The sequence below is a fragment of the Zosterops lateralis genome (genome assembly GCF_965231275.1).
Source record: "Zosterops lateralis genome assembly, chromosome: 3".
In the NCBI taxonomy this organism is placed as follows: Eukaryota; Metazoa; Chordata; class Aves; order Passeriformes; family Zosteropidae; genus Zosterops; species Zosterops lateralis.
In genome coordinates this window covers 54,092,247-54,236,425 of record NC_139764.1, presented here as the reverse complement: position 1 = coordinate 54,236,425, position 144,179 = coordinate 54,092,247, and the positions used below count along the sequence as shown (strand labels likewise).

Below are 144,179 nucleotides of genomic sequence, written 5' to 3'. Positions count from 1 at the left end.
GTCCAGGACTGGGACAGCTCCCTGTGGGGGGAGCCAGACAGGACCCAGTAGCCAGGACCCATCCCATTGACCCAGCCAGGAGCAAGCATCCACAGGAGCCAGAGCAGCTCCAGCCACAGCCCCAGGCACTGGACCCCTCACTGGGGACAAGGATGGGCAGAGACTGGTTGGGACAGCAGGTTCTGTAAGCAACTTGGTAGAATTCAACTGCAACATTGGTAACTATCCCAAATGGCCTCATGCATTAACTGTTTTCCACATTATTATTCTGGGTATCTCACCTTGCAAATAGTGGATGAAGATGCACAGAAATCAATCTCTCTGCTTTTACAAGTTCACCATATTTGTCCATTTAAAAATGCAAACTCCTGTAGCATTCACTGCATAAAACTCCAGCTTCTCAACACTTTCCTAAGATGTTTCTCCTCAATAAGTTTTTTATGTTTGATTATCTGGGCCCCTTACTGAAATTACAGTACTCAGTTTGTTGCCATTATTCTCTAGAGAAGATTCCACTATATTTGTTCATTATGGTGAAACAGGTACCTAATTACAAACAAGCTTTGCCAAATTATTCAGCTGGACATCTTGACCCACAATATCAACTATATACTGCATATATTTTAAGGGATCAGAATGTGGAGGGAGTTACACATAGGACAAAAGCCTAAAATATTTCTGCCTTCCTAAACCCTGCTGCTGAGTATAGAAACAGAAAAGGAACATTACTTCATTAACAGGGTTAACATAGCCTGTGTCAATATATTCTGATCCAAAGATAATGTCCTTATTATTAAATGTCCTGCAGCTGCTTTCATTAAAAAAAAAAAATCTCAATATTTATGCTCTGGGAGGTGCTGAAGTGAAGTCTTGCTTAAGAGCAGCAATGTAAACAACATTATACCTCCCTTCAGCAGGAACTACTCACACACCTGTCCTTTTTGGAAGAGTTTCAGTTTGATATTTTTATTTCCCTCTGTTTCTGAACTCAGTAGGTTAAGGGCTGGGGTTTTTTGTGTTTTGGTTGGGAGTTTTATCCTTTTTGATACATGTGCCAGCTACACCTTTCCTCTAATCCTTACTTGATCTGAGGGTGGGCATATCCAGTCACAGTGTTCAGTGACCTCAGGGCATAGTGAGTATTTTGCATGCTCTACCTACTTCCACTTCGTTCTCTGCTGTTATCTTAGGCATAACTACTACCTCAGACTTGCCAAGTGTTAGGTATGTGACATGGCACATATTTTCCCACAATGTCCTGCTCTTCCTCACAGAACTTATTACCTCACTCAGCCGTGGGAAACACCTCTTTGTGCACCGGCACATTGACAACAGGAGTGTCATAAAATTGGCAATACCCAATGCCAGGAGTCTGCAGGTTCCACTACAGCACAAGTCTGACTCACTGCGTTTTTCATTGTCCCTCTAGGATTTGCAGGTGTCCATATGTGCTCCTCCATATGTCTTTGCAAATGAAGGTATAGGACAAATTGTGGAGTGAGGCTTGTGTTTCATTCCAACATCCCTCAGTCGACACTTGTCTCCATGGTAAACCAGCAGTCACAAATTACAATAGATTTTATTTTTAAAAAAAGGTTTTCAGCAACCAAGTTTCTCCTGACAGCATAGTCCTACCATCAGCACAAAGCCAGGCTCTTTCCTTCTGGGGGACAGCTTGGAGCCACTCACTAGCTGAGAGCTCTCTGAGTCCTCTCATGCCTTTGGCACTTGTCACCATCACTTGACATTGTTCAAGTACAGGCAGGGACAGGGACAGTGCTAGTGCAATAACAATAACGCACTTAACTATTTTGTAAAGGTTGTGACATGTCTTTTGTAATATATTTTCAAGCTTTCATAAAGGCAGCAAAGCATAAACCTGCTTCGTCAATAATGTTGAACCCTAGAAACAAAGCATATATAGAACAAACAGTACTGTAGCACATGGTTAAATCCCACAAATGTCACATCTGTTAACAGAAATAATGGGGCATATCAGTTCCCTGGAAATGGAAATATTTCCTCTGTGTTGTAAGGGATGCCCAAAGACTAAGGGAAACTCATCTGCCTTAGAGATGGAGCTGCAGGAAGGCAATTTCCTTAGAGCCACCCAGAGACAACCCAGACACTCTTCCTGCCCTGCAAATGCTTCCCTACATTTTAGTTAGTTACCTAACCTTCTGGTAAGGAATTTCTGCAGTATTCGGTATCTCATTAGTATTCGGTAATCTCATTAATTGAAACTTAAGAACACTACAGAATCAGAAATAAGTTTTGCATATTGCAAAGTTTGTAGTATGTTCCAAATTCTTCTCTTACTAATCAGGATCCTCATGTAAGTGAGTGACAGAAACACGGCTTTGGAGATTTAGCACAAAACAGATGTATGGGCCAGGCAATAAGTGAAGATGCAAAATCTCACTCTTTTCTAACTAGGTTGGAACAATACCTAAAATACTCTAAATTCTGTTGCTGAAAAATGTTGTAGTGAAGCACAACCAGGCTTAGATCATTACAACATGGATATAATTCCAACCCATAATTCTGTTACTTAACAGGCATAAAAGAAGGATTGTTTGCCAGTGGTGAACTGCCCATCTACACAACATATTGGCAATGTTTTAAGTCAAGCACTAGAAACCATTTGAACTTGGTCTATGTTACTGCTTTCAGTGCTAACAGTACTGGTATGGTGGAGGAATTTTCTGAGGAGGGGGGAAGCTATTTCTGGCATAATACTTACACTAGCAGTGAATGCAATTTGCTAGAAAAATATTTCTCATAACCCTTTTGAGACAATGAACAACAGCTCTTATGTGCCAATTCTGACATACCTTTATTGAAAGACAAGTAAAACTAACCAGTTTTATGCAACTTTCTCATATAAAATAACTAATTTCTAAAAGTCAATCTTCTGATTAAAGTGCACCTTAAAAATGATAATGAAAAATTAAAATTGGTTTACCACTGAAGTGATAAAGAAAAAAAATATTCCTGCAAAACAGATTTCACTATTTTTTCAGTAAAGAGAAAGGAAGTAAATAAATAAGCAAACAAACAAATCAAAACCTGAAATGTCGCTGAGATGTTGTCCCAGTGGTATCTGATAGAAAGTTTGAAGTTGGCAAACAGAAAAATTTCATAAGAAACATCTGCTGATGTTCATCTAACTGTTAGGTCTACTATTGCAAAGATGATGTTTTGCTTATGTTCTGTTTCAGAAATATTATTTAAGGCAATTGACAGAGAAGTTTCCTGCCACAAGAAGGGAAGGAAAGCTTTTTAAAGCTGTCACTGTCTGCCATATAAATTAATATTAAGTGATTAAGTATAGCATTTGGCTATCAGCCATAACCATGAGAAATTCAATCCACTGCACACTGCAAAGGACATTTGTAAAGATTAGGAGAATAGTATCATTCTCCAATTATCAGTAATGGCTTTAGACCATCAATAAATCCTGAAAGAAAAAATCTGTATGGGCTGATTTGGCACTGAACATCGCAGCAAAGTGAGAAATATTTAATATATAAATAATATCTAATGTATACATATACATATACAGACACATGAACATACAAGCATGGACATAAACTGAGCAACACTCATCTCTAAAAGCTATGAAGAATATTTGAGAAGAGCTCAATTCACTACTGCACGTCTCCCACCTCAAGCCCCATGATGCCCACGTTCAAGAGGAATTGTACAGAAGCGTAGACACCTCTAGAGATGTCCAAAGTGTGTAAATCCCAACAGCTTTGCTACAGGTTTGGAGATAATGTTTGGACAATCAGGAAGCATAAATGATTCAGAAATAGGGAAGAAGAAAATGGAGATCAGGACATCTCATGAAGAAATGTATTCCTTATTTCACTTTTAGATGTTTTTAAAATGTAGCAAGTATACTAACACACCTGAATCTGAACTACATGCTGAGAACAGTTCATGCTGTTTGCTGACCCGCACAGGGGAGCTGTCCTGACATGAAACATTGTGCATCACAAGATACTGAGGAAGTGTGTTTTCTTCCTCTGTCAAAAAGATAAACTAAATTTTTATAATTTGAACATAAAATGTTAGCTAAGGAATTAAAAACATCCCTATTCTGTTTTGCTTCTTTTTGGTCTTTTGGATGGTAGGGTCCTTGAAGAATCAGTCTTTGTTGATCATCATATAGAGTAACTTTCAATTCTGTGTTTAATTCCTAGAAAAATTATTTCTAATAAACTATAATATAAATATCGGTTTCATTTTTTACTTCTGTCATTATTTTCTTCTTTTCAAAAAAGTTAACATGAACATAAAGTCCATACATAAAAACCACAGTGTTCCAAGCCAAGCACTTTCTATGTCACAGTTCAGGCAAGAATTATTTTCTTCTCAGACAAATTACATCACTTCATAAAGGCCAGCAGATTCCTGAACAACAACAAAAACAAGTATTATTAGAAAGTAATTTCTTTAGAACTAGGGGGCAATCAGGAGCTAATATTCAACAGCGTTCCCTTAGGGTACAAACTTTAGTTACATTTTAGTAGGAGAGCAAGCTGTAAAAAGTAGATCAAAACATTTCTTTCCAAAACCTACACACTTCAGTTCCAAGAAGCTAATTAAGCCTTGCTTCAGAAACTAAAGCTGAAATTAGCCCATGATCCTGCGATGTGCTTCATTACCCCATGACCAAACACTTCTCTGATGTTCAAACCAGGCACAGTAAACCTGGTATAGAGTGATTCTGTCTACAAGTCAATGTATGCAGTCTCTTTCACAGCCAAAAAATATTGTTCCATAACGTTTTTTTCTTCTTGAACTTACCTGTTCTTGGAGTGTTACCCTGTCCCCAGTGAGTTTTAATTGCCACAGGGCCTCCAGGAGACTCTGAACATCCCCTAATACCTCAAATAAAGTAAAAGTTTTCAAGACTTTTAAAGTACCAGGGGTGAAAGTATGGCCAAAAATAAAACCATGATTCAAGCATTCCCAGTGTCACAACTTGAGGAAAGTAGTATTGTGAATGTCACAAATACCAAGTTTTATTTTAATAGTGAGCATATGGAATTATGCTCTCTCTATGTAACTATATCAGGAACACTAAAATGCCTTAGACACTCAAAGATTTTCATACACTCAGTGCTAAAACTGAATAATGAAAAAAGAAAATGAAAGCTTCATTTTTTAAACTACTGGAACATAAAAAGAATATTTCCTTTCATAGTCTGGTATTAATGCTTGAAAACTTTAAGCGTGAGCAATAAAAATGCACCAAGAAAAACAAAAATAATGAAAAGGCAAAAGCTCAAAAAAAATGAACCTTCTTTTGCCTTTTAATAAATGAAGTAAGCTTTTTAATATGGGTGAAGCATTTCCTCCACAAATTTATGAGCCCAATATCCAAGGAAACTGTGTAAGAGAAGGAAAAAGAGAACAGTTCCTTAATGAAGAAAATAGTTCCTTAATGACTTATTATTTCATTAACATGCATCAATAATTTGTAAAACATAAAAATTTTCTTTACTTCAAATGTGGTATCACTGGTAAGTTGCTATATGCTTATAGTGCTTCTTTCTCAGTAACCTGAAAGATCTTGCTTTACTTTTTGTCTCTCCATTTCTTTCTTCATACATCATATTTGAAAAATATGATATATGTGATTTCATATCACATCGAAAAAGGAGAGCAGAAAACACAAGACTTTTTGTTTTCTTTTATAAATTTGAAAATGTTTCTAAGGGTTGGTCCTACAGGTTTCTGTTCCAAAGCTTTACAAGACTAGGTAGGCATTACAAGAGGAACTTAATGAAGCTTTTTTTTTTTTTTTTCCAGCTCAGGCCTATTTATTTTAAGCCACAGCCTCTGACCTCCTTGCTTTGCAATGTGTGGAAATTACAATCATCAAAGCAGTTTCAGCAATACCTTTGTGAGTTTCCAGACCTGATTTCTTCATGTGGAGGAAATGGTATGTTTTCTTTAAGCAACTGCATTTTTTTGTGTTATGATTAGTTTTATTTGTGCAGTCATTAAGAATGGCACTCCATCTCCCTAATCAAAGATGAGATTTTCATTTTCAGTTCCTATGCTTATTAATGATGGCCAAAATTTTTGTAGTCAATTACCCAACTTTAGGGCTTTGTCCATCACTTAATATCTTACTCTTGCTGAGATATAAACTAACCAAAAAAATCAATTAAACTTTTAATGGAAAGGAAGTAAGAAAGACACCGCCTCTAAAGAAAGAAGTCTACTCTTCTGGCTTGCTTCTCTCAGCTGGTGCTTCTCCAGGTCAAGAGCTGACATCACAGTGCACTTCACAGATCAAAGGTGCTGGCTAGGCAAGGAGGAGGGATGAGCTGCCACCTAACAGTGGCCAGAGAGGAGCTCTGGGCAGTCAGGTGGGGCAGCAGGTAGCAGGCTTCCCTACCAATCTGGGGCAGGGCCAGACCCACAAGCAGGTCAAGCTAAGCTATGGCTCTTTGCTATTTAGGCCACTTCTTTGGGTACATCTTTGGCAAATAAACACGACTTTATTTTGGAGACGCTGTTTTCTGAGTCACTTTAATTAACTGCTGTCACAACAGAGATAAAGGGTGTGTATGTGCCAAATCCAGCTGGGCCTGTTGAGTTAACCCTGCTGCTAAGCAGGAAAGTTGAAGCCTTGAGATGTAATCTGAAATTGGGAGCATGTGTGATTTCCCCAAGAGGGACAAGATAGCCAGGATCATCTGTCTCCCAAAGGTTGCCTTAATGGGAGACAAAAATAGGTCACCTTTCTGGATGACCACAACTGCTGTTGGGAAAGAAGGAGCCTCTCTTGAGGCAAGAGAAGGAAAAAAGTTTCCTTTTCATAAAAGATGGGAAGTTGAAGAGAGGACTATGTCTTCTTCTACAAGCTAGAAAGGAAGGCATGAAGAGGTATTTCTATTCATCTGTCAATTGGTTATTAAAATGACAATCCATTGTGTTTACATCATGGATTATTGTCCTAGAAAAGTAGCTTTTGCAGGTGTCAGCAACACAGGGCGTGTGAAAAAGAATCAGAATGGTGCAAACCAACACACTAGGCAATGGGCAGGTACAGGTGACACAAGAAGGCAGAAAGCCTCTGTCTACTCCACTGATGATACCTTTTAGAATTTGCTAGGTTTGCCTTGAAATAAAATAAAATAAAATATTTTTTAAAAAAAAGATAATGTCAAGACTAACTACTTTAGAGAACTGACCACAGTTCTATGTACTTCCACTGGAACAAGTGAAGTTATTTCTCTCTTTGTCTTTTTCTGGTACATTCCTCTGTCCCATTAGTGACACATACTTGGGTTTTCCCAGGACCTAAGGACTCTGTGTGAGATGGTTGGACCATCAGAGCCATTAGGAGTATATGAAGATTATTTCTACAAGCAGTGGTACAAGAAGTGCCAAGATCTTTGCCATCTCCATGGAGATCAGTGACATGTAAGAATGCTTTATGTCTCACTGGAGAGGTTGATGTCCTCCCTCAGTGTTTTCGTTTACAGAAAGGAGGCTGCTGGTTTTTAGCCAGCTCTGTGCCTTCTAAATTCTGTGAGGCCCCTTCTACTCAATCCCATAGAAAAATTAGTCCCCTCATCTGGGACAGCAAGCTGTGAAGCTCTTCAGTTCTGTAGGCAAACATGAATTTTGCAATCCTAAGTGAGAGGGACCAAAGCTACTTCTAAAGCTACTTCTATGGAGGGAGAAGAGGTGTGGTGAAAGACAGAAAACATCAGGAAACTAGATGGAAATTAGGAAAAGACAAGTAGAGTAGAAGCTCAGAAAGACATGATTGCTGCTCCTGTTGCCACAAAAGGTGTGGATGTGGGGTTAACCTTTTTGACATATCTGCTACCCTAGATCCCCCAGTATTTTGCTGGGACAACAGCAGTGTTAGTGTGGCTTTCAGAGCTCTCTGCCACCTCATTAGTCTGCCATGGCAGCAGCCTGATTTGCCTTTGCCTCAAGCTAGTCTGATCCCCTTTTACCTCAGCACTCACCAACATGTGCTCCTTGCACTGATTTCTTTTTTTTTCTTTTCAAGAAACTGGATTTCAAAAGCTGGGGCTTTTACAATAAGCTGATAGCACAACATTTACAACAAAGCCTAGAGGGCTGGCAGTTTTACTTAGACCATAGACTCAAACCGATGCAGATTGTTCCTAGTGGGCCCAACAAGTGATTTTCTTTGATACAACTTTTGGGAAGGGTTAAAACTTTGTGTTTGCAAAATGACATTAGAGCTGCTAATTGTCACTAAACTGACAAATGTAACTATGTCAGAACATCAGTCTCTTATTGTTCAGGCACATGCTTCTGCAAATTTGTGTTGTTTTGCTAATTGAGCTTTGTCTTTATTTGGCTGAAACTTGTTGTGACTGGAATGGTTATTCTGGGGCTGTACAGAAGCCAAAATATGGAGGCTTGTTTCCAGCTGGGAACTATAATTGATATTATTATCTACAATGCAAATAACTATAACTCAGTGTACTTCCTATTCAGTAGGTTTTTCTTGGCAGGATGAGTTGATCTTCACTGTTAAATTATTCATTTTCTCCCCACTTAAAATATATAGCCCATTTCTTTATTCCACCAACATGACAGTCTGTTCAAGAGCTTAGCCAAACAAGGCCTAGTTCATGCACGTTTTGAACCTGATTAAAACACCTCATTGGGACCTTGCATAACATCAAAAAATTACACTGTCATATTTTGTAAACTGATAGCAAACTACATATTAACGAATCAGTTAATTATATGAAGATCACAAATTCAGTATGATTTGCCAGTGAGCCAAGTGTAACCTGGATACAAACAAACTGTAAGCAAAATAAGAACAAGTAATAAATCTTCTTGTTCAGTATAAATAAACCTGAGGTGAAGAGACTACAAATTAGGCAAAAAAGAGGAACACACACTGGTTACAGGCAGAGTGGTAGCAGGAAGATGATGAGCTCACCCACGCGCCTGCCAGAGCATTTGCCTCAGCAACATTCCAGCTACCACTGGCAGAATTCAGAAGCTGGGTTCCAAACTGCTCCTTCAGGGTGAGCTTCATTCCTCCAGAGCAGAGACAGCATTGCCACTCCTGTAAGGAGATGGGCTCCCAGTCTTCAGGAAGGGAAAGGTTCTTTTAAAAGAATGACAATTGATAGGGGTACAAAACTTTCTTTGCTGAGTGCTACTGGCTTCATCAAAACTGATAGAATCTGCTGAAAACTAACCAGGTTTCATATAAATTGCCATTATCTCCACAGGTAGTGTCATGGGACAATAGGTGGTCTCTCCACAGAGTAGGAGGTGACCCCAATACAGCTTTACATATGCCTATAAGGTGTAATTTCTGCTTCCATGGGCTCACGCTTATCTGTAGGAATCTCTCTGAATGTAGGGCATTTGCCTGCCATTTTATTTCCAGTGAAATAGAGACTAACTTTTACAATATTCTTAGATTGCCTATTGTTGCATATAAGTAAAACCTTACAAAAGGGAGTCCTGGTAAACCCATGGCTCAGGCCTGTTACTTTGGCTAAGTAGAAAAGGACGATGCGAAAGAGTTGAATTAAGGGTAGAAAAACAAGTTATGTAACCACTGCATGTTCACATCATGGTGTATGGTGGTTGGTTGGATTTTGTTTGCTATGTTTTAAAACTGTGTAACTGACAATGGGCTAACTGATTAAAAAGGCCTGGTTTTTGCAATAAAGGGGCTCTCCTTTGCACCTGCCTGGGGACTCTGTCTCACTACAGACCCTCCCCCACAGCTCACAGACATTCTGGGGAAGGAGAAGAAGGACTTTTGTTCCACTACATGAGGGATATTTTGCTGTGTCTTCTTGTTTCTAATTGCTAAATTGTATAGTTAAAACACATTTGAATTATAGTACATACTACATTACATTATATTTTGTAATTAGCAGTTAAAATGTACCTCTAAATCTTTACAGGAAAGCCAGCATTCTTCTAGCCATAGAATGTTACATGACTGAGAAGAAATTGGACTATTAAAATGAAAGTAGGAAACATTCAAGGGGACAGTGTTGGGCAGTACTGTAACTGAGAGAACACATGAAGAGCACTTCAGTAGATGTCTCTCCCATCACAGCAGAGGTTGAAGGGAAATTTGGCAGAGTATCCTTGGTCCTCTCCAAGCTGCAAGTCCCTAACATTCCAGAGAGGCCAGTCACAATGCTCCTGTCTCACAGATTCTCTCTCCAGCTTCTTACACTCCAGAGTGCCCAAGAGATGGAATGTCATCATTGCTCTTTCTTCAGAATCTCACAGTATTTCCTAAGCTGAATATTCAGCCTTGTACTCCTTTTTTTCCCCCAATGTTCCTCCCATATACAACCTCACCATCTCCAAAACTCTTCCATCCCCAACCTATCCAGGTCTAAGCTCACTCACCCTGTATATCGTATTTCATTCTCCTTGCTGGCCTAATGCACTCTCACTTTTCAGCTTCCAAAGCCCTCCTTCAGTTCTGTTTTTTCCCTGATCTGCTGTCCTCAGTTCTGCCTCAAAATACCTCCAACCCCTTTTTCCCTCACAGTTTTGGGTATTCCTATTTCTCTCAATTCCCAGGTCCTTCTGTTTTGCCATAAGGCTCCCAGTTGGAGGTTCTACATTTGCAGTATGTGGATGATATGCTCATTTTCAACCTGTTATATTTACCCCATTGGCGTTCCTTCTACCTCCTATCTATCTGAGAACAGCCTGATATTCCCAAACTTGTTTTGTCTGGGTAAGACTGCCAATAAATAATAAATAAATAGCAGTCAAGGACAAAAATATTAATTGTTAACCCAAATGGGACATAAAGGATAGAAAAGAATGATCTAGTGTTTCAACCTTGACCTCAGAAGAAAGGGCAATGAGAGAAAAAATAAGCCAATCTACTTCTCCATCAGCAAATGACTTACTCATTAATGTTATAGCAGAAATATCTGAGACTGTTTACAAGGATCCAGTACTACAGAATTTTAAAAACCCCCAGATTCTGTTTTCAAAAAGGAGCACAGTTTTGTAGCATTTAGCCAACATTTTCAAGATTAGGTGCCAGGTGGTAAGCACTTAATACTTTAAAGCCAGGGACCTGGTTTTCAGAGTTGTTGTTACACAAATCTCACTGTGCCTGTAGTTTGCTGTGCCCCTTGTCATTCCTGGAAATAAGACTGCTTATCTCTAAGCATCAACATTGAATGTGGGTCTCTGACCCAAGACACTTGAGTCTGAAGGGGTTTCTCTCATGACTCCACATCTGAAAAATTCAAGGGTGGGAACCAGGTGTACCTGTTCATTCCCTGACCTTGTTAGTTTGCTTCCCAAGCTTAGTGAAAATGTACCTGCAGTTCAGCAATCAGGGAATTGCAACCAGGTACCATAAACCTACCAAGGCCTTCAGCCATCCAAAACACGTGCTACATGACTGCTTGTGTATTCAGAGCTGCTTTGCCAAAGCAAATAGTAGTACAATGTAATTAGCCGTGGCAGATATTAGCTACCACTTTCAGACATTTATAGCTCCTGAGCTCCTGAACCCCATCAGCCATTTAAATAAGCATGGAAATATTTCCTTTGCAGCTACTGTACATAGAACTCCAGGCTTTCAATGTATGCATGCAACAACTGTGATCTCCTGTATCTGCATAGACTATGTTTGTGCAACTGCTCACAATCTTAGTTCTCTTCATATTTTTCATATTTTCCTTTATGACTGAATCCCATTTTTCTTGACTATTTATAGCATCTATTTATGACATCTGATTCTGTATATTTTCAGCTCCTTGACTCATCACATTTTGCTCACCATAAAACAAATAATCACCATTACTTCAGAATTGTTTTCCTCTTCCCTTTCATATGCTCTTCACAAGCTAACTTACCTCAGTGGCTCAACAGAGCCATGTCTCCCAGAGAGCACAGCCAAGCCATGCAGCCAAATGGGTTTAGGGGAATCGTTCTGCACAAATCCTGAAACTAACTTCAGTTCCATACTGAAAAGATGATTTATACGTGGCTTCTTGTCTATCAAAACAAGCATAGCAATGCCTGTGGGCAGTATGATCTACTACCACTTGCTTTCACTTCATTCTCATACCAAAAAGTAAGGCTTGGATGCTCAGAAACATCCATTGTAATACTCTTGGGACTTTGTGCCACAGACAATGTCACTAAGTTAATAAAAAAAAAAATGGCAGAAAATTTAAAAAATACATAAGATATATATCTCATTCATGATGAATATTTCCTTAGCTAAGCAGTTAAGAAATGCAGACATAATAAAGCCTTCATGAGACAGCTATCCCATAAAGTTGTTTTCTCCTCCTTGGGATTCCAATCTTTTTCAACATTTAATACCTACAAGATGATGATATTAAGGCTTTTAACTGGTTAGAACTTGTGCAGAGCCCTCTGTCTTATTCATGTCCATGCAAGGGTTTTTTGTGAAGAAATAGATCCAGTTGAGGGAAGTTCAGTACTATTACAGTGGCATAAGAGACTAGTCCAAAATAATAAACACTTAGAAAGGATAAAATTATGCAAGTACAAAGCACTCTGTAAACATCTTTTAATCCTCAGATGTTCCTGTGCCAGTTTCCCCTCCCCACTTTATAAACGAGGCTGTCCAAGGCCACACAACAAGTCATGAGCTGAGCCAAAACTGCCTTCTGATGCTTGAATTCCAGTTTTGAAACCTAAATGTATCTCTCCTCTTTTATACTTCACTTCTCTTTCCACACTGTTACCACTACTCAAATCCCTCCTTTACTAAAGAACATAGAAAGAAAGGTTATTGAAGCCTTTTGACCCCTATGCAAATCCAGTCTTTGGGCTGCCAGGAAGCTTTGCAGAACTCAGTGCTTTGCAGTTTTGCAGTCTCCATAGTTCAAAGTAACTTTAACCTCAGCAGACATCAGATATTAATTTCTTTTTCCGTATCTGAATGGCCCTTGGATTCACACAAATTCTATCCCCTTAGCAACAATTTTTTTTGGTGACTTGCAGGGGGCCAAGCAACCCTAGGGAGAACAGACTCCCAAGAACATAAGCAGTAATAAACTAATAAAGCTGCCAGAAGGGCAACTACAGCATTTCCCAGGCTGGAGACATGTCTAGGTTCACAGTCATGCTGTTATCTTCAAAGACAAATTGTTTCTATTCCTTCATCATAGCAACAGCTTCCTTCCCTCCCAGTTCAGTTCAGTAATGACATCTTGCATCCTCCCTATCCATAAAATACATCCCTGCCTCTAGCATTGTGCTGATGAAGAATTCTGCTTTCCTGATTGATTGCCAGCCAAGACTGCTCAGATGCAAGTGAGGGTGATTCAAGCTTTTGGATAAACAGTCTTAAGCTCCTGCATACCTGAATCTGAGCCAGATTCCTGCAGTAGCATTGCTCACTAGAGCTAGCTACCATCTCCAGATCCAAAGCACCATTTGAACTAAGCTCTCTTGAAAGGATGTCAGTGTTGAGACATACCATTAGTACAAATAGAGAACAACCTCCAGCTTTGAGTCTTTGGTAACTTATAAGGCTGCACACTTCTTTTCTGTATTTATAATACAGATGTTTTATTTAACATTTGTCTACTTCATGTATCAATGGCACATTTTAATAAATGAAAAGCATTAATGTGCTGCCTTTTGATGAAGCAGCTGGTATATCTAGCTTCAGTTTAGCCTGACTCCTATCAAAGACTCCTTTAATTCTAACCACAGATGCACAGAAATTAAGAGGATGATTTCTTTTGTTATACTTGGAGGGGATCACAAGCTCTATCAGATCCCCAGCATATTTGTTGCATTTTCTTTCTCCAGTGTTCTTTCATCTTTCTTCCCAAATCTTTATCTAAAGTACACTTATTGCACATTTCAGAGAGACAAGGGGAAATCTGTTTACACTCCTTCCATGGTCCCAAGCTAGAAGAAAGCTTTTCAACATGTGCCTATCCCATAGATGTGAGTAGGACACATTTTCTAGAGGAAACTTTCTTGCAGAGCAGAGAATCCACTGAGCTTGGTGTGATTATTTTTGCATGAGCACAACACAAGGAAACTACGTAATCATTCACTCCCTTGTACTTGGCACTGGTGAGGCCACATCTCAAAACCTGTGTTCAGTTTTGGGCCCAAAAGAAAGACATTGAGGCACTGGAGAATGTTCAGAGAAGAGGAAGGAAGTTGGTGAAGGGTCTGGAGCACAAGTCCTTTGAGGAGCAGCTGAGGGAGCTGGAGTTGTTTAGCCTGGAGAAAAGAAGGCTCAAGAGAAACCCGATCACTCTCTACAGTACCTGAAAGGAAGCTGCAGCCAGGTTGGAGTTGATTGCTTCTCCCAGTTAACAAGTGATCAGACCAGAGGAAACGGCCTCAAGTTGTGCCAGGGAAGGCTTAGATTGGATATTAGGAAAAAATTCTGAATGAAAGAATGACCAAGCATTGGAAGAGGTTGCCCAGGGAAGTGCTCAAAAGGCATGTGGATGTGACACTTGGGAAAATGGTGAACAAAGTGGTGTTATGTTAATGGCTGAACTCAGTGGTCTTAGAGGTCTCATCCAACTGTAATGATTCTATGATTTTATGTGTGTGGCAGATACAGGGGGCTGGAAGTGGGAACTCACTCAGAGCTGGGCTTGTCCAGAGCTTTCTGAAAGACAAGTGAAAGGCAATACAAGAAAGGCCAAGTATGCTGTGCAAACACTATTCTTTTTTGTATTTCAGAGGAGGCTGTTCAGAGCTGCAAATGCCACCAGAGCTGGTTGTCAAAAGTCAGTAAAATGAAGATTTGGTGTTATCATCAGAGGTGTCATATCTTCTGCTGTTCTCCTGAAGACTTTGTAGCCTCACTTTAAAAATTCATCACCTTTGTGGCACTGTACTATGGCACTTGACTGAATGGCATCTGTGAGCCTGTTCAAGGGCCCACAGATTGTGAAGGTTTTCAGAAATTCTCAGTGATTCTTTTCCTTCACTTCCCTTTGCCTTGGAGAAAAATACTTGATTATTAGTAACTTCAGAATACATTTATCTGAAGGAGGAAAGTGAGGCTTTGAATGATAGGGGTGTGATCCACCCCACAGAAGAACAAACTGGGCTTAGACATGCTTATCTATCTCATATGGAAAACTTATGCACATACATCACTGCTGTACCTTTATCAGTTCGTGGAGCTAAAGCAAAAGCAAGTCTTCTGGATCGCATGAGATTTATTAGATTTATTTTAAAATGTATTTATTCTCAAATTATGTTTTTATTATGTATTGGAGATAATTCAGTTCAAATTTAAAAACTCAAGAGTGTCATGAGACAGGAGTCACGTCCAGTGTTAATGCTGAAAGATCACTGGCAAGCACAAGCCCATTTAATGAAAAAATGGAAACTGCATGAAGTTCAAATATTCTTCTTATCTTTTGCTGTTGAATGACCGACAAAAGAAAGGGAAGTGACTCACTATCACTGAAACTAAATGGAAGATTCATACTTTGTTCAGTTATGAGTTTAGCTATAAATTATTCAGGAAAAGTTGTTTCCTGACAAAGAAATTGGCCTTTTGTGTTCACAATGTCCGAACAATCCTAACAGGTAGCACCTGTATGCAGAAGAACAAATTGAGATCCATTGCTGAAAATTTAATTTGTTGCTATCAATCCATTGAAGAAGATTGTTCAAAATTATAGTTCTGAAAGTGAAAGAAAATTTCATAAAATCCCAACAAGCTTTAGTACCTGGGCTGCACATAAGTAGAATTTTCCAAAAAGGTCATACCTAAACTTTCTAGAATGCAGAAATACAGAATATTTTCTTAGATAACCTTGAGGACTTAAAAAATGACACCAGGGAATCTTCAGCATTTCTTGCAGCAGGTAGATCTCGGGCTGTGTCAAAATAATTCAAACTCTTCTTGAAATAATACAGGAATATAATTGAAATAAAATGTAGATGTTAACAAAACTTTTTACTTGCATAAAAGGCCAGTTTTGCATTGAAGTCAGCAGAAATGCAAGATGTCATGGACATTTTCAGCAGCACAGAACAAGCACTTGATCTGTTTGAAAGGCACTGGTGGCCAAAACAAGCCTGAGAGACACAGTTCACAGAGTGCCCCAAGTACTCAGGTGTTCAGGGGGCTCCTCCTGCCCTAGAGAAACCATGTCACTGTTCTACCAGCCCAGCCGAAGGCCATGCTGCACCCGTGCTTGTTGTGGAAGCAGGATTCAGCACAATTCTCCACAGAATTTTAAAGGGGTAGAAAGTGATTAATGTTAGAAAGTGATTAATCTTAGCATAAGCTCCTGACGTACTCAGACACCAGCTGGATGCAGCCATCTGCATGGAGGCTGGCAACAGCTGCTGCCACAGCCTGGCAGAGGAGCTGTCAGAGCACAGGGAGGAGCCTGTGCAAATCGGGGTGTATGCTGCAGGGCTTCTCTCCCTCCCTAGTGCTCCACGGGGAGAAAGACATTTATTGTACTTTGGAAGGGAAGGATGTATGCTAAGCCACCATGAGCTGTTAAAAGAAAAAACAAACCCAAACCAAAAATAACAGGAGTACTTTACAAAACAGTTTGAGCTGTAACAGAGAAAGGAATGAATTTTAGATCCCATGAGTAACTTCTGTAAAGATTTCTCACATCCATCTTCCAAACAACTCAGATTACTGACCATGACAACTCAAGGATTTTTTTGTTGTTCTTCTTCTGTCAAATTTATTCTTCAAGTCACATTCCTGAAAACTACATCTATCAGTATGCAATAGGAACTCTGTATACCTCTTTGGGATCTCAATTATTGTCCTCTCTTTCTGGGGAAATTACAATATCAAATTTTTCTTTTGGTTTCTAAGTAGATTAATTTAAATGAATTATTGAACAAAGAGTCTTGAAGCCCTAACATTATATCCACTCTAGCACCTCAACAAGTTCTGCAGACTTTGTGGCATATTTATTTAATATGAATGAGACTGAGTTCTATTCTTTGTCTACAATAAGAGCCATTCCTTAGCAGTGTGTGAAAAACCTCACACTCTCATCCTTTTCTTAGTTAGTTTTTCCAACTAACACAGTGATATTACCATGTAAATAAGTTACATTTTCAAGTACATGGTATAAATATTCCAATGAGAACAGGGTAAGAAGTTTTCCAAATGACCTTCACCCTTTCTTTGAGGGCTACAAAGCCTTCTTGTGTTTTAGGGATGTAAAGAAAAAAAAAAAAAAAAAAGGCATCTTTTCCATCGCCCTCCTCTCTGCAGATAAAGGTGTGTGTTACATACTTGTAATGAGTACATGTTTGCTCTATGTGTTGTGGAAATTCTTTACTTTCCTCTCAAGGAAGGTGTTGGAGGCCTGGCACAAGCAACCAGAGCATCTGTGCAATCTCCACACAGAAGGTGCCAAAGTCTTGTCCAGAAGTAGCCTTGTCTGATGGATGAAGGCATGACCTAGTCTCCATATGAGAGTTTGAACTAGGGAATATGAGAGATCCCTTCAGACTCTTTAAGATTTGGTGGCTTTGCAGTAATAATTTTGGCTTTCTCTCAGGCATGTCCTTCACAGCTCTGACCAGTGCCCATCACAATGACAGCCTCATGCAACAATAATGTTTAGAGATGGGGAAAAAGTCATTCTTGCAGTCTGAAGACAGAAAGGTAAGACATAAGTGAACTCTTTTTTTCTTTCTAACTTCTACTTTTAAAATGGATTTGTTTTCCCAAAGGAGAAGAAAAATCTGGAAGTGAGACATAGCCAAATTCTTCCTAGCCTCCTTCTGACCTAACTTCTCAAGTAACTTTCTGAAAAGAAAAATGGTGAAATGCTTTCTTACTTGGCAAGTTCTTATCATTTTCTCTAAACAATACATGTACCCACAGTGTCTCTTTCTCCTTTCAGCTGGAGATCTCAAATATTCTACATTATTATGTGACACAATCTAAGGCATCAAATCAACAAATGACCAGGAGTACTCATCTTCAAATGCTTCTCTGTCCTTGCTTTGAAAAGATGTAGCTGAGCAGACCCCACATGGTAAATAGCCCCAAGCACTACAGGAAGACTTTGCTTTTAAACAAGATGAATCATCTGTTTTGAACAGCACTTACATTTTTTCATTCTCCTCAGCAGTATTTTTTTTAAATCAAGCTATTTTCAAAAAAAGCTTCTTTTACTTTCTTTGACCATCAATAAAATTCTTCACATGAGCAAGCTGTCCAGTAAAGACTGGATTAACCCAAATTAAGCATTTAATTCACAGTGAGACATTGAAGAAAATGGCCCTGTTTTCTGAAGAACTCTCAGGAACTTGACCCATACAGCATAAATGAAACTAATGAACTAGAACTTTTTATTTAAGTGCTTCAGTTTGAGAATTTGAGCACTTGAGTTTAGGCTTGTGTTTTTCCTTAAATTAAAAGAAATCTTAAGGGTGAAGAGATGCACCCTGGCTAATACAAACCTGTCCAGATCAATTTGTCCTGCTGTATCAAAATACAACATGTTTTAGCAATCTCATGGTTTCTCTTTGTTAAAAGCTGTCTATAGTTAGATTTAAAATACCAATACTCAGAAATGATTTAAGGTTCGACTCCAGCCCCTGCCAACACAGTCATCAGCAGGTGACCCATTGATGAATCCCAGTGGGAGGCAGCCCTCAGCAAGGGGGAGAGCAGAGAGCAAGAGGCAGCAGGTGTCTAAGAAAGCTTCTCAACTCTTACCAGAGTCCATCAGCAATGACATTATTGGTGACATTACTTAAACAGGTCTTGTGCCAAACATTGGGCTCTCAATTGCTGATCTGCGTCAAAACAGAGGTCCTAAGGAACTAAGTAAGACATAAAAATCAACATAAGCAACCAATTTTTTTTTTGAGGAGATGAAAAGAAAATATTGTGGTTTATGAATTTTAGAGATGGATCTAAATTCAAACCTCACATCGAAAGAACAGATCTCACAGATCTCAATGAAAATATACTGTCTTGCCAGATGTTATTGCATTTAATAAACTCATATGCACAACCATCTCTGGGTGTTACTTTAGGCTGGGATCTGTCTTTGCAGTTAAGATAGTACTGCTAACTCTTTTCTCTCTGGAAATTAGTTTGTATTAAAAATATCTGGAAAGTTAAAATGCAAGAAGCAGAGAAATAAGAAAAAAACATAGGAAAGAGGAAAGAATAAATCAAATTCTCTTTTTCTGATATGAAGTCCTCCAGGATTTTTCTCACTGAAGAAAGGGGTGGGAGATTAGTGGTAGAGAAGGCTGCTGACAGCAATTTAATACAGACCAGTGTCACAGTATGTTGCTGTCCTCCTCATCCTCCTCCCTCTAGCCTGACTCAACAAGGGCAGCTGCTAATCCTTCCATTTTTAGCACAATGCAAACCTTTCTCTGTTCACTAATCCATCCCCACATCAGCAGCATCAGCTGATGTGCAGCCCCTTTTGCCTACAACTGCAAACCTCAGTTGTCTCTGCCAGCATGCCTGATCCTGTATACATCTCCTGCACAAAATCCAGTACCTTGAAAGGTTTGTGGGGAGAGCAAAACACTGCCCCTTGAATGGTGCCTCAGCAGAACTTAGGCAGCTTGAGTTTTAGTTTGTTTTCTTTAAAAAACAGTTCAGTAGAATAGAGCTCAGATTTACAGGACAAAGGGGGAGAAAAAACCCTGCTAAACTGTCATTAATCTCACTGCAGTGGTGGAAAGAAATTCCATTTGTGTTCCTAGGGAGGGTCTTTGCTTTATGATCCAGCAAATGCTGGATGCTACAAGGCCGTTTGAACTTGTGCCAAATTCAATAGAGACCCACAGCAGTGGAAAACAAAGTCATTTAATTCTACAGTTAACTAAACTCCTACTATAAATTGTAGGGATAAACCGTACAATTAAATCCACAGCTTTGGCACTTAGACTAGTTTGAATTTGAATCCACCTAAACTTTTTATAAATAAATCCTAATTTTTTATAGTCCGTAACATGCAGAGAAGGAATATCTGTAGAGTCCACAAAAACATTTTTTCCTTTGGTCTTCATTCATCTCTAAGACCCTTTTGCACCATTTTGGTAATATAGAGGGCTGAGTACTGATACAGGTCATGCAAGAAAGGACACCTCCATGAAACTGAAGAAGGTACATTTAAGCTGCATGATACTGTATAATATTAAAAGGGCAGATTACCACTAATTTAAAAACAAAATGAACAGAAACAAAGAACAAATGAACAAAAACCTCAAAAATCCAAACAACTCTACATTACTCTGCATGTGATAAAAGGAGATTAATATACAAGGCCTCACACACCCATTTCTTTGGTCCTGAGAAATTGTGGGACACATTGAATTAGCTGTTATATAATACATGGCATAATACATAATTCACTCATAGACTTTTAAAAGCATTTGAATTTTGATATCTATAACATAAGAGGCATTTAGCCTTTACAAAGAATGAAATGTTCATCTAAAATTAAATTTATTTTTATTCAGATGTAATAACCTCTGTCCCACATCCAGGATATGGATTGTTCCTCCCTTGCCCATTATGTTTTCTCTCAAGGAGAGCTGTCCAGGCAGAAAAAAATCTCCTCTTGTGCTTGCAAACAGCTCACTCAGAAGCAGCAGGACTAATGCACACATGCAAGGACATGGGCTGTAGACACATCCCAGCACATAACACTATGCATCTTCTGCATCTTTGGCAACTCCCCAGAGAAAACGATCTCAGAAGTGGGACATGACCTTAGTACTGACGGGGGGTTACTCAGCTCCAGGGACAGCACACTGCATATTCCTGCAAGTTGTTTTGCACCATGGTGGTTTTATTACTGCTAAAACCAAAACCAAACCAACCAGGCAAGTGTCTGAGAGTTGAATTATATCAGCTCTGAGGTGGCACACAGTAGCAGCAGTTAGGAACAAAACAATCATAGGAGGCAACTTAATAATGTAATTGGCTTCTGCATTAGGTCAGAGTTGCTACAAACCTCACCCATCTGTGAAGCAGTCAGATTTTCTGCTCGAGTTCAGCTTTATCCAGTAAGCTAAGGGAAAGAGGAGTACAGAGGATGTAGACGTAAAAAATTCTGGCTCTTGGCTTTGGAAGAAACAGGAAACAAAATTACATTGTCTGAGGAACTTCCTACAGCATGATTTTGCAAGGCAGTCAGATTCAGCTATCAGCAATACAGAGCACTACCTGATTACCTTAGAAGAAAAATACTCCCAGTACAATTTCAACTTCACAGTTCAGCTTGCTGTGTTAAAAAGTGAAAAATAAGGAATAACTCTCTGAGAAAGTGCCAAGAAAGGTCATAACAATAATGTAGAGAGTGATGTAATACAGCAGGTGTTTGGAAACGTGGCATTATGTTTACAAGCATGGTACTAACTACTGAAGATTTCACACAGTAGAGGTTGCCCCAATAGGCCCAGGTGTGTAGAAACTTCAGGACCTTATCTCCTTCTCACATTAGACTGCATGTGTGACAGAAAATACCACACTGTCCCCCAGCCTGCAGCACGAGGGAATTCCCCCATGCAGGAGGAGGAGGGAGACATTCATCAGGTCTTGTCCCACGACTGCAGGGAGGGGTGTCCAGCACATGCACCCAGACTCAAGCTCAGGAGCAGGCACGAGGCTGAGAATCTGATTAAAACCTGTTTGCTAAAGGCAAACAGATAACTTTGCACAGAGCCTGGCACTCACGGTCAGCAGGGAGGGAGCTCCTCAGTGACCCCATGGGAGGACAGCCACCTCTGGCACAGGAAAGTTATTTCCATACTATATTTGTTATGCAGGGAAAGTGAAGGCAGCCCTGGACAGACACACTAAATACAAAATGGCTTTCTCGACCATTCCTTTTAAAAAAAGTTTCATTGTTCTTCCTTAAAGAGAGAGAGACAAAAAGCTTAAAAAGTTTTGCCGGCTGGTGTCCGGCACTCTGCATCCGAAAAGCCTCCCTCACTACTGGTAAATGCATATTATGCCTCCTCATATGGAGGCATTTCCCCAAAACCCAAAGGCGAGCAAAGTCTGCCTCTTCTAGCCAACAAGGAGATGAAGTATCCATGGGTAGATTAGCATTTTTAAAAGGAGCCGGAAGCTTTAAACATGAGCTTCATTTGAATAAGAAACAACAGCAAATTTAAACTGAAATTAAATTCAGTGACACAAAAGGCTGGACTGTGATACAAAAATATAAACAATGTGATTCTTAACAAGACACTAATTCATGTTTCCTTTCTAGAAAAGAAAAGTCTTTATTTTTTAAAATCAGTACTGGTAGGAACATACAGTCTCAGTAAATAACATTTGTTACTTTTCTCTTTCCCCCATTCCCTTCCCACCCAGTTATATGCTTATAAAGAGAGAGTGATTACAGCATATTCAAAGTCCAGACACTTGAGAAGAAGTTGCAGTGAACACAGACCACCCACTAACTTCATCTGCCTTGTTTTTGTAGTCCTGAATTTTTTTCAGATTTTCCACTGCCCTTGATAATGAAAAACATAAGGTTTTTTTCTTTATTAGTTTTTATATACAAAGGGCAAAATGCAAGGGCAGGTCAAGGAGATTTTGTTAAATGCCAAAAAATGCAAGACATCCCTCCACACATGTTGCCTTTCCTCTCAATTTGTGTGCCATCAGTCACAGCACCCTGTTTTCTTTTCTACTCACATTGTAGCTTCAAGATCCAAACTGGTTTCTCACTAAATTTACTCTCACAAGCCTGCTAGACAATGACCACTGTAGATTTCCTTTCTCCCTTGAAGCTTACCTCTCTTAAAAGTAAACTACACAGGTAAATCAGAAGTGAAATTAGCCCAGAAACACAGAAATTTTAGTGCTTCCATGGGTCAAAGCTGTTATAGAGCTTTCTTCCCAGGATCCACAAATCGTCTAATAATAAATAATAGTAATAATAAATATTTGCTTGCATAACATAGTTTGCATGCTGTCACACTGAGGTATTTTCTTGGAGTGGTCTGCAAATGGGACCTTACTGCTGACAAGGATAACAGAAAAAGAGACAGTTTAAACTATATTTCATTGTTGAAAAAAAAAATCTAGATAGGCTGCTTGCTATTTAACATATTGGCTTTGCTGTTCACTTCTAAAGGTCACCTTCTTCCTGCTGTGGAGCCTTCTGCCACATATCTATCCAGTCTAACAATTTTTACCAGACAGTTTTTGTCAGATTAGGTTAATGATTAACACAAATCACAAAAACAACCCCATCACAAAATCCTTTTATTTTACTTGCAAACTGGGTACATTACTGACAAAAGCTGAACAAGCTTAATCTACCATAAACAGTGGTCATGTGTTACATTTACATAGCTTTTGTAAGCAGTGCTTCAGAAAAACGCACACAAATAGGGATCACTTCATCCTTCACTAGACTTAATCAATTTGGAAATTCTAAACGGTATACAGTGATAGTTTGTAAAGCAAAGGACAGAGCACAATTTTAGTGAAATACAGAAAAATATTTTAAGCAGGTCAGGCATGAACAGAAACTGAAATATATCCTGAGTCACAGAACAAGTCCCTTATACACAGGGCCATGTAAGTTTTACTGACTGCAAATGGTCAAGGGCTTTGATTTTCTGCTTCACGGTTTGCAAAGGTTCAAGCACACACATCTCATTTTATCAATAGATAAACATCTACCTCAGGGTAAAGCACAGTCCCACGGCTGAAACCTGACAGCCCGAATGCTAGATATCCAGACTTACTGAGCTGTGTGGATATCTGTACATGATAATCCGTCTGTAAAAGATACTATGAATTTCCAGTTGCCTAATTTTCTTCCCTTGACTTACTACTGAATTGCCTACTGCAATTCTGAAGCTTTCTGTGGAAAAGGGTTGATTTCTCATGGGGAAAGGTAAGCTAAAAACCTGAGGAAGAAAACAAAATACCCCACCACCAGAACTCCACCAGCACAGAGACTATATCCTCAGGGACAATTTCAAAACCAGGCGTTCAGAATATTGCCTAATTGAGACCACTTGTAACAGCAATCTTGTTTAAGAACCAGTGTCAGGGGAGCAATTTTTATTTCTGTACTAACACTGGGTTTGGAGGGCATTTTTTCAAGTTTAGGCAGTTTGAGAGTTTTGTTTGATTGATTATTTTCCAATAAAAGGTTTTTCATATTCTTCTTGATTTCCCAAAAGTTTAATGAAGAGAGCACTTAGCTTAGCCATTGTCAACAGGTCAGATAAAGATGGCTCTGGTGGCAGGTTTCAGTGAAACACCAGCAGCCAGAACACGCTCCCAGGACATGCTTGCCTGCACTAAAGCTCACTCTGGTCACACAGAGTGTTCTTGAGGCAACAGGGGTTGCTGCAGTTGTCTAATACAGTAAACACTAGGAAAACAGCCACAGGACCCTTGAGGATAGATACCAAACTGTAGTTTAACAAGATTAGAGAACGTTCTGGACTCCTGGCAAGAAGATGCTTTCCCGTTGTAGGTACCAGCTCACTAAACACCACTAACGCCAAGGCCTTGCTCAGCTACAAAACGCAGCTCATCAGAGTTTAAATTGGCTTTCCTACATCTCCTGAGTAAACTCTGTCCGCACCCCTGCCGAAACACACTACTCTCCTCCCCTGCATTTCCAAACATTCCTCACCGTAGGTATTTCCCCTGCAGCTTCTCACAAGGCTGTGCACACAGCTGTAAATTGCACAGCCACACCAAATGATGGGAGGCAGAACTGAAAGCACAGAAGTGTTGGCTGTGTATCCTGGGAACAGCAGAAAGCTGTTAGCCCTGCCTCAGCACTTCTGCTCCCAGCTCCTCTGCCCCTCCATCCAAAAACTAGTCCTAAAAGGAAGAAATATTTCCAGGATCCAACTTCAGCTTCTGCTACCGCGGCCTGATGGGTCTCTGCCCAGCCAGCCCTAATCACAGTCGTTATTCACATTCATTTCAGGGACACGCTGCAATGCCTGGAGCGCTGTCCTTCCACAGGGAGGGCAAGCCAAAGCTGCTGTGGGAATTCAGCAGCTGCCCAGAGGACAGATAACAACAGGATGTCATTTATCCTCAGCAGCAGGGTTGGAGGTCTTGCCGAAGCAGTTAGAGGTCAAAATTAGTTACCAGGCAATGGGTGCTTAGTGATTGATGCAGAATCAGCCGTGGCCTCAGCCCAAGGGACAGCGGAGAAGTGCTCACAAGGCCTTGGGACATTAATTAGCGCTGCCGCTGGACGGCTCCGTGCAGTCACAGCCGGGTCTGGATACACGGGGAATTACCCCGGCCCACTGATGACGCCAGTGTTCATGAAGGGAAAGTTTGCTCCCATGGAAAACTTAAGTCAGAAATTACTGCCTTATCTGATGCAAATACACGAGGGAATGAAGGCTCTACCCCCTCCATGAGCGTCAACCAGTGCCTGATCAGAGAGGGACAGCAGGAACCTGTCCCAGAAGCTGGACCCTTTACTCCTAACCACTCTTTAAATTTGTCCTTCTTCTTATGTGCTTTAATCCCCAAAAAGGCACAGTTTTTGTCCTGAAGTATGGGAACAAGCAGATAGCAAGCAATGTGTGGGATTAGTCATGAGTGCCGAGCAAAAGTGTAAGATCTGGTGCCACTGTCTAAACACATCCAGACTGAGCTTCCTCACTTGCTGACCACAGCATGGCTGGGTGAAGATGAGAGCAATGGTTGGGTCTGTTTTTCACCACATTAGAAGGACTTTCAAGAAAAGTTTGTATTTTGACAATGCAATTCCCTTGAAAAAAAAAAAAGTTCTTGTGTTGGATGTATGCAAACATATTATAGGTAAAAACACACTACTGCTTCCATTCTGCATTAAACTTCATCACAATTTCGTTTTTAGAGCTTCAAAAATTCAGATTTATTTAGAGAACTTGGAGAAATTAAATTCTCCATCCAGTCCCAATCATTTCAAAACATTAAAGCCCAGGAATACCCTAGGAGACGCATATTGTAGCAGCTTGTATTTTCTTATTTGTTGGTGCGGGGAGAAGATGGAAAAGATAAACTCCTGAGAACATCTCAGGTTTGGAGAAAGTGGAAACCTAGAGCAGCGAGGGAAGAACCAAGACCACCTGAAGTCCAAGCCTAGATTAGGGAGCAGGAGTGATGGCAGTGGCTGTACCATGGGATGCAGCAGAACTCCTGACAGTGGGCAGGTAGTATGCTGACAAATTCTGGCCAGAAGACTGTACAGCCTGCTCTGGAGGCCCATGTCCATTTCATTTCATTAGAAGCCTCTCTTTTCTTCAGACCTTATTTATTTATTTATTTATTTATTAAACTTCTTAAGGTTTGACTTGGCAGAGAGAAAAGGGGACTTGACAGAGAGAAAAGCAACATTTCCCAGTAGGGTAACTTTAAGCCAGCCAGTAAAACTTGATATGAGTTCTTAATCTTCAAGATTTGTGTTGACATCACAAGCTGTGAAAGTGGAGCCAATGATCAGGGGAGCTGAAGTTTGGGTTACATGAAGTGCTCTCTTTTTGTTTTTCTTCTTAAGCTATTATTGCTTTTAGTGCAAAACTAAAGAATTAAAAGAATTTTAAGGGCATGGGGAGTTGCATCTTTAAATAACAACAGCAGTATGGGATGGCCTTGGATTTCAAGTCAGTCCAAAAGCAAAGGCAGAATTAAGAAGGAAGGTGGAGATACAGAGGTGGACTAAAAAGACTGAAAGACTTACGTGAAAGAAGTACCTGGCCGAATACAAGGGATGAGATTCTGCAATGTTTAACACAGCCTAAGCAAAGACATTCTTTCTCCATTACTCCAGAGGGGCAAGGAATACACAAGATGGGGCAGAATGGCACTGTTTGCTAGCAAAAGTGCTCATACACTTATGACACTACAGCCCATTGTGTCATCAGCTCCAGTAATGCAGCAGCCTGGATCGTGACAACCTTCACCCTCCTGCACCCAAGGCTCCCCAGGTCCATGCAAGGAGAAAATGTTCTATAAATGCTGCTGCTCCAGAGAGGAATGCAGTTTTGTGGCCATTGCCCTGGACTGCAGCTCTGGGTTAAGCCACTGCTTAAATTGTGGCTCTGGGACTCCAGGTACCTGGCTGAGACAAGAGGTCCCCAAACCTGTTGACTTTTCAGATTTATTCTAATAAGACCAACCTTTTGAAAAGCTGAGAAGATGGCTGTGCACTGCAAGCAAGATGCAGAGCACTAGGAGTCCAATCCTGTTCTTACTAATGTCAAGTAAGAGTTTACTGCTGGCTGCAATGGAGTCAGGATGGCATCCTCAGAGCCATGCAGAGGAAACAAGATTAAAAAGGCAAACTTTTCAAAACTAAATAAAACAGCAGATTTCAGACCATACATTTCCAAACAAAAGTTTGAAATCAAAGGGTTTAAAGTGCTAATTGCCAATTTTGAATGCAGCTCTTTCCAAGAGCCCACTTGGACACATAACTTACAGTGAGGTTATGGAACTCCAAATCCTTTTACATAGGGTGGGGCAAGTTAGCACCTTAACATTACCTGTTCTTTAAGAGGGTAGGTAAGATACTTTAAACAAAAGAGGAGAGGAAGGGATGTAACTTAACAGCAGGAGTAGCTTTCCTTATTTTTCACATTGTTTGCCTCAAACCTTAAACACACAGAAGCTATGTCCTGAAAGTTCTTACAGCAAAAATATGATACCATAGTATGAAACACACCTTCTGCTCATTTGCAGAAACAGATGTCCTCACTGCCTTGCCAGGCTCGACAGAGATACACAGAGCTTGGAAATCAGTAAATGCTACAAGAAAACTAAGCTGAGTTTTATAGGCCTGACTTCAGTTTGTTGACATGTAACTTAATGCCTCTCTTGAAAGAACTCATCAAATATTTCAAAGAGAACACAGATTGCTTTCATTACTTTTACAGAATAAAACCCATACAATAAAAATTTATCAAAGTGGGAAAGGGAAAGCCTGTGCCATTAAAAGTTTAGACTCTGCTAAACGCTCCATTCTTGCTATGTTTGCCACTTATGCAGTCAAATGAATGACTCCAGACAGCAGAGTAAGCAAACTTTAACCAAGGGGTAAAACAACTGTATATAATCACAGGTAACAGAAGACTTTTTTCTGACCACTCAAGTACAACCTTAGGCAAAAGCCTATTATGGTTGTCTCAGTGCTGGCAGGACAGAGAAACAAAAAAAGCAAACAGACTCTCCAAAGCCAGTAACACCAATGGAGAAAATGTTTTTTCTGCTACAGAAGTGCTCAAACTCACTTTTTCCTCACTGCTAAGGCTGAAGGCTGCTATTCATTCACCTTTTTACGCAATCATATGGGGTCAAATGAGGGTAGCCAAGGCTGAAAAGCAGAGCTAATGTTAGCACTGTATATTTTTATGACCTTTGGTGTGTTTACAGAATACAGAAGCTATTGTCTGGAATACTTTCTCTCCATGCTGAGGAGGACGGAGCTAGGGAAGAGGATTATGAACAGTTCTCTGTTTGTGCTTGAATACCAGAGCCAGCATCTCCACAATGCTGGATTGCTTACCCCCAAACCAGCTTGAGAGCAGACAAGAATTGTTAAATACACACCAACATGTGAAAATGAAGGAGAAAGCAACATTACATTTACAAAAAAAAAAAAAATAAAATCTTAGCGTTCTGCTAGAATTTTGACCATCATTTTAGAGCCCACACAATTCTATCCTTTCATATTCTGGACAACTCCTGGTAAATACAACATAAAACAACAGAAATAATAGTGCTTCTGCTGCAGCAACTCAGTTTTATAGCTTTTCTTTCTTCCCCATACAGGAAATGTTCCTATAGAAGAGCCATTCCTATTCCTTGGACAGCCTTATCACTTTCATCAGCCATATCCAATACTAACCAAATGAGAAAATGTTGCTTTTATAAGCTCTTTGGACACAGGTGTTGTAACCGGATCCTCACCCTAGTGCAGTCTGTTTTGATGGAAAAGTATTCTCAGGTCATAGAAAGGCCCCATAAACATGGAAAGGATAGATTTATATATGTTTATAGGTTCTAAATTTTTCTAGCCATTTAGGAGATAGATTGGTATATAGCTTAAGCAAACTTTCTTCTACATACAGCAATTCCAAGGCACTTCAATTACTGCCTTCCTTTCTGTCTTAGTTATTTGAACTGGAAACTTCTGAAAGCAGGGAAGGTCTTTTGGGAGGCTTGAGGATTTTTTTTGGCAGGATGTTTGCACAGCAGATTTCCCACCTGGACTCCCACTAAATATGATACTTCCAGATATCCAGGTATCAACACTACATTATCACTGTTGCTGCTATGCAAAAAAAACCCATCTTTTTTTTCCCCATGCTGCAGTACTCAGGTCAAAACCATGAAACAAAACATTTTTAGAACCCAGAAAATCTCCTGGCCATCAGCTCAAACCCATCTTTCCATTAGAGGTTTTCCTGTCCTTTCAGCTTTTGTACAGCAAGCAGATGATACTGGTTTAAGGCCTCAAAGCTAGAAATAAACTAATAGAATAGAGCAACATATCAACCTTCATTGCATTAATTAGTAGAACAATCAAAATTTCAAGAGAAAAAGGACAAGAGCCAAATCCTGTGCTGACTTATTTTGCAAGAAACCATCACTGGTCAGACAGGTCCCTCTAACTTTGGAATAGTTACTGCCTGCTGGCACCATGCATCTGCAGCCTTTACAGCAGAAAGTCCCAGACACGACCCCTGTGGGGCTCCCCATGACTGGACACAGAGGCAGCCAGTGTGCCCAGCCTCCCACAGAACAACAAGAGGTTGTTTTGCGTCATCTTTCCTCTGGCACTCTCAGCTTCCAAAAAAACCCTGGAAAAAAACCATTTTCCCAGAAAACCCTTCCAAGGTAAACCTCTTCTATCCCTAGTTCCTCTCCAAATACCTTCCCCAGTTCTATACAAATTATATTCATTTTAGAAGTTTATTTGCCTGGTCAGAGTCTGCTCAATAGACAAGCATGTGTGACAGGAGTTCTTAGACTAAAAAGAGCAGGATACTGGTGATAATGAACATGTTGTACTTTGTCAAAGAAATTGTTACTGACTTTGGTTCCTCTACTAAGGCACCATTTCACATGTTCTTAAAAAAAAACCCCTCACATCAAGCCATGCTGCTTCTCTTCCAATTTGGTCCCTTTTATAGATGCTAAAAGGTATCCACTGCTGAGGGAAAAAAAAACACCACTAAGTTTTTGGCAGTTCATAGCATGCCAATTATCTGCAACCCCCTGACTTCTAACTAATGCCTCAAACTCTACAAAGGCCATAATTAATTCTGTGAATTTCAAAATTTTGGTATTCAAATAAGCAACTTCTCTTTGCATTGCTTCAGACCATACAAGTACCAGAAAAACAAAACAAAACCAAAAACCAACTTTCCAAAAGTCCCCAAACACACTAGGGAAGAAAAGAGGAGATACTAGGTTTGGAAAATTCTGGTTTGGAAGGAGAATTTAAAGATATTTCCACAAACTTGAATGTTCCCAAGAGTCACTTTTGTAACATGATCTCAGAGCTCTGAACAAGTTAGCAAGCTGGCTGGAGAGGAAAGAGGATGTGAACACCCTGAAAATGCTCAGACACCCTCACAGGATATTCGCAGAGTGCTCGGAAAGCAGCTGTCACCCCAGCTCACTTTGCTCATATTATTGACTTTTTTCACCTCTTCTTCCAGGCAGTTGGTCACTTCCTTCACACACCACCTCATGTACACATCCCACAAATCTCAGCAGCTACATGGGGCATAAGGAGACTGAACTCTAACACTTCCCTAGAGCTGCCCCTGGGGGCTTGGTCATTAGTAGGCAGGAGAAGTTGAAGCACCACCAGATACTCCTTAACTGGTTGATCAGAACTGGTACTTGAGTAACAAAAAAGGGGTTTTTTTCTGTCCCCCAAATGAGCTGTGCTTCTTGGTGTTGTTTGGAAGGAGCCTTCCTCGAGTTGGGACTGGAGTTATTACTCTAGCTGCTCTCTGGCCAAGCTAGCCCAGAGCAGGGGGCCAGAACATATCTAGGCTTCACCAAAGGCAACAGTTACTCTGGGGAAGATTCTGGATGAAAAGATCTGAGCACATAAACCAACAACCAGAGTGACTGATATCAGTGGAAGAATACCACAGCTCTCCACTTCTGGATCTTTGACACAGACCAGGAGCCAGCAGTTTTGCCATTATGAGATCTATTTCCTACATGCACTGATTTTAGCAGCATCCTGGCTTGACAGACCTGTGGTTGCATCATTTTTGGAAAAGGTTCTTTATTATTGGAGTAGAAGCAGACAAAGAGGTCTGAGACCTAAAGAAAAGCCAGATTGACAAAATCAGTTCACATTTCATTGTTATTTGAACTCTAGTAAATACAGCCCTAAGAACAAGGGAAATCTGGATGAAATCCAATAGATTCTTTGGCCTGAATCAGTGCTGTACTAGAAGCTGAGACAGGGAGAAAAGGCTTTAAACAATGCTGGCATCCTCTCCATCTGCACACTAACCCAACACAGCCATAGGTCCTGGTCATGCTTAACCAGCTCAAAAATCTGTTTTGAAAGAGGCATGAAAGCAGTCTTATGACACTGCACAATCTGTCCATACACATCCTTGTGACTGCACTTGGACCTCCAGCCTTTCTGTGCCACCCAGGTTCAGTGGGTTAGTGCACCTACACACAAAATAATGGCAACGTCAAAGTCTTTGTTACTGACTTCTGCCAGGCACAACTTCCCTCCCTTCATGTCCTGCTCCCACCTCTTGCTTTGCAGTGCTTTCCCTCATTTCTAGCCCCTAGTTTCTCTTCCTTCATCAAACCTGATTTAAAACCTTCCTTCTAAAGTTAAAAACTGTCTGAAATATTTTGATTTAAATAGTTAAGACTAAGGTTTTAAGCATTTTGCATGTACACTGACTAACTAAAACCAAGAATGCTTACATTGGCACTAGTTTAATACCTTCAAAAATTTACGTTCAAGCTGCTATCAGAGAGGTCATCTGTCAAACCTTCACACACCTCCCTTAACTGTGTCTTTAAGAACTTGAGGTTGTTTTTTTTTTTTCCCTATGAAGCCATGGTTGTTCAAAAATATTTATAAATTGTAGGATTTTATTAGAGCTGAATAATGCTTGAAACATTGAAAAACCAAAGGGACTAACATTATTTTCCAACTACATTTTTACAATCAAAATAAAGGCTTATAGGAAACATAACACTGAAATTGTAAAGAACAAATTATTTCTAAAATTACCAAAACAGCCATCTTTTTGCATTCTTAAATAATAATGTATTGCAAAGAAATCAGCAAACTCATGCGATCACCAGAAATAACTACAATAGCTCTCTAGCTCAATTTGCCTGGAAAAGTAGCACATAACTTTCCAATTAGTAACTCACAAACGTATTTCCAGCACATAAGACCACAGGGCAGCCCTTCTCTTCCATTCCCTGTCACTAAGGCACAGCAGTGTTAACCTGCAGACTTCCTGGTTGCCTGAGCACAGCCAACCAGCTGTGTCCCAACCCGAGTTCATTTGCAAAATTCTTGTCTTTAGTCTTGCCAGTGCTGCACATAGGCCATAACAGTATAGACAAGACTTGTTGCAGAAGGAAATAGTTTTAGAAATGGCTTCTTCTTGCCTTCAGTATCTCATGCACATCTTTGGGCATAATTTGTAATATCCCAGAATACTGGAGATTTTCCACTTATCAAAGTCTTTTTTATGACATGACCCATTACAGGAAAGGAATGGAGGCCTCTAATATAACAAATGATGCCTCCCAACTTTAATCACAGCAATGAGAAGGAAACAAAATTTCAGTTTCTCTTTTACATTATCTCTCAGTCCATAGGCATCATGTGTTATTCAAGGTTAACCAGTATTTTAATTGTTAACCAGTTGACTGTTAAATCCCACCAGGACTGGCACATTTTTTCACTTTCTGAATTAGTAGTCCCAGAGTAATCTTGAAGGTTTGTTGTCTTCAAGTAAGTACTTTTTTGGAGATCCAGTCATTTCTTTCTCAAAAGAATTAAGGTCAAACCATAATATTAATCTCTTTGCAGACTCCTATTGCTTTGGTCAGAGTGCCCATACCAAAAAAATCAACCCACAGACAGGTAGAAATTCCATTTGAGGAAAACTGGCTCTCTACTCTTGCAACAGTGTGGGGATTACAGGATGCTCATAATGGACAGAAAAGCAAGCACCTCATGATGGACAAAAAAGCAGATTAGCCTGGTCTAAGCTAACATGAACGTGAAGTGTCATAGGGAATACTGGTGCCCCTGAAAAAGTTATTGGAGGGCTACAAAAAGGGTAGGCTAGTGGTCCTGGGGAATACTATGCTGAGTAACAAGGGAAGAAGGACAAGAAAAGTGGGATGCATCAGCGTCATAATAACAACCACCCTTGCTGTGACCTACTGGCACCAAATCAGAGGATGATGATGGAAGAAGAGAGATTTTTATTTCCAGTCTGACAGAGCAAATCTGTTTTCTGATGTCCAAAGTGGGAGATTGATGTTCTGTAAGAAGCAGTTTCAGCATCACAAGGCAGTTTGCTGGGCTTGTAGGTTCAAAGGAAAAATGTGACTGGCCAGGATCAAAAGCATTATTTGGTTGCAGCCTCGCATGGCTACTGTGATCATCGTGTCCAGGGAGGTACAGGCGCGGGCAGGGAAACAGACAAAACAAGTCTCTGTTTTGTTAAGCACGAGGGTCCATTTTATTTCCACCCCCCACCACGAGCCGGGGAGGGAGGAGAAGGCGGAGAGATGGAGAGAGGACCCCACCTTCGTCTCCCCTTAAGTAGAAGGTCTGGGGGTGGGGCAAAGGGCAGGTGAGGGCATTGACCTGAATCCAATGGAGACGCACCCAGGGGGAAGGAACCACAAGGCCAAGGTCATTGAAGGGGTGGCAGAACCGGCCAAACCGTTGTGTACAGAGCGCATTGGAAGTGTCCCCTCAGGCAGGAGGGGCAGCTAGAGCCTGTCTTGCCAGACCCTGGGCATTACATTGAGCGGCTGAAGGGGCTCCACATTTGGTCATGGCTGATAAGCATGTGCCCTATGGCACCTGTCCTGTAAATAAGGTCTTTCAACTTTCAGAACACACTGTAGCTGAGGGAGCACCTACATCAGGAGGTCATGGGACAGTACATCTTTCTGTTTACTGTGGAAATGAAGAACAGTGACCATCTGGAACTGCAGGTACTGATAAAATGTATTTTAGTCAGAACTTTGTGTTCTTTCAATAGGTCAAGGAAGCCTTGACAGGTTAGTTCTATTAAGCCTACAAACCCTTGGAACAGCTTAGTTATAGCAATACAGTAACAGCAGTTTCACTTTTTTACTGATATTTCTTCCATCCTTTCCTTTAACTTCTCATCTCCAAGTCCCTCTTTTCCCTCATTACATAGAATTATCTTTGGTAAAATGTTTAATTACATTTCAAAAAGTGCAGATTGTTGTAGTCTTTTTTTCAGCTAGTTGGAGCTACATTAGATTCTAAATGCCTCTCACACAGTGCTTGACCTCCTCATTCCCAAGAAAATCCTTCCAGTTTTAGTGAAGGAGAACCATTGTGCACAAAGCAGATGACTAGCACTGAGAATACTTGATTGTTTTCCAGCTTCTGCCATGTGCTTCTTGGGTGTTTTCCAGGAATTCATTTTACTTTGCTGTGCTCAGATCCCCACGTATGAAATGGAAATAATATTATCCAACAGCATGATATCAGAACCAGATATTATCATTATTGCTAAACCAAAGGAAACACTCACCATTTAATGCCCTAAAAATAAACAATGACTATATACCTCTTCCATCAGAAAATAAAGCAAGTAAATGCACTTCATTCACAGCATCATTTTCCCACTTGGGAATAAGAACTACATTTAAAAACTCAGAGGAATGAGAGATGTTATTTATCACAGTGTAAGAAACTCACACAGAAATGGCTTGATCACAGCAATCTTAGCACTGTGAGCAATCTTTACACAGACAAATGAAGCCCATAAGCAACCATCATGCTTTGTTAGCAAATAGAGGCTCAAGGAATCTGATTCCATGGGGCACTCTAGAGAAAGCAAGCATCGAGACAGCAGATTTAAAAAAAAAATCATTTCCCAGTGACACAAACCAAAGTCATCAATTATCAATTAAGACATTAATTGATAGAGACAATTTTAAAAACCCAAAAAACAGTTTTTCCTGAAGAATTTGAGCCTCCTCAGTGAGAGAAAAAAGCTGGATGCCATATAGGGTTTTATAAAACACACATACTACTGCTTGCTGCCCTCTTGTCCCAGAACAGCTTAAAGGTTCATGTTAGGAACAGCATTCACTAAATATTTAGCTTTTTTTAGAATGGACTTCCATTTCACTGATGATCAACAATTTCCTTTATATGGGATACATCTTCTGTCACTTCGGCTAAAGCTTCACATAGTCAGAGAAGAGCTATAAGTTTCACTTAGAATTAATAGAAAAAATAGCAGTATGAGCAAAAAAAAAAAAAAATCTTTTCGTGACAGCATGATGTGCAGCTTCCTCTAATAGACTATTTTTTTCAAATCAAGCAGAAGGTAGTGGATCTCTTCAGCATTCACTGGGCTGCTAGACATGTAAAGATGAAGCATGCAGAAGCACAAAACTAATCACTGTATTCCTATAGACGTACAGAATGACACTTTTGCTATAAACAACTGGACATAGGCAATGCTTTTACTGCCTGAGACAGCCAGACTGATCCCCCTGACTTTTCCTTTTCTGTGTGTGCAATCCACACACTCCAGGCATTCTAGGGCGCCTGCAGGACTGGACTGCTGTGATTCCGCTGCTCCTATCGTCTCCTGGCAGAGACATAACTCTGCAAAAATGGGCTGTGAAGACGATTTGGCTCAGAAGTGCTCATAGCCCAGCCCAGAGCTTCCAAGCTCCCCGCGCTGTGCCAACAGGTTAGAGCGCATGAGGGATGCACACGGAAAACAGGATCACGCATTCAAAATAAAAAAGAGGGTGAAGCATGCAGGGCATCTGTCTGGGGCTGCGTTTGCCTGCCCTGCAGACACAGGGAGACTGAGAGCGCTCCAAATCCATGAGTTTTTCCAGCCCGGGAGGTTCCAGCGGGACAGGCGCGGGCCAGCGCTGCCCCCCAGCGCTCAGCCCCGGCCAGAGGCGACTGGCAGACCGTGCACGTCTGTCCTGGGAGCAGAATTTCAGGAAAGGATATACAGAGAGCTATATGCTCGCAGATCTAGATATATTCTATTAATATATCTATAGGGCTATATCTGTATTACAGAACTATATGCATTCTATGAATGTATCTACAGCAATATGTATTTTATTACACATACACTCCCCTGTACAAGCAAATATTTACACTTGTTCCACACAAAAGCACCTTTACACACACAATGCATTTCTACCTTTTTTTTTTTGGTTGTAGATATCAGCACATGGGACAAACAATACAGCAATTAATGCATGAGGGTAGTGCTAGGTCTGATGAAGAAACACTGATAATTCAAAGAATTCTCATATTTATGACAAATTAAGGGTCTGACATGATAAAGATGGTGCTTTACATCCCCATTTCATTTTCACAGCTGAATTTCATATCAACAAGGAACATCTTGCTCTGTAAATACATGCTCTCTCCCTCTTCCCTCCTTCCTCTGTTAGTTTTCACCTAAGATTTTATGATTATTTTTATTCCAACTTTCCATAAGATATAGATTGTCCTTTTATACACAGCAAGAAAGCCATAATTAAAGCTTGACACTCCCTTTAGCTATGGGTTTGTGTTCCTGAGTCACATTTTCCTCCATAAAACTCTTGTGAGAATTTTAAAGCACTCCTAAAACACTTCCCAAAAAACAATTGGAAGAGTTCTGCTGGGAACAGAAAAAGCACACCGGAAATGCCTCCTGCCTTCTGGGTCCATAGGCACTCTCTAGAAAAATTCCATCTAGGATCATAACTGGATATGATACTGCTGCCTTGGAGTGAGAATACGGGCACTGGTGTCACTTGTAGATTAATACCAGTTAATCTACACCAGTTAATCCACTGTATTTCATATTAACCCTGACAATATTTACAGAGATTGCCATCTTGTTCAGGCCATGGAGGAAAATGTTTTACCTTCTGCCCTTCCACAGGTCACCTCCACCCCACTGTGCAGAATCCTACAGTGGAAAGTAACTACAACAGTTTTCCAAAGGTATGACCTAAAGTTAGGGCTTACTTTTGTTATTTTGAATATAATCATTTTATGTTCTCCCCAGACAGGATTAACCAGAAATTCGCCATGTCTTGGCTGGGCTCCCGTACCTCTGACACAAAACTGCATCCCCACCAGCTCTGCCATAGCCCATAGTCTGCCAGGATTTTCCCTGAGCCTTCAGAAAGATCTCACACCAGATCTTAAGGATGACTCAGCAAACAATCCTTACCTCTCCCACATCCCCCCACAGAAAGGAAACTAATCCAGAAGCCTAAATTACAAAGACTAAATCCTCAGAAACCATGCAGTAATACAGCATTATGGAAAACCCAGACACTTGGAAAGTAGAAGAGCTGGAAGAGAAGGAGCAGCGCAAGGAGTTAGCCAAGTCACAGTGTGGAAAAGATAAGCGGCTTCAGGAAGAAGACAGTGTTCTCTGTGAGCAGGCAGAGCAAATTGTACTTTCCCTCTGATTTAATTAGGGCAAAGAACAACTTCAGGGATCCCTCAGACTTCTTTCTTTAATTAGCAGATTAAATGACAAAGTATATGGACTGCTTTGATATCCTATAATAATTTTGAGGTTCCTACATCAGGAACTCCATTAAAACAAGGACATTTAACACTCACAATGTGTGACACACTTTAAAATAAACATATTGGGATTAGACCACTGTTTCTTTCTATACACTTCCTAATGTACTTATTAATTTTGTATTAATTAATGTACTCATTAATTTAATTCCAATATCTGGACCAGAACATCTGATGCTTTAAGTTTATCCAAATAAGTAAAAAAAGTCCTGGTTTATGTATTGCCCAAATACAGTGAAAGAATTTTCTGAGTCAAGCTAAATATGCTGGTGTACACTGTATCCTCACAAGGAACATGAGTCAACAGAAAAACTAGGTTTATTGCTTTATTTTTAAAGTAAAATATTCTCCTAATATTTTTTTAGCTGTTTAGGCACATTGGGTTCTGTAATACAAAGCAAAAGCATTTTAAACTTTGAATGCTGCCTCTGTTACAGTAACAAACCAACTTATCTAAAGCAGGATTTGGGATTTTGCTATTAAATGGCTGGAGTCTAGTCACACTAGAAACATAATGGCCTGCCACAGTTCAGTAAGACAGTATCCTAATCCCTTGGACTTTCTTCAGTTAATTTTGGAAATCACTCTGCCATTCATAATGCAGCACTTCGTCTTCACATATCCATTTTCTGCTACAGCCAGCAGTGTTTAATAAATACTTTTTGACACTCCATCACTCTAGCAGCTGTTTTATTTTGGTTTTGATACTGCTTGTGGAAAATGCAACATTTTAAAGTAGAAAGAAAGAAAGAAAGAAGAAAAAAGAGAGGAAACAAGTGCTGAACAATGAGAGACTTTGCACTCATGTGAAGGCAGCTCCACCAGCATGGAAATAGATGGACCAGCAGATGTGAAATCAAGGGAGGCTTTCCGGTGTTTGCTGAATCATTTCTTCCTTTGTTATCGCTACAGGGCTTCCTGTCAGCAAGTCAATAGTGCATTCAGAACACAGCTAAAAGGCCAGATCCTATTCACTGAGGAGCCCCAATTAGCCGTGTGATGTCAAGGGACCTTTTCACGTCTAACACAGTAACATTGTATCAAAATAAAGGTTATCTACTTCTAAAGTTGGAGGAGGGAAAGCAAACTGGAGCACACCCATGCACCGCTATTGGGGCCTATAACAGATTTTATAGTGTGCATGTCAAGATCTGTTCTGTTCTCTCATTTTTCTCGATCAGATAAGCACTAATTCAGCAGGATTTTCTTGGTTTTGTTTTAAAGGAACAGAACACAAGTTACATGCAAGTCCTTTTAGAGAATGAACACACAAGTTTTACTGAGAATAAGATGGACTGAATTTACCAGAGTAACAGCCACCCTGTCTTTGGGGTCATTGGATGAGGATCTCCAGATAACCAAGGCTGAAAACCCACTCTGACCTGTTCTCTGTAAACTGCCTTAATTGACCCTCAGTAGCACAGGCAGAAAAAGAGATAGGGAGGTGCTCTGGCTTAAGGGCTATAGAAAAAAAATTAGGCAGGTATTACATAGAGTTTTCACTAACAGCTGGACTTTGGCAAAAAGACCCAGCTATTGAGGGCTAACTAACTCAAGCAGCCACCTCTGCATCTTACGTGAGCACTGGTTCCTACCCCAGGGCAGGCTGAAGCTTATGACACCAGAGGTCTGACATCAGCACCCAACACTGTCCTGGGGGGAGCCAGATCCCCATAAGAGACAACTACACACCAAAGATGAGGTGCAGATTTGTAACTAAATGTCTAACTCCCACTTCTCCTAGAATGACTCTTGGTGACAGCTTACTGTCCATGAGAAAAAGAAACCAGCTCTCAAGATGACAAACTTGTCTGTCTGTAAAAAATCTGTAGTGAAAAGGGTGTAACACTGGTTTTGCAAATCCCTATATACAAAGCTCAAACTCTACAAGGAGTGTGTCCATGTAACTCACAGTATAGTTGCAGCTCTGTTCCAAAAGGAGGTGACTGAAACAAGGACTATATAGCCTCTTTTTCTATTATTAAGATTACACTTTATAACTGAACTGTAACTATATTTTAACAGATATGAATTTTTTTCTTGAATTATGCTAGTTTCTGTAAACTTCTCCTATGTTGTAATGAACTAGATACATCTATAGAAATACTAATAACTTTCTACATCACACTTTCACTATTTTCATGGACATTTCAAAGAAAAAGGACAAAACAACTCAAAACTCCAGGAAGTATTATCTCACAGGTAATAGAATTCAATAATATTCAGTTAGGTTAAAAACAATGCCACCTTTGAAAACAATTCAATAATTTCATGTGAAATGCTTTATTTTACATCAGAAACATCTATTTTACATCAATATTTTTTCTCAGGTAACTTTTACTCCTCTTAAGTTATAGGTTACTATAAATGTCAGGGCTTAAAGTTTCATTATGTACAACTCCAGACAGTCCCATCTTGGCTTTTAGAGATGACAGAACATGACAAGTACACAGAGCACCTAGACAGCCTGAGCACTGCAAGCTAAAAACACCCCTAAAAAGAACCCTACAATAAAAGCCTACTCTACTATATCAAGTCCCTATAGGAATCTAAATTGAAAGTACTAATCAGAATTTTTTTTACTCATCACACAAGCCACATACTGATTAAACTACACGAGAGCTCACTAAATAGCACAAGGTTTCTTTTTCTACCTTGAATACAAATTCTTTCCCTAGACAATCTTAGCACTTCCCTGTCCTTGTTCCTTTTTCTAACATGCTCAATTTTTGTAAGCCTCTTCATTTGTTTTTGTGAGGCTTTGAGACAAAGCATCCATCTTGGTCAGTGACAAGCAAGAAGCTTATGTAGCAGCACAGCATGGAAGACTACCAATAACACAGTAGCTACAAGTATTACCATCTTTTCTTTCCATACAGGGCTTGCAGACTAACATATTCTTCAATACAACCACAGCATATTTTCCCTCTGTCCCTGAACTAATTGCACCTTTCAAATAGAAGTAGACAAGCTGTATCTTTGTATCTTCTATTAACAGGAACGTGCATACCAAAAACTCTTAGCTGCAAAACTTCAGAATCAGGATTTTTAGGGAAAGAGAAAGGACATAAACAAACAAATTAGCTCACCTCCACGTTACAACAAACAAATACCTATAACTTCCTTACATGAGGTAATAAAAACCATTTTTTAATAGCTTACCCTTTGAAATAAGTACATCACCCCCTCTCAGTAAACTACCCTAAGTAGTTTTCTGTCACCTGTATCTTATTCTCATCAAGAAGATTAAGTTAACTATTTAAGGTGGGTTTTTTCATACCACAACTTCAAAGACAAGCAGGAAAACAAGGTGGTTTATGTATTTAATCTACTGTTTTGTTCCCTCTATAATAAATGCAGTTAAGGTGTAAAATGTTCAGTATATATTTTAATTGCAATGAAAAAAGAGCTATTTTAATTACTGTAACATTTTTATCTAAATATGCTAATAGTTTAAAGTGTTTAAATTTTAAAGAACTTTTAAAGCATTGATACTTCTATAATGAGTTCTTTTGCTGTTATAGAGTTTTTAATTGGCTTAACTAGCTTACCATCCAATATAAGCATAAAAACTCAAGAAAACAAGGGGGACTGAAATAGAAAAGAAACTTAATTTTGCTCTTTTCTTTCTTCTAGTGATTACAACCCTATGACAGGAAAAGCTGAACCTTGTGTCAAGCCAGCCTGCAAGAGTTGTGTCTCAGGGTCTGCCACGCTAAGTCATAAAGCATTTAACATGCAGAGTTATAAACTAGTACACCAAATGATGCTTACTTGTAGCTCAGTAGTACTTTCCAAAGCTGTGATAAATAATGAGGATGGAATTCTTTTTCCTGAGTTAAGTCTGTCCGTGTTTATCAGTCAAGGAGGTGTCTGATTGACATGACTGAAGTGATTAAATACCTCAGGTGTTTTCAGAGAAGCAGTTGTTAGCAACTCGTGTGTCTGAGGCAAGAAAAGTGCTGCATCTGCTCTGAGTGTCAAGGTAGTGAGTCAAATGGATTTTTTTTTTCCTTGGTTCTCTTCTAAGAAGTATCAGGACACAAGCATTTGTCTTCTATAGGCATGGCTGTGAACATGAATTACGTAGAGTGAAAAAGTGTTATTTCATTTTCATGGGAACTTAGGCAGAGCATGAGCTCCTCTCTTGTTTCTTGTGCCTAAGAAAGCTGTGACTCAGTTTCACTTATTCTACCCTCGACTGGGATAGACTGGATGAAGAAAGATGTAGCTGAAGATGTACTCAAAATGACAGGAAAGAAAGGCCCCTATTAAAGCTTTCAAATACGAAAGTAGTTATGGAAAAGCTTTTCTACATTTTTTTTCTTTTTTTGTGTAAACTTTATTTATGATTAAGTGGCTGTGTTGCATTTTTCTGGTGTCTACCTCTCTAGAGACAGGGTACTACAGTTCCTCTGTTTGAATTGACCAGAGCACCCTCCCTGGTTTCCCATACCTCATGATAGATACTGCTGTGTTTTAGCACAGGGAAATGCTCTCTGCTAGGCTAAATCCCACTCCTTGTTCAGTGGTCAAAATCTGCTAATATTGGGCAGATTTTTTGCCAATATTAGGCAGATATATTTTCTTACTTATTCTAGGAGAGGCTTTTCAGGTAAGTGCTCAGCCTTTTTAGGAAACTGCCCAATAAGAGAATAGGACACCTAGCAGAAACAGAGTGTTGTGTGTTCTTTACATCTTAGGTGTAGTTTTTGTTTAAGGCTTTTGTTAAAACAACAACACTTTTATTCTTAAAGCAGTATTTACTCCATACCTTAATTTTGTCTGGCATTTTGCTCAGGAGGAGGAACTCTTCATTATGTTCCTTAAATATGAACAGATTAAATCTATTGCTTCCCCCCCATGTAATTATCTTATATGCCTCCTTGGAAAAACTGATGCAGTATTTCTTTTTTAAACAAACCCTAGCATTAACAATATAGTTTAAAGTAAAGTTAAGACTTTTGCTAACCTGGAAATGTAAGGTGTTACCTTACAGTTTTGAGAGTCATGTTTTTAGAGAGGAAGTGTATTACTAGTATTACTACCATTACTATCACTAGTAAGGATGCCTAAAAAACCCACATGCCCCACTCTTTCAAGATAATGGAATTTAGCCATTTCAATAATAACTGTAAAATGCATGCAAGCTATTTTTATTCCTTACTTGGTGCAGTAAAGCTTATGTCAAAGTGTTCTCATGGACAGAAATGATGCAGAATTAGTGATCTAAATATCACGATTTTTTTAATGGGTTTGGTTTGTTTGTATTTAACTACAGTCTAATTAGCATTAATCTGCTTTCTGAAGTTGTTTTTCTTCTGTAGTATTTTCTCCTTTCCACTTTTCTCCAGGTCTTCCTCAAATCTCATATGTTGTACAGGTATTAGAGAAAAAACAATATGTAATAAGTCACAGTAGATGAAAACTCAATGCTAATTTCTTGGTAGGTAACTCTGTGTGAAGGATGGCACTGGAAACTTACCAAAATTTTAAGGACTACATCTAACTTCTGATAAATAAACTGTGCACAATAGCATTTATTGTATCTTCCTTATTAGAGGAACAGTTGTTGCTTGTTTTAGTCTCACTAGCAACAGAAGCATGAATTTAGCTTTGCCCATGACTGAATCCTTGTGTTCCGAGTCTAGCCAATCTTTTTTTCAAATAGATTTGAAGAGAAATCCCAAGGAATTGTCAACATCAGTTACAATCTTGCAGTCTGATCCTATAATTGGATACCGCTTTGTTCTTTTCTGTAAAACTTCAGAGGATTACTCAGATCCACCAACTCGGGCAGACAATTTGGTTTTAGATTTGAGAAAAATTACTGTACTGACTTATTAGGACCAATTTTTTGGTCCTAATAAGTATAAAATGCTTTTTTATTTGTTGTGTTGGGGTGGTTTTTTTTTTTTTTTTCAGAGAGAATTCTAGTATAATAATAGCATGTTAAGTTAGAGACATATCATACTTCTTTTTCTCTTTCAAAAGTTGATTCCACTATGAATGTAGGAACCAGGCTTAGAGTAATTATCACTTCCAGTTACTCAGCATGCTTAGAAGATCCAAATGCCATATATTACCTTTTTACTAGTTCATGAACATGTAACTGTAAACCCAATTACTTTGGGAGTATTTTTATTCAGTAGCATAAGCCTGTTTCCTTTTTATTGTTGCCTGCTATAGCATTCGTTACTAAAGATTCTTCTTCTACTTGGTTATTATTGCCAGTTTTCTAGCATCAATTACAACTTGTTAGGTATTGAACATAGAGAGAACTTGAGTTTTGCACTTTTTTTTGTAGTTAGATCATTATTTGCCCCACTTTGAAGAGAACCCAGCAGGCAGCAATGACTAGTGCCAGGGTTCCCTTTATTAGAGTTAATATTTTAATTACAGGATTTCCAAACCTATTAAATCTGATGCTATAGCTGTCAGACTTTACATCTATGGTTATAATGCACTTTATTAATGTATAGCCTCGGCCTGGTTACATTGTATGACAGATACAGCCCTACCTGATGCTAAATCGAGGGTACAGAGTTGTTTAAAGAAGTCTGAAAATTCGCCAGTGCTTAGAACTAGGAGTTTTGAGAGGCCAGAATTAAGACTGGAGTCCCATCTCTGTGTGTCGTGTAAGAGGCAGTCATTTTCCTAGGCTTTAGGCAGCTTGTGACTGAACCATACTTACTCAGAATGCAACAAAAAAAAAAATTAAAAAGAGGAGACAGAGGCATTAAATTAAGAAAATTAATGAGATAATAAAGGCACTAATAAACTGCTAGGTTCCCATTTCATATCTACTTACACTTTGTATCATTTCTCCATAAATGACTAGGAGGAAATAGTGCAGGATATCTCTAGAAAAAGTGGTTCAGCACTTGCATTTATTTCAGCAGTTCTCTGTACGAACACGGCAATTGATGGGCAAAAGCTGAGCTCACAAGTCATGGTCCTCAGTATGCAAAGCACACCGGGGTGAGTACCGGTTTTGGTGAGTACCAAAACTGAATAAAAATCAGCAAAAACTGTAGCCAAAGTGCAAATCATATGCTAATAATCTGCCTTTAGTTTTGATGTGGCATATATGATTAGCATAGCAGAATGCAAGTAAAGGCAATCTTTTATTAATATAGATTGGTAATAGCTGGGGGGGGTGTTTGTTTGTTTTGTTTTGTTTTAATCACTTCCGCCAGTGGGAAACGGTAGAGGAGAGATAAAAAGATTGGCCAATGGACCAGTTACTTTTTTTCAGGTTGTTAAAGCCGCGTTGCTGGGCAGGATGCGCTGATTTTTGGGAGAAGGGGCGTTACGTGGGCAGGGAAGCAAGGAACGCTGAGGGCAGGGAAGTGAACCGTATTGCCCTAAAAAAAAAAGAGAGAGAGAGAGATGCACGGACAGCCCAGCCCAGGCTGCCCGAGGGAAGGCGCTTTCCTTTCCCGGCCCGCCAGGTGGCGCCGTTGCGGCGCGGGAGGGCCCTGAGGGGCTGCGGGACTGGGGGGTTCTCCCGGCGGAGAAGGCTCGGGAAAAGGGAAAATGCCGGGCTCGGCACGGGAAAATGCCGGGCTCCGGGGCTTAGGCGGCTGGCTGGAAGCACCGGCATTACTGACGAGTAACGGGACCGCCCGAGGCGTGTCTCTGTTGGGCGCAAAGGGCTGAGCTCGCTGCCGGGGCTGCGGCCTCCGCGGGGAGCCGGGATGGCCTTGTAGGCTCTTGGGGCAGCGAGGGGAGGAAAAAACCTCCAGGACTGTAAGTGCAGAGCGAAAACAAAATAATCATCTTTTCCCATCTTAGAGCTGCCCTCAGCGTTACTCAGCTCGGCGGCTGGATGACCAGGGTCCACAGAATCCACAGAAACTCTGTCCGAGTTGAGGAACCTGTTTCTGATGGCTCACTGATGGAGTTTTTTATAAACTCCATAGAATCGTTTCTCCTTCGTGAGGCTTTTGAACAAATGTTTGTGTCATGCTTCTTTACCATCCAAAGTAGAGACGAGACTACAGGCTGTGTTCCCAAAAAGTCAGGAGCCAGTGGAGCATTTTCAGACATTTATCATGTGCCTGCTGGTGCAAATTTCCCATTGGGAATGCAGTGGTGATGCACTCGGTGAGCACCGCCAGCATGCCAGGAAAACTGCGGCTCAGGGAGAGTTTCCATCACAAACAACTTTCTCAGTATCTCCTATTTGGAGGACACAAGAATAATTCTTAGTACGCCTTATAACGTGGTTTTTAACACAGGTAAACCGAGACAAGATTGCACTTGAAAACTTTTTTAAACTTTGGGAAAAATTAATACATTAAGCTTTTTTAGTTTTTTAATGTAGTTTGTCTACTTCTTGTATTTGACTTATCTCTAGACCATCCTCAAAGTGGTTTTATATTGACTGTTCAATAAACTGATATTTTTGCAGATTGCAGGTCAGTTTCTTGTCAATTTAGTTATACTGGCTAGATGCATATGAAGATCAATACTCAGTTTGGTCAAACCAGGTCTGGTTTTCTGGCCAGCTGGGCACAATGTTTGGGGTTGTGTGAGAGGTTTTAAATGACATAATCTTGTTCTGTGAATTTTGCAGGTAAGCATAAGACTGAGATTCAGCTTATTCTCTTCTGCTTATGCTTTCAAAAGAGGACAATACATGGTTGACCTTCATACCCTGTGATTTTATTGTTTGTTATCTTCTGTGCAATTTAATTTATTAAATGTTTATATTGTCTTTGTGAGCCTACACAGATAAGTCTTATTCTTGGAGGAAGAAGATATGGATTTGCCATCATTGCTTTTATTCAGTTCTGATCAATAAGTCTTGCAGGTGGTCTAACTAATGGCTTATTTAAACTAGTGTGCTTGTGCTCATGCCTAGCTTGAAGCATGCAGATAGTGTTGCCTAATAACATTCAAGAAGGACAATGTTTCCTCCTGTAGAATTTGAGCATTACACTCAAGAGATCACTTTTTAAACTTGTTTTATCCTAACTGTATACACTATAATTGAATTGAGTAATTTTTTTCTAGGGCATCTGGAGGGAAATCTAATCATTCAGAGAAAAAGCTAACTGCCATGTCAGGGACATATTCAATTACAAAATAAGAGTTAATAGTGTAAATAGCAAATATTGTCATTATAGTATCTACTTTCAGTAGATACATTAAAACGGGAACACACAAGTATACAGAAAGCAGAGCTATGTAAGTTTCTCCTGCAACAGCTGCAGGTAGCTAATGATTTTATTTTGCTTTTCCCTGCCAGGATTTTCCTTATCACCCCAGGTAAGGTGGTGAGTATTTAAAATTCCTCGGACTTTTGTGCTGGCCCACACCTTGGGTGTGTATGTGCAATTATCTCTGTTCTGCTTGTTCCCATTTAACATTTCCAGTGCAAGGCTTTCATTGACTGAGCTGTTATTTTCTAAGTCACAAGCATGTTTTTAGAAAGAAAACATTTTCTGTGTAGTTTGTGCCGCCATGGACTTCTGGTGCCTCTCCTATTGCGGTGTAAATTGTTAATGAGCTGAGCCTCACTGTCCAAAATCTACCAGGAGAAAGTGTAAGTAAACAAATTACTTTTCTAACTGGAATTACTCTTTATTGATATGCAAAAATGATATAAGAATTCCATTTCTTTAGACAAAAAAAGTGTAAATGATATGGTTGCAATGAGGTCATAACTTGACAGAAAAGAACATCTGAAACTGGAAAAATCATGCTTAGCAGCTGAATGTGATGGAAAAAAATTGTCAATGTGATAAGGAGGCATATTTCAGCTCTGTGGAATATCTTTCTTGAAAGATATTTATCAATAGTCAATTAGACATTGAAGATGTTTAGGTTTAATCAGTATGAAATAAACCTTGGCTAATCCTTCATTTCTGGCTTCTGCAGACTGAGGCTTTGGTAGCTGTCACAGTACAGGTGCATGTGGTGAGTCTGGACCAACCACTGCAGGAAAATGTGTCCAGTTCTGTACATACCTGTGGCAAAGGCCTGTGCCTAGGAGATCTGCCTACTGATTTTATTGACTTTATTGTGGTATTGCATAGTCTTACTTTTGTTAGAAAAAGTGATCTTAAGCATTGGCTAAAATTTTGATTTTTCAAGTCTTTGCAGATTTTTAAGATAATGGATGTGGTGGTCTAAATCTAAACTATTGAGCTTAAAGCAAATTATAAGAGCTTGAACCGAAATTGCTCATTTTCCTACGTTATTTGCTAGAGAGAGTAAAGAGACATTACAGAAATTATCCTAGTGTGTTGTGCTCACTTTTTTTATTCTGAGTTACCAGAAAGGGAGAAATAATTCTGCTTTTGTAGCCTTATTGTAGCAAGTTGGAAATGTGAGCTGTATGGCAGAAAAAGAAAAGTAACAGTATGTGAAGGAATGATCCAAATTGCTGGTTAAGGTCTGTCCTCATTGCTGTTAGCCTGTATGTAAAAAGCCAGCTGGTAAATACTTCATTTAAAAGTAAAATTGTTCTCAGTTGATAATTTCTAATGTTATTACTTCATGGTTTGGACCCTACACTTGTTTGTTCCTCTACAAACAGCAGTACTCCAAATAAGCAGTCCTCTGCTGTTGATAATGTCTGAAATTTATTACTGAAACATCCTTGAATTTTCCTTGAAATGCTTAGGTATATTTTAGGAAGTTTTAGTGCTGGGATTGAATTCTTCAAGGCAATTTCAATACATACATATTTTTATAGACACATCTACCAAAAATAATAATTTTTTTCTTGATTTCAGCTTCCTTTAAACAATAAATGGATATGTTTGTTGTTGGAATTTACTATAAAACATTTCTTATGTCTTCTATGGTATTTACAAGCTAAATGGATTTTACAAGCTAATATGGATTTTCCATCCTTGTAGTTCTGCTGTTACATTAAAATGATGTAAGCATGGTATAATTGCTACTGTAAAACTATTGTTTGACCTTTATTTTTAAAGAATTGTCTTGTTAGAAGCAGAACTAAATGTAACTATGCAGCTGTAGGAAACAATGGTTGTTCTACCTTGGAATGGTACACTACAATCAATAAGCAAGATGCCACAAAGTTCAAGCTTAAGGATTGGAACCCCACACAGAATAAGAAAACATTAATAAATGCTTTCTGGCTAAGCTTATTAGAAATGCCACACTTGGTGTGACTTGTACTGCCAGAACTTCAGCATCAGGTTGTCCAAACCCCCTATGGGCAAGTCTGAGGAATGTTACTTGACGGTAATTTCCAAGACTTTGTTCTCCTTTCCTGATTAAAGCAGTCTGTTTTGAAATCAACAGAGATTTATAGAGTGTGCTGCTGAGAGAAGTAGCTGGCCTGTAAATTAAAGCTCCAATTGCTTTTTCAATGGAGTTGTTTTGAGATTGTTTCTGTGGTGTTGTGCTGAGAGGGTCTGACACCATCATGCTTGGATAAGTGCAAGAGTCAGTCAAGCTCAACCAGCAGGAACTGCACAGTAAACTACCTGGAGTTCCAAATTATTGGGCTATCATGATTAACATGTGGTTACAAATGATTCAAAAGTTCTTTCAACCTCTGAAATTTTTAAAATTTGGAAAGGAATTCCTTATGTGAACATACATCTGTAACAAACTTAGGAAAAGTTCAACAGAAAACCTATTTCCATACATTTTTGTTACAGTTTACCCTTTAAAAATGGCTATAGAGTTAAGAGGACTGGAAATACAAATGAGAGAAAGATGAGGTAGAGTTAGCGAAGAAAGACAAAGGGGAGAAATGAGCTAAAGTTCAGAAAAAAATGTAAGGTAATCCTTGAAAATGCACTGAGAAGTTAAACAGAAAATGGGCAGGGTGCATGGAGAATGACTTGTAGCTGTGCATTCAAAAAAATTTTGTGGTTAGTATGAGGAAAACTGAGTGACATCCTCTTACCTGAAGCTACAAGTTACTGATAACACATCTATTTTCCTCTGTTCTCTGCCAACAGGAACACGAGTTCTCCCTCCAGACACTTGCATGTAGTTTTCCCTGCTGAGAGGAAACTGAGAACTGGTTACTTGGACAACAGCTTTCTTAAGGGCATTTGCTGGTATGACACTTGTTTGATCTATTGAGTCTCTATTTGGGCTTGTCTGAAGTGGGGAAAAAAGCAAGCATATCTATTTTTACCTTCTCTTATGAGGAAAACAAAAAAAACCCCAACCAAACAAACAAACAAAACCCCAAACCCACTACAAAAAAACAAACAAAAAACCAAACCAGGAGACTAAATATGTATTCAGTCCTGCTTTTCTCTCAAATTGCACACCTAGGTGTTTACATCCACATATAATTCATTGATGTGTTGGAAAGCCAGTGGGATTTCATCTGCAAAACTAATGTTTTTGGTACAAGTTTGATCAGTTGTGCAGAGCACTGGAACAGCAGAAAGCTTGTGCTGTGCAGGAAGCTGACGCTTACTCTGCTGTGCAGCACAATGAGAAATCTCCTGGCTTTGGCATGGCAGGAGTGATACCAAATTACTGAACCTAGAGAGCCTTGTGGGGCAAGGCTACCTTGCCCCAAAATAAGCTAGTGTTTCTGCACTAACACTGTTTTGATGTTACGTAATTTGTATGTTTTCTTACTTAGACCATACAAATATAATTTGAGCTGTTTCACAGTGTTCATTCTGTAGCCTATTTCTCATTCTCGGATGACAGCTGGCTCCTTTTGAGATCAGGGATATACTGTACTGTGCTGCTCTTGTCCTTTCTACTGCTGGAATTAAAAAGGGCTGTTAAAAGGCTTTCCTACCTCAACATTTTAAGTGGTAAAAATACTTGTTTAAATGTTTATTACAGGCCTACAGAAAGGCTGAAAATGTGGGGGGAAGGGAACCACTTAGTTTCAAAGTCAGACTGCTTTTAAGGTCAAGACTCTGTACAGGTATCTCTAAGTGTAAATCCTACCCCTCCTTCTTTGATTTCTCCTTTATTGGAATAACTTCCATGCTTCTGGAAAAAAAAAAATCCTGAAAAGCAACTGAGTGGGAGTTTGATCTCTTTGAAGCCAATTTCAAAACTTTTTTACAAAATTTCTGCAGTGTGGTATTACATCCATTTTACTAGGGAAAACTAGGCTTGCTTCGATTTCACCTAAAAGGGAAATTACCAGATCCTGGAGGACTGTTTGTAACTGCAGTACTTCAGTGAGCTTTCCAAAGAGGTACAAGAGAAATAGTTACAGCAGTTACTCTTGTAGTACAACGAGTACCCTGTAAAGCCTTCACAATAATTGGAACAGAGAGGTGTCTCTTCATATTTTATTTACTCTTAATTCCCACAGGAAAAAAAAAAAAAAAAAAAAAAAAAAAAAAAAAAAAAAAGAGCCTAAACCACCAAACAAAACCAAACCCAAAAGAAAACCAGAGGCCTTGTCCCTCCTGGTAAGCACAGTGTGCTTCTCCTGATTCATCAGTGAAGAGGGACTGCCAGCAGGTTGCACTGAACTCTGCAGTTCATAGAGTATCAGTGGCACTCAGATTAGAAGGGACCAGGGGAGCTTGTCTAGTCCAGTCTCTGGCTCAAAGCAGGGTCAGGCTGTGAGTTCTGAGTAGTTTACTAAGGTTTTTATCCCATGGAACTTTATAAAGGGCTAGAGACTGCACAGCCTGTCTGGAAGACCTTCTCTACTGCCTGGCCATCTTCACAACCAAAAAGGCTTTCTTGGGTTGTGTCAGAATCTCCCCTGCTTTAAGTGAAGACTACTTCCTCTTGACCTCCTGCTGTGTAGGAGGTCTGTGAAGAACTTTATTCAGCTGTTTAAAAACAACCAAATGTCACTGAGTCTTATTCAGTCATTTTGCTTTGCAGGCACTGGGTGTCCTTCCTACCCCATGGCAGCCCTTTTTTTTTTTTTTTTTTTCTTTTTTTTTTCCCTAGTCCTCTCATCCCTAACAGGATATTTGCTTTTGTTTCCTGACCCTCTTGGTGACCTGATACTGCAACAAGGGTGGTTGCTAGAGATGGAGTTTTTCCTTAAGTGAGCCTGTTTGAGAGTAAGACAGGAGGAACTTCCAATTCCTTTTATAAAAAGACTTAGTAATCTCTCTCATATCTGTAAGAATGGAGCTATAGGATTCCAGGTCTCCCTCCAATGTTGGGCTTATCTTCATTTATTTTACCTTGTTTGTTGAATAGAGCCCACTTCAGTTTGAAGTCCCTGACTCCAGCCTGAAGTGCGATTTTCGGTGTCCCTGGAGAGCCTTGGTGACTCCTGTCTGAGGGGCAGTTGTGAGACCATCAAGGCACAGTTTACCCAGAGCCTGACCTAGAGCCGTGACTGGAAAATAATGAAATGCAATGTCGATGGAAGCTGTCATATCTCTACTGTGTCCGTAGAGTCGAAAGGACATAACCAAGCAGGGAAAAACAGCAACTAAAGACAAACCTAAGTTTTCATCTTCCGTGCTTCTGAGATCCTTAAGGCTCTTCCTGGCAAAGGTGAGTCATGCGGTGGTTTTGTGTTTGAGGGAACAAAAATCCATGCCCCGGAAGGAAGTGCTCCTGTTTGACAGAGCTGCTCCTGCTGGGATTTCTCAGCTAAGCAAGATGTTTGTGCTTCAGGGAGAGGCAGGTGCACTGCAGGTCTGGCATGGTGGTGGGGGCATGGGAAAGTGCACTCTATCCGAAACTTAACCTGGCAATACGCCCTGGCTAGTCAAACAGAAATGCCTTAACGCCTGCTGATGGGTTTGGAGACTTTGGTGTGGAATTGTTGAGTTATAATATTCGTGTAGTAAGTTCACCGGGGCCTGTGACTGATCTACATTACCATTGTCTGGGGTTTCTCCTTTCCTCTTGATAAATAGAACTGATTGCTTGTGGCCTTGTCGAACTATGAATTCTTTTGCCCTCCTACGCCTCGCTGATTCTTTTTCCCGCTGCCTTTTCCCAAGCCCGCACGCCGATCCCAGTTTGGCGGGCGAGCCTTGCTGGGGGAGAGGGAGGCTCAGCGGCCCGGGCGTCAGGAGGCGAACTGTTCCTGGATCCGGAAACAGTGAAAACGGCGCTCCAAGAACTCCTGGATTTGCCCCGCGGTGACGAAACGCGGCGGCGTTTCCCCGCCGTTCCCGTAACCCTTTCCTTCCCGTAACCCTTTCCTTCCCGTAACCCTTTCCTTCCCGCCCGCTGCGGGAGGGGCGGGGAGCGGGCGGGGCGGATCCGGCCTCGCCCCGGCGGCCGTGCGGGCGCTGCCCGGCAGGGGGCGCTGTAGCCGCCTGCGCCGCTGCGCTGCGAGGAGCCCCCGCGTGTCCGCCATATTGGCGTCCGCGCCGCAGCCGCCGCGCGTTGTTCCTCCATCTCCTGCCGGCGCGGCCGCCCGGAGCCCGGCGCGGGAGGGAGGGGAGGAGGGAGGGAAAGGAACGCCGGCGGCGCCGGGCGGGAAGCGGGGCGAGGAGGAGACGGAAAGGAGCGGGGCCCGCGTTCCCCCGCGCCCGCCCCCTGCGCCACCCGCCATGGAGAGGAGGCCGGGCGGCCCCTGAGCGAGCAGCGCACGCACGCACGGACCGAGACTTGCCCCCGCCCGGCCCGGCCCGGCCCGGCCCGGCCGCCATCAGCGGAGAGAAGCCGCCCGGCTCCCGCCTCCGCCGCGACATGGAGGCTGTGAAAGCCTTTAACAGCGAGGTGTGTAACCCCCTGCCGGCGGCCTCCCCTCCTCGGGGCCGGAGAGCGGGCGGGGCCCCGGGGCCCGGCGCCTTCCCTGCCCCCTCCTCGTAGCGGGGAGGCTGCGGGAACCGGGGGAGCTCCGGGGGCCCAGCGGTGCGGGAGCGCTCCCGCAGGCCGGCCCGGGCTCCCCCCCCCCCCACGCTCGGGCGGGAAAGGGCCGTTGTCGCCGTCCCCGGAAAGCGGGAGGGCGGAGAGGGTAATGGAGACGTCCCCCTCCCCCCCGGCCTCTTCCGCCGTGAGGCTGGGGGCGGCTGGAGGGGAAGAATAGATCTGGCGGCGGGCTGGAGGAAGAGGAGGACGCGTGAGGAGGCCGAGGAGGAGGAGGAGAAAGAGGCCTGCGGTGGGGCGGGTGATGCCCGGCCAACTTCACGCAGCGGCCGAGGAGGCTGCGCTGGCGGCGGGGGGGTCCAGGCTCTCCGGGCACGGGGACTGTGCCCTTCCACGCCTTCCCTCGTCTCCTGCCAGCCTCTTCCTTCTCGCTAATTACGTGTGTATCCGAACCCCGCCAGCGCGCACTCCTAACACCTCGTGCGGCCGAGCTGTAATCTGGGGAGAGGAGTACAAAGGCATTGGAGGTTCCTCTCCGTGTTTAAGAGTCATATATTCGCAGTGGTCAGGATGGAAGCAGACATTCCCTACGTGCTGCACAGAGCTCAGATCCTGCACTCAGGCGCTGTGCAGAGAGCGGGCTGTGGCACCCAGGAACACATACATACATACATACAGGCTGAGGTGTTCGCACTGCACCTGGCTTCTCTTTTGTGCTGAGAGCTAATGTTTATTTTATTGCAAGATGGTTCTTGTGGCAGCTCTGCTTTGTTGCTCTCATTGTGAGAGTATCGTTTGTATTTTGAAGTTGATGTACTAGCAAGAAAAGCAAATACATGTTTTTCTTAGAAGTCCTACGTTTTACAAAGTAGTTTTTTACTTCTATTGACCTTGGGAAGTATCAGCTCTCGTTACAATGTATACTTCGGCAGACTGCTCACATACTGCAGCTCCCCGTTGCCCTCCCGCTGGCCCCAGCAGGGATGTGGTACGAGTTTAATGGTTTAAGTAATGCCGTTTCATTTGACCTGTGGTGGAACAGTGGCAACCATGTTGTTGTTTCTACAAGCACAGTAAGACAGATTTTTAAGATGAGCAGGAACTCTCCAGTAACCCGGGAGCAGTTGTACAGCTCTCATTGATGTGCAGTTCTAGGTGTTGCACTTTATGCAATTTGAATTCTTAAGTAGAAAAAAGCACGTTGTGGCCACTAGAAGACCAATAAACACTATAAACTTTCATTCCTATTTTATTATTTGATTGCCATGTGTGCTATGGTGTTATGTAGGGAAAAGGAAGAATCTGGTTACAAGAACAGAAGAACATAAGTTGTTCAGAACATTTTCCTTCTCTGTACCTATCAGTAGGAGCAGAACTTTTCTTCTTCATGTTGAAAAACAGCTTCTGACTGACTTCCTGAGCAGTGGGGTCTAAGTACTCTAAAAATAAGTCTGAGACTTAAGGTGGCAGCCCTGGTGAAGAGGAGAGCTTTAGATTATACCTTAAATTTTCTAAATGCTTAAAAATGGTAGACAGTAGGTTGTTGGAGAAGAAAATGCAGAAGATCTGACAATGTCTTTTTAACCAACTTATCTGCTATCTGTTATAAATAGCCAGCATCTCTGATTTAACCTCTGTCTGTATTTGAATGCTGGGCTACAATGATGGGAAGGTTCTAAAGATGCCATGACTAAATAACCCTGATCCTGGAAGTAAATGGTACCAGATTTGCTACAGTTAAAGAGTCTCAAGTGTCATTGCTGGCCACTCTTAATAAATCTGTACCCAGCACAGAACCGAACTTTAATTTAACTTCCTGTCATTTTCTCTGGTTTAACTTACCTATACACACTTTGCAATTTAGAGCTGTGAAATGATCACTAAATATTTGAATTAACTAAAGTGTATGAGTCTATATGATGCTGTTCCTGAATGGTTTTGATTAATTTACAAAATATTGATACTTCTTCACTTGTAAAATCCTGTTCTTTGTTTATATTATATTTTAAGGTCATATTAACCTCCAGAACTGACATCTGAGTCCTGTTTTAGAGTTTTTTGGCTTAAAATAGATGTAAATTAAATTTAGCAGCAGATGGGACAGAATAAATTGTATAAAAACTTTTACCATATTTTCTCTGATGCAGTTTGCATTCAGTTAATAATTTTACAACAGTTTATGTAACTTACTGGTGAAAACCAGATGACACTTTAGAAGGAACATTCCAATACATTTAAACACTCAAGTCTGTAGGTTGGGTACTTCTGGGGTTGATTTTTTTTTTGTTTGTTTTTTTAAAGGAAGGAGTTGTGTTTGGATTCTGCAGTGAAGCTAAAATAAAGGCAGCTCTCCATCTAGGGCCTACAGCTAACTCCAGAATTGTGTATGAGCTGAGCAATATCTTGTGTTGTAACTATCATATATGGCAGTCAGGATTGAGGTGCTTAAAATAGGCTTGTCATTAATTCGATTAGAAAGAAGAGTTTCAAGTTTATTTGACCAGGAACTACTGGAAATAATGGCAGTTATTGCAGAAAGCTGTTCAGTGTCTCGTGATGATAAGGTAGCACTGTCTGTGCTGTACCTAGTTGTATATATAAAATTAGCCCTAACATTTCAAGTCTTGGGAAAGTTAAATTTAAAGCTGAGAAATAATCAAGATCCTAAATAAAACATGCTCAGTATTGTTTTCATGTAATGATTGACATTTTCCTATTTGATTAAAACTGCTTGGCAACTGAAAACTGGAATAATATACAACTGACTTAGTACAGTGTTGAGATAATTGTCAATGTTTTGTACCACAGAGTTTATAATTTGCTACATTTGGCACCATGAAGGTTTACCACTGCAGAGCCATTTTCTTCTAGGCCTCAGTTCAGGCCCTGAGTTTTTTCAGAAAAGCACAAAATCAGATTCAAGAATAGGTCTTGACAGAAGAAAATTACTTAAGTATTTCAAGTTCTCTATATGTTCTCTAAAATGTATTTTGGTAAAGAGGAATTGAAATGGACTAGAGGCAAGCATGTGTATCCTCACAGTTCCAGTGCTCAGATGACACTGATTTAATTGCAGATGCATAGAATTAAAATTCAGTATTTGTTATGTAGTTGCCTCAGTGTTAAAGTCCTGTTGTCATGATCAGCTCTAGCTGGCCATTGTCACATTGCTTTCAGGTACTCTTCTTGAAGTTGGTTTTGAGTGCTGTACTCCACACAGTTTTCTTGCAATACTTGTCCTTTTTGCAGTGGCAAAGCAAATTATTTTTCGCTTTGTAATGTGAAGACTGTATGAAAAAAGAAAACCAATGGATGTTTTAATTCTAAAACACATTTAATTATTTTAAAATTTATTTCCATGTTAACGTGTAGAATAAATGTAAACAGCTTTACAGTCACATAAATAGTCACAGGATTGGAATTTATTTTAGGGGGAATGGAGATTGCAAATTCATTTTTAAGTAAAACACAAATGAAATATTTGAAGTTATGCTTTGTTTAGCCATATTAACTGCATTTGTAAGAATTAATAGAATCTTGAGAAGAGCAAATTCAACTTAAATATTTATTTCTTTAAAAATAGCAATAGTAATTAGTTGTTCTGTTTCAATTAAACATAGCATTTCTAATAATTTAAAGTTTATCAATATCTTTATTCACATATAGGCACACATCTCTTAATGGATGAGCTTCATCAAGTCCTGCTGTTCATGACGTTTACTGGTATTTTTGGCTTTGCATTCTCTTTGAAAACAAAACAAAAATCTCCTGCATAACTAGGCATGCTTTGGTCAAATCATTGAATATTTTCATTTTGAGTTGCTGAGACTGGTATTTGCACCTTTGATTTACAGCCATTTAGAAGGTTAGTAATGGTAAAAGCTGCTCAGGAGAGTTAGTGGCATATCTAGATTTGGAATGTACGTTGTTGAATCCAGTGCACAATAATTGTTATTGTCCAGTGCCACAAATTTCAGCTGTGTTTGTATTTGTCAGGCAATGCAGTATATTATGATGTTGGAGAGAACACTGAGAAAAGGATAATTGTATATTTTAAAAAAGGTAAAACAAAATAAGGCAATGCTGGTCCCTTGAAACTCCGGAATAAGAAAGTCATGTGTCTTCTGATTCTTTTCAGAAATGCCTTGTTCTCTTGGGCATGTCTTGTATGAAAAGCTCCATTTCTCTTGTTTGTACGGTCGGGTGCTGATACTTTCATGCATTCAAGGGAATTGAATAGAAAACTGTCATCATGAAGACTTGGAATATCCAGCATCTTAAAGTGGGATGCCCATAAACTGCTGTAAGGTTAAGATAGTGATTAATGTTTGTTTAAAGAGTGATGTCAGTTCCTGTGCCTTTTCTCTTCTAGAGTGTGAGAGTCATAATTAAAACTTTCTGCAGCATTGCCAGGTTGGTGTTCAGCTGTTATTGACAATGGTCTTTGCATAGTTCATCATAAAGTACACTGAGCTTTTGGTGTACATAGTGCTTTTGAGAGTCAAGAAAGATGATACATAAAGTAGCTATTGCTACTTTTGGATTCACTTATTCTGAAATTGGTCAGTGGTAGGGACATAGCAGATGCAGATAATTTACTGGTAATGCTGTTGTCTCTATACTTCATTTGCACTTCATATTATGTTGGCCACCTTTATCATAACAATTCTTTGGAAGGTATATTTTAAGAGTCAGCGAGGAAAATGACCCACATTTTAAATACTGAGCATTAGAGTATGGGGGCATAAAACTACAGAAGGCTAAACTAAATATTCTATTTCAGACTGCTTTATTTAAATGGAATATTTTAAGTCAACTAGGCAGGTTTTTTGTGAAAGAATGCCAGTTGATGCTAAAAAAAGCTAAATGATATGCCTCATAAAGATGCTAAATGGAGATTGATGCTGAATAACTGGGGAAAGTGGGAGAAAAAGGGATGCTTTATAAAATTAGCAGTCAGGGCTTTGATTACTGCAAGTAGATACTAGCAGTTATGTTAAGGAACAGTGAAAAGACACATAAGCTACTCCCTGTCAAGATATTTTTCTTGGATTCTGCTGCATGTTTCATGTTGGCCAAAGCACCTGACACATCTGCAGGGTATTTTTTTCCTAGCTGCTATGACAATGACAAAACCTGTTTTCTCTGTCACTGTGTTTTACTAGCCATAAAAAAGAGTATGACCTTCTTTCATATCCTCTGCTGTTTAAACGACTGCAGCTGTGATAAGTTTAAAGCATTCTTCTTTTTTGTTTATCTGATACCCCATTTATGGTCTGATACTTGTATATTTTATTGTAGCAATTGGCATGTAAGCTTCTGGTTTTCTTTTGTCTTTTGTTAGAAGAAAACGTATTATGTGCATCTGCATGCAGACATTCATACATCTGAAAAGTTGTTTCTGTTTTTCATTCTTAACCTCTGGGGTGGATGTGAATAATACCTTCCATTTTATTTTGCTGTATAATCCTTTAGTATTTTTTTTAAAAAAAAAAATTAATATCTATATGAATTCCCTTAAGATGCAACAAAATAAGTAAGAACTTGTTAGTTTCCTGTTTATTGTCAGGAGAATTAGGAGCAGTATCAGTGAAATGTAAGTAATTTTATTCTTTTTTTTTCCCAGCGAGAGCTGAACTTTGCTGGCTCTCAATAATTTTTTTTTAAAAGAGTATAGGGAAAGAAAGTCCTTTTCTCTTCAAGATACAGTAAATATTAAATTGATGTTCACCTGGTTAAATATCTCCATGTGTGCTGAATAAATATTTGCAATTTTAATATAACACTTTTAAATAATGATTTGACCTTTGATTTTCATCAGTGACAAAACCTTGACTTCTGGCCTTGTAAAGACATGCTCATGCAAGTGTGGGTTAAAGGCCCAAAATGTTAGGGTTTGGTTTTATTTTTGTGCATGTCTTGCTCAAGTACCTCATTTCTTTAGTGAAATGGTATAGGACTGATGTTGATAGGTTTTCAGTCTTAGATGCATAGACTTTAAATTTGTTCTTAAATTATGATCAAGATCAGATCCTTGTGAGCCTGGAGCATTTGTGTAGCTCTCCAGATTCTGCAAACTCTCTGGAGCTGTAATTGGACAATTAAAAGTATTGATCCTACTTGCTACTCATTTAGAGCAGCGAGCCATGTTACACTTTAAAACTAACGCCCTTCTGGACTATTATAATTTCAGATCCTTTGATTGTCACCTGCTAACCAAAATTATACCTGGGGCTACAGTCTTTGACAGAGTACTTGAAATTATCTTAACAAGTCTTGTTTGAATTTGCCACTATTTGAGTCATGCCCCATCCTTGGAAATGTTCCAGGCCAAGTTGGATGGGACTTAGAGCAGCCTGGGCTAGTGGTAAGTGTCCCTGCCCATAGCAGGGAGATTGGAACTATGTAACTTTTAAATTCCCTTCCAACCCAAACCATTCTATGACCAACAGTCTGTTTTCCTGTGGTAGTTGTAGAAATGGAGTCTAGTAATCCAAATGGCCTTCTTAAAGAAAATAAGCCATTCAGAAGAAATGTTTTGGATAAGGCAGGTTTAAAAAGATTTTACTTAAATTACTCCCATAAGAATATTAGGAAGAGGCCTTCCATTTTCTTGTCTGTAAAATTGGTTTATCCTTTTACCTCTGGACAGCCAGCAAAGGATTCAAAAGAGCCAGCACTCTGAGGCCTGGGAGAGTGGTGGTATATGCATCCAGAGTTCAGTGAGCTTGGCTTTGAAGAAAGTTCAAAAACAACTTCTGAAAAAAGCTCAAAACAATATTAGTCCTTGATCCTGTTGGGAACTTTTCATAACGTGCCATGTGTATTTCTATTCTTCCATTTTCTCACTTCTTTGCAGCTACTTTTCTGCAGTATTTCTTGGGGACACTGTCAACAGCAGTAGTTGGTTAGTAATTTTGTTAACCTTGTTCAGGAGCTGCTTCTACACTTTAGGGTACCTGTTCCTTAAGGCAAAACTGTGATGTCCAGTTACTGCTGGTAACTGTACTCATTTTACCTATTCTTGCCGTATGTACTGATCAAAAGGAGACATTTTTATAAATAGAATTTAAAATGATTTGTTAACATTTGGAGGAAGTAAGAAGAAATGAGTGCATTGTCACTGTGACCTTCTCTCTATCAGATTTATCCCCACCAGAAATGCATATTCCTTGTAATACCTGCTGTTCCTGTTGTTAGGCTTTTGGGAAGTGAGCTGGCATTTGTACGAAGGTGACTACTATGGATATACAACAACTTAACATTTTGTTTCCACTTCTTTTTTGCAAGAGTTTGCCTACATAACTTAGCTGGTTTTACTGGGTACAGTTTTTGATTGCATGAGGTTGTTCTTTTCTCCTGCCCTTGGTTATACGAGTGGGTGGCTGATGCTTTGACATTCAGAAATATAATGCACGTGTTTAATCTAATAAACTACGTGTGTGGAAGGTGAGGTTACCTTTGGTAATGTGTTTGCTGTTGATGGTTTTGAGGGTTGGCAGAGAGTGTTCCTATTTAAAATGAAGGCACAAAAGAAGGTGTGCCCCAAAGAGGAGTGGCAGAGCTGAGGTCCAGGAGGCAGTAGTAGCAAGGAATGGTGGTTTGGGTGGATGGTGGCTGAGCAATAAAACAGTGGAGGGTGAAAACACCTGAGAGGTTGAAGCCACCTATTTTTTGTAGCCTTGAGTTTTTTTGTATTATAAGATACTGTTTATAACATTAGTTTTGAAAGATTGAAGTTAATAGTGCTTTGTAAAAAATTCTAACAGCTGAACAAGGTGCACTGCCTTTATGCGAGGAAGTGAATAGCTGTCTTACATATTTGAATTGGAATTTATTATTGAAATAGCATGCATTTTTGGGAAAGGTAATTTAGAAGATCCATCATCTTGAGCGGTTCAGTCTAGGGCACTCAGTGTTTCCAAATAATTAGTTTAGACTTGAGTGGTGTTTCCTTACTTTTTTTTTCTTCTTCTTCATCTTCAGTATTTATTAGTTACTTTCAGAAACTTAAGTATAATTAATTAAATGCATTCTTTGCTTCCCACCCTATTGGTTTTTTTCTGTGAAGTGCAAATACTACAAATTGCTCTCACTATAAAACTCTTGCTTCAAAAATGTTGGCAGGACTTTATGGAGCTCTCAGTGCATAATTTATAAATTAGTACAATAGATAAAAATACAATTCTAATACTTTGCTAGTGATGTGGTTGCTGTTTTAAAAAGAGAGGTAATCATAAATGTTTTTGACTTCAGAGGGTAAGTCCAAAGAGCTTAGAATATATTAACTAGATTGTTGGAACCCAGTGGAAAGACCTGATCAAATCAAAGTCTTTCAGAATACTGAATCTCCTGTAGTATTAACAAAACAAAGCTGATTCATATGAAAAGAATAGCTTCAGATAACATGTTGATCTTCATAACTTGGTTACCAGATATGCAGTAGTAAGCACTTGCTTCTTAATTTTCACAAGAGTGAAGTGAAGCACTTAAACACTTAACAGGAGGTGAAGACTATTTATATGACAAATATATTGGTTGGAGAAATCCAATCTAGTACAAACTGTGATTATTTTTTAAATTTTGAATCATCAAGTTTCATTGTGAGTGCAGGGGCTCTAAGCTATATCCAAGGAGATATTTTGAAATCAACACAAGACAGTTTTTGTCATGAGCTCTAAAAACAGTTGGCAAAAATAACGTGTGAGTCTGTTTTTCAAAATGTTTAAGATCTGTTCATATATTTCATATCTCAAAATTGTAGAGGTGTCATTGTAGTTAAAGCTTCTCTAAGGCTTTTAACCCTGTGTTATGCCACACCTAACCAAACTAGTGCATTGGAACAAGGACAGAGGGTACTTCTCCAGTGTGGGCCCCAAGCTCACATCTGGAAATCTGTGAAGACTGACATTGTGACAGAAGCTGATGCGTTTTCCTCTTGATCTAGAATTAGCTATGTACTAGTGATAATATGTTAATGATGGAAATGAGCCATATGGCAGGAAAGATGAGAAAATTGCTTGAAGTTAAATGCTCCAGTTATTTCTCGTTTTCTTGTGTGATACTCTTATATGTATCTTTTGATCAATCCTTCCTTTATGTTACTGGGAGTTTAGGCATTGGTGAAGTGCTCACTCTTACCTACCTATTTCATTTGGTACATTTAGGTCTTTCTACACTTTTTGTTCTCATATAGCAAACACCCCAACTTGCTATGAAGAGAACAAGGGGAATTGTATTTTATGAGTTAAAAATGGCTAAGAGCAAGTGGAGTATGTTCTAGAGACTGTCCGAAGTAAGCATCTGTTTTGGAGTTGGGTGGAGTTCAGGAAAGTGGAGCCAAATCCAGGTGGTTTCTTTATATTCCAGTTTTATGTTCATATTTTTACAAAGCAGACTGTACCAAGAGAACTTAGAAGCCCTCTTTGAAAGGTTTAAAGCAAGTTGTAAACGGGCTGGTGGCTCAAATATGTAAAAAACTAGAATGGAATTTTGTCATTCCATCTCAAATTGTTTGGGTTCAGTAAACTTGAAAGTCATAATCATGTTTCCTTAAAACAAAAGAAGAAGAAGTGCTACACAAATGCAGTGGTGGTAACACCTGACTTCGTGTGCTTTTGTATCTGATGGGCTGGAGGGTTTGCTGCATTACCTTTGCATCTTCACTTAGTTGCTTGTGCAGTAGTTGGCATGAATATTTAAATGTCCTCTTTAAGCATTGTAGTGGTTTGAAAGCAAAACCAGTGAGAGACTACAAGTCAGAAATACAATTTAGTAGAAAGAAAGAAAAAAAAAAAGGTAAAATAAAAGAAATGCAGTAATACAAAAGCCCACTGACAGTCAGAACACAACCTGAGCAGGATGGTGGAAGCAGTCCAAATGAGGTGGTCTTCCTGAAGCAGTGATCCAGTAGAAAGGTCTGCTAGCTCTGGTCCTCTGGGAATACAGTGGGTAAATGCTGCCTGTGCTGTCCCAAATCCCAGATTATATCCAGGCGAGAATGCTTGGCTCCTCCCCCTGGGTGGAGCATCTCACAATGGGATGATGAGTCGTGCAGTGGGTCCTTGATGGCCCATTAAACAGAGATAACCCCTGGAGGGAGTTACCTGTGAGTCATGGGCAAGGCGTTAATGGGCCATTAGCAGAAGGCAGCCCAAAGGCAGGGGCTTGGGAAAACACTGCCCCACCTGGCTCCAACAGTTCACGAAGATGGGGCTAGAATACATACTTAGTGCACGTCCTACACTGAAAACCCAGGAGAAACATAAACAGTGGTGTGTGATGCAGCTGATGTGTAGGGAGGGGCTGAGATTTTCATGTGAGTGTCATTGGTTGCTTTCAATTTTTTTTTAAGGAACATGCACTTAAATATCAAGAAAATTGACTATTATTTTATATTTGTTAATTAAAACCACATGTCATGAACTTTGGTTTTGAAAAGAGTTGTATCAAGGTAGTTGCTGTTGTGTTGCAAGCTGCTCATTCTGTACTTTGTCAATGTTGAATTTTGGCTGCTCATCTTGGTTGATAACTGAAAGAACAGATTTTTATTTTTTTTTTCCCCAAACTGAAATACCTTACGTTGAAAGAAGCATCTGCCATTCTGGTCATCCTGCATGCACATCTATGGTATATATTCTAACATTTATATGCAGCACTGAGGGTAACAAAGTGCTGACAGGCTTTAAATAACAGTTCTCATAGGTAGGTCCTACTCAGCGTCAAGTTAAAATCCTACTCACTGGGATATGAGGGCATGCAATTTGAGTAACTTTTCCAAGAAATTAAATTTCATGAGGGTGTGTAAAATGTAACTTAGAAATTTGTTGATAAGTGTCCTTTTTTAAAAAGCAGTAAATGACAATACTCTTTTCTTGTTCTTCACAGTGTGATGATATTAATATTTAGTAAGCGATTCAGTGATTCTGTATTTCCAGTTGGATTTGATTTATTTTAATGCCATTGAAATATGAAAGAAATTAATTTATTAAGGTAGTATGTATTTGGCTTGACTTTTAAGTATTTATTTGGGGTTTTTTTTGCATTGAAATTGCAGATACTTGTTAGTATGTATGATGGCTGGTTAGTGTCATGTCATTAGCTGATATCTTTTTAATGTTGAGTCCTGGTAGCAGCCAGAGAAAACTGTAAAAATATTTCTGTGAAAGATTTGTAACTGGTATCCCTCACACTGACCATAATCTCATACTTAAGACATGAGCTGAGTCCTGATGTATCAGCATCAAAATGTTTATTCCCTTAGCTGCTGTATCAGTGTTACAGAGATTTGTTTGTGTGAATATCTGTTCCTTTGTATCTCATGAGACAAGGCTGTTCACAGCTTTCAAGCCTTCTAAAATTATGGCAAAATTATATGAAAAATATAATTTGGATGTGGCAGAGGTATAAAAAAAAGAATATATTATTTATGAAGCTTTTAAAATTTTAATAAAGTTAGTACTTCTTTCTATTTTTTATTCAAAGTTTTGGTACAGGAACAGCTGTCTTGTTCTTTTGCCTATTGAATAAGAGCTTTGAAAGATGTTGGAATTAAGTCCTGGGCTTTGTAGAAGTGCAATGTGCCATTGCTTTTGTCAGATATGTGTAGTAACTTGCTCTGCCCATCCTCAGAGGATGTAAATTCATGTGCTTGATGTCTGGTCTTCACCTGAGGTGCTTTAGGCTGTATCTTACAGCGTGTAGTACTGCCTTGTAAACTATACCTGTGTGCACTAGAGTTTGCTTTTTACAGGTATTTACAGTAGATTTCACTATAAGTACTTCTTTAATTATGAATGTAATGATAAAACTATTGTTTGCAATAGTGGATGATGAAAATTTGAAATAATCTGATAAATTCCCTGATTTTCAGTAAGCCTTCTCCTGAAGACCACTTTTCTTAACATAATTATAACAAAAAAATACAGAACAAAAATTCACTGCTTTATGTAGGGCATCAACCTGATCTTTTGCATTTCCCCCCAGTCCCAACATATAATTCATATAGCTCATTAGTTCTTCGAGCAAACCTGTATTTTCTTTCCCAAAGTTTGGAAAGAGGACCTGGTTTATTTAAAATCATATTGAGGAAAATTAGTATTAACAACGCTGTTAACCTTTATGTACACTGGAATATGGCCTTGTATGTAGTGTCTTAGCTCTCCCCATCATTACTTTTTGCTGTACAAATCATTATACTGGTTTATCAGATAGAGGAAAGTACAGAATTGTGAATATAGTTAACTGGCTTTAACTGCTGGTCTGATCTTGATACATAGATGCACATTTTTGTAGGAAAGAGACAATCTTAGAAACCACTTTTAGCACTATTACTTTGATCATCTTTAAGACTTCTAATGCTATCTGTGTAATAAGCTGTTATGTGCTTTACATGGACATTTGGCTGTCATCTGATTCTTACTTTGCAAGAATATGACCCTGGGAATTACTTTCATTGAGACAGATTAGGATTTGTAACAAGTACATCTTTGTGGACTAATTTTGTCCTGAAGTGCCATTCAGATTCAGATCTTCCCTGTAAGATTTTCCTGTGATTTATATTCAGCATTTAATTAAACATGCTCATTTCTATCAAAGGTTTATTTGATTGTCCCCCACCTATTTATCAAAATGCCAGTGTGTGTAGGACATGGTTGGATGGAATCATCGTACAGGAAACCAGCAAAACAATTTCCCCCCACAGACATTCACTGTTAATTTTATCTGGTGTTTTCTTCAGCTTAAATGGGCTCAGAAGATTAATGTTCATTTGTATTTTGAAGTTTCCTGTATTGTTTGCCATGTGTTTGGAGCTGAGCATGTTCAGTCACCTAGAATGCTTGAGGCAGGCAGAACAGTCTTGTCCACGACTTTCTAGAATAAACTGATAGATCATTAGATGGCCACTGACATTGCAATCAAACAGTATGCTACTGTTAAGTGTATTGTCTTGAAAAAAACCACTGGGGTTTTTTACAGTAACTTGGAAGTACTCTCTTTACTTTTTCTCGTAGAGGAAAATAAAATTATTCCCAAAAGATCATATGAGAATCATGCATTAATGCTCTGACTTCATTATTTCAGGTTTTTTCAAAACCTGAGGTAACAGTTTGAAAATGGTTTACCTTACCAGTACAGTCAGACTCCTTGTGACTTGTCATTGGTTGTGAAACTCTTGCCTCATCCCCTCTTGTTCTTCCCTCTGCATTCTGGAGAATTTTAGTCTTTGTTCCTTCCTTGTCCTTGTGTGATAATGCCATCTACATTTAGAGAGGAAATGTTTCGTCTTTAATTTTCTGAATAATGTGCCATAGTTCAAGAACAGACAGCACAAAACAAAACTTAGTGTAAATTTTTAATGTATATTTGCAGGTTTGTTATTTTTTTAAATCAGGGTTTAACCTTTTGGTTTATTTTAAGTCAGTCCATCTTAACTGAAGCAGCATTCACCCAGATGTTGTGTTTGTGTTGCAGTGACTGCTTAGGAGAGTTTTTGTATCAGAGTGACTCTTGGGTGAATACATAGATCACTGGAGCAGTGCCCTTTTCTGGGCAAATATCAGGAGGCTGTTTCTTCTCTCTAAGTGATAGGATAGATGGGAGATAAATTTTGGTTTGATTGACATCAGCATATTCTTTTTTTCTGCTGCAAAGTCAGTTACTAAAAGAATAGGAAAAATAACTTGTAAGTGGGTTTTTAAATTAGGTTCTATTGTGTATGTGCATCATCAGGAGGTAATAGATGTACAGTGTTTGAGAGAAATTTTAAGTGTACATTTTAAAAAGAGACACCACACTCTGTGGTACTTCCCACAGCAATGCCTCAGATTTCAACAGCAAATGTCTGTACTTGGTGCAAAAATATTCACTTTGCAAATCCTTACAACAAGAAAGTTAGGAGGATAACTAGAAAAAAAACAGTTTAGTCAGTGGTCAAATATCTTTCAGTAGTAATCAGACATTTAAAGATACTGATAAGTTTTTGCCTTTGAGGAAATGTTTCATATGAGTTGATGTATATCCAGAAAAGCAGTAAGTGGCTGATAAATGGAAGATTTTTCATAATTCACACAATCATATGGTAGCTCAGCTCTAAAAAATGTTTTTCTGAAGTTTACATGTGGGTTTCTGTCTGCTCACTTTCTTTGTTCTTCCAGCTTGTAAATGTGAACTAGCCTGTTTCAAAACCTCTGAAACTTTTGGTTTTATCTAGCACTTGAAGATTACAGTGTTTCACTTTCAACCCTCTGAAATGAACTGTATTTCTACTGTGAAAAAAAATGCAGCTGCTTGATGTGATAAGGCTCGAACTTCATTTGAATAAGACCTTTTAAATGGAGAGCTACATTTTATGCTAACATACAGATAGCTGACTGTATTTATACAGTTATTTAAAAGAGAGGGTGCATTTCATTATGGTATCAGGGCATAGACTTAGCAAGTTCATGGTGACAGTTTAGGTTCTGAGTCAGTTCCCTCTGGGGTATGCCAGAGCTGCCCTTCCAGGCTAAGGACAACCACACTGGGCAGTTTGGAACCACATGCACCATCCTGATTCTTGCTCTCTCCCTGCTCATCTCATGTGGTGAGGATGCTCCTCAGGTGAGGAAGATCCATCCCAGCTGATCTTCACTACTGAGGTTGTATTGATATATGCCTCTCCTTTGTAATCCTGTTCATCAGCTGAAGAACCTTTGTTCTTCACTTGAAAGCTTCTCCATGGTTTTAGTTATCCCTGATGATTTCATGCCAGCCTTGGAGATTGTACAGTTGAGAGTGCCCTGTAGGTTAGTACTGTTGCCTAAATAATATGGGTCTGAATGTTCATTTACTGCTGAGATTCTTCTGGTTTACTCTTGAGTTGATATCTTCAGTACAATCTCTCATGTATCAGCAGATCTCTGGTGAATGGCAATAGCCAGCTTCAAAGCCAATGTCCACTGCTTCCTGTGTACTTGGTCTTAATTTGTCTGCCCGATTATTGCTTGGTAGTGTCACCAATTTTCTCTTTCAGCTTTTGACAGTCTGACTTTATCCTAACCAGAATAGAGGTGACAGCAGGCACAAGTGGGTTCTGTTGGGACTTCCCTTTACCGTGCACCAAATGACTGTTCATTCAAATTGTTTGCTGGCTGTATTGAAGGAGTAATTGGTTGGGTTATTTGTCATGCAAGGGCCTGTTTAGGAAAGCTTAGTTTCTTGGGAGCCTTTCCTGAGAGATCTTTGGTAAATGTGTTTTGGTGGTCCAGTTGGTCTTATATCAGTGATTTCTTACTGTGCTCATGGAGTCTTTCAGAGAAGAACAATATACTGAGATGTGGCTTTTCCTTACAACAGCTGCATGGAATTATCTGTATCCCCACTAATTCTTTCATTTTGATTAATTAATGGGATTTTTTTCTGATACAAACATTTAACCTAACTGATCCATTGTTTCCTAATTCTCCCCTTGAACTCCTGTCAGGAATTCATCTTGCTTTTCCTGTCTTTCAGAGCTGTAAGATTGAGACTGTTTTAAATGAGAGTTCATGAATCATAGCTAGCTACCAAGTCTTTCATTCTTGAGTTCTGTTCTAATACTTTGTTATTTTTCACATTGTGAGCTTTTTTACCTTCTTGTAAACACACTTCAAGAGAATTCTGGTGTGAGATCAGCTTTTTTTTAGTGTGTAGATTAAAAAAAAAAAAAAAAAGGAGTGGTGGGGGATGGTGTCTTTTTCTGTAGGGCTTTATCTCTTATGAGTCCTCCTGTAAGTGCTGATTGTCCTGGACAAGCACTTAGTAGGTTTGCTATTCCTTCTCTCTTCTGCAAAGCACTGGTTTTCATGCTTTCTCCTGTTTGTGTCTCAAACTTGATTGCACTGTCTTGCATGTCCATTACCAGCCAGACTTTATGGTCACTCTCACTCCTCCCCATCCCTTTGAATTTTACTACTGATTTTCTCAAGTGTATAATTTTATTTCAGGGAGTTTTCCTTGACTTTACTATTTAGTCATGATACTTTTTTTCCCCCTGCTTATTTTAAAGACTTCTTTTATGTGAGGGCAAGCCGTTACCTTCTGCAAATGAGCATGAGCGTCTTACAGAACTAAGGCACTGGTCCTAGAGAGCAAACTGGTTTAGCTAAACATCTGTAGGAAAGGGCATACAGGAAAAATTAGCTAGGCTATAAACACAATTTTTTAAAATAATACGTGTGTCTTTAACTCCTTATTCTTTGAATTCCAAGTGTCTTAAAAGAAGCATCTATGCTGGAAAAACAGAAGTTTTCTTTACTAGAGAGGCAACCAAGTCTTGCTTCTCTAGTCAGCCTAGCAGTAATTGAAAATGGGTCTGGTGGATGGACTGTTTGATGGATGAGGAGCTGGCTGGATGTCAGCATCCAAAGAGTTGTAGTTAGTGGCTACAGTGCCCAAGTGGGGACCAGTATGAAGTGGTGTCCACACTGGGATTGATACTATTTAATATCTTCTTTGATGACATAGACAGTGGGATTGAGTGCAAGCCCAGCATTGTGGTGCAGTTGATACATTTGAGGGATGATATCCAGAAGGAGCCTGACAGGCTTGAGGAGAGAGCACATGCAAAGTTCGTATTGAACAAGGCCAAGTCTGTGATCCTTCTGCACATGGGTCAGGGCAATCACCAGTCTTTCTGAGTGAATAAACTTTTCACAATGAAATATTTTGTAGTAAATTAAAAGCCTGTTAAAGACAATTAAGGAATAATAATTTGTGAAGAGTTGTTTCTTTTCTTGGCTTATTTCAGGTACTAATTTTGGGATCTGCATGGTTTTTAAATGGCTGTTAAAATCTGTAACAGATGTATCTGTTGTCCAAAATGTCTCTCTCGACAGAAGTGCTGTTTTAGTCTTTTTATTGATTCCCTTCCACCATCACCTTTCCCTCTTGAATTATCAGTCCTTAATGCTAAATTTGCCTCTTTGCTACCTGGAATAAAGTATTGGGATGTTGGCAACAGCCCATGTTATCCTGTTGGCTTTTGGCATATTCCTGGTAAGTGGTGCTAAGATACCTGACTGCAGACAGCCAGTGTCTCGGAGTCAGTCGTGTGCAACTCTTGCTTGTTTCCCAGCACTGAGTAGTGGCTTCCTTGATACTTCACACTGCCCCATTAGGGCCCAGATTGTTTCAAAGCTGATGGCCTGGTCAGGTGTGGGCCCTGTGAGTACCTGTGTGAGTCAGTGGTTCTCTCTCCTTACAGTTGTGTGTGTTGCAGGTGAAGGAGCTCCTGTGCCAGGCTCATCTGGGACTGTTTCTATATTGGTTGGCTTCTTGAATCTAGGCTGATTTCACATTTGCTCTTGTACCTTTAAATTACTGTAATTACTGTTTTGGGCTTGGAAATGCTGACCAGGACTAATCAAAATGACTCTACTAAGAAACAGTATATAAACAAAAAGCCTCTGATGCTGTAGTGTTCCCGGAAGTAGTTTAGCTGTAGTTGCACAACATCCAGCCAAACAGTAGGCAGCATGAGTGATTACATTTTGGTGATTACCTATGAGTAACTGGAAACTGAACAGTGAGCTGTAAAGCTTACTGTCTCCCACAGCACAGTCCTGGATAAGCTGGCAGCCTGGGGCTTGGACAGGAGCACTCTTTGCTGGGTTAGGAACTGGCTGGATGGCCGGGCCCAGAGAGTGGTGGTGAATGGTGCTGCATCCAGCTGGGGACAGTCACCAGGGGTGTCCCTCAGGGGTCTTTGCTGGGCCAGCTCTGTTCAATATTTTCATTGATGACATGGATGAGAGTATTGAGTCTTTCATGAGTAAATTGACAGTAAATTACACTAAGCTGGGAGTATGTGTCAATCTGTTGGAAGGGCTCTCCAAAGAGACCTGGAATGGTTGGATGAATGGACTGAGTCCAATAGGATGAAGTTTAATAAGTGCAGGTGCCAAGTCCTGCACTTTGGCCACAATAACCCCCTGCAGCGTTACAGGCTGGGGATGGTGTGGCTGGGCAGTGCCCAGGCAGAAAGGGACCTGGGGGTGCTGGTGACAGCAGCTGAACATGAGCCAGCAGAGTGCCCTGGTGGCCAAGAGGGCCAATGGCATCCTGGCCTGGATCAGGAATGGTGTGTCCAGCAGGAGCAGGGAGCTCATTCTTCCCCTGTACTGGGCACTGGTCAGGCCACACCTGGAGTGCTGTGCCCAGTTCTGGCCCCTCAGTTTAGGAAGGACATTGAGACACTTGAGTGTGTCCAGAGGAGGCAACGAGGCTGGAGAGGGGCTTGGAACACAAACTGTGTGAGGAATGGCTGAGGGTGCTGGGGGTGTTTAGCCTGGAGAAAAGGAGACTCAGAGGTGACCTCATCCCTCTCTACAACCTCCTGAAAGGTGCCTGTAGCCAGGTGGGGGTTGGTCTCTTTCTCCAGGCAGCAACTGACAGAATGAGAGGACACAGTCTTAAGCTGCACCAAGGGAAATACAGGTTGGATATTAGGAAAACGTTTTTTACAGAAAGGGTAATAAAGTATTGGAATGGTCTGTTCAGGGAGGTGGTGGAGTCACCATCCCTGGATGTGTTTAAAAAAGACTGGATGTGGCACTTGGTGCCGTGGTCTGGTTGAGGTGTTGGGGCTGGGTTGGACTCAATGATCTTGAAGGTCTCTTCCAACTGAGTGATTCTGTGAAAAAAGAGAAGAAACTGATTGGAGACTCTTGGGGTTTTGCCTCTCTTCTCTCTTTCCCCCATAGTGGTGAAGAGCATTCATATGCCTACGTTTTAAAAATGTATTGCTTTTTGTAGTATGAGCAGCACGTAAATAATTCAGAATATTTTGCAACAGCAATTAGCATTAGTAAGAAGTAGTAACAGTTGTTTTAAAAGTGGATGTCTAGCTGTGAACTGGTTATAATTTCACAGTTTTAATGGAAATCCTTTCAAGCTGAGAAGACACACACTTATGCTTGGACAAACCAATTTTTTTCACTTTTTGTTTTGACAGCTCTAGGAGGTTTTGGTTAAAAGTGGTTTTGACAGGAAAGGATAGAAAAAAGAATCTCATGTTTGCAAGGAGAACAAATCCTTGTTTCTTGGAAACTCAAGTGTGATAACGGAATATCTGCTTGTTACCTTCAATGATAAATTATTATAAGCAACTTGGGAAGCATGACTTATATTTAAGCCCTTTTGACTGTGTGATCCTGTTCACTCTTACAGTTTGCTTTATAAAGTATAAACAATTCTGAACTATGTTTTCTGAGCCAGCAGCTTGCCTCAAATTGAGCAAATATTAGGTAGTTAAAAATATTTTAAATATCTGTATGGGTTCATTATATTGCATTTCTCAGGCTGTATAGGATAGGAGAGGGGTTTTGATGTTGTTTCTGTTTCACTTACTGTTTTATAGAAGAACTCCAATTCTTCCTGTCTCTAGGAAGGAAATAAAAATTTGGTTATGGATGATCATTCCTATTATCAGAACTCCAATTTTGAACTAATGCGCTTTTAAACATGTGTTGTAAACAAAAATAGAATGTAAGTCAAGAATTCTGTTAAATCTGGTTTGATGTTTTGTGTCTGCTCTTTTTCTATCTGAAAGTAGCAAATATCAGCCAGTCTCTTGTCTTATAACACTTAGAGCTGAAGGAGAAAAGAACAGCATTTTGTTCAAAATCATATATTGTGGGTAATCAGAGATTTACACAGCAAGTAAATAGCCTTGGGAAGTAGTTGCTTCTAATTACAGCCCATCAGTCATAGCTGTGAATTTAGTTAGTGCAAAGTTTCACTGTGCAGCAAATTTCTGATAAATACCTCTCATGCTGGATTGCTTTGGCTGGGAAATGTATGTACCAGTCAAATGAACCGAGTTAATACTGCATCCAGGGAGAACATTGTTGCAAAACTCCACTACTGGTGTGCTGTGGTTGTTTTGCTGGTTAGATATTAGTGAAGTTAAGACTCTCGCCTTGAAATTGAGAACACAGCTGGATTTTTGCTTAAGTGATATATTCTGTAATACTACTTTCCTGAGTTAATGCAGTGACTGAATGAAGTCTATACTTTTTTACAGTCTGTTTTAAGTGTCAAAATTGCTAAATACTCATGCTCGCTGGGCTTGATTGTGTTGTTGTTTGTCTGTTTGTTTAATGGAAGATGAGATGACCTGATTCAGCAGGCATATGATGGTGAATATACTAAGTTAAGGTCTTGATACACTTCCATAAAAGTATTCAAATATATCAATGTCTTTGCCCTGGAAAACTTAAAAAGAGCTACCATATTGGCATGGTGGAAGTATTTATTTTGTAATTTCACCTGAAATTTCTCCAGTTTTTAGTGGTGGTAAAGCTATGTGTATATATAGGCACCATTGCCAAGAAAAATCTGCTCTCCTTTAAGCATTTTGAATCTTACATTATGTTATTGAGCTTTTCTCTTTTTTTTGTCCTCCAGTGGGAATGTCTTTGCTTGCTTAATACATAAAATCTACTGAAAATTAAAAATTGTTAATCCTTATGGAAAAATGGTGTATTCTGCTTACGACTTCAGATTATATTTCTGATTTTTTTTCTTGCAGTTGTACTCGCTAAATGATTATAAGCCACCCATTTCTAAGGCTAAAATGACACAGATCACCAAGGCAGCAATCAAGGCTATAAAGGTATGAAATAAGTTAACTTCTTTTACATTTCTCATATATGTCAAAATAATTTCATGAAACAGTCTAAAAAATATGGTCCAGAATTTTCCACCTCCCCTGTGTGTACAATTTCCAAGTTATGATCATATGTGATAGTTGGGAATGCAGCAGAAGGCTAAAAGTGTGGTGTGACTTTCATTTGCTGGTTGTCATATGTGAGAAAGAATTATAGCAATTTGACTCTGCCTGAATTCTATCAGATCTGAAAGACAGGAAAAAAACCTTTCCTTTTTAAACTCAGTTTAAAAAAGGAAACACTGACATGCTTGTTACTACAATTCATCCTTCCTCTCTCCCCAAAATTTATGCATGCCTTTGGATCAATAAAACTGTTCATTTTTCTAAATTCCTAGCATACCTTTTCATGGATATTGTTCATAGACTTCAGTTTTCTTGTTGCTTGGATACAAATTGTTTTTAAGTTCTAGTCTTAGTGCACTCATTAAAGATTATTCCTGCCACAAAGTAAAACTGATTGCTAAACAACGGCACAACAGAAAAAGTCCCTGAAAAATTATGAAGGATAGAGGTATGCCACTAGTGTTAAGCATTAAAACAAATGGAAACTCAGTGGAAGCTGGAGAGATAGAAAAGAGGACAGACCAAACTTAAGCTCTTCCTATCTACATTCCTTTGTTGACAATGCAGATATGTTTTGAGATAATGAAATCCATATCGGTGTTTTTTGTAATTGGGAAAGAGTAATTTGATGACTGAAGAGTGAAATTCAGTGACTTTCTTAAGTATGTCTCTAAGTTAAAGCCTGTGTGTTGTAGTATAATGGAAATGCTGAAAACTTGTATTGAACTTAAGTAGTAAATCATAATAGATAGTTCTATTAATTAAGCCATTAAATTATTAATTTATTATATAAAACCAAAATGTTTTATTGTATACTCAACTTGGAAATCCTACTTCCACTCTTGTAATTTCAGTGACAACATTTAATTGTATAAAGTGGTTATCTCAATTATTGACATGATTTAGAGCCATTGTGATTATATGTGAGATTTAAAAAAACAACTCCACAAAAGACAGGCCAACTTTAAAGGAAAAGTATGCAGTAGGTGCTATTAATTAATGAAATGCAGAGAAGTTACATTAAGTAACATTGGGTGAACATCTTTGGTCATGTACAGTGAAATAACCATGTGTTTTGCTGGAAGAATTATATTATTCTCCTAGTCCTCAATAAATAAGCATGCTATTCAAAACATCCAGTGTAAAAAACTTCAAGAAAAAGAAGAAACATTTATATTAGCTCTTTTATATGCTATTAAGTGTTTTAAGGAAGATTGCATGTTCAGCTGTAGGTATTGGATTGTTGTTTAATAATGCAAAGTTTCTGCTTCTGGTTTTGCTATCAATTTATCAACTTGAACAAGTACATGCATCTTCAGGTTTTCTCTATTGAAATACTATTGTATTTTTCAGTTCTACAAGCATGTCGTGCAGAGTGTTGAGAAATTCATTCAAAAGGTAAGTCAGTTAAGTGGGGGTTTAGGTACACACATGGGTTAATATTTTTAGCACATATTAGTTTATTTCCATTGTTAGTCACATTCATTTTTTGCTAATAATTAGCAGCAGATCATAACCTATGATGCAGAATGACAAATACTTTGTTCCCATTTCGTTCAAATCTCATTTCCTTGGAATTACTGTAGACACTGTTTTAAGACTACTTTTGTGTGTGTTTATTTAATGTTAAAAGAGACTGTCAGTGAACAGCTAACAGCAAAACAATTGGCAGTTGTTTGGCTAGTGACAGTTGCTTTTGCTTTTCTGCCAGGTTTTCCCATTGATTTTAAAGCTGAAGGAAAGATGACCTTCAGCCTCAACTTTTTTGTAGCAGGAGATGTAGTGTTTCAGTTGGTGCTCCTTGCAAGTAAATTAAGACAAAAAATATTTATATGGCTAGACTAGAATTACTTTTTGGGAAGATGGTAGTATTAATTTAAAGATTCTCTCTAGCAAAGAAATTGATAGCACTTCATTTTCTTGCAACAGTTCTTGGGTAACAGTTCTTGGGTAAAACTGCATTTTGCTTCCAGTTGGAAATGCATGGATTCAAATTTGTGAGTCTTCCCTGCTTATCTGTGTTGTACCTGATTGTTTGGTTGGTCATTTTGGTATTGAATTTCTTCTCTCTTTATAAATAGCAGTAAATTATGTTTTTTTGCAATTTTGTTTTGACAAACAAGCTAGAGAAGTTAGGCTGTTAATGTTGCAATGTTGGATGCGATTTTCCTTCTGTTACTCTTTTTACAAAGCAGCCTGGATTGCTCTGTATTAGTAACCTGTTCTGCTCATTAACTTTTATTCCTTGTTGCTCAGTGTACTCTGCAGTGGCTTTTGCCAGTGGCTGGACAGTGTAAACACATTTCAGCTTCAGCCTGGTATTGTTATCTGTGTCAGAAATATTTATGACTGAAATATTTAGGTACTAGTGCATCAGTCCTGTGTGAAAAAAGTGCCATGTATGTGTTTCAAAGCAGTAGCAACAATTTAGTGAAATGTGCCACTTATTAATAGACTCAAATAATAATAACTTTTTGCTTTAGTTGAATGAGAGATAAGTAGATAAAAGGTACATATTTGATATTAAAGGGCTTAAATTGTATGTCTGGAAAATAATTGGATGTTTTTCTGCAAAGCTCAAGATGACTGAGTCTTCCATTAAAATCTGCTGTAGACCTGACCAGAGTGATGTCAATGCCATCTCAGTCAGTTTGCTCTTCATCCTTTATAGCTCCAGAATTTTATTTCATAATTTTGTGAGGTTACTGAAACTTCAGATAAAATAATTGCCCATTACATTCTTCATTTCCTGACACTTAACTCACTGGTCTCTTGTTATTTTGGTTTTATTCTTTGATGAAAGATCACTTCAGAGGTCAAATGATCATGTTTCATATATGTGAGATTATTCCATTGGAGAGCCAGACTTAATTTCTTTGAGTAATCAAATTACCTTATTGATTACTCGCTCAAAAAGTAGGTAAATATTTGTGTGTAAAGGCTGTCCCATCTGAGATTAGGGATATGCAGGTTCACTGCCCCAGTTTTAATTTTTATTTAATTTTTCATTTGTATTTTATTGCCTTTTCCATGTAATCTATATTAATACATTATTATCATAGTTTGCTTTATGTGCTGTGTTTTAAAATACTTAACCTATTGTATATCCTGAGTTTTCACTTTAAATATCTGTGAGCTTTATTAATTTGAATATTGTGAAAAGTTGTATACTTGTCTGTTTTGTATGCAGAATACTCTTGTTTAATGATTTAAATAAAATTTCGGAAGCTACAGTACATTGAAGTGATTTTCTGAAGACAGTGTATTATATCGAATTTAAACTTAATGATGCACATATATTCCAAAAAGGATGCCACACACATTCCAAAAAAAGAAGAATATCATACTTAAATACATTGAAGAAAGGCAAATCAATGCTTTTCAAAACAGAACATTTGTATATAGGGCACAATAAAATTAATATTCTGAATTGTTTGTTTGGCACTTTATTAAAGATTATTAACTTAGTGTGTTGCATAATATGTCTGCAGGACCAGAGAGGAAAAGGGTGTCCTTTCCCATGTTTTCTATAACACTTGTGTGTTACACACCCAATCTTTATTAAGTGAATCCATAGCATAATGTATTCTGATGATGACTTTATTATGTTTTTGGACCATGTTTTGTTCTGTCTTAAAACTGGTTGCAGTGATGTGGTGCAATTAGTTTGCAATCAAAAGACAAAAATCTTAGCATTAGTTGTTAAGAAAGTAAAATTAGTATTAATTAGTATTTTAGTTAGCAGACATGCCTTATAAATATCATAGTGTTTGTAAATTATGCAAATTATCCAGAGTTGTAAAATAAATATCATTGTTATATTCTCAACCAAACAGATGTCCCCATAAATGTGTTTTCTTCTGCAGGGGAGGATATACCATACCCTAATTACAACAATGTAAAATAAAGTAAACAAATTTTAATTTTAATGTTTTCTTTGATCATAAAGAAGGAAAAAATTACCCTGAATTACGTTTACAGCTGCTCCAAATTTATTATCAAGAATTTGGTCATGCTTTATGCAGTACTTTTAAAATAGAGTGTACATTTTAAAAGGCTATGTGGTTTGCGTGATAATTTTTTCAATAGATTGATTTTTAAAAGTTAATTCTTTAGCAGTAAGAAACTGATTTTACACCTTTTACGTATCTTCAGAATGCACATGGATGTGATAATTTAAACCTTAGAGATTAGAAGCTTTTTGAGAAAGTTTCATTTTCTGGGACAGTTCATTAGAGAACATCTCAGTATACTTGGACACCCTTAAGAATTAGAGAGGATTATTTATATGTCACTCTAAGTTTTCTTGCTTTTGAGTGTTTGAATCTCTGCAGTGGAGATTCTCATGCAGTTTCATGTAAAACTATGTATTTAGAAATTATCTATTTGTTTACATCTTTCTTTTCTGGGAGGAGAAATATGATTGATAGTGATGTTCACCAACGAGGTCAAAGAAGTGGCAACCTGTGTAGCCAATCTTTTGCCTTCTGATCAAAGTGTGTATAAGATGGAGTCAGAAAATTAAAATGGAGCTTTCCTGCCTGACCTTCTGCTGCCTGCCTCGTCCTTTGTGTGTCAGAAATAGGGACATTTATATTTACTCTGCCTTTAATGGTTTTGGTAATTTTTCACATATGCTCCTTTTAAATTACCATTCTTTATAGTGCAAACCAGAGTACAAGGTGCCTGGTCTGTATGTCATTGACTCCATTGTGAGACAGTCCCGGCATCAGTTTGGACAAGAAAAGGATGTATTTGCGCCAAGATTCAGCAATAACATCATCAGCACTTTCCAGAACTTGTACCGTTGTCCTGGTGATGACAAGGTAAGCCACTTAAAGATCTTTCTAGCTTAAACAATCTTTAGTGTATCATCTATAAAGAATAAAGATTTTAATCTCTTTTAATTTTCTCCTTGCTGAAGGGGATCTACTTATAAACTTGCACTGTATATGTATTTCTTAATGTTACTTGTCTTAGTGTAGGGATTGGAAAGATACATCCAATGAGATTAATTAGAGTTTTGAAAAGGTTGTCTTTCCTTTCATTCTATGATCATCCAGCAGCTGAATAAGATTTAACTTGAACAGTTTGACTCAGTAGTTCAGCTGTTCCCTTGGATCATAGTAGTTGAGATAACCACCAAATTCTGATTCTAAAAGATTGGCTGGAAATAGCTGAGTGCAGGCAGTTTAACTTCCTTCATATTTGTCTCTAGTTGTAAAATAGGTAGTGTTTCTTCTTACCAAATAACTGCAAAAAAGATGGGGAATGTTAAGGGCTTCATCTTCACAGAATTTTATGTAATAGAGTCATTAGGCAAAGTAGTAAGTGAGGCTGGATGCTTCAGGTAGAGTTATATTTAAAATAGTTACATGCATTCCTACAGCCATATTTTTCAACCAGGGAAATGACAACTCAAGGCATCTATGGAAGGTGATTAAGGCACATTCAGCCATTGTGTTGTCTTAGGATTTCTGTCTTTTTAGAGTGGTTAGGACCTTTGCAGGAAAATGTGTTGGGGCCTGCAAATTTTACTTGGTTAGATCAACTTGGCTAAGGATGTCTGTCTTCTCTTCTTCAACTGAGTTCTGAAGTGTTGCTGAACAGGTTATTTGAGTTAAATGACATTTTTCCAGTCTGGTGTTGGGTTTTCTGTCTGATTAACTTGTGCTGCTTCAATCCCACAGTGTTTTACTGTGTTTCTTTATAAATAGGCATGATTTTTTATATTTTTATTCATTCAATTGTATTCCTTTAGCAGTATTAGTGTGATTTGTAAACTCATTTAGCTTGCTACTTTGGGAAATATATTAATACAGAAATAGCCTGGTGTATTGATGAAAGAGAGGTTGGAGCAAAGATGGATGCAAGTACTCGGTTTGTGTCTCGTTTTAAAAAATATATAGTAAATTTATTGTAGGCTATGAAATAGCACTACTTGTCCTGTGATGTTTCAATGCATGGCAATTAATATATTGCATTAGAGGTGTTTGATGTGAAGAGAGTTAGTAAAACCTAGTCTATTTAGTATCCACAAAAGTCCTGTCAGACTAATTTCTAGGATATTTTTCACTTCAGAGTAAAATTGTAATTTTCATTCCTGAATCTTACTGCTGTGTTGCATAGGGATTCAATATTATTGGAAGGTCTTTGTGCTGTGAAACTAGTTATCCTATACATTGCCTAGCAAAAAAATGAGCTGTCAGAAACCAAGGTATGTACCTGGTTTGTAACATTTTGATGTTTAATCTCATTGAAAGGCATAATGGAGAAACACAGCAGTTATTTTCATACGAGCCAATGTAGAATTTGTTCTTAAATCAAGCAGAAATGCAGTAACATTTCATTTAAAGTAACAACAAAAACACCTCATTGATTCCTTTGTCTGGCCCAGAGAAAGTGCAAGGTGCGGGTAGACACTGAGCCACAGAACCAGTTTTATATTCCTGTTCTGGAGAGATGAGGGAAGTTAGAGCCTCTGGTGGACTTGGCAAGGACTGCTTATAATATAGACTTCAAAGAAGAAGGGCTTGAAATGCTGTGTGGAAGCCTTCAGAGATTTGTTTTAAGGGAACTCTAAATTGCATCTTCCGTGCAGTGAAAATTCAGCACTTCTCTCTATTATTAGGTATCCTCTTGTAGTTCTGGGCATACAGACTTCTTTTCCTTTGTTTTGAACACTATGGCTAAGTGCTCTATGTTCTTGGTTTATAGAACTCAAGTAATTAAACCACCTTTGTGACAGCAAATACCAGTTCCTATGAAGAATTTCCTGCTCTTTGTAATGCAACTGATTTTTTTCCCCAAAATAAAGCAAAATATTTTCTTTTGGTGGAAGTGAATTTTTTTGAAAAACAGTCTAGAAGCAGATCAAAATAATGATCTGTTTGGGATGTAAAGGAATGCTTCTATTGTAATAGAAAAAATGTATTAGGAATGTAAGCTGAACAATGAGTTACAGCTAATGAAATTGTATGAAGTCTTATTTTTGTGGGATTTTTTCATTCTCCATGATCCACCTTTTTTAATATTACTATGTATTTTCAATAGACAGGTAATGGTATTGAAGTTTAAACCTTTAAATTCCTCACTTCATCGAGAGAGCTTGCAAAATATGAAGCTGCTTTTCTAATAAAACTGTTTAGCAGTCTTAGTAGTATATGCCCATTTTTCAGTTCACATAAATGGTTTTGGTTCATAGGCAGAAAAGAATTGCATTTATATATGTTAACTATAAAAAAATAGGAGACTAATAATTCATTATTTTAATTAATAAGAATGCTTTAAAATACATCCTTAAAATAATTTTCCTTCCATGTCATCTTCCAGGAATAAAGGCACATTTTTGATTGACAGAACGTTGTCAACTGTGTGCAGTAGCTCTTTGTTGTTGCTTGAGATCAGTCTCAGGTTCATAGTTTAGACATCTTTGGTGTGACCCAGTATAACTGTCCTTACTGTTTGCCAACCTAAAAGTCCTTCAGTCTAGACAAATTAAAGTTGCTAGCTAAGAATTCCATAATCAATAGCAACAAGAAAAATATGCATGACTCAGATCTTCTGTTTTTTCTTCATTTTAGAGTAAAATTGTTAGAGTGCTAAATTTATGGCAGAAGAATAATGTGTTCAAGAGTGAAATTATTCAGCCTCTCTTGGATATGGCAGCAGGAATTCCTCCTCCCGTGGTGACCCCTGTCTTGCCCAGCACTACAGCTGCTATGAGCAACAATACGCCAGGTAAACAAAACCAGATGGAAGTCACACTTAGAATCAAAACACTTCTGTCAGCTTTGGTATGTTGCTTGTTAACATTATGAAATATCTCACTTGAATGCTAGGAAGGAGTATGTTACAGACACCATCAAGATCAGGAAAATATCATCAAAATCAGGAAAATTATCAATGTGAACTTGATCATTTTGTGCTCTGAGCATCTGCCTTTCTTATGTAGGTAGATGGCAGGAAAATGGATTTTTAACTTTTCTCTTCATCAAAATTTTTCTTTTGAGGTTGGGATATTTGGGAAACTGGCCAGATAGGAATGGCTTTTGGCACCTGCTTTTGTAATGCATCATGCTGATCCCATGCTTAAAAGCAATGAGATGGACAAATTCACCTTGGTTTTCATTGGCAAAGCAAATATGTGAGATTTTCAGATCTTGGAGTGCCTTTTCTGCATCTCCCATCTCAATATTTTTTTATTTTTCTGTAGTATGACTATATTAAATCGTTGGAATCGTAAGTCTTAACTTCTGATGCAAATTGACTTTTAAAACTAACTCTAATCTAGTCATATTTAGCATTCATTGGTGTATCTCTACTTCTGAGCCATAAATGCAAAAGTATTTGCAAGTATGGAGGATTCTTGGCATGAAACTAATTATCAGAGTGCTGATTTAGTCTGAGTGTTTCTCTTGAGAAAAAAAATAAAGCAAACAATCCTCATGAATCCAGCTGATGCAGGTTGAAATTTTTAGTAGAATCTTTAAGACTCCTCCTTGGGATAAAGTGCAAGTCCAATGAGATTCGGACTAGCAGACAAGTAGATTGCTAACAATTTTTTTTTGGTATATGTAGTTTCCACTGAATATTTTGGAATACTATGTGAAACCTATTTGTTTTGCCTTCATCAGTGTTTTTGTTAGTAGTCCCAATAGGTCGATAGTGAAAAGAACTGTGAACTACACTAACACAAAGCAATTCTGCTACTTGAGGAATGTCGATGTGAGTCTGTGTTATTTCTGTGTGCTCTACGTATATGTCAGAAAAGTGGTTTCAATTTATGTGTTTTCTCAGTGTTTAATAACAGCAGGTTTTTTTCTTCTCTATTTTTAGTTTCTGTGTTAAAATATTTTGGCATATCGATTTTTCTATTTTTTAGGTACACCTGTGACTCCAGTTACCCCAGCCAATGTGGCGCAGAGTTTACCTGATCCTTGGGTATCTCAGATTGCTAACACAGACACCCTGGCTGCTGTTGCACAGATTTTACAGAGTCCTCAAGGCCAACAGGTAACTATTTTGTAGACAGTTACACTGTAGACTGTCTGATACTTTGTGTCTTTAAGGTACAGGTAAGGAATACTTTCCTGAGCTCTCTTTTATTTATATCTAGTGTCCATGTTAACTTTCCCATGAGATTGTTCATCACAAGTAAGTTCCAGGTCAATTAACACTCCATGTTACCTTTTGTAGCCCTGTTTAAAGCCAGCACCTTTAGAGCCTTAAAAGTGTCTTAGAAGGTGATTTTCAGATAAGATGGTCTGTAATACATACTTGTCTATATAGATGATAAGTACAGATTTACTGCAGATGACTAAATCAAGAACAACAATAAGGTTTTGTGGATAGAGATATAAAATAGAATGCAACTTAAAGCATATGTCTCTGTTGAATGTCTGAAGAAAAGCTAAACATGGTGCAGAATTACAGAATGGGAGCAAACTTCTTCGGGAAGTGTACTATGTATTGATTTCACTTTTTATCTTTCCATCTAAACATAGATTTTATTTTGTAGCATTCAAAAATAAGATTTTGGAAGTTATTATGTTCTTCAGTTTTTAAATGCTCAACTGCAAAAATGTCTTGATGTCCAGCATAACAAGAACTGCTTGTCCTCATAACCTGCAGATACACAAGTTAAGCAGACACAATTGGCTTTCTGTAAAAATGTAGATAATTTTTCAGTCTGTGCTAGAGCTATGATTTTTATTTGGACTGAAGTGGTTTTACCTGCTGGCATACTAAACAAAAATCTCATACATATGAATGAGAAGCAGTGGCCAGTGAAAGCTCTGTTTTTTACAGTATTTAGCTAACTAGAATTGTCTGTAATTATTCGTAAGTCAACTGAGGGAATATTTTTATCTGATTACTTTGGAAGAAACAAAATCACTGAAAAGTGAAGCACAATGAGTTTGTGGGGTGCTTTGTGAAATATGAACAAAAAAATAGTGGACAAGCTCTTAAACAAGGAAAGGATATGAAATGGGAGTGGTAAATATGTGGAAAGTCAGTGAGGTACTTTTAAAGATTGTTGCTTAGAGAATATAGAAAAAGAAAATGAAACAAGAGAAAAAAAACAAATAGAGAAGGGAATTCGAATTTTAAAGAAAGTATATCACAAAGAAATAACATTTGGATATTTAACTCAAAATAGTCTTAAGCAGAAGAGAAGAGACAGACTGGGTGCACAATAAATATGTACGTGCAGATGTCTAGGATTGATAGAGGAACTATGGTATTTGCCTACATCCTGTCCATCTCTTTCCTTGTTCTCCAAACCATTCCATCTGCCACAACCACCCCCTGCCTCCCCAGCTCCAAAGACCTTGATTTAATCCTACAGTTGTGTTTTATGGGTGAGAATGCATGCAGGTAAATGGAGAGTCTAGGCATAAGAGAGGGCTAACTAAGAAAGATGTGACCAACAAGAATGTGAAAACAGCAAGAATGGTGCCCACGCAGGATTTTTTCACTCTAGGGTCTCCATCTCTGCCTCTTCAGTTTGATTCCTTCCTACTGAGAGCAATGCACAGGCTGGAGCAGTGGTATCAGACAAAAGAGGGCAAGGGGAGAACTCTTCAGCTTTGCCTATTGCAGTAATCAGGGAAAGCTCTTGCTGAGGTAGAACAATTGAAGCCTTTTCAGAGGCTCTGCTGTGTAAGAAATCTGTATAACTTTTTAAAAGAACAGGGAAAATTGTTTCACACTATCAGAAAATAACTCTAAAACAATATTGAAAAAGGGTCACACATTTTTGATGCGTTGTGGAAAAGAAATTCAACCTAATCGGTTTACAAAGTTTCTAGTGAAGGGAGGGGTTGAACCCTTTGAGGGTTCAGTGGGGAAACCTATATGAGTTGAAGGTAAGGGTAATCAGGGACTTATGTCAGCAAGTTTGAACTACCTGAATATGCTCAACCTTTTTTCCACAAATATTTAAAGATAAGACTCTAGGGATTTATCAGGAGGAATGTCAAAGAACTGCTTCCTCTAATTCCACAGTGATTTAGGAGATCTTCTTTCCATAGAGTTAATATTTCTTAAGGCAAATCTGCAAAATTTTGTGGAAGCATCCCTATCCAACAGATAAACTGATCTCCACATGAAAAAAGCCTTTTATTTCCTCATTAGGACAGCTTCTCTAGAAGATTATCTACAGATAGAAATTTGAAGTAAGAAAATCAAGATAGACCAAGTGATTGGTTTGTACATTTGCTTTTTATGTTTCATTAACATAGCAAGAGAACTGTATTCTATCAACCCACACCTGAGTTTTACCATGAGATTTCACTTGTGGCTTGTGCAGAGACACTGGTGCAAGCTCTCCCTATGAACAGGTTGCATTGGCATAAAGTGGAGCTTGCCACAGAGCAGTTCTTTTCTCTGTACAGATGTTGTTACAGGACACAGATTATCCTACTATAGGTGGGCCCTTAGGAAGCTGGAGTAGGCTAACAGATTTTTTTCAGGTCAAAAGGAATCAAACTGGAGAAACAGAAGAGGGGGAACCCTAGAAAGCAGGAAATCCTGAGTGGTGACTGGCATCATCATGCAACCTGTCAGAGCAAGTTAGGAAGAAGAAGCATCTGCCTATCTTATCAGCCCCAGAAAACAAATTAGCCAGTAAGTGGGAACAAAATTTGCTGTAAATGAAAACAAATTAAGACAAAATAATAGCCATAGGTTAGATGATACTTCATTCCTGGGAGTTTTTTTAGTAAGTGGAAGGGGAAAAGTCTACTTCGTACTTTGTTTTTTTTGCTTTTAAAAAATCTTGTTCAATGTATTTGTTATCTTTTCTCTTTTAGCTTCAGCAGTTGATACAGACACTGCAGATACAGCAGCAGAAACCTCAGCCTTCGCTACTTCAAGCCCTGGATGCGGGTCTTGTCGTCCAGTTACAGGCCCTCACAGCACAACTCACAGCTGCAGCTGCTGCTGCTAACACACTTAATCCACTGGAACAGAGTGTCTCTTTTAATAAGGTAGAAGTAGAATAAAAGAAATTGGAAAAAGTATTTATTTTTAAAATATATGTGAGAAGTTCTTCTAGATTTTATTGTTTGACTTTGGGCATTTTAAAAATACATTAATATACTATAAAGTGCTACAGCTTAAAAATACAAAAAAACTGTCTAGACAGTACTGTAAATGAAAATACTAGTTTTATATGAGTTTAGTGCTAAATAGCACCTTGTAGAATAGCTGGGGTTGGAAGTTATTCAATATGGTTAAAAGTTATTCAATATGGTAATGGACTTGGTTTACAATTTAACAAAGTTAAGCCATTGTTACATATTTTTTCCCAGCCTTTGTAATACAGCAATGAGAATTGTTTCTTACAAGGTAATAAATGGAAAATATTCAGGAATTAATATACACTGTTTTCTCAGAAGAGTAAAAAGTTGTATTTGTAATTTTTTGCATTATGAAGTACGTTCCAAGAAAACTTTAATCTTAGCCACAAAATGATGTAAGTGAATAAATAAGCCTGTAGACAAACTTCTGTGGCAAAAAAAACCAAAACCCACCAAAAATCCCAAACACTAACCACCCCTCCCCAACTCCCCCAAAAAAAAAAAAAAAAAAAAAAAAAGACAAGAACCCCAGAACCAAACTATAAACAAAACCAGAACACAGGAATTTACGAATACTAATATAGTTGCATGCCAGGTAGCAAAAACCAATTCCAGTCATAGTAGTATAATACCTATAATAAAGAAAAGGAAGAACTTCTGTTCAAAGAATTATTACCAACTAACTGAAGAAATAAATAAACATTGTTCTATTATCTTTGGAAGAAACAGTTTGTGTGTTCATAATCTCTGTAGGATTGTTCTGGAGTGAATAAATAGTAAGAATAAAAAAGTTAGAGAAGCAAAAAAACCCTTTTTATTTTTCCTTCAGATAATCTCTTTTTATTGAAAGTAATGCAGCTGTAAAAATAAGTCAAGAAAAGAATCACCTATGCTTGTGCTATACTACAGCTGTAACTATCAACTTGAGAAGGGTGTAATCCCAGGGAATGAATGCATCAGTTGATAGGGACTGCTGTAATATTTACATACAGAAAGTATTTTATAGTACCGCATTATTCTGCAGACTTTAATTCCAGCATCTCCATGGATTTGTATATTCATAGATGTGGCTCTCTTGAATTTTGGACAGCTTAAATGAAATAAATTGTAGGAATTCACATTCTGATGAGATGTTTGTATACAGACATAAAAGAAAGGGCAGCTTTTATGTTAAAAAAACATTTATTAGTAATGTGATCCAAAGGAAACTGAAGCATAGTTTTCATTCCATGACATCATGTTTGTGAATTTGATAACAAATATAAACAGTGCAAGAAAATAATTTTGATGAATGCATAAATATCCATATTTTTTTTAAAAAAGTCCTATTTTGGCAGTTCTTCCAATCCTTTGTTTTCAATCTCTTCAGTCTGTAGTATCTTGTGTTACTTAAGTGTGCAAATTAATCTGCATTATGTGAAAAATTTTTTTGGCAACATTACATGGGCATGTTTTCTGATCTTGCTACAGAACCAAATACTTGTGTCACAGTAAAAAACAGTGGAAAACATTTCCTATGCATTTACCCTACTCCTTTTATTTTAATTTCCAAAGAGAATATCCTTATTCTGATGAAAAAAATTGTTTCCTTTCTAATAAACAGCTTTTTTTATGTCTTTAATCCTTTCTGTTGCTTTTTAAGAACATATTTTCTTCTTAGGTAATTAAAGTAACATATGTAGCACAAAGGGAAGGTTCTGTCCTTTTTATATATGTGTGTGTGTATAACATTAAATTTGGTATCCTAGTATTTAATTTGGTTTAATTTCTATTACTCTACTTTAGAGAGTATTCTTCTACAAACTATGTAAAAATCGAGCTCTTTCAGTTCAGATTTTTCATTTCAGTATGTCCGATGTTACTTAAACCAGATGTAAACAAAAATCATGCTGCACGTTTACCTGTCTTGGCTGAGAGTTCTCTTGTTTTCTCTGGCCTTGGTTAATCTAAATGTTTGTTTTGTTTGTCATGAACTGGTTACTAGTTTCTATTTATGTTTTTTTAGCCCTATAAATAGTACATATTCAGTTATTTTCCTTCCTGCTTTGTCATGATGGAAGATACATGATGATTATTAGTATTTTAAGTTTGAGGTTGTTTTTCTAAAATGCAAAATTTTTTTTCAGAGCAGCAGCATTTTATAAGTGCCTCACTGGAAAATATTCTAACAGTCCAAACAAAAAAGGCAGTCACCTTGCTGTAAATGGATTAGACATACATGGTGAAAGTTGTTCTTGATTTTGACATCCCATCTCACATTAGCTTGATGGTCTGTGTTTCTGTTGTGTTTTCTCAGAGACATTCAGTCTCTGAGACTGACATTCTCAGAGATATTCAGTCCCGCTTTCATAAATATTATATTGAGAAAAGTAGTTCTAAAAATTCTCAATTGATCAGTGATTGATCCATCTTCTAATTAGCTTATGCTTTGTTGTTCTTGTTGAACTCCAGTAATTGAGAGTAAATAGATTATCCTGAGAAAGAAAATGGGTTACTGAATTATCGTGACTTATTGCTGAAGATGTTTTTACCTTAGTATTTCAAAATGACTGGCATATGTTCTCATCCTCTTGGTTTTTTTCTCGTGAGATTAAGGTTTGAGAAGAAGTTATGATGGTTGCTAGTGTAGCATTAGCTCTGCTTTTCAGAAAACTTTCAAGGTGTGTAAAGATCCACAGGCATGGCTTTAATAGCATGGCTCTATCATTAGATAGTGAAAAAAAGGCAATCTCACTGACAAATAATATCTGTTGTATTTCTTTTGCTTGTTCCTTGGTTTTTCTCTTCAAGAAAGTAAAGTGCTACTAAAATACTTCTGAGCTTTTTAAAGTTGATGGACAAACTTTTTTACTTAAGCAGAACTCCAGTGTAGACATCTTCACCGATAACACAGGAAGTTTATCCAAGTTCGCCTCCTTGTCAGATTCCTTTCTTTTTATCCATTAGAAGGATTATTCCTCTTACATGATAACTGCTTGCTTTGATTTTTTTTTGCAGACTATGTGAGAAGTTGTTTTCAAGGAGCAGTATATTTGAAGGAATTCAGGTTGTCTAAATGACACGTGTGTGTGAAAAAACAGTAATTCTTTGTGAAGTAATCAAGCTGTAGGTCTTCTCTTGATATGAGCAGAGCAGTTTGATGATTACCAAAGGATTGAATAGTTGGCCTCTTCGTAGTAATTTCTTCTAATTAAAGGTACCATTACACAAAATTAATCTTTATTTCAGCTTTACTCCAAAGTAGCTCTTAGTTACTGTGGAAAGAACATGTAGTTGTTGCAACAGAGCTCAGGAAAGCTGGGCCAAGATTTGATGCACTCAAAAGTTTGGTAGCAATAGCAGTATGACATTTAATTTTCTATTCAGGTTATTTGCCAAACTTTTTTTTGTTGCTTTTTTAAGTTGAGAAATAAAAGCATCTTCCTATTGAAAAGGAAATATACATAAAGGCACATATAAGGAGTCTCCAGTAATGCTAACTTTGTTTTCTTCTAGAAGCTGATGGACAGGTTTGACTTTGGGGAAGAATCTGAACAAAATGAAGAGCCTAAAAAGGAAACTCCCTCTTCTCAATTGTAAGACCAAGCTATTTTTCTCATGGAAAATGGTAAAATTTGTCAGCTGCCAATTGAAAATTAGGATTAAGTAAGGCAAATACTGATTTCAGAACACAAGTACACTAAAACAGTAGGAAGAGACAGTTTTCTAAATTAACATACACATTTTACTCTTAAGTTTGTGTGCCAGAATATTTTTTGACTTTAGAATAAAGCTAGCATGTCCTTTGTTTTTATAGGTATATTTACAGAGTTGATGGGACTGTGATGATATTAGAAGGTGGACCTAGCTCCATTGTGATCATTATTTTACATTTTAGTTAAACAGAAACCCAGTTGTGAAGACTTATTTACTAACTGTTTTTAAACAAAGAGAAAAAGTGTAGGCTTTTTTTTTTTTTCTTTTTTAATTTAAGTTCTTTCATTTTAGGCCATTAGTACCAGAATCTGTGAACAACTCACTTTTTCACCAATTAGCTGAACAGCTACAGCAACAAAATTTAGAACATCTCAGACAACAGCTTCTGGAGCAGCAGCAGCCTCAAAAGGTAAGAACTCCATCTTGTGGCTGTTGTAGTAATTTATGTTCTCTGACTTAAAAAAGCATATTCAAGGATAAAAAAAACCTGTATTGTAACTGACAGTTTTCCTGTCATTAAAGTCTTTGTCAGTAGCTGACCATGTAACAGAAACTTGCAGAATTAGTGGGGGAAGTGGGAAAAAGTGCATAAAGCAGGAAAAAACCCTCAACTGACTGTGTGGAGAGTACATTTTGCTTCTCATAGGAAAAAGTATTCATTAGTTAAGTTAGACATGACTGTGCTTTGGCTGTTCAGCTCTTTATATATGGGAAAGAAAATGCTTTCCCATGCTTGCAGAAGGAATAAGGTGAGCAATGAAGTGATTACGCTCCTGTCTCTGAAGGAAGGACAAAATAGAGACTGTGGGTAACTTTAATCCCCCCAGGTTTTATGTCTTGACTAATAATTGATGAGATAATTCTGTTGAAGAATCTGAGCTAAAGAATAGTCACATATTTCCTAAGAAATTGTTCATTAAGAACTGGTGCTTGACATGACCCAAGGTTCTTTCTTAACTTTGTAGGAATTGTGTCCTCTCTTTGCTTAAGTAACTTGGCTTATTTCTAGTGAGATTAGTCCTCAGTACTTAACTGTTCTTTTCCCCTCCTGATCCCATTAAAAAAACCCCAAAAACAACGAAACAAACAAAAGTATTTTGTCTTGATCCTGGCCAGGTGGATGTACTCTGGAGTATTTGGATCTGGTTTCACAGGAAAATAGAAATCTCAGATTTCCAATCTCAGAAAAAAAAGACAAGGGATCACAAATTTAACAAACATCTGTTTGAGATTTTAGTTCAAGCTGTGCAATGGTGAAGTCTTAGAACCATTGAAAAGTCAGGAGTGGAAGTGACCTTAGGATCATCAAGTCCAGCTGTCAACCAGCACTGCCACTGTAACCCCTGAACCACTAAACTGCATCACCAGCCCAGATCCAGATACCTCTTGAATTCCACCAGGGATGGTGACCCCACCACCTCCCTGAACAATCTATTCCACTGCCTGAGCCTTCAATCTGAATCTCAGCTTTCAGTCAAGGATGCCATTTAAGCTTTGAATTTGAGACTTTCATAAGTTAATTTTTACGAGATACTCTTTCTTTATTGCTTTATTATTCCATTTTATTTTCATTTCTCATTTAAGTGTAGTAAATGAAAAAGAACATACAACATAGCTACAAACCAAATAGTTTTGGGTCTTGGTGGATATCTAGTTATTTCTGTCTTTAAACACTAAAAAGGAGTAAAGCATTGAAGAATGATCTGTTTGAGGAGCTTTTGATGTTTCATATTAAAAAGGAACTGTTTAATTTGAAAATAAAAATTTTGAATGCCTACCTTATTGTAAAATAACCAAAATCAAAGTTTACAATACATTTATGAGTAGAACATTTACTTGATTCTCCCCTTCCTATTTAATTTTCTATTACAAGACCTGATAAATTTTCCCTTCAGATTCAGTCTTGTCTAGTCACTATGGAGAGAAAGTTTTATTTTCACCTTGATAACAGCTAAAAGATACAAACTGCTGGTGGAACTACTTTGTAGTGACTGCAGTATGTTATAGGTAATATTTTCTTTAGTTCTATGTGTAAGTTTCATTGAGAAAGATCAAAGAGAAAGAGAAGGAAAGATAAAACACAAAACAAAATTATTAGGCATCTGGTGAGCAGAGGGAAAGGAGAGGACAGAAGATAAAAACAGAAAGAGCAACAAGAATTGTAGGCATTGATATCAAGAAACAGATGGTTGAAGAATAATTAAATGTAAGGAAAATGAGGCCAAACATTCTGTCAGAAGGCAAATAAATTAACTGAATTATAGTAGAATATATTTTTACAAACTTATTATAAGATGTTTAAAAATATAAAGATAAAATTGTTACTACTAGTCATTCTGCTAACTTCCTGTAATTCTCTAGACAGATAGAACATATAGGATTTTTTTAAATTAAAAGTTAAAATATAGTGAGGATCACTGAAATGCTTACCTGCACTAATAGATTATAGATTTTAAATGGCTTTTCAAAATTGTTCTAATGTAATTTCTGAGTATTTTAATTTCATTTATTCTAGTTACTGAATTTATCTTGTATCGTAGAGATATTTTTTTCAGATCTCTACTTTCAGGCAATGCACAGGCTGTTATAGCTTTTTCTCTACCAAATCATCAACACCTTGAGTATTCCACATTCATTAGTTTTGGTGTTTTCTCAGAACAGTTTATTTTGTTAGATCTCTTGAAATTGTCATTTTGACAAAAATGACATAGCTTCCTCCCTTATCTTTCAGTAGTTGCTTGTCCAAAATCATGCACTGTAAAGGAGTTCAGACTAGTGTAAAATTTTTAACTTGTTCAGTTGGTATTGCAAATACTTCTATTATATTAGTATCAAAATCATATTTATTTATGCATTGGGGACAGCCGGGTCTTTCAGGGTCACTGTACATACATATGGCTTGTTTGTCCTGTGAATTTCTGTTCTGAAGCAGCCAAATTAAGCAGTGAATTGTGTATTTTGTGTGTACTGTAGTTTATTGATTTAGCAAATAGATACTAATCTTTTGTAATCTTTTGTAGTCAGGAATATTAATTATTTCAAAGTTTTGTGTTTAAGGACGATACCATAAGGATGATACCGTAATGGAATGGATTCGGTTCACCTTTCATATTAATGGGAAGTGGGAATATTATTTTCATACAGTATTACATTTGTAATTGCAAGGGGCTTTTTGGTATATTATTAATTGTTATTTAGGCGAGCCCCGAGGAGAATCAAGAAGGAAATTTTGGTTCAGAGCACTCTGCATCACCATCACAAGGGAGTAGTCAACAGCAGTTTTTAGAAGTGGAAGCAAATGTAGATGATTCAATGGATATTCAGCAACAGGTAAAACTGTTTAAAATTTTATTACAGAAATTGAAAGGAAGACACATACTAACATGATTCCAAGTTATATATATTGTGAGTATATTTAAGTGTTATTGAACATCTTTTATGTCTGACCTCAGGACATGGATATAGATGAAGGTCAGGATATTGCTGAAGAAGAGATTTTTGAACAAGAAGAAAAGAAATCAGCTGTTCGTTCAAGATCAAGAACCCGTTCAAGATCTCGTTCAAGGTTTCGTAATTACCTTTATTAAGTAAATGAAGTTTTTCTGAAAAAAAGTTGCAATTTGTGATTGTCAGTCTTAATTCTGTATTTTTCAAAAGGGTCGTATGCAGTTTTTGGCAATGAAAAGTCATGTTCATTAAATATTTTTGTGTTAGATGCGGACTTCTGGTATGATGACAGTTCATTTGCCATATCTGTGGTTTAACTGAAATTTTCTAAGACCTGTTCAGGTTACAGAAATAAGAAATAACTAACGCTAGCCAGCTGGGCAGGCTTTCTGTGCCAGAGAATTAGATACTGTAGATGTAGAACGTTTGGAATGTGCTTTGTTTTAAGGTGTATATTCTATTCCTCACCCAAATGGCATTAAGTTTATTTCCTGAAGTAGTTTTAGTGAATATAATGCAAATATCTGTGCAGTGCCTGAAGTTTGTAGTTAAAAGACTACTAAGTCAGAGTATTTTAACTCAGCATACTAAAATTAAGTATTTTTTAAGGTCACCAAGAAAACGAAGGTCTAGATCACGGTCTGGTTCTCGTAAGCGGAAACACAGAAAACGTTCACGCTCAAGATCAAGAGAAAGGAAGAGAAAGTCATCTCGGTCATACTCCAGTGAAAGAAGGGCTCGGGAAAGGGAAAAGGAACGTCAGAAAAAGGGATTGCCTCCTATACGGTCAAAAACACTAAGTGGTAAGTGGCACCTGCTTAAATGGAAGGATTACATGGAAAAAAGGCTTTGTTTTCACTGACAGAACAAGATTTATCTTAACTACTTATGTGTTTGTAAGTTTAATTTATTATGTTCCTTGCAACTCAGGGTACATCATGTCATCTTAGACAAGAACAAGTATCATACTGTTCTACTGATTTTTACTCACACTTGCACCATGGATTTTGCTTCTAAACAGAGAGCAGCAAAGGCTGTCTCTAAGTTACACTCTTCTTTAATGCTGTCTTTAACTTGGCATTTGAATGTGTCCAGCAGTTGGTCTGAAAATTGTTAAAATGTTGAAGTGTGTGGTGCACACTTTGAACACTTTGATGGATATCTTAGAAGCCTGGGTTTTAAAATGTTTACATTGTTTTTTAAATAGATTTTCAGAGGAATGTAGCGCCAATGCAGGTGGAATTTGCTAGTGTATGACAGACCATAATGGTGGTACCTTAAGAAAGTATTCAAAAATTAAGTGTGTTTTAGCCTCTATAGAGTGCTGCTGTGCACTGCTTTCATTTCGACAGAGAATTTACATACTAAAATAAAGGAAGGTAGTAGGAAGAAAAATAACTTCCTTCACACAGTTGCTTAAATCAAAGGGACTGTATTTTGAGAATTTAATTTTGTTTAGATAGGTTATAAACTGTTTCTGATATAGTTTTACATTTATCTTGTGTCTTAGAACTATATTGTTTATCTGACAAGCAGCTCACAACTTATTTTTGTAAAGGCAAGAGTGTTCTGTTCGCTTCACATTAATATTTTATATCATTCCAAGGTGAACTTTAAACTGGGGACTATTAAACTGTATTACAGTTTAGATGCACTTCTTTCCCCTTCTTCTCTGGTTTTTCACATGAAAAGAGACAAATCGGTTTTATGTAGATTTCTCCCAGCAGTCCACAAGGCAAGGAGCTATAATCAGAATGAATTCATTAGGTAAGTTAGACATGACTGTGCTGAGAGACAGAGATGTTAAGTAACCTAATGAACAGCAGCAGCATTTGAGGTCCTGTGAAGTTTAAAGGAGATACTAAGTAGGCTAAGAGAAGAAGTGGAAGCTTTGGGGGAAGTAAGTGATTAAATAAATAATTCACCTGACAAGTGTTCTACTTCATGAAATTTGTTCAGTGACAGCCACTACTACTACTTGCTGAGATCTGAAGAATTGTTTCGTAGAGCTTAACACCATGAGGTACAAAAGGGGTATCTACAAGCATGTAAGGAACAAGTTTTGTCCAAGAGAAATCTTACGACTGATCATTCTCAGCACTGCAGAGTACTGATGTCAATTGAAAATGTCAGTTGACAGAATGCACAGCTCTGGTTTCCATTTTGCTGCACCAGGATTGGTACAGAAAGGAGATGTGACGTATGAAGATAATGATGAAGAAATAATGTTTCCTTGGTTATGGATAGGGCAGACCAAGAAATCCAAGATGCGCATATATATTTGGGAGACAGAGGAATTTGACCCATGTGCATATGGTAGAAAGAAATCTTAGCTCATGTCAGTGAGTGTTTACATTTGGCAAGGAGGATGGGTGGACATTTGGAAGGCAGGAATCTGGGCTGGTGATGGAATTGACAAGAATCAGAAGCATCATGGATGTATTCAGCCTGATTGGCCTCAGATAAGTTTATCTTTCCAGGTTGTTGCCCATGGTAAATTAGTAGTATTGTTGCTATTTCAGGTGAAAATATGCAGTGCATAATACTGCAGTATTAAGTTCCATCTGTAATACACTTTTAGCCTGTTAGAGCTTAGTCTTACTTTGTTAAAATTGACTTGAATCCAAAAAGCATGTTTTTTTTTAATGGAAAGTAGAAGAGAAGTTTTGGGGTTTGGGTTTTGGGTTTTTTCCACAAGTAATTTATAATTCATTTTACTTTAGCTGAAAATCTACAGAATTTTATGGTTTTATTTCTGTGGAAAGAACTATTTTGTTTAAAGGAAAATGAAACAAGAAGAATGAACACCTGTGGTGAATGTTTCATGTTGTTTAACTCTTTATCATTTTTGTTAATGTACTTACTCTCTATATAGTAAGTAATAGATTCACTATTCTTGGGTTTTTATCAGTGATTGCATTCGTTCTATAGAGTATTTCAAAAGCTAACATTCAGTATTTTGATTGATGTGAATGTGTGTCTTGACAGTTTGCAGTACTACTCTTTGGGTAGGTCAAGTAGACAAGAAGGCTACGCAGCAAGACTTAACAAACTTGTTTGAAGAATTTGGACAAATAGAGTCAATTAATGTAAGTAAGCCTGTTGGTATGCTTTTTCAGGAATTTTAGACTAGAATTTTAGACATGCTTATGCCCCCAAATTCCTTATAGCTGCTTGAACTTGTATTTAGGAGACTTTTCTATCACAGTTTAAAATTTGTGGCCGTGGTATTTGCCACCTGATTTTGATCTACTTTGTGCTGGAGCACTGAAGACAGTACACTTCAAGGTAAATAGGCTCTTTCTAAGCTCTAGCACTTTATGCAGATTTGAAACCAGGGTTTAACTAAAAACCTGTGGTTGTTCTGGTTTAGTGATGTGTCAAGGAGCAGGCATAATTTCTTTTTTTGCCTAAGGACACATACAGATGTGTATCCACATTGTTCCTGGTTACTTTCCAAACTGAAGATTCCTTAAGTAGAATCTTTCTCAATAAAACATTTAGAAGAAAAGAAATTGTACTGTAAACAAATGCTTATTCTAAAATGTGACAGTTAAAAAGATGCTTATAATTGGGAAATACAAATCTCATTATTTAGATTAATTTAGAGTCAGGTGTTTAGAGTAGTACCTCAGTTGCTGATAATTAAAAGAAAGTATTTTTCTCCTAGAAAAGCACATCTGTCTACATGAGAGAACTGCGTTTTCCTATTGCTTCAGCAGTTTTAAAATGTTTCTTGTGCAATTTCATTAATTTCAGATAATACTTCTACTGTTTTCCTGTTGTGTTAATATGTTCAAATATGTAATTAATAAGGAATACTTTTTGTGACTTTACAGAATCTTGTAAAAAGTTTCACAAGCGAAAAAAAACAGCCTCATAGCCAGACATTTAAACCTCATTTTGATTTGCAGGGCCTCTCAATTAAGGAAAATAATGTAACAACCATACATGTCCAAGTGGCTGTTACATTTCAAAGGCAAACCATATTGTAGATAGTTCATCCTCTGCATTCCACAAAGCTTAAGTACCTAGAATAACAATTTATAGTTTAATGTGTTTAATGCAGTTCTTATAGAATATCTTTAAAGTCTGTCATCTTTCATGTTTGTTATGTTACTGTGTGCATTTAATCAATGTAAAAGCACACCAAGATTTTTGATTAAAATGGATTTAAGCAATTATCATACATAATATGTAAGCTTGCAAGATTACATGCTATGTCATACAATAAATAAAACATGCTATACATGCATAAATACAATAAAACATTAGGAAAAAACACATTCAGGAATGAGGAGTCTACCCTTCAAAAATGCTTTTAAACACTCTCTTGCTCCTCTGTGAGAGGTTATTGTTCTCACAGAGAATTTGGAGCTTAAGAAGAGGTAGCAACCTCTGCTTTTCTGAAGGTGTCATAATGTAGCTCTCAGTTTTTGTCCACCCCTTGTTCAAATCTTCCATGTCATTTTATAACACTCATTCTTCAGCTTGCTGCTGCTTCTTGAAAACATTGTAACTGAAGTAGCCTGCCAGTATCACTCTTAAGTTTTCTCAATGCCCAAACTCGTTAATATGGCCAGTTAAGGTAACAAAAAATTGTTTACAGTGTATGCCTTTCCTTCTATAGTATTGGTATTCAATTACTATTGTTACATAATCTGAAGAACTGATTTTCCTACTTTTTAAGACAACTGCTGTTTTTCCATAGATGATTCCCCCAAGAGGATGTGCTTATGTCTGTATGGTACATAGACAAGATGCATATCGTGCTCTTCAGAAGCTTAGTTCTGGGTCATACAAAATTGGATCTAAAATTATTAAGGTAAGGTGATTTTGATCTTAAGGACGCTGTCTGTGTCAAGCACAGTAAAATTTTACTATGATGATTTCAAATTTACATTCAAATGTACAATGTGGAGAAGAAGAATGAAGCAGTGAGGTGTAAACTGCTTTCTCTCTGTGTAAAATGCAGCTTTTAACAGACAATATGAAAGAAAAAAAAGAACATTGTGACTTGATATTTAGGAAACACCTGGACAATAGTTCATGTACGTACAGCCTAAGTCCTGTACCTGACCATTTGGGTCACTTAATACTAAATTTTATAGTAGTCTTAGAGTTAAGTATTTTATTAAATGTTATGGAGGTTTCTTCTACCTGCTTGATACTTTACGGTAAGTCCTTGAAATACTGTATTATTAATTTCCCCATATATATGTTAGCATTAATGTAGAACAAATTTCAGCTTTCTGATGTAATTAATCATCCACGTACCTGTTGTAGACACCAAGTAAAATTCTTGTAGGTTCATTTAAAATCCGAACATTGTTAAAACTTTTAATTAATAGGTGCTGAGGATTGAAGTGCAGTGATGGAAGTATGAAGGAAAATCTGAAATATTCTGTTCCCAGGTTTTGCGATTTAGCCAGATTGTCTGATTGGGTTTTATTTTCAGATTGCTTGGGCTTTGAATAAAGGTGTGAAAACAGAATACAAGCAATTCTGGGATGTGGATCTGGGAGTTTCCTATATTCCATGGGAGAAAGTGAAATTGGATGATTTGGAAGGCTTTGCTGAAGGTGGCATGATTGACCAGGAAACAGTAAATACAGGTACAGGCATTAACAGTTCTGATAGTTAGACAATGTGTTTATTTTGGTAATTGCAAATTCTCAGATGATTTATTGTTTAGGAAATACATACTCTTTTTTCATTTACATAGATTTTTCTAGCTCTTTGTTGGCAATACAAATGGCACTGTAATAATGAAATCTAGATTGTATTTTTAGATTAATAACTAGTTGATTGTCATGACAATGAAAAACTGGTGACAGAGGGTAATTAGTTTACACCAGTTAATAAAAGTTAGCATATTTTAAGAGTTATGAACTTCTTGTGCACTGGTATGTGAAATACTAATGTGTGTAGAAATTTTTATCTGCTTGTGATTACGAAAGTCTTATATTCAGGTATAAGTCTTAAGTTTAAGTTAGAACTTGTCCAGATAGGCACAGCTTAGCAGAACCTTATTATTCTTTCCATAACGTTAGAGAGACAGGAAAACAAGCAGTGTTAGACTTTATTCTGAAACTCAGTTGAACAGTTTGTTAGGTTTATGAAAATTTACTTGTACTATATTTTCTTGAAAGAGACCTATACCAAAATAAACAGTAGATGAAGACTTTTGCAATAGTGACAGTGATTTTTCAGGTCAAAATACAATCTTGCTTTGAGTGAAAATTGAGTATAAATGACAAAAATTAAAACATGTAGCATTACTGAAATACATTCACTATGTTACACTTAAAGTACAAAATTTTTGAAGAAATGGCAGATAAAAGAAATGGAGTTTGTGGTGAGGTTTGTTTAATATCAGGATTCTTTCTCATTTGCTGTTGCCAAGTGGTAACATACATATATTGGCTACAGGAGTTTTTAGAAAACAGGAGCATACTCTATATTGCAAATTATTAACAGAATGATTGGTGAATAAACTTGGCAAGTTTTGAAAAAACAGTTTGTATACAGGTAATATTAAACAGCATTTCAGGTAGATCAAGATATTTTATGTTCTTTAAAATACACAATAAATTGCACTCTTTTCTTCATAAGTTCGAGGGCTATTTGTAATAAGTCTCTGTAGATACTAGATTCAAATTTTTTGTTTAAGAAGGAAGAGGACTTTTTAATATCTAAACAAAAATAACCCATTAATTCTCTTTTTGTAATAAAATACATTATTTTTAAAGAGTGGGAAACAGCCAGAAGCTCAGAAGCTGCTAAAGAAAATACGCAAACAACGCAGAGTGCTACAGTTGATAAGAGTACCGTTATTACAACACAGACAGAAGCTTACACACAACCAGTCACTATGCTGCAGGTTGGTATTGTCTGAGTTTGCACAAGTCCCACAGAACTGGTGGGCAGACTTTTTATTCAGCACAGGTAAACTTTAATGCTGAGTTTAAGTGATCAAATATTTTTGATTTAAGTCCTGCATCCATTAGTGTTTATCTCTGCAATACTTTAGAATAGAATAATTGCTATGATTGAGCATGATCTTTAGTTTCATGCAGTTGCTTAATACAAAAGTTTTAATACTTATATTATTAGTGTTTCCAAATGTGCATAGACATTTCCAGTTGTTGAACTGACATAAAATTATATGATGTAATATATTTACATTTATTTGAATTGAATTTTGAGCTTTTTCCTCTTTGCAAAAGCTGTTTTCAGTCATATCTCAGCTGTCTCCTAATGTACACTGTGATCAGTATATATTTAAATATACATGTACGTATTGCAATTATACCGCTTCTAATTACATCACTGTAAATATGATGTACTGTAACAAAATGCATAGTGCAAACAGAAATTTGAGAAATTAAATAATTTTTAGGATTTCATTGGGATTAGCCTTATAGTTACGCACACAAAACTTAATTTTCCAGTACTGTTCTAAAATACTTAAGTTTTTCTGGTCACCAGAATCACTGTTTTCCAAGTGTCCCTAAATTACTACACTACCTACATTATTCTTCCTTTTCTGTCTGCATTTCTGCATTCACCCCTCTGTGATAGGTACATTTTTATTCTTGTATAGACATACTGTTAAACTGTGTTTTTGACTGAGAATAAAGATAAGCCAGAATTCTTCCAGTGTCCTTGTTTGCCCATAGCATTTCAGAATGCAGTCTAAGTGTTTGAAATATATACAAAGCCTTTAGTACATTTAGTGCTTGATGTGAATTGCAGTTAAATCAGTTTATCCCTTTTAATGTCCTTCAATATTGTTAAGTATTGAAGCTGCTTGTTTTCCTTTCCATGAAAAGATTCCAGTAGCTCCAGCTGTGCCTGCTGTTAGCTTGGTTCCTCCTGCCTTTCCTGTCACGATGTCTGTCCCTCCTCCTGGTTACAGCCCAATTCCTCCTCCACCCTTCTTGAGAGCGAGTTTCAACCCTTCACAGCCACCTCCAGGTAAGTCAGTAAAAACAAAATGCAGTATGTAATGCTTGTAGGCAGTTTGTGTGCCTCTATGTACATCAGAGTTTTCTGTCAGCTCCTGGTTATTGTCTGAGTGAGTTGGCCTTTGACTCCTAAATTTCATACTAGATTAAAATTAGTTGTATCTAACTTGGTGTTATTTTTACCAATGTATTTGGTTGAGAATGGGAATCACAGCTTTTTACCTTTATGAAAAATTTAAAAAGTCCTTAAAATCATTCTTCGTGCTTTTGAAAAGTTTGAAACTCTTGATTTTCTTCTTTGAATGTTACTGGCAGATATCACTTAAAGATACACCTGCAGATCATCTGTAGTGAAGATGGGGTTGTTTTTGGAAGCAATAACCCACTTGCCTCTTCCTATTAATTTGTTGTTCTGCTGATGCACAGCAGTGCAACTTTTTGAGATTAATAAAGTAGGCAATCTTTTACTGAAAAAGTTTATTTGCTTTTCATGTAATCATTTATCATTTTTTTTCCATATAGGTTATATGCCTCCTCCAGTTCCACCTGTTGTCCCACCTCCTGTTGTCCCACCACCTGTTGTCCCACCAGTTGTTCCAACACGTAAGTTTGATTGCTCTAACAATTGTTTGTGCGTGATGAAAAGTTTAATTTGTTTATATGCTCCTCGTTATTTAATCAAAAGCAAGTTAATCTTCTGTAATGAGAAATAGCAACACAAAGTTGTTGTTTAGCTGCTTTAAGCAGACATTGAGAAAAAGACTTACAGAGCTTATAATGTAGACCGAAAAATTATACCTAACATGGAGTTACTGAAGAAAGTTACAGCAAATTGTTAATTACTTGTATGCATAGTTCAATATTTGGACCTTTCTAACCTGTAGCTGTTACTGGAATTATTTGGTCTTAGTCACTGAATAATATATAATAATTTATTTTAGTTTAGTATTCTAACTGTATTCATTTAACATTTAAAGATATGTTAGAGTACCGATTGCTTAGGTTTGCTCGCAGCTCATGATCTCTAGAAAAAAACTCTAAATATTACATTGCTGATTGAGGATAAGAAATTTATTATCAAAAAATGTACCAGTGAGGGTAATTAATTCCACTTCTTTTGATTTATCAGCCTGACTTCGACCAAACTAAATTCAAAGGTTTCACTATATGATTACTGTGATACACTTCTGTTACTTCTCCACAGCTTTAGTACAGCCTCCATTACCAATTGCACAAGAGACGATGAAGGATGTTCCTTTCTCTGGCCTTGTTCTACCAGTTGGCACAGTTACAAGTAATCTAGCTACTCCAACGTTATCTGCTGGAAGTGTTTTTAATCCCCTGCCAATCAGCAAACCAGAATCAGATGACAAAGGATCACATGTTACAGACCTTCAGATTTCTTCCAGTGAAAACAATAGATCTGGTAAGAAATGTTTTCATTACATAACATGTCTACAGGAAGCATCACACTCTGAGGGATTTTTGCAAATCATAGGCTGTTGAGCTAGTAACTACAGAATACAAAGTTTGAGGCTGGGTAGGGTATTATTCTGAATTTAATTTGGGGAAGTGGTGAGAACCATCTTTGTTATCATCTGATCATTGACTTCTAGCAGCTTATGCTCAAATATGTTTTTCTCATAGACTCAAGAAGTAAAGCTCAGTAAAGCTGATTCTGGGAACCCATTAGAAAACTTCTTAAAAACGCCGTTTGATTACACAAGTAGCAATGGAAAGGAAAGGATAACATCTATAGAATTTCATTAAAGATTTTAATAGCTTCATTGCATAAAATGGGTGATAGCTTTGGGGATGTCAGTTTTAAGCTGCTGTATATAGAGATATTCAGCCTTTACTATGTAGAGATACTCAATTCTGTGGCATAATGTCTGTGTATCATCAATGTGATTGAAATAATATTATTAGTTATAGAAACTAGGACAGACCTTGTCAGCAGTATCATCACTGTATGCATTACCTGAACATGGATTAAACTGCATTTGATTTTGAATGCTGTGTGTTACAATGGTATTTTTTGTTAACTGTTTTTCTCGTTGCTGCATTTCAGTGCAAAGTGATGTCTCAAGTAGCTCTGGACTTGTTGGAGGAGTGCAGCCACCCAGCGTCTCAAGCAATTCTGGGCTTACTGGAGAAGGGCCACCACCCACTGTGTCAAGTAGCTCCGGACTTGCAGGGGGAGTTCAGCCACCCAGTGTTTCAAGCAGCTCTGGACTTGTAGGAGGAGTGCAACCACCAACTGTTTCCAGCAATTCTGGTCTTGCAGGAGGAATGCAGCTGCCTGCTGTCTCCAATAGCTCTTCTCTTGCTGGCGGGATTCAGCCAACTAATGTCTCAAGTAGCTCTGGACTTATGGCTGGAGTGCCACCACCAAATGTCTCAGGCAGCTCAGGGCTTCTAGCTGGAGTTCATCCACCTGGTGTCTCAAGCAGCCCTGGCCTTCTGACTGGAATGCAGCCACCCAGTGTGTCCAGCAGCTCAGGAGTTCTGGCAGGCGTACAGCCACCAAGTGTTTCAAGCAACTCCGGGCTTCTCATAATGCCACCACCCAATGTTTCAAGTAGTTCTGGACTTATGGGAGTGCCACCACCAAATATTTCAAGTAATTCTGGACTTCTGGCAATGCAGCATCCAGCTGCAGTTCCAAACATGCCTCATTTAAATATCAGTAATCAAAGAATGCCAGGAATGCCTCTTATAGATATCCGTCCAGGCCTAATGCCCCATTCGCCTGGACCAAGGTTTCCATTAATGCAGCCAGGAATGCCACCACAGCGTCCTATTCCTCCTCCTGCAATCCTGGATCCATCTCTTCACCCACCACCACCTCGAGGTCCTTTTCCTCCTGGAGATATTTTTAATCAAACAGAAAGACCTTTTGGAACACCAGGAAGACAAAATATTGATAACATTTCTAATCCAGAGAAAAGGCTACCACTTGGAGGTGATAACATTCAACAGGAGGGAGACAGAGATTATCGATTTCCTCCAGTGGAAAACCGAGATAATCTTAGCAGGCCATCTCCAGTGGATGTCAGAGATTCTGTTGGACGACCACCAGTTGATCCAAGAGAGGGCATAGGAAGGCCTCCAGTAGATGGAAGAGAACACTTCCCAAGACCACATATAGACATAAGAGAAAATTTTGGAAGACCAAGTGTAGATAACCTTGGCCGAAGAGAGCATTTTGGTTTCAATTCTGACAAGCATTGGGGCCAGAGAGGAGATTATGATGAAAGAGAGCACCATGCCTTCCCTATTTATGGGGGCCCTAAAGGCTTCCATGAAGAAAGAGAGAGGTTTCGGCATGTAAACTATAGGTTTGATAGTAGAAGTGGTCCCAGTTGGAATAGAGGATTTGAACAAGATGCTCACAGAGATTTTGATGACCGAAGAAGACCCTGGGAAAGACAGAGGGATAGGGATGACAGAGATTTTAATTTTTGCAGAGAAATTAATGGAAACAGGTTTGGAAGAGACAGAATGTCAAACAACTGGATCCCGCCTCCACATCCACGGGTTTTTGAATATTTTGATGGGGCCACTTCTCAACGCAAAGCTGATAATATGCCCCAGGTAAATGGTGAAAATACAGAGACAGAAAGTCAGCCACCAACTGCACAGGTGCAGGATGATCCAGAACTTTATGAAAAACTGACATCTTCCGTCGAGATAAACAAAGAGAAGAGTGACACAGAAGCTGATATAGAGAGTGAACCAGTGGTAGAAAGCACAGAAACTGAGGGGACATAATCATCACTCAGTAGGTAAAAGATACCTTTTGTAAAGTTGTCATCTCTCTGTAATAGATAAATGGCTGACTGGACCGTAGCAGTTCACTTTTGTCTGCCAGAATTAAGTTAATCTGATGTTCATGTTCATCTTTCACTTAAATAACTGTACAACTGACTTGTATAGAACACTGTTCTTAATTTGAACATGGTAGGTAAACGTTTTTTGCTTTGGGTTTGTTTTTTTTTTTTTTTAATTTTATTTTATTTCTTTGGTAAAGCATAAAGTTGCCCCCAGTTGCTTTTAATTTCACAATGATGAATTAACAGCTTGTCAAACAAAGACTTCCTATGGAAGAAAATGGAATTTTTAGATACTACCCTTAGTTTGGCTATCGAAATTGTTATACTTGAAAACAGGTGCTGGTGTATCTTGTCCGTGTTTTTAGGCTGCTGCAGAATTTTAAAGTATAGAGAAAGCTGTGATATTTTATGTTCCTACAATTCGGCAGAAAAAAAAATGGCCCATGTTACTTAAGGAGCATAACACAGAGATTAAAAGTGATTTTGTAAAATCTACACTATAGTCTCTGTTTTCTCTAAAGTAAGTGTTTGTGATTTGTTCCTCGTACTGCAGTGGGTTTTAAAAATGAAAAAGTACATTTTAATGTTGGGTGCATTTTGTTTTTAGATTCCAATAAAGCATATTTGTTTGATAACAGTGTTTTAGGTATTGTATTTTTTTTTAAACCCTGCAAGCTCTAAAAACTTGGAATCAGCAATGGTATGTGCTTAGCCAGTTGTTGCAAAAGGTTTATATTACTTTTGTAAAACCAGTGCAACAGTTCTATGTGCAAGAAGCATATGGTTTTTACATCAAAGATCATGCAGTCATGTTAGTTTATGTAAATAACATGTATGTAAATATCCGTGTAAACTGTTTGTAGATACCACCTTTTCTGTGCGTGCCTGTGTATGTGCAAGCACTCACAGAATGCTGTAGGCACTTCAATAAAATTGAAATGAAACTAGGTTGTGAAAATTTGCCTTTCACCTTCTTTAGGTAGTGAGATAGAACTTATTTCACTGCAGTACTGTTAGGCTTGTATTTATCTGCTCATGCTCATTGTTACAATGTTCTTACTACTTCTAGAAGGTGGAACATATATATGTAAGAATATGCAGTAGGATTCTAGCTTATTTTTTAAAATGCAGATATGCATGAAGCCAAAACTTAAGCAAATATTTGCATTTTCTTATTTTGTAATATATTTGGTGTTCTGGATAGATAGTGTTAGTGTTTGAGTACTTTGTGGTTAGTTGATTTTAATGACTCAATGTCCAGAAATGTTGCATGAAAAGTAAAAAGCTGACATTGGTCTAAAAACCCTACATGTTTTTAACAGAAATAAGAGTTGGAAGGTTGTGTTTTGATGGAATAACATTGAAGTTGAACCTCTTAAAATTCTTGAGATGAATTGGCTGCTTAGGTAAATTAGTAGTGCTATTCTCTCCTGTTTCACCTACTTCGCTGCTTGTGTATCCTTTCAATTGGTGGTGAAAGATTAAGCTGTAGGGTGATGTCAGATTCTCAGTTTGTTCCATTCAAGTGCATTTCACTGTTTTTCAAAATAAGTTTTGTTCAAATTCTGTGTCTGAAAGCATCTTTTCACTCAGTTTTAAGAAAGTTATTTTCCTCTTGCATAATAAGATAATAAGGGTAGATTCTGTTACATGAATACTCCTTTGGTAAAAAACCGTTTTTAGCTCAGATTAGGCTTTTGATCTTTAACACAAAAGCATTAACTGCAAGTTTTATTTCCCCTTCTGCTTCCCCTTAAGGGGTGAAAGTATGAAAACATCACATGAGTGTAAAGCATTAGCATGCCTTTGAACCTAGAAGAAAGTTACTCATGTGTGTAGTCCTCATCCTCTGGAAGGTGGAGTATTTTTTCATGCTATGTCATGGTTCACTTTTTTAGTTCCAGGGACTTTTATTCTGGAGAGTAAACAGACAGCTTAATGAAGGTAGCCCTCGGAAAGAGCAGACTTGAATGAATTATAATCTATTGTGCAAGTAATAGTCATTAGGTGTGCATTAAATAAGCACTGCTTGGTAACGGACCTTGCTGATGTGTTTATTACCAGAACGTGTCTTGGGAGTTGAGATGAACAGTGTTGAAGGTAAATGTATTGTCGTGGGCAGTCTCTGGCTCAAAGAGCTCGACTGATGCTGCTGCACCACCTACTCATAGTGTTCTGGTCAGGCAGATTTGCTTGTGTGAAAGCCCAAAAGTACAAAATAGCTCTAAGGATATTTTATGAACTTAAGGGGTTTTATTTCATTTTAATGTGTTCGGTTTGAAAAGGCTTTGGTCATAGACCACAGAAATAAATACTCAAACACATATTGGCAGTAGCTTTATTTTTTAAACATTTTGTTAAAATCCTCCTGAAAACTAGAAGTTAATCTGTTATTCTTTTAAACTGGGACTGGCAGTGTGCCAAGTTGTTCATAGTATGAAGATTTAGGTAAATTACCTGGTGAGAGTTATTAAACAATTTGGTTGGTACTGGTATAGAACAATGCATTTACTGAATCTATTATCTTTGTTAATATCTTTCGAACATGAATAAATTGGCTACTGTACATATGTGTTACACCATCAATTTCTAAACACTTGTTTTTTGTAGAATAAAAGTTTGTTGTACAGTCTTCAGTTGCATTATGTTTACAGCTAGAACTGTTCTATTTCTTACTTAAATAATGTAGCGTGCAGATATGTATTACCAAAAAGTAGCCATATTTAGAAACTTGAAGGGACTTTATATTAGTGAAACAGTCTGGTTTCTTTATCTTCCCAGTAGAAAGTTTTAAATGTTTCAGAGCTGGAGTGAAGACTTTCCTTTTTTTTGTTGTAGATTAAGCCATCATAAGCCAACGTGTACACTGAAAGGAACTGTCCTGTGACCCAGACCAATTCTTTGATGTGATTCATGGGAGTGACTTTTAATTTTTGCTTTTGCAAAGGGGAGAGTGAGACTGGGACAGAAAGAAGATGGGGCCCGGCATTGGGGTAGCAGTTCTGGCTTACACCTGTTCAAAGCTTGCTGTAGTGATGAAAGTTCTAGCAATCGAAGAAGCTGACGTATGATTCACATAAGCAACAGATATTTCAGGTAGCTTTGCAGGCAACACATCGTATTTAAGCACACACGTTTACTTGAAAACCATATGCATCAGTAAGTTGTTTGATGTATTTACCTTTTTTAATAGGCTGTTGTTCTTTCACTGTAGTGCGTTTGAATAGACCACTATATCCATAAAGATGAAATGTAGCCTTCGTTTGCTACAAGGACACGATTTCTTTGCTGAAGCCTTTTCCTGTGAAGTGCTGATACGCTTTCCTTTTATGTGTGGTACTTTCTTTTGTTACAGACTTGGGAATACATTCTGTTAGATTCCTTTGCTTCAGTAGAGCTCTATAACATACTTGGAGCCACTTCAGTGATTTAAATGACTTTATGAGGTTAAGGAACTTTTAGCCTAAGTCAAGATGAGAGTACTGTAATGAAGCCTGTAGTGAGGCATGCACAGGCATTATTTAAGCACAATTGGAAAGTTATAAAATAAATTTATGTATAGAAGGTAAGCCAGTTTATTACAGAAGTCTCTAAATGTACAGTTTGAGCAGTTTTGACCATGTGCAGGGATATTCTCTGCTGGTTAAACAGAAAGTACTCTTGACATTTTGCCCTAACTCACATCTTTGGGTAATTTGGTTTGAAACTGGTAGAAATTAGATTCTAAATTTCATTCTCTGTCTTTTCAGTAATGGTAACCTTTTGTCGCTTGATAATGGGAGAGCTGAACAATCAGAATTGTCAAATGGTTTGGTTTGAAGGAGACCTTAAAGACCGTGTAGTTCCAAGTCCCATACCATGGGCAGGGACAGCTCCACTAGACCAGATTGTTCCAAACTCTGTCCAGCCTGGTTTTGAATGCTTCCAGGCATGGGACATCCGTAAGTTCTCTGGGAAACCTGTTCCAGTGCCTCACTACTCTCACAGTAAAGAATTTCTATCTAATCTTAGTCTGCTGTACATCAGTTTAAAGCCATTGCTTCTTGTTCTATCCCTTTGTGCTCTTGTAAAAAGTCATACTCCAGCTTTTTAATTTTAAAACGTATTTAGAATATCAGGAGTCATCAAGAGTAACTGGACAAATTTTTGTTACTAACTCATATTATTAAAGAATCTTTCTTCCCCTCTTTTGTTATTGTCGATTCAGGTAATTAAAGGATCTTTCTTTCCCTGTTGTGACATCTACTTCTGATTCTTTTGAATTGTGCAGTAGTCAGATTTTTCTTTCAACTTCATTTCCACAAGTGGGCATGCACTGTGAAGCTATTTAGTGATGTAGATGAGAGATTGTTTTAAAAGGTATAAAGGCAGGATGTTCTTTTTTCATTTGAAGCTGCTTATTTGAACAGGAATGGCAAAAGCATTTTTCTTTAATTGTAACTAGCCTTACATTTTTCCTTGAAGGGCTGTTACAGTGATGTTGTTCACTCCACTTACTTGGTACAAGTTCTTTGGGTACTCAATAAACATAATTCAATTAGTGTGTGTACATGATATTTCATAGTCAAGAAAAGTCAAGTAGAGCTACTAAAAAGAAAATTCATGATGTCTCTTTGAGTGTTAACTTACAGATAGGATCCGAAAAGTGATTCTTGTTAGTGATGGGAGTCTGTTAATAGGGTTTTTGTTGAAATTGGTAAACTGTAAAATTGTATTTGCCATTATTCTTTTATTCCTATCTTGCACAAACTTGATGAAAAAGGGTTGTCTCATTGAATATCCTACTCTTAATATCTTTTAGATGCTCTGCTACCAAAGATTAGAGGAGGCAGTTCTAGCAGTGTAAGCACTCTCACAAACGAAGAGGTTGTTAAGATGTCTTGTACAGTTGCAAATGAATGTGTTTTCTCTCTTGGAGTTTAAAGTGCACATTTCAGCACTTGCATAGTAACAGTGATATTAGTTGTATCACTGGTTTACTAATCTTATTCCGTACTCTGCCATTTTTTTTTTAAGTTTAGTCACTAATGCTAATTTTAAATTTTCTTGTCTAATGAAATCATACTAAAACCCTCAGACAAGGGACTATTTTGTGATTTGCAAGAAAACAGTATGGTCAGAGAGCTTTGGAACTTGTAAATAGGCTAGTTGAAGATTTTTTTCCTCCCTGATTTAATGTTTTAATGCTGCAAAATTCCTCTTGAATGATTTTCTGTATGCATATCTGTGTCAATGGATATGTGTTCACATCAGCATGTATTAAGATTTCTGTTGAAATGCAGAAAAACAGCCTCTTTAAAGCAGATGACTTGATGTGTTTCTCAAACACTTCACAGGCAACTTCAGAGCCATATTGATGTGTGTACTAGAACACTATAATTGTGTGCAAGCCCGATGCAAGAGACCCTTATTAAGTGAATAGGTGAAGAGTGTTTAATGGATATAGAATTGTTAACTCAGATGTAGGTTAGTAGGATTCACCTAAGCCATAGTTGCAAGGACTTTGGATCTGAATGTCACTTCCACACTAGAGATCATATTGTAAGTAATGTAGCTTTTTCTTGATAACAGCAGTAATTAAGTAGAAATAAAGTGTATCTCAGTGTATAAAATCCTTTCTTTAAAAAATGCATTCAACTTCATCTAGTCAAAGGAAGCTCTGTCACTGCCACCTCAATTGATCAAGGGAAAAAATATTTGGATTTATGCTGTTTCTGAGGTAATCACATCTCATTCAGCAATGCAGTGAAATGCAGTTTTAAGTGTGCCTTAAGTTTGTCCTTTTGAAAAGGACCACCTATTTCAAACTTCAGACAAAAATGTAGAGAAAATCAATAAATTTGAAACATATGTAGAATTTGTAATGTAATTTTGGTTTCAGTGATTTTCTTCCAGAAAATCTTTGTCATTTCAGTTGTGTAAATACATGAATAGTAAGTGTACACTCAACTTCAGAAATGTTTACCAAAAGTTGGGCTAGTTTGTCTAGTTCATTTTCATTTTTTTTTCACATGCTTGCATTACATTATTTTGTCAAGTGGTTCTATCACAGAATTCCTCTTACAGTAAGTTAGAAATACCTTTGAATTATGTCATTCAGTTGCATAACTGAGATGTTTAAATCTAGGACAACTGTAAGTCTTTATCTTGAATCTCATGGATGTTTTGTGCAGTATGACTACCAATGCAGGTAATTCAATGTTGAGGACCCTAGTGGTAAAGCTGTCTGTGATTAAAAGTAAAATACTTACAGCAAATTAAAATGCTTGCACATTGTTTAGGAATTTTGCTGTTTATTAAAAGCAAAATAATGGCATCTCTCAAATTCCATGTTGATTTAAAAACACTGTATTAAAACTATGAACTTGAAGGGCTGAAGTTCTATGAATTGATAAAATGGGTGAGGCACCCATTATTTTTGTTAAAACTTTGAAGTGATTAGGATAACGTTATTTTTACAAAATATTGAAGTGTCATTTTTAAGTTTTGTGTGCATACTGCCAGTAGTTTCTGTGTGTGCACTTGCATACATGCTTTGTTCCTGCAGTCCTCTTTTCATGATTAGAAACGCTGTGGAAAACAGGAAAGTGGCATGAAATAGCATATTCTAGCAGACACCAAAAATACTGTACAGGGCAGATCTATATGTAAGCCACTGGACAGATAATGATTTTTTCAGCAGCAATAGCTTGTTAGCCTAATTTGAAATGAGAAAAAATACATTTAGGAAGCATTAATAAACTTTTACCTTTTAGATTCAGTAGAAGTTAATGTGTGCATTCTGATTAAATATTTACTAATTAGCAAGCAAGCAAGCATCCAAAGATTTTAAGTACTCCTGAGCATTTTTCTTAGCATTGCTCATACCTCAGATAAAAATGAACACCTCCTCACCTTGTCCAAACAACAACAACAAAAAAAACCCCACTAAACTCAGGTAGGTGTAAATATTTGTAAGTTTACAAGGTTCTTGGAGGTACAACTTGACACAGATGTTAATATACCTGTTCAGGTATCTTTAAGTAGTAAATACTTTAGAACCCAGCCAAAAGCATGGTGAAGACCTATCTCACTTGCACAAAATGTGCTAAACTGAAGTGTTGGTGTAAAATCCAAGATTATTTTGTTCCTTGTTTGTGTTATCTTCTTGTCCAAATACTGTCCTTGTTCAGGGTTCCACTCTGAATGCTGATTAGAGGATATTCTGATTAATGCCAGTGTAACCTGTTCAATAAGTAATACATTCTGTGTATTGCATCACTATGATACAGACACTAGTGAGAAGTTGGGAGTGGTGCTGTTTCAGGCAAAACTATCAGAGAAATCAAAAGGAGATTACTAAGTTGTGTGCATCACCAATCTCAAACACCACTATTGAGGAATGTCTACTTAGTACAGAGATAATTACTGATTACTTTTAATTATCTCAGTAGCTAAAAGAATGCATTTCACAATAGTGTCCCAGTTTGACAAGTGCTACCTGCAGCATCTCTTACTTTCTGCTATCTGCAGAAAAAAACATTTTTAATTAAAGTTGTTACATTCTTTCATGTTACTGCTAGAGAATTTAAAATAATGCTGCTTTAGTCTAAATCAGCATGTGCTATACAGCCTCACTTGCTTACCAGTGGGACAAGACTGTTTCATTAGGTCCAAGATTTCAAACTCTGTCATGTGTGTCTCAGTTTCTTTTTCAGGGGCCTTTAAAAGAGCAGATGATAGAAGAATCATTCTAGTTTCCTTGATTTTTTTACTGCTTTTAACACAAAGCCTTCCAGGAGATAACTTTTTTTCTTTGTAAATTCTCTTTCCTGTGCAAATATTTATGAGCAGGCAGTCCTAATAAAGATTTTATTGAGATTCTAAGAGTATGATGAAATAGATTGTATAAAATGGGTGAAAAAATTTGCAAGCACTATACTTTTCTAGTCCTATTCTAAGAAATTCACAGGGTTCATAGAGAAAGAAAGAAAGCAAAGTAAAACTATTTAAATGCATTGGTCTTACCTTCTGGCTCCCAAAACAATTGTACTTTCTAAGTAGATCTTTTCACTGTAGCATGTAGAGCAGCCCTTCATTGCATGGTCACTGTTCTTTGTTCAAAATCCATGATTGTTCTGTAGCTTTCTTTTCTTCATCTGCATACTGCTTTTTTTGAAAGCTTATGTTTTATTTAATAGCTTTTTTTTTTCCTTCAAAGCATTTTAAAAAATGAATGCACTAGGTTAATAAAGTTCTTGTTTCATTTTAGAATGTGCTGCTTAACTCTCCTCAATAAATTTCCTTCTCCATGAAAAGTTCTTATATTTCTGTATTAACCAGAATAGAAGTAATGAATGACATGTAAAAAAAAAAAGAAAAAAAAAAAAAAAAAAGAAAGAGAGAGAAATAAAAATTTTATTCAAAAATAAATATATATTTGTCATGATAGTCTGGTTCTAGCATGTTCAAGAATGTAATTAAAATGGCATTTTTCACACATCCTAGACAGATTATCCTGTCTCTAATATGCAACTTGAGAAATTGTGCACAAGCTAGAGCAGCCTCAGGAGCTGTCTGTCCCATGCAACTTGTACATAGTAGTGAATACCAGAGTCTTGATTTTTCCTTTCCCATTCCTCTCCTTTTCACCAGACATGCTGATTATTCTTATTCAGAGTGAAGAAATTTAACCAACCAACAGATTGGCTGAAAGCTATGAAGAATTTCACTTCTTCCCAGCTTGGAGAATTAATTTGTTCTAAATGCCTCTCATCTTGATACATTGAAGTAGACAAACATAAATCCAAAAGGAACAAATCTGTGAAAGCAATTCTGTAAATATTTCTAGCATTTTTAGGGTTAAAAGGTCTGCTAAAAAATGGGAAGATTTTAATCCATGGGCTGTTTCACCATCTGATTGGCTTTTTCTAAAAAACAGCTACTCAAAAATTACATTTTCATAGTGGCCCTTCTCAAGAAATTTCATCACTGTTCTTTTATCTCCTTTTTTTTTTTCTTTTTTAATTTCAAAACTGGGTTCTATTAAGTGTCTTAGAATGCAGCTTTGAAATTACACATCTGGTCTTACAGTAATGGTCTAACTTGAGCTACATACCCCACAACATGCAGTACATTACATTTATTATTGTGGAACTATCAGTGTGTATTTTTATATTCATTTTAAAGAAGCTTATGGAAAGCTTAGCTGGAGAATTTACAGTCTACACTAGGAAAGGAAACAGACTTCAATATTCACTTTTCCTTTTGCCTTGCATCCTTCACTTAGGGTCTTCCTGCAGTTGACATGTACTTATTTTGTCTTCCCTCTTTGCTGTGTCAAAGGAGTCAGAGTTAGACATGAGAGTATTCAGATACAGATTCAAGTGCACATCATCTCTGAAAATCAGTTGAATATTTAAAAATATAAATACTTAGTTGGGGTTCTAAATCTAACTTGCTGAGAAACACTTGATTTTTTACACTATTTGGTGTCTTATTTTTTTTTAAACTAAAGCAAAACAAAATATTGTTGCATATATAAGAAAAGTTTAATCTTGGTGGTTGAGAAAATACGAAGTTCCCAGTCATGTACTATAGAAAATGACACGCTGGTGAACTCTGACAGGCAAAACCTTAAATACTCTGACACTTGATTAGAAAAGACACCAACCACAACCTTTCATCTCAGGCTGCAAAGCACCACAGGGAGTGCAAATATATCCAGGCAAACTGCTGTTTCTTGCCAGGTGCACAGGTGTGAAAGTGGAATGATGCTGAGCCATACAGACACACAAGGCCCCTGCTCATCCCAGGATCAAGATTGTCTTTTCTACCTAAGCCACAACAGTGGTATTCCTACAGCAGTCAGCAAAGTAGTCTTTTTATACTGAACTTTGTCATATGTTTAATATTTATAAATAGGAGAAATATTTAAAGTTAGTATGTTTTTCAATATAACAATTACTGCCAAATCAGATTTTGTGGACCAAGTGCTCTACATGAAGGGAACCCAGTTACAAGCAAGAAAGATGAAAGATGATGAAACCACTGCAGGGGATTGTTTGGGTTGTTCTGGAATAGAATTGTATCTGAAGATACTATAGGCAGGTGCTTCCTACTTCACTTGCTGAGAAAAGGCCGAAAGTTAATTCTGAAACTTTTTGTGGTTCTGACCTTCCAAAATACTCTCAGTAGGTTGATACATCAAATATACCTTACATCTGCATTTGTTTTCCCATTCCTCATGTAGTCTTGACCATGCTAGCTGACAGCCAGCTTGACAAATGTGTTACATCTCATTGTCATCACTGTTCCTAATAAGGTTCTTGGGTCTCCTCCAGTGCCCTTTTGAATCCTTCAAATGCCACTGTTATCCATTTCCAAAGACACTGAAATAGGAAGTTTAGTGTTTTTCTTTAGGCACAAAACCTCTACTGGAGTGATGAAATACTTCCCCAATTTTTATTTTCAACCTGGTTTCTTGTCTTTGGCAGAAACACTTTGAAGTGAGCATTTCAAAGCTGGTTATTATATTATGGTTTCCAGTGTCTTCAGTCTGAAAGTTAAGTTTTGACAGGTTTTGAAGGAACAGTTTCTGTGTATTCTTACTGTTCCTCTATACTTTTCCTGCCTACACAAAACGGTGGTGTCTAGCCAGCCACTGCAGCCTATTTCCTCACCTTCTTAAAAAAGAAAGTCCAACGTGTCCCCAAACCATGCTGACACTTTCTGCAAAGATCACCTTCTCAGGCTGTGTGCAGCAAGAGGAGCATGCAAAAAGAAAGAGCCTGCCTTTCCAGGAGACCTTATCCAGTTTTTGAATTCTTCTTTGCAGCAAGTCCTTGGGTTTAGGAAGAGAAGAATAGCAGCTGGATGAGTTGCTCCTCTTGTTAATTATCATCTGTGCTGGTGCTCAGGGACCTTACATGAATTACAAGGTCAGCAGCTGGTTGTGCCTTTTGTAAAGGATGGGCACTTCTGCCATGTTTGTTCTGAACACTTGAAATACCGAAGTCCTAAACTCTACTGGCACCTGTGCAGTACAGGAATTGCTAGATATTGTCTGTGACATGTGGCAAATGCTTCATTTCACATGTGCTTTTTTCTGTTGCTTCTTTGAGAACAGCACTATTGCTTTTCCACTATTTAATTCTCTCCTGCATAAAATAGAACTTTATGAATGCAAAAGTGATGAGAGGAGTTCATGCCCCCTACTCATGGATATGGTGAGAATCCTATGCTCTGCATCTGACATTAAAATTCTCGTTTTCTAGTAGTGAAAAAATTAACAAGTTTAACAAATATTTCTTGGATCATGAAGAACATATATTTTCTGGCTGTATAGACTGCAGAAAAAGAAATTTGAATTAGTTTCTTTTTAATCTTTTACCTTTATACTTTCTATCCGGTGTACCTGCACATTGATTCTGTGTACAATGTGCTCCTTGACAAAATGCATTAGTACTTTATTAACTTTCTTTTCTCAAAAATTACATTTCTTGCATTTATTTCCATCTGAATGTATCACAACCTAATGGACTTAGAGGAGGATACAAAAATGAGCAGCCAACTGCACAAGAACTGGGAAATCTCTTCTAGTGGGACTGAGGAGTGGATGGTGGGCAAGAAAAGGAGAGGTCTTTGAAGATCAATCACCTTACCTGTGGTTATAGATATAATATTTTATTCCACATTCTAAAATGATGAACACTTTTGTAGCCAAATCCATAGGAAGTATCAAGTTGTGAAGTGTCAGAATATCGTAGGATTTTTCTTTTGAGAGAACATGTTTTTGTGAAAATTAAACTGTATGGCAACTCCTCCCACAAAGGTCCAAATGTTACATTTGAAAAATTTTCTAAGCACTTGCTGATTTTGTTGATGCAACACACTTGAGACTTTATATTCCTTTCTTTAGTGCTTGGGTACTGATTGAAAATGTTTTTAGACGTGTCATCAGTGGCCAAAGGGGATTACTGTGGTTTTGAAGAACTGTGAAACAGAAGAATTTGTGAGGGATGTTAAGTGAATTTACTGGGATTTATATTTGTCTGCATTTGCTTATAATGTAGATTTGGTGCCTAATTAGCTGGCTACTGCTGAGAGTTAACACTGGTACACTTTGGTATTTTGTTTTGCTTTTGGTAATTTCAAATGTGCAAGACTTCAGTTTATGTCAGCTTTGCAGCCCATGAAGGGTCACATGTAACCCTGTCAACACTCAGGAGGAGACTTGTAAACTAAGGAGAAATTAGTGCTAGCCATGATGTTGATAGAAGTTATGTTAAAGGAAAAAAAAAGTTATTTTCAATGCAAGAAATTCTGAATTTTTTTTTTTTTTTTAATCAAAGTAGGGTCTTTCTTAGTTTGATAGAAACTATAAGGAGAAACAGCTGAGATAGCTGAGTTAAAAATCTAAAAAGTTTTGCAAATATTTATTTCTTTTAATTTTTGAAAGACGTTTTCATCCCTCTTTTTTCACTCTTGCTTGTAGTTAAGATGTTTTTTCTTCCCTGGATTTTGCTTGCACTTCGTTATATTTATTTCCCAAGCCTGGTGACTTGCTGCTGTGAAACCAGCAGAGGGTGCCCAGCACCTGCCTAGTCGTGGCTGTTTCTTTCGAGCCCACTGTGGTGCGGCTCTGTGGAAACCAGAGAGCTGCTGCCTTAAGCCCTGAACAGGTGAGGTGCTGTAGATCCTCAATACACTTCTCAGAGTCATTCACTGCTGTGCCTCAGTGCACTGATTTCTGTACAATTCCTGTTTGGACATGCTCACTGGAGTAGTTTTCACCCTCTGTTGTACCCTCTGTTGTACACTAGTTGGATTTTGTATTTTAGTCTTTTCATGTTGATTTGTACTCAGGGCATTAAGAGGAAGCCAGGAGTTTAGTCTTACAATGTTGAAAGGAAATCCCAGAAAGCTAGAGATTTTCATGTGATAACGTTCTTCATGAGTGACTGATTTCTTCTTCATCTCTTTATTAAGAACTTTCCTGATTCTTCTCTGAAGTTTTAATTTATTTTTTTTCTCCCCATACTACAGTGAATATCTTTTCCCTCTGTCCAAGAACAGTGTGATTGTAATATTCTTGCAGGTACAGAGTATGGATTAAATTATGTTCTTTACTGTGAATTAAGGGAAGGAAATGAAGCTGAATCTGGTTTTATTTGGGGGCTTTTACAGTATAAATACCCTTTCAGTTTTCACATGGACATGGAGTTTTTCAAACACAGATTCAATAAGCTGTTTTTAAAAACTGCTGCTTAAAAAGGAAACAAGCTAATAGATTTTTTTTTCATTGCATCTCATAACAGAAATCTTAATTTGTCCCAAACAGTAGGAAAGAGTATTTTTTTTCAGTTTTATTTTTATCAGCAAAAAAAGAAACTTTTGTGAGTACTTCTTCTCTTGTTAGAATTGGTTGTGTGAAAGGGTCAGTGATTTTTGTGTGGCAATACCCAGATTTGATCCCACAAAAGTTAGGCTGTTTGCTGCTTAAATTACTTTCATTGGGGTAGCACAAAACCTCTGGTCCAGCACAAACCTCTGGACAGATCTTCTTGTGTGAAGCCAAAGGCAGCATGTGTCATTCATAACCTCATGTTGTCACTTGTCTATCTTGGATTCTGTCACTCCTTTATCAACTGGCCACTGTCTTACAGAGGGCATGTCAGTAAATCTCATGTGGTCCTATCACCTGCATTCTTCTCATAGCAAAGAGAAGGAAAAGTCTCTCAGCTTCCAGATTTCAAGCTCAGGATACCCAGCTCGTGCTGAGATGAAAGAGAAGCTTCATTTGAATATTCAGTGAATAGTAACTGGAGACGTGGCAGGGGGGATGGTTTGGGTGGAGGAACACAGCAGGGACATTCGTAGTGGGAGCATAAAGGCTGCTCTCCACAGCAGAGTCAGGGCAATAAGGAGATGGATGGGCCTTTGTATAGTCACTCTGTTCACATGGCAGATGAAGCAATACTTGTGGGGGTACCAAAGAAAACCATGTTGTACATATGAAGCAAAAGACAAACTTCATTGCTTAAGTGACTGCAAAACAAAAGGAAATTTGATTAGGTCTTCAAATATGGTTTGCAAATTATGACTGCCTATTGGCTCAAAATGGTAAAAAATAAAGATAACTAAAATTTGTCACTTTGAAAATAAGATACATAATATCTATAATTCTCTATAAGAAATCAAAATTTGAATTTATATTAAACTATATCATTGCTAAACAAAATTTATGTTGATATACTATATTCTCTCATCAAAAACTATAATGGTCCTATTTAATTCTAGATCAGAATGTTTAGGTCCCCCTTTGTTTGGTGTGTGTGTTGTCCTGGGAGAAGGCAGTTGGTTGGAGCATGGTGCTGGTAACACCAAGGTTGTGGATTCAATCCCTCTATATTGGCCATTTGCTTTAAAGTTGGACTCAGTGATCCTTCCAGTTCTGAACATTCTGTGAATCTGTGTGAAAGTTGCCATAGCAATGAGGTGAGAAGGAATGAGGAAGTCTTCTGTCCATGTCTTTGCTGGCCAAGGAAATGCAGGCGCAGAAAGCTCATGTGGGAGCAAAGTACAGGCTTTCCTTCTTCTAGGGATCTTCTAGGGGAGGATACACTGCTGGGTCAATAGTATCTGTTTCCAAAGGTCAGCTTTATTAAAGATACTTCAAGTATCAATAAAATAGGTTTTTTTTCACCTGCTCATGTAATTAGGTTTGGGCCACCCACCCTACTGTTGCTCGTCCCCGAGTGGGCATGCCTGTAACAAGGCAAGGTGATGTCTCCCAAAGGAGTTGCTTGAAACAAAACCTCAGAGTCATTCTGCTGAGAAACAATTCTCTGGGAAACTTAGCAAGCCTTGAAAAAACTGCTGCTTCTCATTTTATTTTATTTTATAGCTCTCTTACCTTTCTTTTAAGACACTCATAAAAGTCTGAGAGACCCGAGAGAAATCATAGTATCATTTGGAAGTAGTCAACAAAATTAGTCATATCCAATTCTCAGCCTCCAACATGGCAAAGCTTTCACTGCCTGGAAATGGGATGAGATTTTTGAGAGCCAGATCTATGTATGTCCTCTATAAAATGATCCTAATTTTCACAGTTATTCTGAAAATTTGTACTTGCATGTGAAAGTATGGAAGGAATCATCACAGAAAGGGGTCTGCATTACTCAGATTTTTACAGTTATCAGGGCACTGTGGTCCCCCATTGTTGCTCCAGGCATTTTCTATATCCCTAAAAAAAATTGTTATTCTAAAACATATCTTAAATATTCAATGTTGACACAGCTAGAGACACTAGCTTACATTAACTCAGAGACCACTATGGAGTTAGGGTAGAATGTGTTCCTAAAGTGGCAAAATGTCTACCTCACCTGTTTGCCAAATTCCTGCTGGATGTCAAATGAAGCAATTGGTGATTTCCTGTGGCACATGAGACCATCAACTGTGGTGTCAAGAGCAGATGCTCGTCCTGCTCAGCAGCTCCCTGAGAGGGTGAGGAAAGAACCCTTCAAACTGACCAGAGAGCCAAGTCCAAGCGGTCACCTCTGACTCACTATTCACCCCTACTCATTTCAAGAGAGTATAAAGTTAGTTTTAGTAATAAGAAAAAACTATGCTGCCCAAGCATATAAAGAGGTGGATAGGAAAATAACGTTATAAATAATAATATAAATAATCTTGTGGTAGAATGTAGTCAAAATTAAGTCTTTACAGTTAGATTAGATTCTCCTCCAGTAAATAAATTCAAAAGTATCGTATCATTCGTTGTCAGGGGGCAGGCCAGTTTAAGAATATTTATGACCGGTTCCTGACAGCTCAAATTATGCTACTATTACAGAGCAGATAGCATGTTTTTTTTTCCTTTTGTCTGTGTATGTGGATGAGATGGATGCTGCTTTGGTAGCTATTGATTGCACATCTGCTTTGTGCGTCTAAGGTCTCAGCAGTGACCATTGGAAAGCAATAATTAAACATACTTGAATGTGGTATGTAATTTAAAGCTCTCCTGCCTTCTTTTCTACCCTTTTATTTCATCCTTTACAGTCTTCAGGATCAAAACACGTTTAGAAAGGTTGAAAGGCAACACTGTCAAAAAGAGAAAGCATAAAAGTAATCCACTGGAATATGTCTGTTGGAAACACAATCAGATCCTGAGATGAGCACAGTTGGTCAGAATATGATGCTAATTACACCAACATCATGATCCATTTGGTTTGATCCTTGTACAAGCTATTCTCTTAACAGTTGTACTCACTGATCCTTGTGGGACATTTCTCAAAACTGGGCTGATTTCCCAAAGTTTCATATTGAAAGTTAGGGAAATCTTACACAGAAACTACCTTTCCACCAGCAAGCTCTTACTTGATAGCATTAATAACCTTTAATGAATTTCAAAATAATTCATGTAAAGGAATTATTCTCTGAAATATTCTGTGTGATATCTTTCACAAATAATTAATTGAGATTCTCCATCCTCCCATCTGTTTTCAGTGGCACTTCACATTTTTGATAGAAGCAGATGATAGATTTTTCATTAGCACTGTGAGATACGATACTTCAAGCTTTTTATTAGGTTTTCAAGAAGTAAGTATGTTTCCTAGGCTGTAAGATTTTAACTGAGACACATTTTAGTGAAGTTTTACTGATTATTAAACCATATTTTAATAACTACAAATGAGTGCCCATAAGCCCAGATATAAATAAATATCTTGTCACCAAGATCCTTGAAGTTTCAATTACAGTGTTCCAGGTATCTGACTGCTTTTAGTCCAGTATGATATTTAGCTTGACTCTTTTAAACAGACTAAAATTTACAGCACTATTAAGTCCCTGTTGGACAGTCAGGATATAGATGTAAATAGCAATGCATCCTTGATTTGTCTCCTTATCCGCTTTTATTTTATGTGAACATTGAAACTGTATATTAAATTACTTGCACTGTTTAAACATAAGGCTCAAACAAAAATATGTTTTGTATGGAAGTTGCCATACAAAATAAAGCTGTCTTGTAGTCGCGTCCAAAAATTGTTGTGTCATTGCATCAAAAGAGGTCTTCTCATAGATTATTTTTGTTTTGCAGGAAGTGAGAGTAACAGTTTGTGAAAAATCTTTTTTTTTCATCACAGGAAACAAGTGCTTCTGACTCTATTGGTCTTTTTAGCTTATAATTATATAACTGTGGAAAGTAATCAATTACAAGACACAGCAATCTGGCCTTCAGTAGTAAAAGTAAAATAATAATTTTGTCTCAGAGGTTACCCAGTCCATCATTCCCTTCCTTTGAGGCATCTGTTCATCCTGAGCGTGATACAGTGCACTGCATAAAAGCACAAGTTCTCAAAGATACAAATATTGTTCCCCAGTAGTTGGGTCTAAATTCTGATGGAATTACACCTGGAAAATAAAGTACATTTTGAATCAAAATCTTTGATGGTTCTTGGTAACTGTGCTAAAATCAACCTACTTAGGATTAGATTAACACAGAATAAGAACTTTGGGTGCTTATAAATATGCACTTCCATAGTCTTTCATGTTGGATTATCCTATCTCTTCCCATTCAGTGTAATATCTCTTATGTTCAAGCTTTCCTTTTTTCTAGAATTGCCCAGCTCTTGCCCACACCATCACCTTATTTCTCAAGGTACTTAAACCAGGACTTAGCTTTGTGTCTAAAGATTTTGACTTGGCATAGTTAAGCACAATACTGAAAAAGGCTACATTCTTTTTGAATCATGGTCAGTTGTAAAAATGTGCTACTTTATCCTTCAAGCTCTCATGCTAGGATATTTTTAAAATAAACCAATGAAGTCAAGAAATACCTAATTTTATGGTGACAATTATTGTGCCTGCAGATGGTCTGTAAATTCTTTCTTTCTTCTGCTTCATTGTTGAGAACAGAGGGAAGTACCATATTAACTTCCATAAACCTTGATTTCTCATTGCAGCTTCTTCTTCTTATCGTATCTAATCATCTGAGCATTTTGACTAGCATGCTCCTGTTTCCATGCTATGCATTCCTTGTTTCAGATGAGAAATGTCTTTGCTTTATTATTTGTTGGACAGGATCTAGAGCTCTCATACAAACGCATCAATGATACAATTTCAGAAAAGTCAGAGGAATCAGGAATTTCTATCTGTGTTAACATCCAGTCTTGTATAAAGGACTAATTCATAAGAATATGATCCATTATATTAATTATAGTTTAATGAAAGTTGGATTGAGTGCTCTAAAGTAAAGTTCTCCTGTGGCTTGCTGTAGGTTTTATGTGATAGTGGACAAATTGCTTTAAGTCTCAGCATTTTATTTTTTTTGTTTTTGATAAAGGGATGATGAGAGAATTTTCTTCACCCCCGCTCCCCTCCCCCCCCACCCCCCCAAATCTTTGTTTTACTTGTTTTGAGTGTGACCTGTTAGCTGAGGAACATTCTTGCCTATGTGTGTTAGGTTTCATACCAGAAATGCTAGGAAATTATTTGGGCCCTACTGCTGCTACTGGTAATGGGAATGTGATGCCTTTTCCTTTAACAACCTGTATGCTTTCAGGAGATTTTGACTGAACTGTTTAACCAAGACAAGGATGCTTTCATGTAACCAGGAAGTTACAGACAACTCTTCTGTCCTTGTAGGTTTACTATTATTTTCTGTATCCTCAGTCCCTACCTGGCATAGTTTCTTCAGAGTTTATGCTGCCATAAATATCTGTAATAGTTGTTCAACATGCAGCAATCTAAGGATGGCATGAGGTATAGCAGAAAGAGGAATATCTACTACATCCATAGCACGAAGCTGGTGCTGCCATTCCATGGTGAGACTGAAGCAGATGTCCAATAGGGCAATCTTACAAAATGAAGGAAAGCAAGCATTTTCTGGAAACTGATGATATCCCACTTAGTTACATCATTTGATAGAGAAGTCACCTTCAGATTTATTTTACTTCGTAAGTCATCCTTACCCATCCTTATGGTCTACAGAGGCTTTGGAGTGACTGTGGAATCAAAGGAGGAAATAAGTCTTTTGAGTGTTGCTTTTGTGGTCATTTCTGTAATTACAGGTGCTCCTTCCCACCCCCTCCCCCCCCCCTCCCGAAGCAATTAGAGGTGCAAACAATTATTAAATTTAAATGAATTTCAAAGGTCATTAGGCAATGAAATGTTAATGCTACCTCAGTACATTTGGAAAATAAAAAGGGAGTAATCAGGATGTTTCATTGCGAACATTTCTGTGTCAGTATTGTGCTATTTCTTTTACTGTTTTTTTCCCTACAGGGACCATTAAAAAATTCAAATCTCGATGTCTATAAATTGTACAGTCTCACTAGTTGTCTACATTTATAATTAAAAGCTAATGTAATATGCAACAATTCTGACATCATAGGAAAATCATGGAAATCATCATTAAAAATGGTTGAACCATTACCTTTATTTTACTGTAACCTGAGGAAGCTTTTCAGAGAGCTATAAGGCTTAACAGGAAAGTAAAAAGAACAACTGAGTAATTGACAGGATCTGTTTAATCCCATTTATCAGTGATTTTGATTTTGCCAGGACAATAGTTATGGTCTGTATTGTCATGTAAGAAAGAATTTTCAACATACACTGTACATTGTCCCGTCTTTACATGTTATTGAGCATAAGAACAGACCTTTGGATATGTTTGCCTTGCTCTCCATTTTATTATTTTAACAGAGAGTCATTTGTTTTTATAGATAATTTTGTTAAAGGTTAAGAGAAGAGAAGTGGAAATGTTTCGCTCTGCCCACTGTAGTTTGGAAAATAGATTTAGTCCATTAGAAGGAGCACCTTCAAGCAGAGGCAGGGCACCTTATGCCAAGGCACAGGATGTTTGACTGTAGTACAGGGGAAAACACATGGAGGGGCCTGGTTAGCAGTGTGCAAGACCCAGCACATCCAAACTGCTCCTGCTGGCCATGCGGCTTCTCCTCTGTGAATCAGTGAGTCCCACTTGCCAGTTTATATGGGGATTTTGTTTTTGAAAATTCCAGTTGATGTCAAATTTTATGCTTCTTAACAAAAAAAAAAAAAAAAAAAAAAAAAAAAAAAAAAAAAAAGGGTAAGAGACCTGTTGTAAATCCATCAGTGTACAGGTAAAGCCACTTGAGGGTCTGCACACTCAGGCTTGCCCTTCTGTGAGGGATAGGACCTTTCACAATCTTTCTCCCTAATCTCTACTCCTCAGCTCTTCTAAAAGCAGCAAAAACTTGTGAGCCTCACCCCAGATATTCCCACAATGAAGCCAGTCTTTCCCTCTCACTCTCATACTGGGGTTTCTGATCCTATTTCCTCAACCAGCTGAGAACAGCAGCCCCTGCAGTGCAATAGCCTTGCACAGCTTGTCCTCCCTGGCAGAGATTTGGCACTGATGGCAGCCAGCTGTGCCTCCATAGTGGGAATTTCTACTGTGCAAGCCCTTAGCATGTCACCCCTTTTCCTCTGCATGCCATTTGCCTTGTCTAGGTACAGCCTTGGTGACCAGCCAGCTCCCTGCCTATTGCTTTTAAAGCCTGCTCAGCTCATTCTAACACATTCACTAACTCATTCCTCCAGTGGCCCCACAACGGTGTAAACCTGAATCCTCTGGATAAACCACCCCCATGATCATACTCCTGGAAACCACTGGAAAGGGCTATCGACAGCAAAGGTGGAATAAAGGTACGACTGAGCATGAGCATGTTAAACAAGTATAGATAGAAGAGCATCCAGCCATGACTGAGTGGGTGCTCTCTGCTACTTCCAGCCAATGGAATTAACCAGCTAAATGGATTTGAGAGATTCATCCCTTGTCCTGCAGGCTCCATCCTTCCTGGCAAGCATCTTGAGCCAAATGACATTTGCATCATAGTATTCAGTCTCTTTGATGGAAAGCTCTGATCTGGGTCTGGTTTCTGTGGCCCAGCATGAGGCTGGACAGGTTCTCACACGGGATCACCTGGGCTGTTTGCCTGCTTTCAGGGAGAACCAAACACACTTCTGATCTCCACGTGAGTTTGTCTCAGCCACTGCCATTGCTTCATTACCTGCAATACCTGTAGATAACCTGCTGCCTGGCTGACTGGCCTTGTGTTAGAAAGCTTTTCTCCACAAGTGCATACTAAGACTTGTCTTCTGCATGATGAACATGGAGAACAATTAGCTATCATCCTTTTCTCATAACAAACTTTTACATATTTTAAATATGTTATCATGTCTTCCCTTAGTCTTCACTCTTTCTAGACTAAACAATCTATTTCTTTCAACCTTCCATTCTTCTACATCTGTTATCAATTTTTTGTGACTTTTACCTGGACTCCCTCCAACTGTCTCTTTCCTTCAACAGCCCAATAGGCAAGAGCTGGATATAGTCATGCAGTCAGGGCCTTGCCACTGCTGGTAGGAGAAAAATAATTACTTGATTTACTTACAGTATTACTCTGACTATATATCAGGCTCCCTTTTTCTCCAAGTTGATAATGTCCTGACTTAGGGTTTGCTTATAGACCACTGTAACTCCCTTTGGATCTTTCTATGGTAATTTGCTCTTATCATTGTGGATCTAATGCATTAATTTCAGAACATTTATCCAAATTACTGCAATTATAGTGAGTTCTAATCCAATCGTGTAAATGCTTGCAACCTCACCCAGTTTAATATATCATATCAGATGTTACAAATCTCCTTTATCACCAAAGTGCGAGATTATCAAATATACAAGGCATCAGATTTACAACTAGCTTGTTTTGAGAAACCTCATGGAAGACCTTTTTATGATTGATAACAAGCAGAAGATATGTAGTAGGATGGTGTCAGACTTTTCTCTGCCTGTCACTGTCACAATGTATGATGACCTGAGATCACTTACATTTCAGCCACCAAAGGCAATGCTCAGGTGCTAAATCGATCTCTGCTGAGTTGCAAGTGGTGGCAGCAGTATTCTCAGTGGCAAAGTTTATTTTGCACTAGCAAGGTTGTTCAATGCTGCATTTCTTTTTCTAACACTTTTGCAGGATTTTTCTTATGTTTATCTATCTTTCTTTTCCCTGCATGTTTGCATGGTGAATTCTATGCAGTTCTCCCAGCATGTGTACTTACTGATACGTTTCAAATTACTCCTTTGGGGCTCAAAGGTAATTAATTATCTCCTGGAATACCATACTGCTCACTTACTGTGCACTGGGTTAATTTGCTGCTGTGCTCTAGTGCTGCCCTTCTGTAAACCTAGTCCTCTCTTTTGAATTCTTTCCCCCTCTGGATTGCCTTTGCCTGAGGGTGTCCTTGATTAGTCTCTGAAGCTGGCTGTGGCTGCATTCCCTGTACTTCTCTAGCATTGGTCTGCTCATTCCTTCCTAGGAATGACGAAATTTCTCATTTTATAATCACTTTGGTTTGATTTCCTTTTCATGACTAAATTCTAAAAAGTTCTACAAAACTAAAGTTAAAACTAGAATACCCTCCCTTGTCTTTTATGGCCTGCCAAATTACTTCTTCAGCAAATACTTGAGTATCTTTTTCTCCAGGAGAAATAAAAGAGGTGTTTAATACCAAACTTGGTCCATATTCTATTTTTGAAAGTCTTCTGAGTTTTTGTATGCTTCCATGGAGGAGTTCTTTCATCCAGGAAGCAAACAGAAGACTGTTTCAAAGGTTGTCTTCACTTCTTGAAGTAACCAAGGGAATATTTTTATGACCTACAATCTAATCCTTTCTGCAAAGCAATTGCAGCTGAACAGCACAGCCTGACCTCAGAAGCCGAACATTGTTTTAAAACATATTCTGCAGCTTTTTAAAATACATCTGGAAGATACTTCCTGAAGAAACTATAGGGGATTCTGTGCCTCATCACTGTAATGGCAACCACAAAGCAATGAGATAGAACCAGCTGTTGTATCATAGATAGATACAGATACAGATATATAGATATAGATATATATCTCACACTACCCTTGGGACAAGTTGTCAACGTGCAGCATAATACATATAAATCTCTCCTGAACCATGACCAAAGCAGAGCTAAGACTGGCAGGAACTTCTACAACCTAAATAAATATTAAAAATGAGATGAACAAGATAAATCTTATATTGATACAACACCCGATGAGAGCATTGGTCTCAGAGTGAAGACTTCATTGTTATTCTGTCTCTTATAGGGCAGATTGAAACCCTACATCTGCAGCCTTTTTTCCTTCAGGGAAGGATCTCTGTCGTTCAGCTATTTGAGCATGTTTCTTTTTTTTTCTTCTTCTTCTTTCTTTTTTCTTTTTTTTTCTTTTTTTTTTTTTTTAATATTCTGTAATAGTTATTTCAGACCTCTGCAAATAGATGACAAATGGCCACATTTTAGTTAAACCAGAATGTTCTTTAAAACTATTTCTTACCCTGCTTTTAGTGCTATTTTAGTAGCTCTGTGGGTAACAACAGCATATTTCTTTCTGTGGAGGTTCCAAATACTAGAAGTCCTTTAGTGGAATGATTCTGAGTTCAGTTTGTATCCATACAGATAGGTTATATATCATGGGTGTTATATAATACCTGTAATTTAAGACTCCACAATGAAAACAAAACATTTATTATATTCTGAGGCATTTCCAGGGAGTGAATAACTATGATTAACTGAATAGGCCATTAGCTACCACTATTACTGCTCAAATACAGCTGAAATAGCATTTATTTAGTGGTAAAAAAATATTTGGCAGCACTGCACTTGCAAAAAAACCCAAAAAAACCCCAAAACTTTACAGTTGGAAAGTCCTCTACATTCCTAGGAATCTCCAAAGAAATGGTATTTAAAGGCACCAGACTCAATTTTCCTGAGCTGTAACTGTACAAGAAATATACTGAGTATATAATTTAGGTGAATATTGCATTTTAACAATCTTATACCAACATATGTAAGAATTTGATAACCGAAGTAGCTGTGGGCATGAAGTTTTCTATGGATTAATTAAGCCTTCTCACTCAATTATGATCATTTTATTGTACATATTTACTTCTGGTCAGATGCATTTGTTCTCTGCAGTACATACCTTTTCCCAAGTATTTGGATCACTGAGGAAATATGTTCTGCAATTAGAGAAAAAAAAATACACCTGTTCATTTTAGCAGAATTACTAATGAAATAATGAAAGCAAGATTTTTCTGTTAGTGGTATGAGCCAAAGAACCCAACCTAACCAGATACTAAGTTACTTAAAATATTTTACTTATTTTTTTTTTTTAATGCTGTCTTGGTATTGAAATAGATTGGGTTTTTTTCGTATATCTTAAAAAACTTCTATTGCAATACCTTCTATTGTAATGCCTACTGAAAGCTTTGCTTACAGTAAAGGAATTTTCCTTGTGGTGAACTTTTGTTCAAAACAGGAAACAGAATATTTCTTCAAGGTAGCATTAAGGATCCTCAGATTACTTTTTAATTTAATATTCTTGGCAGTTGAATCTGTTTGGAAGCAAACTATCCTCTGAAGTTTCTCTATCTTCTCTGTCTCAAACAATTTGCTAGTGTATCTCATGATTTCCATAATGTCAAATCTCTTCAGAAATGCTGGTGGTAGTGACAGTAAGAAGATATTACAGTAATTTGCAAGAATATTTCTGGTTTAAGCTCTTTGGTGAACAGGAATCATATTCATTTGGCTGTGTTGCTTTCTGGAGATCTTTGGCATCCGAAGCAGGCTGCCCCAGCTGACTGATTCTGATGGATAATTTTCTGTGGATTGAGTGGTCTGTGGTGGAGCTGAGGAGCAGAGTCTAGCTCTATGATTGTTGTTTTTTAGAAAAAAATACTGTCTTTTCACAACTGAAGTTGAATTTTGTTTTCCCCATTTCTCAGAAAAAATAGTGTCTATTGACAATTGTACATTTGAATAAACAAAACATTTTGAAGGGCCTAATATTGAATGCCTAATAACTCTGGAACATCACAAGATTTCAGAAGTGGACATGTGCAAAAGAGATCATTTTAAAAGCAGAGGTATCAAGAGAATGCAACTACCTCTGTTTAAAAACAGATCAGTCTTTGTCAGACCTAATGGAGAATAATGGTGATGGAGATGTTTCTTGATATGGAGAGTTCAGAAACAAAAGATGGAATCAAGAGCTGGTAATATAATAAGTTTTTCCTGATTGTGATAATTATTTACACAGAGCTAGTCCCATTATTTTTTTAAGAGGCACATTACTTTTTTTTTTTTTAAGAGACAGATTTAACCACACCAAAAAGTCTAAAATGTAATATGAGAGAAAGTTAAAAAAAAAAAAAATCTGTTTAGCAGTTCATCCAGTTACCCTGCCAGGATGGAGTTAGTAGTAAGTCATGGGGAGATCACAGCAGCCTGTGGTCTTGAACAGGTGAAGAGCCTTGACAATGCTCTGGAGCCCTGTCCCGTAATGATTATGAGGTGTTTTTTATATGTTGTGGCATTTGATTGGAGTAACTGAAACGAATGAGCAGTAACACCAATATAGATTGAGTCAATGTTTTTAGAATTTGCAGAGAGGCAGCTGACAAGAAAATGGAGTTAATGATCTGAAACAAAATGACCTACAGGAAGATTATCTTCTTATTATTTAATACTGGAGTGATCTACCATCAATACAGAGACATTTATAGAATCACCAGAGTATGGAAGTAAGAGGCATTCTGTTTACATAATTTATAAATTTTAATTAAGTTGCCAAAATATTTTTAGTTCCAGGCCCAACAAGACAGAATCAGACTGGAATTACTTTCTGATCAATAGCAGCTGAGGTCACCAGAGAAACCACAAGTTATGACAAATCCTAACTTGGACCTAAAATAAGATTATTGTAGTCATTAGTTAAAGCTAAATATAAATATGTAATATTGGATTTAAATGTAGACTGATATTTTCAAATAATTTTTAGGATCTTTAAGAGAAGCTTCATGTTATATGGTTCACCTTTCCTGGCTATTCATGCATTTCTAATTCACCAGGGGCATAATTCCTGCACTGCAGCAATTGGAAACAGTATTTCCACTGCAGAGTGAGAACTGTGAAGGGTATGTGCAGAAGCAGGCTAAAGGTCTCCAGTACATGGCTAAGACCAGGCAGAAGACACAAGTGTTAGCAGAGTGCACAGAGGAAACACATCCATTCTGCAGATCAACAAAACCCTAGCAGGCAACTGCAAATGGGTGGGTGCCTTTCATCCAAAGGAGATGCTGCAAGATGGGGTAAAATTTAGTAGTACAAATGGTGAATTTGAGCATTCAATGAAGTAAATAAAGTTTCTACGATTACTTTTTGGAGACAGCAAAACAAGGGAGAATAAAAAAGTAGGTTTATTAGTTGTGAGATATTTCTGAGCCATTGGCGCAGTTGTGTTAAAAAAAGGGGGGGGAAATGCTATCTTAGGACATACCAAGCAAGGTAACTCCAGCAGAGAAAGTGAAGTTATCAGTGTCTTAATCATAGAATCACTTAGGTTGGAAAAAGACCTTTAAGTTCATCAAGTCCAACCATTAACCCTGCACTGCCAAGTCCACCACTAATCCACATCCCTAAGGAGCCGTTCTATGTATCTTTTAAATACCTCCAGGGATGAGGACTCAACCACTTCACTGGGAAGCTTGTTCCAGTGCTTGACAACCCTTTTCATAAAGAAAATTTTCCTAAAACCTAATCTAAACCTTCCATGGTATAACTTGAGGCCATTTCCTTTTGTCCTGTTTCTTTTTAACTCGGGAGCAGAGAGTCATGCCACCTGGCTACAACCTCCTTTCAAGGAGTTGAAGAGAGTGATGAGTTTCCCCTGGGCCTCCTTTTCTCCAGGCTAAACAACCCCAGCTCCCTCAGTCATTCCTCACAGGACTTGTGCTCCAGAACCTTTACTTTCTCTGCTGGACAGTCCAGCACCTCAGTGTATTTCTTATATTGAGGGACCCAAAACTGATCACAGCACTCGAGGTGTGGCCTCACCAGTGCCGAGTACAGGGGGACAATCCCTGCCCTGCTCCTGCTGGACACACTATTGCTGATCCAGACCAGGATGCCATCGGCCTTCTTGGCCACCTGGGCACAGCTGGCTCATGTTCAGCTGCTGTCACCAGCCCTCCCAGGTCCTTTTCTGCCTGGGCACTTCCCAGCTACTGTTCCCCAGCCTGCAGCCATGCATGGGACTGTTGTGACCCAAGTGCAAGACCAAGCTTTGTTGAACCCTAAACCACTGGCCTCAGCCCACTGGTCCAGCCTGTCCAGATCCCTCTGCAGAGCCTTCCTGCCCTCCAGCAGATGAACATTCCCACCAAGCCTGGTGTCATGTACAAACTAAGGATACGCTTTATGCTCTCCTCCAGAACATCAATAAAGATGTTTAACAGGACTGGTTCCAACACTGAGTCCTGGGGAATCCCAGGACTTGTGACCAGCCACCAGCTGGGTGAACTCCATTCACCACCACTCTGGGCCCAGCCATCCAACACAGTGATTGGTGCAGAAGCTCCTGTCCAAGCCAGGAGCAGCTAGTTTCTCTAGGAGAATGCTGTGGGAAACGATGTCAAAGTCCAGGTGGACAACAAGCACAGATTTTTTCCTCATCTACTGAGCAGGGCATCTTGCCATGGAAGGAGACCAAATTGGTCAAGCAAGGCCTGCCTTTTACAAAGCCACAGTGTCTGGGTCTAATCCTCTGGTTGTCCTGTACGTGCCATATGGCATGTACAGGCACTCAAGATAACCTGGCCCATGACCTGTCCTGGGACCGAGGTTAGGCTGACAAGGCTTTAGGTCCCTGGATTCTCCTTTCAATTCGTCCTGTAGATGGGTGTCACATTTGCCAACTTCCAGCCATCTGGGACCTCACTGGTAAACCAGGACTGGTGATAAACAATGAAGAGTGACTTGATGAGCACTTCTGTCAGCACTTTCAGTATCCTTGAATGGATCCCATCCAACCCATAGACTTGGGTCTGTCTAGGGGGTGCAGCAGGTCACTAACAATTTCCCCTTGGATTATAGGGGCTTCATTCTGCTCCCTGTCCCTATCTTGCAGCTCAGGAGTCTGGGTACCATGAGAACCACTGGTCTTTCTATTAAAGATTGATGCAAAGACATTAAGTACCTCAGCCTTTTCCTCATACTGTGTGGCTATATTTCACCCCACATCCAGTAAAGGATGGAGTTTCTCCTTGAGAAGCATTTTTATTGTCTTTTATAGCTGTAGCCAGATTAAGTTCTAGTTGGGTTTGGGCCTTTCTAAATTTCTGTCTGCATAACCTCACAGGATCCCTGTAGTGATCTGGAGTTCTCTGCCCCTTCTTCTAAGGATTATAAACTTTTCATTTTCTCCTGAATGCCACCCAAAGGTCTCTGTTCTTTCCTGACAGCTTATCTTTTGACATGTGGGGATGGCCTGCTCCTGCGCCTTTAAGATGGTTTTTTTGGAAGACTGTCCAGCCTTCCCAGATTCCTTTGCCCTTCATGACTGCCTTCGAAGGGACTCTGTCAACCAGTCTCCTAAACAGAACTTTGTAAGATAAAGTCTCATCTGCTTTGAGTTCCAGTAAGATTAAACCAAAAAGTGGAAGACACTGAAAGGCAAGTTAGGGAACGAACAGGAAAGCTAAGAGGCAAGAGGATGCTAACAGATATTGACTTAACCTTATAAAAGGAATTTTGGGAAAGAGATTATGAACACAGTCTCTCTAATCACCTCCTAGAAGTGCACACCCAAGAAAAGAGAAAATATCCTTATTGTAAACACAGACCTCAGGGTTATAAATTGATCATGAAAATGCAGGCTTCAAATTTGGAAAAAAAATATTCTAGTCATCAGAGCAATGGACTTTGGAACAGTAAGCAAAAAGATGTTAAAAGAAATAGGATAGAGCTTGGCCAATTAATGCACTTAATGGGAGAGGCCTGCGTGCTAAGACCTTTCTATCCCCTGTTCCCCAACTTTGTGCACCCCTCCTATTCCACATAGTAAAGGGCTATGGACTGTTTTACGTGCTTCAGAATTTGCTGTCAGGAACCAGATGATCATAGGTATTCAGTAAAAAATTAAGAGACTTCAGTAGTGAGAGAGAAGAAAAATCCTGGGGGGTTGGGTTGTCTGAGGATTGCCACAAGCAATGTGTGTTACGGCCCTGAAAAACACCTGAAGAGGTGTAAGAGCTTCCAGCCCATTTCAGGATAAGGTTACTGATTTGGGCTTCAGCTCACTTCCTCCATGCTGCTGGAAGCCCAGCCAGAAATTACTGCTTTGAGACAGTACAGAGAGCTGGTATGTTCTGCTGGCAGACAATTTATTAGCCAGTTCCAGCTGATATTCAGTGATTGTGCAATGGCTTTATCTTTGCTTTGTCCCAGTGTGCCCATTTATAGGAACACACTAGCCCCACAACTGGGAGGCAGCGACATCCAACCTGGCTCGGGGGTGACAGAGGCGCTGGTGCTGAGCGCTCCCCTCCCAGTGGCTCAGCCAGGGCAAAACAGCACTTTGGGACAAATCTTGTTCTCTGGGACCCTGGCGGCAAACACCTCCCTGAATCAGTCACAGGCACCTGCGGGCTGACCCAGCTCCTGCAAGCTGCAGAGGTCCAGGTTATTTTCAGGCTTCTCCTGCAGGACCGGTGCAGCACGGCAGCAGTGACACTGTGGGCTGTTGTGGGGATGCTCTCGCCGTGCCTGCCGGCTCTCGGCACCACCCCACCCACCCCGAGCTTGTCCTCACAGCTTCACAGCTTCAGCGCACACCAAAAGGGCTCGCTTGAGCTGCCCCTGCTGTGTTTATGGATGCGCCTTGCCTTGAAGCAAACCAGAAGCGTTCCCGCAGCCGAGCTCAGCTGCGGAGAGATTAAGGCTGTTCTTCATTAACACCTTGAAGTGTCGTTTGCAGTTTCCAGCTCACACCGTCTGCTATTCCGTAGCCACACCAATGAGTACTGTTTGCCTTGAATGTGGATGAAGTGTTCTAGCAACTATGTCAAGAGCTGGCTCATGATCAAGTTTCAGTCATGTAAATGTGTAGGCATACCCCCAAACAAACTTAAATCTTTCTCTCCATCGTGGCAAGGCAGAGCAGGAGAACTGCGTCAGCCAGCAAAGCTGGAAGACAGTATATTCGGATGTTTCTTCTCATGCAAATGCCAAATATTCAAAAATTGTGCCTTCCAAGATTATGAGACTGACTTTAAAATACTATAATCTTAAAATAAAGGCTATAGAAACCCCTTTTATCTTCTACTTTTCTCAGATTCTTCTGAGCCCACCACCACCTAAAAATCACATTTTTCACCTTTTCACCTACAAGCATAGAAAAACGAACTAAAATATGAAAACTCCTATTCATGCATGAACAATTCTCTTCAGAAGGAGAAGCTTTACAGAAAAACATCACATCATGGAGCTCACGAGAACTCTTCGGAGCTGATAACACTGGATTTGATAAGGCCAGGGATTGAATTGGCCAAAATTTGCACAGCTGTAAAAATGATATAGTTCAGATTAGAGAATTCTTGCAGACAGAAGATACATATGGAGTGAAAAACACCAGGTATAGATTACCTGAAAGGAAGGGAAGAAAGTTAAAAGGTTAGAGGGTGCTACAGTTGTTGCCTTGTGCAGTGCAGTACAAGCATTTCCAGTCGCACACCAGGGAAACTGCTTCAAGGCTGTGAGATTCTGCCTTCAGCCCAGAACTCACCCACTCCCATAATGCCAGCCACTTGATGCCAGCCGGTATTTTGGAGGACTGGCAACTGGATTATCACTTGGTACCCTAATCAGGTCTTGCCTACAGAATGCAGTGTGCCACTGTACTGTTCACTTCTAACTAATATCACATACACCACCATATTCAGTGCAGAAAAGCTTTGAAAGTTCTTCAGATTTTTAAATCACGTTACATGGGATTTTTTTCTAATGGTTTTAAATTATTTTAAATTATACACTGCTTATGTTTAAAGTATACACTACTTTTTAAAAACAGTTTCATGTGATTGTTAAACTACCAGATTCTTGTTAATTATAAAATACACTTCTAAATTAATTCTCTAGAAATTTAGAGACTTGTAATCCATTGTAATTAAGTATAGTTTAAATTTAGCACATTGTAACTTCTTTTTAGCCTTATATCCCCAATAACTTTATGATATCAAGACATAGATATATTCTAATACTTAATACTTGCCTTTTAATTTTTTTAAATGAAGTATAAGAATCTTCTTGTATACAGATACAGAAATAACATAGCAGTTCAAATATTGAACATTACTGCATATTTTCCCCCCAAGACTCCTTAGGTTGAGTCATAGAAAACACCCTCATAATTTTCAAATTTCCTACTGCCTCTTCATGTATGACAGCACAATAAATATAAAGCATCATATGGTGTTCCAAGTGTTATTGTTATCTTGATGGAGGCTTCTCTAACATCAGGGACAAGGGCTTCATAATTTAATTCAGGTATTGCAATGATCAGCATTCCCATAGTGTAAAGCTTAAGACATCAAGGAACAAACAGATTGAGGTATATCATTATCAGTAATCTAGTCTTTACCCACAAACTTTCACTGAAATTTAAAGTCAGTTAAATTATGTAGGTTTTAGCTGCTTGCTAAAATGAGGAAGTTTTGCACTTTCTATTAATCTCTATTTGATAACTGCAGCCTTAATTACACTGAGTGTTACTAATTTTCCCCATCAGCCAACACATGAACGTTGCACTCTTTAAATACAGCCTCCTGTTTCTCCCTTTGAAAAGAAGGCGTGGGACTCCTCTCACTTTATTCTTGCAGTGCATTTACACTGCAAAGCTGACTGCTCTGTCTCTGTAGCATAGAGTGCAAGTCGACACCCACATACCTCTCATGGCTGCTCCTGCCACTTGGTTAGGCACTTAGGCAAGCATGGCACAAATTCTCCTGCCATCACTGACTGGCTGCAGATAACTCTGGTTGGATACTGACATTTATCACAGGTTTGCTTGCCATGGATTACAAGGAGAACAATGATGATCTTTTAAGACCGGAGTCACTGTGACACATCTTTCTATGTCAACAAGGGATCAGCTTTTCTGGTCCTGAGCAAGCTGCTGCACGGACTTTCAGTTATGCTTCTGACTGAATAGTTTGTCTCTCTTTCCCTGTCACTGTTAGCAAAATCTTGACTCAGAAATCCTAGCCCTTTTGACAAAAAGAAAAAAGAAATTTTGATACCTGTATGTCTAAAATTCTTGATAAAATCTACTAAATCTCTATAATTTATAATCCCTAGAGCTGTTCTCAGTAAGGGGCAGACATCTGCTTTGTCTCAGCTTCAGGACTTTTGACTTCCTGTAAAAAGTAGGTTTTCTGTGGGATTTCCCCTCTGCCTTGGCAGTCAGACAGGAAGCTGTACATCATGAGCAGTCAGGCTGGCTCACCTGTCCTATTTCCTTCTTTTCCACTGGAGAAAGCTGGGAGTATTTGTGTGTACTCTTTATGTTGCTGTCTCTCTGTCATCATGTATATTTCAGAGGAAGTCAGTCTCATTTTTCTTTCACTGGAAATCCAGTGGGATATACCCCTAAATATCAAATCAATTTTTTTGTTAATTGAAGGTGGCCTTTGTGTTGTATTTCAGCTTCTGCTGGCCTCCAGCTCCTCCAGCCCAGAAGGAACTGGGGACTCTGTTTCCACCTTGGGAGCAAGTTGTTTTACTCTTCTGAGTAGCACAGGTGGCACGAACAAAATATATCATAGAGTGAAAAGTAGAAAAGGTCTGCTAATAGTCCAAATTAGGTTAAGAAGAGTGACCTGTGCCTCCTGTATTTGTGGAATTGGCTTGTATCTACATTAAGATTAACATAAATGGTAACCTTTTCTTTGCAAAGCTCAATATGACAGGTCCTGTTGGTCTTAGCAGTCTTGTTCAGTATGTTTCTGATCAAGGTATTTTTTGCAAGATAAGCAGTAAACAATAATTTTGTGGTCTAGAGTTTTGTGAAGTTGTGCAATTGATTTGTTTCTAAACTGTAGGGGTATGTGTTTGATGTTTTTTCAGTGGAACATTTCATTGAACAAAACTCAATTTTAAAAGGCTGTGAAACAATTCCATTAGTCTAAATTAAATAATATTTCAGTAAAGCATGTACTTCATAAAAATAGCCATATAGATGTAAAATCAATTGTTAGCAAGACTGTGTTATCACTTGAAATCTTCTGTCCATAATGGTTCTATTTTCAAAGTCTATATAATTCTTCTTAAAATATATTTGCTAGTACTAGCAGCTTTATTTGAAAAAGACTGTATGGCAAAATATTTCAGTTGTTACTATTCTTGTGTGCTAGGGAAAATGGGCTAGAATAAATTATTGTTATGTGAGTGCATTTGGAAACCATATACAGAGAGTAGTTCTTAATGATACACCATTTAGTAGGGTCCTTCAAGTGTTTTTTCCTTGTTCCAGTAATATTCAGTATTCTCACTCATGGCTAGGATGAAAGGTTAGAATGTACACTTAATAAATTCATAAAGCAAAATATGTATTTTGGAAGCAAAGCTGTGGAAAACAACAAAGTAAAGATGAAGTATGCTGATGTTTAGAAATAGGTTAGACAAACAGCAGGTATCTTATTGGTCAGGGCTGAGCAAAGAGATGTCTCACATCACCTGCTATCTCTATTCATTTAGTGATTTCTATTTGTGTGATAATTACAAGAACAGTAATTATAAATAAAAGAAGTATTTTGTGTAGCTCCAGAAAATTGCAGGGTATGTAACCAAAAACTTAGCATTGGTTCTGGAATTTATTGCATGGCTTTTGTATTTACCTTAGATTGAAGCAATTATACTTCTTATCATTTTGCCCATGTCAGTACTGATTAAAAATTAGTAGGGTCTGATGGCTTTGTGAATGTTCTTTGTGAAATAAATATGTGAACATAGTCAGATATCTGTGGTAGGATGTAACACATTCGTACTCATAAGAAATTTTGGTCTTCAACATACTCATAGTCCATGGAAAAAAGATGGACACCTTGAGGTTACCTAGGGAGTGAGGTAATCACCCTCCACAGGTACCTCTGCCTCTCCTTCTATATATTCTGCAGCAGATATATATTGGAGGTGTATTCTTACTCTTTCCTATCTTAGTCTGTGATACTAAAAGTCTGATTTTCTTTGGGCTTTACTGAGGGCTATCTGGAAAAATCATAATTGAAAGAAAATCAGAATAGATAACATAGAGGCCTGTTTTGACCCTTGATTCCATGAAGGCCATTTAATGAAGGTTTATGAAGGTTTTATACTTGCTATCAATACATAATGGACATGACCAATATGTGTTAGAGATAGTTCTACACTTATTAACCTGTTGAAGTCATTGTTTGTTAATCCTCTAGATTGTTTACTCTGTGTCTTGTGTACAGTGTGTGAGAGAGACAATACAGAGTTTTAATCCAGCAAATCTGATATACAAAGTTAATTTTTACAGGGATACTATTATATTGACATTTTTTAAGTACTAAGCTACTGGACATTTATTTTTTTAAATAATGGAATGTTTAATCCTGGATAATGTTTTAGGAACCATATAGTATAAGGCCTTTCTCCCTCATAAGCATTGCGTGGCTAACAGAAAGACTGTAAAATTTATCCCAAATCTTTTCTCAATGAAGCATTTGCTATTGCATGGCTAAAAAAAAAAAATAAAATAAGAAAGTCTCATTTATAGGACTTTTTAAAAATTGGAATTAAACTCTAGCAAACAGTGATGACTAGTTATTATTGTTCCTTTTGTCAACAGGCAAGATGAAGGAAGTTCTGGCAGCTTACCATGTCCCGGGCCCTGCAGAGCTAAGTGAGAAGTGCGCCCACGTTCTAGCACGCATCACATCCCATCGGCCTTGGGTCTGGAGTGCCAGAAGGATCCCAGCGCTGCGCTCGGACACGGCTCTGAGCACCTCAGTACCCCGCTTTTGACAGAACCCAGGGATGGCAATATTACACACCAGTATTACCTGTCTGGGGCAGGTTTAATTTTATAAATTAAAACAATAAACTCTATGAGTTTCTAGACCATATTTGTGCTGTTGAGGATGATCTGCTCAGATGAACAGTTTTGCATCCATTGAAGAGACAGGTTCTTCTGCTGGACCAGAAGATGACAGTGGACTGTATATTGTAATTAATATCATTTGTAGCATCTCCTAGTGCAAATAATTGAAGAACAGATTGCAAGAAAATCCTGTAGGGAATAAGACATGCTATGTTTCGATCTGCAGATTTTTTAAAAAGTTCTGTTTTTTTAAAGATAACCACTTTTAGATAACACTATGTGTGCAGTCTATGTGCGGCTCTTCACTGTGGCTATCTGTATTCCAGAGATGATGAATTCCTTGTAAAACACCTCAACCTTTTAAAATTTGTGATTAATCCTTAAATTATGAGATTATAATGAGAAACTAGAAGGGAAAACTTCTAGGGCTTTTATTTGACTGAATGTCTCCAATTACTTCCTGTTAAAGTCCTAAAAGTAGAAGGAAAAGGCAGGAAGTAGGAATTAAATACAAAACCCCCCAAGTTGCATCTCTTTTTTTGGCATATGCACCTATCTAAATATGTGTTTGATCAAATATCCAAGGAGAGAGAAACAGCTAAAAGTTAGCCGAGCCATCACAAAAGGTCTGTGTTTTTGGGCAGTATTTGCTAATTTTGTCTCTTGAATAGCTATAGAAAAGAAGGAATATGTATATGCCCCACCATATGTGAAAATGACATCCTTGCCATTCCTTTATTTATTTTTGCTCTTTCAAAAATTAAAGTGTCAGTTATTTGGAATGCTGTAGTCTGTGGTCTCTTTACGTTTGTTTAGTGAGAGCTTTCAGCAAAATCATTCCCATTACAGTGTAACTGCATGGTGACCACAGCTTTGGGCCTGTATAATAAAGATCTAAATTCAAAATTTTTTCTCATCATTTTCTCTATTTTTATATTGTATCTGCAAATCTTTAATTGGAGTCCTGCTCATTGCTGTGCTTAGAAGATTTGGCAAAATTTTTAGGAAGGAAGGTATTTGTATGGTTGAACCTTGATTTCCTTTGTGTTATTATTTACAAGAGATTAGAGGGCAAATGCAAAATGTTAACAAATCAAAAGAGATGCTTGAATTCAATTTGCACATGAAACCCCAGGACAATAAGGAGATCAGACTCTTTGCATCCCAGATTTAAAGCCATGCTGAAGTATTTGGCATCTGGTCTCTATTAATTAGTAATTCTGCAAAGGTATTGGAGGAAAAAGCTGCAGAGGAGTTGAGTCTAAGCTGGCTTTGATTTGCTGTGTGTGATATATTGTGCTGAACACACAGCTGTGCTGTACAGCAGAGTTCAAAAGCCAATCAGATTCTTTTTACTTCCTCCTTATTTTCTTCTCCAAAGACAAAATTTTAAATTATAGAAATGTTCTTCATGAAGCAATTATGTTTATGTGAGCAAAAACTGCTCATGGCATTTCAAAAATGAATGTGGTCCTGAGAAGGCTATTTTAGCCATGCTGCGTTATAGCAGGGGTTTGTCCCACTGTGCTTAGCTTATAGCAAATACCTGAATTCATATCAAAAGAACACCTCTGACTTTTGAAATCTTTTAGTTTAGCATCACTATTATCCTGCATCTGATGTAATTGCATATGGATGGTGGAGTGCTCACTGCAGTGACATCCATGCCAGTGCATCTAAACACAAAGAGGGGCAGACAGCAGCATCTCAGAACAGTTCCCTGATCAATTTCAGCTAATCTAAGGCTAGCTCCTGCTCTTCTTCTGCCCTGCTCACACCTTCTCATGACCTCCCTCAAAGAGCTGTACACCTAAGAGGCTTCCTGGTGAGACTGGAAACATCCTTGTGTAAGAGTTTAGCTCATGTTCCAGCTCTGACAGCAGGGAGAGGGTGGGAAGGAACACCTTTTTATCAGCAGTTTCATTTTAGGTTGGCTTACACTGATAGAGGACCCATGTCCTCAGGTGCCTCTGTGAATTAACTGATCTTATTAGCTAAACTTTCTGTTTCAGGACATTGCTTCCCTATGGCTAAGAAGTGTTCCTTGTTTCAGTAACACCACAAAGAAAATAAAGCACTGGAAAATAACTAAATCCTTAGAAAATAATATTTATGGCATCTTTAAAACTACTTGTGCAGTGGCAGTATTTGTGGTACCAGAAAAAAACAATGCCACAAAAGGAATACATTCTTGCCATTCGAATTACTCTGAATATCAAAATGTTTTCAGAAAAGCAGAAGCAAACACTGTGGGCCATAACAGAATGAGGGCAGCACAAGCCTGCTGTGCTAGCAGACCCTTAGCTATTAATGAGGTTTTTGCTCAGTATGTGGACAGCTGGACCTACCAAAACTGTACGTGTTTGAGCTTGACCATGGCACCATTTGAATATGAATGACAAGAATGGATTGCCCCAAGTGCAGGGCCTTATTTTGGAGAAATGGCTTTTTGTCTGTCCTGGAGGCTGCTGAATTTTGACCGTCCTGTTGGGTGAACTTTTCTGACAAAATGGGTGACTGTTGCCCATCTGTTGCAGGAGTGATTAAAAACCAAAACACAACAAATCAGGCAAACTTCTTGGCACTCCAGTAAGGGCAAAGGTTGAAGCTTTTTGTTCTTTGGATGAATCCCCCTTTGAGATGCCTCTCCGTGCTCTCCCTTGGCATTTGGACAAGGCCTTCTTTGTAAAGGGACATGAATATGGAGAGACCTGCAGAGTGCCCGTCTCTTCAGTCTGCTTCAAAGGAAAGTTTCAAAAGTCATTATTTTCTGGCAACTTTAAACATCTGAATGGGGGCAGTGCTAGCTTTACAGACAGTATTAGCTGATTGTGATGACTTGGAGCAATTCAGTATTTGTTCAATTAGATACTAAATGTGCACTGTGCAGCTTAGCAGGTAGGAGTGTTGGTTTTGCTGACTAAATGTGATGTGTGAATATGGACTTCGCATTCAAATAAGATGGTCTTAAGTAATTTCCTTAGCAGACAATAATCCATTCAAAGAATAAAAACATCTGTTCAGGGCCCAGATGGAAATAAATTGTAAGTTTAGAGACAGGTCTTTTGTCCAGCATTGTTTGGGCACTAGACATGTAAGGAACACTTGACTCTCCAGGTCATAGCTGGGGCTTCGACTACATGTCTCTGCTACGGCTGAGCACACCAAATCTTACCTGTGGCTGCAGTTCTGTTCCTGCTGCCAGTCTGCACTGCTGTGATAGCGTAGGCTTGTACAAACATCAGCTTGCTTTAGATTGCTTACAGTTACATTCCCTTGGGTTTGAACTATGTCTGTTGTGTGTATAGGCTACTGTTGACTCAGCCTATACATACACAGAAAACCCCACCAGTAGTCATCAAATGGTTATATTTGTTAGCTGTTAATCAAAAAAGCCCGAGTTTTTTAGACTCTATGATCATATTTCATAAGCAATTATGTACCTTACTTTTTTAATTCTCTGTTGCAAGAGATGCATCTAGGAATCTAGGTTTAGTTTGCATATTAGGAGAAAGTTCTTTACTGTGAGGGAGGTGAGGCACTGCAACAGCTTGCCCAGTGAGATTGTGGATGTCTCATCCCTGGAAGTGTTCAAGGCCAGGTTGGAGGTCTGAGCAGCCTGGTGCAGTGAAAACTATCCTTGCCCATGACAGAGGATTGGAACTAGATGATCTTTAAGATCCCTTCCAACCCAGGCCATTCTATGATTCTGTGAAATCTTGTCAAATATTAACAAAGGGAGTCTCAAAGAAGTTTGCGGGCAGACTCTTTATTCTAATGTGTAAGTAGATAAACCAAGTCACCAGAGAGCTAAGTAACTTGATGAATATTTCACAACAAGTTGCT

At 38.2% G+C, this 144,179-nt stretch overlaps 1 protein-coding gene across 4 annotated transcripts; it reads left to right on the top strand.

The window, feature by feature from the left end:
- The first annotated feature begins 53,234 nt into the window (after positions 1-53,234).
- Positions 53,235-141,192, top strand: SCAF8 (SR-related CTD associated factor 8). Of its 4 annotated transcripts, none has more exons than XM_083857998.1 (21): positions 53,235-53,465; positions 74,107-74,190; positions 75,664-75,708; positions 78,975-79,136; positions 81,894-82,050; positions 83,195-83,325; positions 86,127-86,303; positions 89,892-89,971; positions 90,384-90,501; positions 93,291-93,422; positions 93,545-93,657; positions 94,149-94,342; positions 96,528-96,628; positions 98,251-98,364; positions 98,998-99,154; positions 100,292-100,422; positions 101,375-101,519; positions 102,032-102,112; positions 102,714-102,935; positions 103,581-105,297; positions 140,082-141,192. In XM_083857998.1, the coding sequence occupies exons 1-20, from the start codon at positions 53,436-53,438 to the stop codon at positions 105,281-105,283; spliced, it is 4,077 nt and encodes a 1,358-aa protein (XP_083714124.1). In that variant the 5' UTR covers positions 53,235-53,435; the 3' UTR covers positions 105,284-105,297; positions 140,082-141,192. The 4 variants fall into 4 exon arrangements, with proteins under 4 accessions (XP_083714124.1, XP_083714125.1, XP_083714123.1 ...); XM_083857999.1 differs by lacking the exon at positions 140,082-141,192 and adding an exon at positions 108,184-113,953; XM_083857997.1 differs by lacking the exon at positions 140,082-141,192 and having other exon boundaries at positions 103,581-105,980.
- The last annotated feature ends 2,987 nt before the right edge of the window (positions 141,193-144,179 follow it).

Coding starts and splice junctions, on each gene's coding strand:
- SCAF8 (XM_083857998.1), top strand. CDS start 53,436: ATGGAGGCTGTGAAAGCCTTTAACAGCGAG. Junction 94,343..96,527: donor ACGGTCAAAAACACTAAGTG/GTAAGTGGCACC, acceptor GTGTCTTGACAG/TTTGCAGTACTACTCTTTGG. Junction 101,520..102,031: donor CCCTTCACAGCCACCTCCAG/GTAAGTCAGTAA, acceptor TTTTCCATATAG/GTTATATGCCTCCTCCAGTT.